Source organism: Gopherus evgoodei, chromosome 1 (assembly GCF_007399415.2).
Source record: "Gopherus evgoodei ecotype Sinaloan lineage chromosome 1, rGopEvg1_v1.p, whole genome shotgun sequence".
NCBI classification, from domain to species: domain Eukaryota; kingdom Metazoa; phylum Chordata; order Testudines; family Testudinidae; genus Gopherus; species Gopherus evgoodei.
Genome location: NC_044322.1, coordinates 158,471,407 through 158,580,201, shown reverse-complemented (window position 1 = coordinate 158,580,201; position 108,795 = coordinate 158,471,407). Strand labels below are relative to the sequence as shown.

General features: G+C 44.0%; 1 protein-coding gene across 4 annotated transcripts; it reads left to right on the top strand.

Moving 5' to 3' along the window:
• Positions 1-16,620: 16,620 nt before the first annotated feature.
• PDXK (pyridoxal kinase) lies at positions 16,621-107,885 on the top strand. Of its 4 annotated transcripts, XM_030576705.1 has the most exons (13): positions 16,651-16,721; positions 27,812-27,871; positions 31,463-31,605; positions 57,230-57,284; positions 69,078-69,182; positions 84,075-84,158; positions 88,027-88,073; positions 93,583-93,668; positions 94,552-94,597; positions 100,502-100,613; positions 101,660-101,796; positions 105,194-105,260; positions 106,323-107,885. In XM_030576705.1, the coding sequence occupies exons 5-13, from the start codon at positions 69,101-69,103 to the stop codon at positions 106,433-106,435; spliced, it is 774 nt and encodes a 257-aa protein (XP_030432565.1). In that variant the 5' UTR covers positions 16,651-16,721; positions 27,812-27,871; positions 31,463-31,605; positions 57,230-57,284; positions 69,078-69,100; the 3' UTR covers positions 106,436-107,885. The 4 variants fall into 4 exon arrangements, with proteins under 4 accessions (XP_030432548.1, XP_030432565.1, XP_030432549.1 ...); XM_030576689.1 differs by lacking the exons at positions 27,812-27,871; positions 31,463-31,605 and adding an exon at positions 44,814-45,009; XM_030576696.1 differs by lacking the exon at positions 31,463-31,605.
• The last annotated feature ends 910 nt before the right edge of the window (positions 107,886-108,795 follow it).

Genomic DNA, 108,795 nt, shown 5'->3' with positions numbered 1-108,795 from the left:
CAGTTGCAGATGTTGAAATCCTTCCCCTGTGGAATCCTACTGGTACCTCCTCATTTTTTTAACATGTTGTCAAAGAAGTTGTGCCCAATCTAGGATTTTTCAGAATATTAATGGCTGAGCATGCAGTTCTACCAATTTCTATTGGGTCAGACAATAATGGAAAAAATGTCTGATCCTGCCCAACTCCTGAATACCTCCAGCCTCCACTAGTAGAGATACACCCCTTGGAAAATTTTGTGCCCCAAAATCCTAGTGTAGCTGCAGCTTTGGATGAGCTGTCACTGATTATTCATTAACTGGATCTTGAACTCCAGCCAACATGGAATTTTTTAGTTTTAGTCCCTTAGTCTTCTGACTGCATGTGTGCACATTTGGGCTGGATATCGCTTTCCTCAGCTGGATAGAATTATAGTTGCTGCCTAAGATTAGCCAAGGGAGATGTTATGTGTTGGCTATAACTCCTCAGCACAGCTGTGATGTACAAGGAATGCAAACGACAGGCAGTTTTCAAGATTATGAAGATCTTACGCTTTCCAGCAGTGCATGATGAGCAAAACCCCACCTCCCAGGGCCTAATTTTAACATTTTTGTCATTAATATATAGCATGTAATAGGGGCTATATAAGCTATGTAAGAAACTAGTTAGAGCTTTGGTGGCTGTACTGCTTCTTCAGCCATTGTGGGTGGAGTAAGGCAGGTGCTGAACCCTCCCTCCAGAAACACCTTCAGCACCTAAGCTGCCTGACTCCAGGCAGCGGATTCCCCTTTGTGGATCGCTAAGCAAAGATGCACATGTCCCTGCAACCTAGCCTTAGGCTCTGAGAGAGATACAGGGCTTAGCACTCAGCCCCCAGGACAGAATCTGTCATTATCTGGTTTAGGGAGTGTCCTGCCTAGAGTGCTGGCTTCTGTGGATCCTATTCTTAGGCACCTATCTCTCCCTATTCATTGTATAGGGATCTTAGACACCTAACTCAGCTTGGTGGATCTCAACGTTGTTCCTGTGATTTTCCAGAAGTTAGGCACCACGACACTCAGTGTTGCAGCTTGAGTCCCTTCATGGATCCCGCCTTTGTTGCTAAAATATGTCAAAATCAGGATTTCTCTCTTTAGATTACCCAAATCCAGATTCTGTGGCTCTCAAACAAGTTATAATTCTATTCTATTTTATTGTTAATGTCCACATTTCTCTGGTTTTTCATTCCATCCTTTTCATTGCTACTAGAACTTTTTGGGGCTGCCTTTGATTTTTTCAGGTTGTCTACTAATATCAGAGAGCAATACTTTTTCAGGGAAAAAGAAAATGGAACTGCAATTTTTGCATTTCTGACTTTCGAGGGTATGACCATGAGATGTCATTACCTGTTCCTCTAAAACCCCAGAACAGAATTGTTTTAAGTACTTGACTGCCTCTATTGCCTTTTAGAGAGACAAGGTGGGTGAGGTAATATCTTTTATTGGACCATCTTTTGTTGGGGTGAGAGAGGTGCTTTTGAGCTACACAGAGCTGTTCTTCAGATCACAAAATGCTCTATGTTGCTTGAATGCGTGTCTCTCTCACCAACAGAAGTTGGTGCAATAAAAGATATTACCACCCGCCCCCTTGTCTCTCTAATATCATGGGACCGACATGCCTACAACAACACTGCAAACATCAATTGCCTTTTGACAGTTTGGGGTTCAAGAGCTAATTAAACTAGGGGCAGTACTAACAGGCTCTCCTTCCATTTCCATTGTCACCTTGCACAAGTGTAGGAATAATAATGGAAACATAGTATAGATTATTTGGGGGGATTTATATACAGATTATGGCACCTACTGAACATTCTGGGCTCTCCCAAATGCTTGCAGTTAGCTCCCCAGAGTGGGATTTGGTACAGCATGACTTCAGAATGGAAAGACGTATACTTATGATGATCTGGACCTGGATTTGACAGTTCACGTGAATTTGCAATTTACTTGAGCGGGCAGTGCAAGGGATTGTCTGAGGATGCTAGCAGATATCAAAGTCATAGTTTACTTTTCCATTAACCTTCAAACCTAGGATCCTTCTGAAACCATTCACAGCTCTGCCTATTACATTTGGGAGCGAAAACGGATAGTAGGTAATGGGTAAAATCGTGGCCTCATTTAAATCAACTGATTTCATCCTAGAAATATATTTTTGAAGTAGATAGGGAAGGGCAGGCGTCCTTCAAAGCTAAACAAGCATACAGCCACAGCTAGTCAGTAAAAGCAGAGCTGTGATGTCATAAAGGTTGCATTATTACACAGGCAAACCAAATGCAAATTAGAGGTAGGAATGTAAAATATTAAACTGTTAACTGGTAAGTATTGATCTGATCATTAACCCACCCTAACCGTTACCCCCTCTGTGTGCAGGTCTTGAACAGGTTCTCCAGCCCTGGGCCACACCGGCCACCCCTGGTGCACCCCAGGCCATGCTAGGGCTTTGTGGGGGATGACCAATCAAGAAAGGGGAGTGCATTTAGGCCGGGGAGTATGGGCAGGGGCTATGGGTCCTGTCGGGGGATAGAGTAGTCCCTGGCCTCCCCCTGTGCCAGTGAAGGGAACCTGCTGCTGCTGGGGTGACATGGAGCATCTGCAGAGGCTGCATCGAGACAAAATAGGTACCTGGGCCCCTCTCCTTTTAATTGGTTAAAAGATATAATTTTAATAGTTTATACGGTTATCTTTTTAAAAGATGTTTACACCCCTCATTAGATGAAGTGCAATGTGAGACAAAACAGTCATCCTTATAACTCCAAGATTTTGTCTTATATTGGATATTTGGCGTTTTGCTGATCATTTATATTGTACACAGTGATATTAAAATTTTGGGGAAGCTACTGAATTTTTAAAAATCTAAATTCGATTCACTTCAAGTAGAGAGGATTTTTTTTGAGCTCTGTAGGAAAAGAATAACAAAACAATTACTATCACCCAGGTAACAAGACTGAAAATAGATGCGGTATTACTCAGCTTACCATTCACCCCCTGGAGTTCTAACTCAAATGCAAATCTGTTCTGTTTAAATCACAGCAGTGGCCAGAGTTTCTACTGCTTTGTGTGCACATTTCTACAGGGAATAAAATATGTAGAGACATGGTTTCGCCAAGCTTATATCCCAGAGCAATGGGAACTGAAGTAAGTGACTCATGACTGCACAACGACGGCATGTGACGCAAGACACACACACAGGGCAAATGCTGAGAGATACAGTTTACAAGTAGGAGTTTTATTCTTACTGCCAGCAAAGGGCTTGCTCTTTTCCACCTCATAGGGTGCATTAGAATACAAATGTATTTAGTACAGTATCTCTCATATAAACTCTCTCCCAATTCTTTTCGAGGTTAAGTAATACAAGTTATGTAGCAAGATGTATATGGATCTAAATTACAGAAAACAGGATTTAAAAAAAAAAAAGCGAAGTGCCTAAAAAAATCCTAGCCCACTGAAAACACAGCTTTCTCATAAAACTATAATTACCACATGCCACAATGTATTGCACTGTATTACATTGCACTGTAGCCACCTGTGGCTCTGAACAGCAGGGACTTTGTTTACTGTTAGGTTATATCTACACTATGCAGCTTTTAGCAACACGGCTGTGCCATTACAGCTGTGACACTAAAAGGCATGCAGTGTAGCTGCTGTTTGTTGGTGGGAGAGAGCGCTGTTCACACCACTGCTTGTCCTCAACAAAACTTTTGTCTTTCGGAGGGAGAGGTGGTCGTGTTTTTTTAACACCTCCGAACTACAAAAGTTTTGTCTTTCACTTGCCAGTGTAGACAAAGCCTTAGAAAAATGTACCTGTCAGTTAAGGGCCATGTACAGTTACCATTTTACATAAATAACAATAGCAAGGCATTGTACAGTGAATAAACTAAAAGCAATTAGTTAAAAAAAACAGAGAAAAGTTATTTTTCCACAGTTTTGATAGTAGATCTAAGCACAATAGGTCTCAATTCTTAATTCAGCTAATGTAAACAACTTGGAGCCAGATCCTCAGCAGATTTAAAACAGTGTAGGTCTGTTGGTTTCCATGTAGTCATGCAGATTTACACTGGTAGAATATCTGGGTCTAGATTTTTGCTTTCTGTTCACTTTAACTTTTTACTTCAATATTGACTGGGGACAAAAGACATGTAGAAGGCAGGAACAATTGGAATACTATGGCTTATAGTAACAGGGAAAGTGATATTACATGAGTAAGGAATGTACATCTTAGAATACACAAAGTGAAACATTCTGGGGTTTTCTTCAAATGGAAGGATATTTCTAGCCTCATGTCAGGCTAAGGGATCTGTAGAACATAAAAACTCTGGACTGTCTTCAGTTGCATTTCAGGTATTTTAACCTAAAGTCATCATTGCCCTGGCTCTCTTCATGGCACTCAGCCTTCTGGGCCCAAAATTCTTGCATATATTACTCATGGGAGTCATCCCATTTACTTCAATTGGATGACTCACATAAAGGTTGCAAGATCAGGTCCTACATTTGAAGATTAGCATACATTGCCACTGTAAAGGCTGCTCTGCAAAATGATAAGGTGGGCTGCCAAAGAGGAATAAAATTGTTCACTATATAACTAATGAGTATTAATCCTTCATTGTGGCTAATCTCCTAAAGTAGCACTTGCCCAGGGATTAACTTTTTGGGGGGCATGAAGCTGAACACCAAACATTAACCTTTGATTTTCATCAACTACTGGACAGACATGACCAATGATCTTGTGAGCAGTATATTTTTCCAGATGGAGAGATTGCTGTTTCTACCAGTAAATAGATTAAAGTGGCACAAACCAGGTGATTTTCACTTACAAAACTTAATTTTTATGTGAACAAAACCTATGCCGCCTACAGTTGCCTCCCTAAAACATCAACACTCTTGTACACTCTTGAGGCCCTTCCACACTAAAAACAGTCAGGTGGTTGCAACTGGTTACAATTCCCTGATGACAATTAAAACTCTGTTCACATTTGTTATGCAAATGTGTTTTAATGGTCTCCCTGAGCTGTACTATGTACCACAGTCCTGTTTGACTAGTTGTACAGATCTGTTGTGGGTTAGTGACATCACACACCCTGGACAGTAGCAGTGTGTGGCAGGGTTCTTCCCATTGCCGCACGCGTGTGCCCCAACTCGGACCTGGGTAAAAGGGGAATTGGCCTGTCTCCTGAGAATTCCAACTAGAAAACTAGTTGGTACCATTAGGGACTGAGGCACCCAGAGGAACATCAAATGGTAACTTTGATCACTAATGGACTTAGGCTCAATTTGAACTCTTAAAAATATTTAAAAATAACTTATCAGTGTTCTTTTAAAGTGGTCTGCAAAACTGAGGCTGGTGTTTAAAAAAACATGCTGAGGATCTGACCCTTCGGAGTACAGAAATCAGTAGGAGGTGAGGACACTCAGCACTTTGCAGGATCAGGCCCTGAAGGCAGTAATGATTGGCTTTTTATATTTCCATCATTTAACCATCTGTTCCAGGGACCCGTTCTCTGATCTAAAGAAAGTTAAGACATCTATAAATGCTATTCAGTGCACTATAATCACTATTGCAGTCAATATGGATTTAAGTCCGGCAGTCATTCTTCAGACCAGTTCTCTTGCATCAATGTGGAAAACATGTCCTGCTAGTTTGCCGTTCCATTTTATTTAAAACTTTCTGAGATATAGCATTGATTGCTGCCTCTTTTGCACAAAAGCCATCAGTCCAAGCCTCCCTGTCAGATCATTTAGAATGTCCATAATAACTCTCCAGCACAGAGTGAGCTCTGTGACAATATCCATTTTCAATAATCTACTTCCTGCTAGCCAGAGAAGAGCATTTTTTCCATCTTCATTGACAGTTCCCAACAACATTATATATTTTAATACTGGTCCAATGGGATTTCTGTTTGAACAGAAGACTTAAGACCTAATAAATAGAACACTGCTAGGACTCTTATGTAGTAAATCTTCATTTTGTACAGTACAATCAATCTTAAGCAACCACTCAAATGACCAACAAAATTAGTGTCTTAGCAGAGACGGACTTCTGATTAAGGGGGTGCAGAACTGTACTGACTTAGGTCCCAATTCTGTCACCTTAAGGGGTTGTCTAGACTAGCAAGAGTGATTAGAGTTAACTAATGCATTTTAGTGCACCTAGCTGGGTGTAGAGGTGCAGAGCTTGGGTAGCAGTTACTAGAGGTATTTTGCCTTTGGACCTCTAGGTGCATGGAGAAGTGAAGCAAAGTGAGGATGCTTAGGACTGCTTTCTACATGTCCTTTTTGGAGGTGCTGCATGTGCTTGCCCCAACAAATAACCTTAGCCTGCTAGCTAGTGCACAGAGATGGGCAGAGCCCTGCACACACATGCTCACTCCCTTAGCAGGGGCTTGGGCACATCTAATGATGCTGTAACTCCCCTCGCTCACCAGGAATGCAAGCAGTGCTTTGTTAGCTGCACCTGAACAGGTATGTGACGGCTCCCTGAGCCTGGTCCCTGTCTGGTGCACCTGTGCTAGAGGCTGCCAGAATTGGGCACAAAACCAGAAAGACAGATGTTACAAGTGTGATGGGTGCTTTGCTCTTCTGGGGAGAGGAACTAGTTCTATGAGAATGCAAGACTCACATTGGCAGTTGTTGAAAGGGCAATCAGAAATGCCAGAGCCACTATTGACTGCTCCTTTGGATTGCCCATGAAGAGGAAATAATTACTAGGAGGGAGGAGAGGCATCATGCAGCAAGTGCTTGAGGCATGTAGAGAGAAAGTGTTAATGTCAATGCACAACAATGTTAACAGATACCCAGAGTCTCCTACATGTATTGCTTCTATACAGGAGCTATTTTCTTACGTTCCTCCAAAAAAGGGGTATGTGCCCACACAACTCCACACACCTATGTGGCTAGAACAATGCATGCAGCCCCCTCACATTCTGGGAGTGAGGAAGTGCAATAGAATCTTATCATAATCCAGGCAGTAGGATGGCAGAAGAAATGTTATTTTTCCAGATTCTAAGGGGCTTTGAAAACAATGGCCAGTAATCAAATCTCAACATTCCACAAACTCAAAAGAAACTCTCAGTATGTCTTTAAATAATTACCCATGAGACTTACTTCTAAATTGACATGAGCCAGAGAAAAGCAGCCAAGAATCAGATGACATGAAGTGATATTTAATTAACCCAGTATTTCAGAGCAGTCATATATGCTGGTGGTAAACTCTTTAGTTGTTATTTGTTTTATCCCATATCAAAATGTACTATCTCAGTGAGCTATATTTCAGCAGTGATCTGTGTGTATATTCTCTCTCTGAGTGAAAGTCATTTTCATTTCAGTGTGTGGAGTTTTATGTGTGCACGTCACAGAGAATATGCTCTTTATGGCAGAGCTTTGGACTCAGAAATATTCCACATTATGTTGAAGTTATCTGAAAACCCTAACGCTAGCATTTGCTAGCTCTTCCTTCTTCATATACTTTTAAGGTTGGTTGGGGTTTGGCTGTAAAGCTGTCTGAGAGATGTTTGAGGCTAACTTCAGAATAGCAAAGACTACAAAGCTGCTTTGCACTGTTTCCTTTTGTTCAAAACCCAAAACGTCAACCACTGCCTGCTGAAGTTTAGGAAACGTACAACAATCAGTTTTGTTAAATGGGAAATGAAACTTCAAACTTCCTTCATGCTGTGTGTTTGGTGTTGCAAATTGTGTGTGGGTTTCATGCTGTTGTTTTTATACATATATGCATATTTACAGAGTGCGCTATGTGTTGTTTGGGTGAGCATATAACGCATGGGGTGCATATGGTGCAATGTGGTATTACAGAATTGCATATTTGTTTCTATTCACGGTTACCGTGCGTGCACGAGCATGTAGCATATTGTGTTTGTGTGCATATATATCTAGTGTGAGTGTATGTTTTGTGTAGATGTGCATGTTCTATGAACCTGTTACTTTCTATGGATACATTTAGGTGGGGCTGGTAACATTGTCTCTTATTAAAGTTGCCCAACATTTCCCATTATAGAACCCTGTTTTCAGTAATTTAACTTTGCCAAACTTCAACAGTTTAGGCTGAAATTGTCCATGCTAGTTGTTTGCCTCAGACTGAATGCTTTGTGGAAAATTTCAGCAGAAATGTTTAAGTTGATTCCAAGAATGAGATTGGGGAAATATGTTATTTTGCCCATGTTAAAAAAGTCTGGTGACCTTTTATTTGAAAAGGTCTAACACCCCCCATGCTGTGGAGCAGGAATTTAATATTTGGCCAGGGGGTACTCTTTGTGTCAAGGATGTAGCTTTTGCCATCCCTGTGAAACTTTGCTCAAATTTTCAGTTATAACCCTGTGAAAAATTGCAGTTTGCACATGTTCAATGAAGACTTACCAGATGTATGAAGCTAAGTTCCCTGAAGATCCCAACCATATCAGGCATGCTGCAGACCAGGGTTTTCCCTGTAATTACATCTCTTAGCTACTGTGGGTCCAGATCAAGCTACCTGAATGGACAGCAGGGAGCTTGCTTGTCTGTACTGTGCTCAAAATGACTCCCTGCTGGGCCCAGTCACTGTGGAGGACCGAGCTGCCTGATTCAGATGCCCAGGGGACAAGAGCCATACCTGGAGGGAGGGAGGAAGGTAGATTAAAACAAACCTGGGGAGTGTGGGGTGTGTGTGGGAACTGGACACTGGCAAGAAGTAGGAGACAGAAGCTGGGACTGAAAGTTAGCTTGTGGGGAGAATGTGACAGGCTGAGCCAGGAGAATGGGAGCCAGTGGTTGTGGGGAGAAGGTGAAATCAGATGAGAAGCTTCAAGGAAGATGGGACTGAGAATCAGTGAGGTGGAGAAGAAGGGGAAGGGAAGACAGAGCTAATGAGAAGCCAGGGTGGGGGGGGGAAAGAACTGAGTCTAGTTGGGCAAATAGATGGGGATAAGGAGGCAGTGAGAAAGAGACTGAGATTGGACAAGGAGCCTGAGGAGGAAGATTGGAACTGGGAGCCAGTAGAGATGGAGAACGTGGGTAGAGAGGAGGCAACTGGAGGCCACAGTGGAAACAGAGACAGATCAGACAAGGAGCCAGGAATGGTTGAACTGGCTGGGCAAGGAAACTGGAAACAAGGAGCTGGGAGGGTGAGAAATAGAATAGCTGGGCAAGGAGACTGTGGCTTGAATGAGAAGCCTGAGAAGTGGAGACTGGAACTGACTAGATGAGAATGTAACTAGGGTAAGGAGCCATAGGGATCACATTTGGGGGGAATGGGCAGAAGAATCTATCCCATTAGAGCACACTCCCCCTAGAGTCTGGAAGAGAACTTACGATTCGTGAGTCTCACCTTTCCTCTGCTATCAGTGGTTATCTATGAAACTCACTGGCAAAGTGTCCCAGTGCCCTCTAATGCCAGCCCATGTAGAGGATAGCAACCTCCTATTGCTATCAGGTACTCTGTTAGTGCAAGTGACAAAGGCTGGTGTGGTGGATCAGAAGGTTCTAAGCCTGCTGATGACCCATGTGGGTGTCAATATGATGCCTCATGATAGAATTTCTGTTTTTTTCAGTTTGCTTTCTTAAAAAAAATGTGAAATTACACACACATTCACATACATAGGAGGCCTAGAGCTAGCCAACCCTGCTCCATCATTCCCAGGGGTGCTGCTAATTAACTGCATCTGAGCCAAAAGGGCTAGGATTAAGATCAGGTGATAGCCTGAGACATCTGGGCTTTATAAAAGGGCAGAAAAGGCAGTTTGGAGGAGGTGCCATAGAGGACAAGGTGGGTTTCTGTGTAAGGGTTATGAACTAGGGTTTGGAAGAAACAGATACGGTGGCTTGGGAAGTCAGTGTTCTAGCCCTGAGTCTGGAAGACTGAAATGTAGCTAAGCCTAGAGAGGGCTGAGGTGATGAAAAACTCCAGGGAAGCACTCTGAGAAATCAGGACAAGGACAAGAGTGCAGTTTGCCTGCTGACTTCTTAGAGCCAGAGAGCTGGATAAGGAATGCAGAGTCCTGTGGGGATCTAGAAAGGACTGGGAATGACTTATTTTGAGATTTTTATTTTGATTGTTTTGTTTTAAATGCAGACCCTCAAGGAAGGGAACTATTGTACAGAAAGCCTTTGTGGATTGTTTCTGGGAAACTGGTGAGAAGAAAATGAGGCAGGCAGACCTTATGACCCACACCTGTGTTAAAAGAACATTAAGCTTGCAAGCCAAACACTCAAGTTAGGAAATGCTAGAATGGAAGTTATTTGTGCACATAGCTGCTGACTTTCTTTCTAGCTGGGGTGTGCTCAACCTCCCCTACTCCAGGCCTACCCCCACTTCAACCCTTCCTCCAAGTCCCTACCTCTACCAGCCCCCAAGGCTCCCCTGCTCTTCCCACTGGCCCTGCCTCCCCCACCACTTCCCCCAAGGCCCCACCTTTGCTCCCTCCCTGAGCATGCCCCATCCCCTTCTCTCCCAGTGCATCCTGCATGCTGTTGAACAGCTGTTCTGTAATGTGCAGAAGGCAGGAAAAGGAGGTGTTGATCAGTGGATGGAAGGCCCTGGGGGAGGAGAAGGAGTTGATTGGAGGGGAAAGGGGTATGTGTATGTGTGGGAAGCTTGGCTGCTGATGGGGGGCTAAGCACTCTCTAATTTATTTTCTGTGGGTGCTCTAGCCATGGTATTTTTTTTTCAAAAGATCTCTGCCTCATTCACTGCACAAGATGGACCTGCTCTGGAGAGGAATCAGAGTTGTGTAGTGAAGGTGAAGGTAAATGTTGTCTGTAAGATCCCTGCTTCATTTGTTGCAGAATTTGGAAGAGTGTGGTGAGTAAAGCAGGGAGGGAAAGGAAGGCCTCATGGTTAAGGCAGTTGAAGATTGTCCTGGAGAACTAGATTCTATCTCCTTCCTGTGCTACAGAGTTCCTATGTGATGCTGGTCTAGTCATTTAAATCAAACTTGTCATGGGTGGTTGATAACTGTGTTCCTCATGTTTTGGATGCCTGACTTGAGAGCATAGGTGCTGACTCCATGGGTGCTCTGGGGCTGGAGCACTCATGGGGAAAAATTAGTGGGTGCTCTGCACCCACTGGTAGCCAAGCTCCCCTCACTCCCTGCCCTTTTTTCTCCCCCTCCCACCCTGAGCGTGCCATGTCCCCACTCCTCTGCCTACCTCCCAGCATTTCCTGCCTGGCCACTGCCAAACAGCTGTTTGGTGGCAGTTAGCTGAGAGGGATGGGGGGGGGCGGAGCTGAATGTGGCAGGGCTAGGGAGGGGATTTGGGGAAGGGGTTGGAATAGAGGCAGGGAGGGGGTGGAGTTGAGGCAGGGACTGTGGGGAAGGGGTTGGAATGGGGGTGGGGAAGGGGCATGGCCTCATGGAAGGTGTGGAGTTGGGGGCGGGGGTGTCGAGCACCCAGAGGGAAGTGGGCACCTATGTTTGAGAGCATGTGGTGTGATTTGCATAAGAGCTGAGCACTCTCAGATGCAAATGAACTCAATGGAAGCTGTGCTGTGAACATATAAAGTACTATATAATGCTAAGTTACCTGAAAGATCAGGTTGTAGATATCTCAAATAGGGCACCCAAAATTAATGGATATTTTTCACCTTAGTCTCTCAGTTCCCTGTCTGTAAAATGAGGAGTTTAATGCTAGTTTGCTGCACAGGGGAGCTGTGAAAATCAACTGTTTGAAGCACTTCGATACTATAATGAGAAGTGCCACAAGAAAACCCCTGAGGAAATCAATAATTCTGTTTGCATAGCAGTGTTTGTTCAGGCCTTATTTATGCACTCTGTTCATTTGTGAGTAGTGTATGGAGTTTGTGTGTAGTGTCAGGGGGTGCACTTTTGCATGCTGTTTGTGTAATTTCATTGTGTGCATGAATACAACCTTCTGACAATACAATTCAGTTCCTTCTACTAGATAGGAGTGAAGTCTCAAGCCTGAAGCCTGCTTAAATAGCCATCTGAGACAAAATTTCATTAGAAACGCTATATCTACAGCTATGCAAATAAATTTGTGTATTAAAAAACTCCATAACTAATGGCTGCAGAGTAGATCTTGAACAATTCTCTTCCTAATTAACATACAGAAAAATACTACTAAACTTCTGGTACTATCTCAAGCAAAGCAGCAGTCACTCCCTCTATCACAAAGCACTAGAGAATCAAATGATAAATCCAAACAAGAACATAATCCACTCCTATGTGATGTTATCCAAGGCCTCAGCGCCATTAACCTCCTGACCTGAGGAGCAAATCTCTCCAAAACTGAACATATCCAAGACACTGAACCAAAAGCTAAAACATCAAAGTATGATGTATTGGGCATAAAAAGTCAGAACATGCTAAACTGATACAGCTCCCTGCACAAATCACCATACACCATAGCAAAATGTGAAAAACTCTATGGTAGGCTCTTACCAACCACAGAATATGTGACCATAAACTACAGGTGGAAAATGAAGGCTATAAAGTGAAATGCAAATGCAGAGAGAAACAACTGTGCAACCAACACAACAGGAAAGGGAGTGAAAGAGAGGCATTTTCTACTCCATTGGTCAAAGTATGAAGTAGTATAAGGAAAATATTTGATAATTTGAGGCAATAAGACTTGTTTAAAATGTTGACTAAAAACTGCACATTAGTAGGAGAAAGATGAGACAGCTGAGATGACTTCAAGCTATGAGTCAATCTTTGACGGAAATCAGGAATGGTCAATAGTGACAAATGGGCAGGCAGATTAAATCCACAAACATGCTGTGAAGTCCTATCCTGGGCTGCGGCTTAATGTATTGTATCTCTGACAGACAGACACAATTTCTATCTTTGCTCTTGTAGCTGATTATGCCAAATATGCCAAAATACCATTGAACTCAATTAAAAATTGCATTGTGCATGCTATATATGGGTAGGCGCACTGTGTGTTCTTGTGGTACTGGAGAGTGTATTGTACATTCTTTGCCTATGTATGGTATCAGTAGTTAAATTGCCATAGTGTGTGGGTTCACTGTATGTTCCATGTGTATGGGGAGAGGTGGCTAAATGTGTGTGTGTGGGAGTGTGATGGGTGCATGATGTAATTCTGGTTCTCTCTCTCTCTCTCGGACTGTACATATATGATGGGTTTCACTCGGTGGATCTGCATTGGCAGCCATCAGAGGTGTCAGCAGGTGCATTGAATGGCACTGTGTGGCTCAGTGCACATCTCTCAAAGTTGCCATGCTGCTGAGGGATGTATGGTATCTAGGCAGTCAATAATGGACTGTGTGATATGTGTGTTTGAGTAGCTGCCATGATGAGTGGGTAATAGAGGTGGCAGTAGGGAGTGGGCATGGGGTAAGTGGGTAGGTGGTGGTGGGGGGCTGTTGGATGCACTGTGTGGGAGAGTGTTTGGGGTGGCTGCAGTGGGTGGGTATTGTGAGAGTGCGCACTGGGCGCTGGGGAGTTTCATGGATGTGGGAGGTGGCATTATTTGCATTATGTGGTGAGGGGACAGAGGCAGGTGGTGACATATAAGTGTGTGGGGCATGGTAATGGGTGAGATGTGTACAGGGATGGGCAATGAGTACACTGATACATAGGGGTGGTGTATGTGGAGGTGGTAATGTGGGGATGGAGAGGAGATGTAGCAATTTCCTTACAAGGGGGAGAGCTTATTTAATTAAGAATTCTTTGAGGGGGGTCAACAAGCATGTGGATAAGGGGGATCCAGTGGATATACTGTACTTAGATTTTCAGAAGGCCTTTGACAAGGTCCTTCACCAAAGGCTCTTAAGCGAAGTAAGATGTCTTGGGATAAGAGGGAAGGTCTGCCCATGGATTGGTAACTGGTTAAAAGATAGGAAACATGGTAGGCATAAATGGTCAGTTTTCAGAATGGAGAGGAGGTAGATAGTGGTGTCCTCCAGGGATCTGTACTGGGACCAGTCCTATTCAACATTCATAAATGATCTGGAAAAGGGAGTAAACAGCGAGGTGGCAAAATTTGCAGATGATACAAAACTATTCAAGATAGTGAAGTCCCATGCAGACTTCAAAGAGCTACAAAAGAATTTCACAAAACTGGGTGACTGGGCAACTAAATGGCAGATAAAATTCAGAATTGATAAATGCAAAGTGATGCACATTGGAAAATATAATCCCAACTATATTTATAAAATGATGAGGTCTAAATTAATTGTTACCACTCAAGAAAAATCTTGGAGTCATTGTGGATAGTTCTCTGAAAACATCCACTCAGTGTGCAGTGGCAGTCAAAAAAGCTAACAGCATGTTGGGAATCATTAAGAAAGAGAGAGAGAATGACAGAAAATATCTCATTGCTTCTATATAAATCTACTGTACACCCGCATCTTGAATACTGCTTGCAGATATGGTTGCCCCATCTCCAAAAAACTATACTGCAATTGGAAAAGATTCAGAAAAGTGTAGCAGGAGTGACTAATAAGACTGGGACTTTTCAGCTTGGAAAAGTGATAACTAAGGGTGGATATGAGAGAGGTCTATAAAATCATGACTGGTGTGGAGAAAGTAAATAAGGAAGTAGTTACTCCTTATAACACAAGATCTAGGTGTCACCAAATGAAATGAATAGGCAGCAGGTTTAGAACAAACAAAAGGAAGCATTTTTGCACACAACACACAGTCAACCTGTGGAACTCTTTCCCTGAGGATGTTGTGAATACTAAGACTATAACAAGGTTCAAAAAAGAACTTGGTCAGTTCATGGAGGATAAGTCCATCAATGGGTATTAGCCAGGATGCGCAGAGATGGTGTCCCTAGCCTCTGTTTGTCAGAAGCTGGGAGTGGGCAACAGGATGGAGCACTTGATTACCTGTTTTGTTCATTCCCTCTGGGGCACCTGGCATTGACCACTGTTGGAAGACAGGATACTGGGCTATATGGACCTTTGGTCTGACCCAGTATGGCCATTCTTATGTTCTTAGCTTCGCAGTCTGCTGTATTAAATGAATGCTTTATGTATGATTGTGGGCTAGGATGGTATGTGCCCTTTCAAGGGCAAGGTGAATACAAATTCCCCACCTCTGGCTATATAAAAACCCAGCCTTTTGTAGAAGGGGACCATTGTATGTTGATGATCTGTTCTTGGACTTTCTCAACATCAAAGGCCCAGGCTGTATACAGGAAAGACTGAATTATTCATGGGGATGCTTCTTCTGAGCTAAGACGCTGTTATGAATATGACACAGAAAAAATGCTTCGTGGGGGTTTGAAGGATTGACTCCTCCCAGAGGAGCTGGGTAAGCTGTTTATCATACGTAGCTTCTTTTCTTGTTGTCTCTGTAATGCTTTTACCTTAAGAATAAACATGCTTTCTGGATGATATCACAAAGTATAGGCATGGAACTGTGCAGCCTGGAAAAATCTTCTTCAGACAGGAGAGAGAGATGCAGGTCTCTAGGCAAGAGAGGTGATAGCTGAGGAGCATGGAGCCTCTAAGGGATCATGAGGGGGAAATACATGTGCAGTGGCCTTGAACTGTGGCAGGTGACACCTGGTGTTACAGGGTGGCATGGTGTGTGTGGACTGGTGTTGCAGGGTGTGAGGGTGACATATTGTGTATACCGTTGTGTGTAGTGATGGGGTGGCTGTGTGTGTGCACAATGCAATAAATAGTGGGAGTGGCTGGCATGGTGTGTGTGAGGTGTGTGCAGGGGGTGGCCCTGTGTGTGTGGAAGAGGCACAGGTGCCACGGGGTGGTATAGGGTGTGCCATCTGTGTGCACTGAGTGGCATTGGGGCTAGGGTGTTCGCATGGGGTGGGACTACGAACAGAGTAGCATGGGGGAGGCAGTGAGTAGCACTGGGTGTGAAGATTGTATGTGCCATGTGGGTGGCAGTGTGTACACTGGACATCATTGGGTGTGTGTGTAGCACTGGCTGGCTTGGGGTGGAGGCATGCACTGTTGGCACTGTGTGGTTGCACGGATGTGTGCAATGGGTGGCACTGTGGGTGCAGTGAATCGCAATGTGTGGTATGTGAGAGCAGTAGGTGACTAGGTATGTGAGATGGGTGTGGATACAGTGGGGATGGGGGCAATGGGTGGGGGGACACGATGTATAAGTGGGGGGCAGAGATGTGGCACTAGGTGTGTGGGGGTATGGGTAGTGGAAGTGTGGGTGGCACTGGATGTGTAGTGGGAGAGTCACAAGAGTAGGTGGCACTAGGTGTAGGGAGGTATGGGGCAGTGGGAGTGTGGGTGGCACTGGATGTGTAGTGGGAGAGTCACAAGAGTAGGTGGCACTAGGTGTAGGGAGGTATGGGGCAGTGGGAGTGTGGGGGCAGTGGGCGGCACTAAGTGTGAGGGGATGGGCTGCAGTGGGAGTGTGGGTGCAGTGAGTGAGGGGCTATGGGGGGCAGTGGGCGTGTGGGTGCAGAGGGAGTGTGGTGGCGGGCGCGGCCCCTTTAAATGGCGCTGCCGCGCGCTGCCGGCTCACTCCGGCTCTGGGCTGGCGGATGTAAAAGCGTTTAGGTGTCTGCGCCGATCGCCTGAGTCTGCCGCCTGGGCTCGCCGCTTTGCTCTCCCGTGTGCGCCCGGCGGCTCCGCGCTGCCCGGGGAGGGGAGGCTTCGGCTCCGGCCCGCCGCGTGCAGCTGCGGCTCCGGGGGCAGGGCAGGGCGCGCGGGCGGCATGGAGGCGGAGGAGGCGCGGTGCCGGGTGCTCTCTATCCAGAGCCATGTCGTGTGCGGCTACGTGGGCAACAAGGCGGCGAGCTTCCCGCTGCAGGTGAGCGGGGCCGGGTGGCCGGGGGCCGGGTGGCCGGGGACCCTGCAGCCCCCAGCGGCCCGGGCGGCGGCGGGGATCGCCTCTTCCCCGGGCCGGAGCTGGGCGCTGCGGGAGGAGACAGGCAGGGCTCGGTGCTTTTCTGCTGCCAGGCGGGTGCGGCGCTGGTGCCCGGGCAGGGAAGCGTCCTGTGTGTGTGTGTGAGTGAGAGGGACACACACACACACGACTCTCCTTGATCGGCGGTGACCGTGTCAGCTGTCTATTGACACAATTTGCCAAGGCAGTGTATTTCTTCGGGTAAGGTAAGCCAAGCCAAGCTGTTCTGTGTTAATACAGACTGGCTAAGTGTCACAAAACAGGTACATTTCAGTAGCCAGCAATTCCTTGTGCTTGTGAGAAGGTGTTTAAAACAGGATGCTTCTTTATTTGATAACTATACAAGCCTCAATAGTATATATTGTGTCAAGTATCAGGGGGTAGCCATATTACTCTGTATCTACAAAAGCAACAAGGAGTCTGGTGGCACCTTAAAGACTTAACAGATTTATTTGGGCATCAGCTTTCATGGGTAAAAACCCACTTCTTCAGATGCAATAGTATACTGAGTGTTATACCAATTTTTAATCTTGTAAATGGGGCTTGGCTTTAAAAAAAAAAAAGCATGGAGTTAAATACTGTGGTAGGTGGATTTAAAAAGGGATTGGAAATGCTTTTGATTATATTTTGTTTTTTAAATAATGCTTAGTGCTTTATATTTTCAAAGCATATTACAAACACTGTCTACCCTATTTTAGAAAGTGTACTTAGTCAGATATGTTTCATGCTCTCATTTCATTACTGCTGGGTCAGGGAGCTATGATCACCCCATGTAGAGCACTACACATAGTCATATGCATTATGAGTTTTCTCACCTTGGTCAGTATCCTGTATTGGCCACTGATGGAGGCAGGAAGCCAGATTTGATGTGCTACATGGCAAATTCTATGTACCTGTGTAACTATAATCCACAATAAAACAAATGTAAGTGTAATGAAGTCATAAGGACATTGTAACCAGGAGAATGAATGTAGTCAGAGTTTGGGCAGAATAATGTAAGGAATAATATTTCTTTAATTATACATATGGGGGGAGGTGGGGCTACAGTTGTCTGGCGATAACTTTTGCCTTGTGGCTTAAGTGCAGGCCTGAGAGTTGAATACCTGGGTTCTAGCCCCACAATAGCAGACTTCATTTATGTCTTGGACAAGTCACTTAACCTCTGTGTATGTCAGTTTTCTCATCACTAAAATAGGAATATAACCCATAACAACCTCATGTCTCCCTTGAGGCAAACTTTAATGCTTGCAAAGTGCTTTTGGATGGAAAGCATTGAAGTATTTTTAGTTTAAAAAATACCTACTGAAGTAGCAGTGGATGCTATTTACAGAAGTCACACAGTACAATGTAAGTTTTTTTTTTTGTTTGTTTTTTTGTTTTTTTTTTAAATTCCTTGGTGCATGGCATATGATAAACTATTGCTGGAAGGAACTACTACACCTATGGGCTAACTCCAGAACAATAACAAGAATTGTTTGTGGCAAACAGCTAATAAATGTCTATCATCATACACCTCTACCCCAATATAACGTGACTCGATATAACACGGTAAAGCAGTGGTCTGGGGGAGCAGGGCTGCGTGCTCTGGCGGATCAAAGCAAGTTTGATATAATGCAGTTTCACCTATAACGCAGTAAGATTTTTTTTTTTGGCTCCCGAGGACAGCGTTATATCGAGGTAGAGGTGTATTTGAAGGTTGTGCAAACCCAGACTGATGGAACACTAAGGGAGGAGAGCAAATTGCTGTAGTGATGTTTGAGTATCTTATTAGTCATCAGAACTGTGAGATGGAATTATCTTAAGAATCCTTTATTTAATAAGCGGACAGTGTTAGGCTTGTGGATTTGTTCTGTACCCTTTGTGCTCCCTTCAATTGTGCCCGCTTTAAATTCCCCTCCACCCCTCCAATTTTTTCCCGTCTTGTCTTGTCTTGTATCAGCTGAATCAAGGAGGGTTAAACATGACTCCTTACAGCAGAGTTGATGAGTTCTGTAGTGTGGTAAGCCAAGATGTCTACAGATTGAGGAAGAGGGTTTTTTTTTTTTGTTTTTTTGTTTTTTTTGTTTTTTTAAACTCGGTAAAGGACAGAAAGTACTGTCAGCCCAGTGACAGAACTCAAACTTGGATGGATTTTTGTATTGGAAGGGTGAAATACTATTAATCTGCTAGGCTGGCTAAGTATGGCTATTTTTAGACTACCTCTATTTTTTGGCATGTAGTATTTGGCTCTTTGTCTTCAGTGAAAATGTTGCATCTAGTTATATTTTTACATTTTTATTGAAAACTTGTCAATGGATCGACTGAAAACCTGGTCTAAGTGCTGACAGCAGGTTGGATTTGCATATAACAGGTCTCACCACAGTTTAAGTTTTTTGGATCTCCTTTGTTAAACTCTTGTTTTCTTACTCCGCTGACTTTCTTACATAAGGTACTTGTAGTGAGGTTTCCAGCTTGTGTATTCTTCTAGCTTCAGAAAAATATGCACAAAGACTACAAAACAATTACTGTTAGACTATTCCAGGCTTTCACATATCAAAGGATCATTACAACTGGAGATGGCTGTCAAGAAATTTTGAGATTGTTTGGTCAGAAATGGATCTTATTTCTGCTTAGCCTCCTACAGCACCTAACAGCTTTGTTATACTAACTTTTATTACTAATCTCCTCTGGCTAAAAGAGAGAAACCTGAGAGGTTTGGTAAATGGAAGCTAAAGGAAGCTCCTGAAAGACCATTAGTCATCACTCTTTCAAAAGTTTGAGGGAGGATAATGCTACCTTTTAAAAAAAATAAATCAGTGAAGAAAGTTGGTTGATTTACCAGCATTTAGGCCTAACTGTACTAATTATGCCACCATAAAGGAGTTTACCATTTTGTAATAATGATGTACAACTTTGAAGTTCTCCCAGCTATAGATTTACTATTAAATGCTACCCTACTTTTCTTTCCTCTTCTGAATGAAGGACAATAGCAAAAACTGACCAAAACGTACAGACTATCAGTCATAAGAGAAAACAAACACAGCAAGATTCAGACAATTAATAGTGTTTGGTGAGCAGTACATAAAGTCACAAACCACCATAAAGAAATGTACCCAATTCTAATACACAATTGCACTCATGTAGAAAATAAGCTCTTTAACACTCAGCAAAATAAACTTGTCCTAGCCAAGATGAGGAGGAGAAGGGAATAAAAACTGGGTGGCTTGAATACTGACTTTGTGACACTGCCAAGCAATTCATTTCTCAAACACTGCAAAGACTCTAGTCTCTGAACTATAAATCATGGTTGCCAAAGGTAGGCACTCTTCTTTTTTTTTTTTTTTTTTTAAATTTCATTTCTTATCCTGCTACAAGTATGGACAGCTCTGTCATCTTTACTGTGGATTAATTCTGATTTTTGAATAGTTTTCATATCCTTTTATCACAAGTGAAACATCAGTGAGTCAGAATGTTGGAGCACTATTCAGTTCTGATTCACAATAATGTAGACTGGAGAGGTTCCACAGCTCAGGAAGACCACTTACTTCTGCCATTAAACAGCTACCATGACAGAGCAGAAGTTACCTCCACAGCTTCTACACTCCGTCAGAGGAGGCAGTCATTTTCTGACATCTGTTCTGACAGTGGCGCACAAAAATTATCCTCTGGTAAAAATGGTTTTTTTGCTTTTCCCAACATGAAGAGGTCACATTCTCATGGGACCTGGAGTCAGTCATTCAATTTTCTGATTTTTAAGAACAGCCCTCCAAACATGATGGATTTCAGTGAACCATCTACAAAGCTAGCAAATGAAGTAGAAGGTATAGATATCCTTTCTTTTATTCTATTCACAATTGCTCCAAATGGCAAGGGAGTCACAGCTGAATTCACATCAACATTCAAGGTGAACTAAAGTAGGGATTGGCAACCTTTCAGAAGTGGTGTACCGAGTCTTCATTTATTCACTCTAATTTAAGGTTTCAGGTGCCAGTAATACATTTTAACATTTTTAGAAGGTCTTTCTGTAAGTCTACATACAACAATAGTTTAGTTATATATTATAAAGTAAATAAGGTTTTTAAAATGTTTAAGAAGCTTCATTTAAAATTAAATTAAAATGCAGATCTGCAGTCTAGTGTGATCCTTGCCCTTGCTTTTCCTTGCTGAGTTTTCCAATGTCTGGCAAGTATTTGGATACTTTAAGCTGCGCACAGGCTTCTGAATGATCAGTTGTTCTCTGTCCCTCTCATAGCCAGTTGACAGATTTCATGTGTGAAAATACCTGTTCACACAAGTATGTGAATCCAAATACTGAAGCATTGCAAATGCAATTTTCTTCAAACAGTTAAATTTTACTGGCAGGGGCGTCTAGCAGATCAGAATAGAGGCCCCATGATCTCTCTCGGTAACTTCAAATGCACTTTGCAGATCCACAAACTTTGATGCCCACAATTCTGAGCTTTTTAACTGAATGAGCTGCATTTTTAAATCTTCAACACCCATCTACTCAAATACAGACAAATCCAAGTTGCTTTCGTTTGAACTTTTCAGGTTTAATTAGAAAAGAAAGCTTTGGGCCAAATCCCTGGAAGTCTTGAAATCTGTCAGAAAATTCTGATTCCGGTTCTTGCATGTACATTCTAATCTCAACGTCAAATGCAGTGCGCTGTTCTACATGGTGTGATAGTGATATAAGCAGCAAATCAGGACTTAAAAATATCCGAGTACAGTGGCTCTGGAACAATTTTTTAAGGTAGGGGTGCTGAGCTGAGCCAGTGGACCACAGCTGGGGGTGGCCGCAGAGCCCTGGGCTGGTTGCTGAGACCCCAGGCTGGCAGTGGGCTGAGCAGGGTTGGCGGATGGAACCCCAGCTGGCAGGGGGCCGGCGGCTGGTACCCCAGGCCAGCAGCGGAGCCCCCGGGACCGGTGGCCAGGATCCAGGCAGTGTGAGTGCCACTGAAAATCAGCTCGTGTGCTGCAGGTTGTCTACCCCTGAATTAAAGCTTGCAAGACATCAGCTAGATCAGTATAAGAATTTCATTTTAATTTAAATAATATTTTATTGACATGACAAACTTTACCAGTGTTGCCAAAATATAAAGGCTTCTGTAGTAGTGGTCAGAAGTAAGAACAGTCTGCCAGGACAGGGCTTTCACAGTGTTTGAGGGTTTACCATACTTATCAATAGGTATCCATTCTTGATCCATTTATGTAGGTTGCTCCATTGCATCATGCCTCTCTCTCCTAGAGGTGGACACATTTTGTTTACCAGATCTCATGTTTCTCCAACATTAACCTTGCTTCACCAGCCTCAAATCTGCTCTTAGTATGGCAGAACAAACTAGAGCAGGCCTTTCTGTCATGTCTCTTCAGTTGAAGGATTCTGAAGAACATGAGTGAAGCGTGTTCATTAAGCGATGCAAAAAATCTCCACTGATTCCAATCTCCCAATTCTCTCTGGTTAAGCAAAACGGCTCAAAGAAAAATAGGGCAGATCTTTACCTTGAAGTCAGTGAAGCTATACCAGTTTACACCAGCTGAGGCTCTGGGCTCAGTCATCACCTGACTCTGAATGAAAAGTAGATGAATGTGATCACAAATTCTTCATAGAATGCAAAGCAGATATTAGCCTGCAGACACTTGCCATGGAGTGTTAAAGGTAGCAAAGTTTTTCCTTGGAGACACAACATCCTAGATAAAGTAACTATATGTTGCACCCCTTTTCCAGCCCTTTCTCTGTCATTGTAGGTGGTAAGAACAAGACAAGCTCTGTGCCTTTCTATAAATCTGTACATCACCTAGCATATTTTGACTATACTGTAATAGGTCAGAACAAAAGCAAACTGCAACTGTTTTGCCAAGCACAAAGATTAGGATTAGAGATTGGTTCAGACCAAAACTTCAGATCTGAACACCCACAAACTCAAGGGAAGTTCATACCTATACTTGAAGATTGTGACTTGAGCCCTGTCATGGTATAATTCCCCACTCTGAACCTTAGCGTCCAAAAGATGAGGTACCAGCATGAATTCCTCTAAGCTCAATTACCAGCTTAGTACTTGTAGCGCTGCCACCAACCAGGAATTCTAGTGCCTGGTACACTCTGGTCCCCCCAAAACCTTGCCCGGGGACCCCCAAGACCCAGACCCTCTGGATCTTAACACAAGGAAAATAAACCCTTTCCCTCATCGTTGCCTCTCCCAAGCTTCCCCTCCCTGGGTTACCCTGGAACATCACTGTGATTCAAACTCCTTGAATCTTAAAACAGAGAGGAAAATTCACCTTCCCCCGTCCTTCTCTCTCCCCCTCCCAGACTCTCCCTGAGAGAGAAAATAATCCTAACACAGAGAGAAAATTAACCTTTCTCTCCCCCTTCCCTCCTTTCTCTCCACCAATTCCCTGGTGGATCCAGACCCAGTCCCCTGGGGTTTCACCAGAATAAAAAAACAATCAGATTCTTAAACAAGAAAAGCTTTTAATTAAAGAAAGAGAAAACAGTAAAAATTATCTTTGTAAATTTAAGATGGAATATGTTACAGGGTCTTTCAGCTATAGACACTGGGAATACCCTCCTGGCCTAAGTATACAAGTACAAATTAAAATCTTTTCAGCAAAATACAAATTTGAACTCCTTCTAGCCAAGTACACATTTGCAAATAAAGAAAACAAACATAAGCCTAACTCGCTTTATCTGCCTAGTACTTACTATTCTGGACATATAAGAGCCTGTGTCAGAGAGATTGGAGAGAAACCTGGTTGCATGTCTGGTCACTCTCAGAACCCAGAGAGAACAACAACCAAAAACTAACAGCACACACGAAACCTTCCCTCCCTCAAGATTTGAAAGTATCCTGTCCCCTGATTGGTCCTCTGGTCAGGTGACAGCCAGGCTTACTGAACTTGTTAACCCTTTACAGTCAAAAGAGACATGAAGTACTCCTGTTCTATTAACCTTTAACTATCTGTTTATGACAGGTCCATTTCTAAATAACACAGGAATGTCCATTTTTGAGAGTTTCTTATTGTTTTCTTACCTCTTTCAGACTTCTGGGGGACCGGAAATATTACCCGCCCCCCCCTTTTTTTTTTGGTAAGAATATGGAAAAAAATCACTGAAAGAGCTAAGAAGAATTAGCATCACCTGTCTTCATAATCAGGGCCGGCTCCAGCTTTTTTACCGCCCCAGGTGACGAAAGAAAAAGGGGGAAAAAAAAAAGGTTGAGCTCCCGCCGAAGAAAAAAAGACTGAGTGAAGGACTTGCCGCCGAATTGGCACTGTAGACTAAGCCAGATGTGCTTGATCAGCCGCCGAAGTGCTGCCAAAGACCCGGACGTGCCGCCCCACTACCTGATGGAGTGCTGCCCCTTTCTATTGGCCACCCTAGACACCTGCTTCCTTCGCTGATGCCCGGAGCTGGCCTTGTTCATTATTGCTCCACAGCTCATTCCATTCAGTGGAGAAGCCTACATTGAACAGATTTCAAAAGGTCTTTTGTTCCACAGTAGGGAGGTTTTTCTCACCTAAATTATATCCCACCATGAACAATCTCATAATCTAGATCAAAGTGTTGGTGTTTTGTCAATGCTTTTAGCTCCCTCCTATAGATAGCTGCTTTAATAGAGTCAGGATGTGAACTCAGAGGAGATTCCCCCATATTTAAGGGGAGTGAGGATGGGAGGAAATAATCATGTGAACTCAACATTATCAAAAGTGAAGTAAGGATGGAAAATTCAGTTTAAAATTGTGTTTGAAATATTGTCCAACACTAACTTACAGGTGATTAGGTTGCTCTTTGGTATTGGAATATAAAGTCAGTCACACTTCTAGGTTACAGGTCTGAATGCAGACTAATCTGGCAGGTACCAAATATTACTCTGATGGCCTATGTGAAGATAGGCCAGAAAAGTACAAGCTATTCCTACAAGAGACTTGTCCACATCTCAAAAGCCATCTTGTTGAAAAGAAAAATCACAGAGGTCAAAGACTGAACATAAATAATGAACTGTTCTTTCATGTGCTCAGATACCAGTGTGATGGGTACCATATATGAATCCTGGATATAACTCAAATCATAGACACAGTTTCTCTAGGTCAAGGTTAGGATACTTCAGAGCAGATGCAACAGAGCAACTGCTTTGCTGTGGTTAGAAAAGGACTTTAGTTTCCAGAGTTATCATAATACACATTTCAGTGGCACTAGTTTTGTTTTAACTTTTAGAAATGTGGGGATGCTTCAAGGGAAACAGCATACTGTCATAACCTTAGTCCCAGATCTGGACCTTAGCGTCCAAAATATGGGGGTTAGCATGAAAACCTCCAAGCTTAGTTACCAGCTTGGACCTGGTACTTGCTGCCACCACCCAAAAAATTAGAGTGTTTTGGGGCACTCTGGTCCCCCTGAAAAGCCTTCCCTGGGGACCCCAAGACCCAAATCCCTTGAGTCTCACAACAAAGGGAAATAATCCTTTTTCCCTTCCCCCCTCCAGGTGCTCCTGGAGAGATACACAGACACAAGCTCTGTGAATCCAAACAGAGTGACCCCCCTTCTCCGTTCCCAGTCCTGGAAACAAAAAGCACTTTCCTCTTCACCCAGAGGAAATGCAAAATCAGGCTAGCAAATCCAACACACACCGATCTCCCCTGATTTCTTCCTCCCACTAATTCCCTGGTGAGTAAGACTCAATTTCCCTGAAGTAAAGAAAAACTCCAACAGGTCTTAAAAGAAAGCTTTATATAAAAAGAAAGAAAAATACATACAAATGGTCTCTCTGTATTAAGGTGACGAAATACAGGGTCAATTGCTTAAAAGAATATTGAATAAACAGCCTTATTCAAAAAGAATACAAATCAAAGCACTCCAGCACTTATATTCATGCAAATACCAAAGAAAAGAAACCATATAACTTACTATCTGATCTCTTTGTCCTTACACTTAGAAACAGAAGACTACAAAGTAGAAACTACTTCTCCAAAGCTCAGAGAAAGCAGGCAGACAGAAAACAAAGACCTCAGACACAAAATTCCCTCCACCCAAAGTTGAAAAAATCTGGTTTCCTGATTGGTCCTCTGGTCAGGTGCTGCAGGTGAAAGAGACATTAACCCTTAGCTATCTGTTTATGACACGCCCCCCAAATTGCAGACAGTGGGGAAGTTCACTGGCGGCGATTTCCTTCTAGAACTTGAAAATAAACAGATTACTACAACACATGCACCTTTACATATACTACTAAGTATATAACTAACAGACTTTTACATTTTAAGAACACTTTTTAACTACTGGATTCTGGGAAACTCTCACGGGAGAGTGCATCAGCAACTTTGTTAGAAGCTCCTGTGATGTGTTGAACTTCAAAATCAAAATCTTGGAGAGCTAAACTCCATCGAAGAAGTTTCTTGTTGTTCCCCTTGGCAGTATGAAGCCACTTTAGTGCAGCATGGTCAGTTTGTAGTTGGAACCGCCGTTCCCAAACATATGGGCGTAGCTTTTCCAGGGCGTACACAATGGCATAGCATTCCTTTTCACTGACTGACCAGTGACTTTTCCTCTCAGACAGTTTCTTGCTGAGAAACACGACAGGATGGAAGTTGTGATCTGTTGCTTCCTGCATGAGCACTGCTCCTATACCACGCTCAGATGCATCGGTGGTTACTAGGAATGGTTTGTCAAAATCCAGGGCCCTGAGCACAGGGTCAGACATGAGCGTTGCCTTAAGTTGGGTAAAGGCCTTTTGACACTCATCAGTCCACTTAACTGCATTTGGCTGGGTCTTTTTGGTCAGGTCGGTCAATGGGGCAGCGATTTGGCTGTAGTGTGGTACAAATCGCCTGTAGTATCTGGCCAAGCCTAAGAAGGATTGGACCTGTTTCTTCATGTCATAACCTTAGTCCCAGATTTTGGACGCTAAGGTCCAAATCTGGGACTAAGGTTATGACACATACACATGGTAAAAAGTTAAATTATGGTGGGAAAATAACCTATGTTTCCACGAGCCATCAGTGGAACGTAGTATTGCGTAAACCATGAAAACCATGACAGCCTACCATAAAGGGTAAATGACCTTTACTGCATGAAAACATACATTTATGTACAATGGAGACTCTGCAGGTCAATGTCCTTTCCATATTACAAATCTGGCAGCGCTGAATTTTTTTACTAGCACAGTCGTGCAGACTGTGTGGTTGTGAATTAGCTCTGTTAAGACCACTTTTAGAAAGCATTCAAGGCTATCTTGAGAACAACTTTTTAAAAAGGCAGTTCAACAAAATTACCACCCCCACGCACACCACCACAATGGTGTTAGCAGAAACTGTTATTTAAAAGTTTAACAAGGAAAAATGCGTAATGCAGATGAGGATCTCATGGGAGTCATTCCTCTCCACATTCCTCTACACCCATGATTTATTAGCAAATCTGCCATGTCTCAAAGTACATACGTTCAAATAACATAAACAAGTGTAATTTATCTCTGGATGGGTCTAAAGGTTATTAGCATATCTTCCTAGCTGTAATTCATTCAGTACAGTAGAAGCCTATTGCAGACACAATCTTGCTATACAAAATGCTGTAGTTTTTTTTTTTTTGAACAGGTCTGATCCTTTAATATTTGTAAACTATGCTTCCATATATAGCAAGTGAATAGTGTACAATTAACAGAAGTACAGTAGTCTGTTTCAACAAGCCAGCCTTCCTGAATGTTTTACCCTTTAATGCAGTAGATTTTTGGTAGAGAAAAGGATGTTAAAAGAACAGATGTTAATTTAAACATTTGTTGCAGATCTTGCTTAAGTGAACAGCAAAATCTTAACAAGTATTAGTTTCAGTAGGCTTCCCCTAAAGCAGGCAAGCCAGAAGTACATGGGCCTGTGTTTTGCAGCATTTTCTGAACTCTATGGTTTCCTCTTAGAACACACACAGTCTATTTTTTTATTTTTATTTTTTAATCTGGATGAGTACAGAGTGATGCACATTCTTCAAACAAAAATTAAAATATAGTCACCCTGTGATTTCTCTCCAGATAAAAAACTCTGCAGTCATGGGGAAGTGAACAGAAGAGATTAAGAAACTAGAGAAATCAGTGAGTATGCGCTGTTGCTTTTAATGTAACTGTGTTTGGCGCATGGTGTTAAATGCCTTTGGGCTGGTCTGTAGTGTTGCACTACTAGAGTGGTGGTAACATGGAGGGTGTGCTAGTGTAGACAAGGCAAAGACATTTTCACCACAACGTTGTCTAATCTGCAACAGTGGTGAAAACACCATGTTGGCCCGTCTGCATTAGTGAGGCTGCACTGGTGATAAAGAGAAACTCCACAACCCACCAAAACACACACTTTTTGCGTTTAACTCTTTCATAAAAAGTAAAATCCAAGGGATCAAATACCTCTATTTGTAAATCCCATTGTGTCTGCAGCACTCTTGTATTGTGCCCTTTCATATTCCAGGCATATAAAGATCTAGTATTATCCTTCATGCTAGTTCATCCTTCACTACTTCATGCTTTAAATTTGAGCTTCTGATTTTCCAAGTAACAATGAACACTCAGCTTAAAACCTCTTCGGACAAAGGTCTGACTTTTATCTGCTAATGCCTAAGATGACTAAAACAGAGTTGGGGGTGGGGGGGAAACATTTTTCAGTTTAACTTGTGTCTTTGCCAGGTGTATAGTAAGTTTGTTTCATGGATTTCCCTGTATTGGTAGTTATTCAGTTATTTCCTGCACACAAACTGGGGGAGAGGGAAAAGACAGCAGGGAGGGTTGGTGGAAGTAATTATTTTAAAATGGGAAAATGTGATTGTAAACTCAAACTAACAGGAGAGCTCAGGGATAGGTGTGAAGCCTGAGGTGACTGCCCTTGATTAGACCTCAAGTTCGGTGTCCTTTGGTTGAAGCCACATAACAGCTCAGTAAGAGAGTAAGTATTTCACTCCTTTTACGCTTGGGTGAGCTGAGGCATGGATTGCTTAAAGTCACAAGCAGGCTGGTATTAGAGCTAGGAATAGAACTTGGAAGTCTTGACTCTTGCTACTCCCTTCATAATTTGATAGTCAAGTGAACTGAGGTCTACAGTATGTTGGTTATTCTAACTCTCACTTGTGGCTTGTTCCCGCTCCCATTGTAGTCAGTGGAAACAGAATCAGGCCTTTGGTCATTCAAACAGGAGCTTACCAAACACAGCTGAGTAGCTGTCTATCTTAAAGTTTTGTATTGGCACCCATCACCTTCGTATCTGAGCACCTCCCATTGGCAAAGCAAGGTCTCTGCCTAGCGGCCTTCATGAAATTATTTGGCTGTTCTCATTTTTCTGGCTTTAAGAGTCTCCCTCCTTGATGTAGGTTTGGCATTGCATTTTATACTGTTCTCTTTTAGAGAGCTGAAATCTCAGAAACTATAGTGAGTTAGGGTGTGATCCATTTATCACCCCTCTGCCTGGGAGAAGAGTGACTAAGTTAGATATTCTCAGCGGGACAGTCTTTCTTAAAGAACAGACTCACCCAGAGCACTATGACTTGTGCAAAAGAACAGTGCTAAGGACCATACCAATAGTAAGACACGCAGATGGTTGCATACCCAAACATCCATAAGAGCAATATGCTTTTAAAAAGAACCCAGAGATTTATAATTTGTATGGATGTTTTATACAAAGTGATAATTGTTTGTTAATACTTTTTCTTTCCTATGCTATTGAATACATACAAATAGGCCAGCGCCATGAAGTTTGAGCTGAACATTCAGATCTGATGTTCTGGTGAAGGCCCATCTCTGCTAATATGTGTGTGTAAATTTAGTTGCATAGTATTGCACATGACTCTAGTTAGCTATAGTCATGGATCAATTTGTGGAATTCCTTGATGTGGGTGGAAGCAGCAAGAAGACCTCAGATCTGTGACCTGAGGCAAATAGCATGTCATAATATCTAGCAGCTTATAATGCAAACCAAAAAATAAATAAGCTGAGTCTGCTCCCTGTAGAGTTAATAGGAGAACTCCTATTTGCTGGGCTGGGAACAGAGTCCAATCCCTCACTTGCAGAGGAAGGAAAAATACATTCCCTGGCTGGGAAGCTTAAATTTAGAGATGTACCTTTAGAGATGAGGGAACAGGGTGGCTTTTGTTTTGTTTTGAATGGGAGTGAGGGGGGAAATAGATGCTGAGATTTCCTTGCCTTCCCATTCCCCTAATCAATGCCTGTACAATTCAATCATTTAATACCATGCCAAATGTATGCCCAAACGGAGATTAGTGAAAAAGCTATGATAAAAACTTCTATGTCATTGTTCGTTGGATTGATACAGAACTGAACTGTATGACGCAGGTAGAGAAGCTGACTGCTGTGTGCGTCATCCAGACACAGGAGGATAGTTGTTTTTTTTTTTTTTTTTTAAGAAAAATGTACGTAGCACAGGATGAGAGAAGTTGCTAGTATACTGAAAGAAATGGCTTACAGGGAAATCTAATAGAGGCTTGCACCGTGTGTTCTTGGTTTCTTGAACTGAATAATATTAGTCTGTCAGAAGAGAAATATAAAATGGAATCATTTGATCATATTCGTGCTGTGACTTGAAGGTTGATTTGAAGAAACATTTTTAAAAATGCATTAGCCTTCCCTTGAATTTGGCTGCTTATTAGAGATGTTCACTTATGTTGTGAGTTTTCTCAGAGGAAAGCAGAGAATTAGAAACCAACTGAGAGCAAATTCACTATACTTCAAGAGAAGCTGCTGTAGTCTTTTCTTCTTTGACAGCCATTATATTACAGTCAGGTCAGCCAATCCACAGCAAGCTGAAAAAATTGCAATTCTCTGTCAGGAGAGAGAGGCTTTGTTCTTACTTTAGCCTTCAGTATGTCTTGTGCAGTGTAAAACAGAGAGAGTTGTTTGTGAAACCTGAAAATGAGTGTGCCTGCACACATCCATAAATATTAGTTTTGTTTTTATACCCAGTGACTATAGTCACATGATTGGAGCAGAGTGACTTGGAATCTACTGCTGGGACCAATTCTTGGCTTGGCCACTGATTTGTTTGGTACCCTGCCAACCTTTGCCAGGTAAGGCAAGGAGAGATGGCAAGGAGAGATGCATCAAGACTTTAGATTGTTTGCTTCAAGAAAACATTCCCATCCTAATGTAAAACCATCCTAGACTATATTGATGTTAACAGACAATTCATATACACTAGTCTTTAAATAAACAGACAGTTATTTTTCAGCAGTGAACACTGGAGGATGTAATGGCTAGTTGAGAAGCTCATGACAAAGGAAAGACACACACAGTAAAATAACGGATTGCACAGATGCCACTGAACTGAATTTGCTACTGTATATCCAAGATCATCTTATGATGCAGAAATAAGCCCTCTTCTTGTCACCTCTGAACACCTTATCAAACTCAACCTCATCAAACGCCAGCACAAATGAATATACAAGAATGGCTTATGGAATTGTCACAACTGTCTCAGTAAACACCATGAAAGCAATTATGTTGGATTCAAAACATTCATCAAAAAGGAGAACTTCCATATCCGCCGAACTTGGACAGAGGAGGAAGGGAAGGGATTTTATATAAGCAATTTCCTTAGTCATGTCTGTATTGCCTTAAATACTATCACGCCTTTTGGTGTTTTCATACAAGTTTATCTCTTACACCCATCTTTTGCTTTGTTTGATCCTGCAGCAGCAATAATAATAATGGATTTAGAACACTAGTCTGTTGCCACAAATTTGGCACCATGGCTTTCCTGCAGGATCACATGGGAATAGAAGATAACCTATAAAAGAAGTCCTTATTTAACAATCTTCAAATTAAAAGAGTGAAAGGTAAGAAAACGGCATCTAAATATATAAATTTCTTGTGGTAGTTCAAATCACTAAGTATATTTTAGTAAGTGAAATCTCTCAGTGGTGGATGTCATGTTTTCCTCTGACCATGGTGCCAAAATTCTGTCCTCAATTACACCCTAGTTTGAGTGAGAGGCTTCACAGGTTTAACTGAGGACAGAACTTGGCCCTCTGGGTCTTCTGTATAAATAGCAATTGTGTGTTAACCCCAAGATACTGAAATTCAGTTTAGAAAGGCAAGAGCTCATTACTTCAATGAACATAACTTACTGTAAATGTAGTGTTAATTTTACTATTGACCTTTATCACTTGATGTAGGAACAAATCTAAGTATGGACGGCTGACATACAGCAATAACATCCAAGAGCTAAATGTTGCATATTAAACCCTGCATTTTTTAAAAGTTACTTCTTGAAAAAGAGAGGTTCTTAAAAGTTAGGCATGCCCCTTTCAACAATTAATGTGAGACCTACATTTTACACACATCCCTCTCCTTTCTTTAACTTGAATGGAAATTTTTATGAACATCATGGGGAAATTAGATCCTAGCCCGCTCCAAAATTAATACAATTGTCACTTTGGTCAGATCCTGAGGTCTTTACTCAGGAAGAACTTCCATTGATATCAGTGGAAATTTTGCCTCAGTGAGAACTGCCAGATTAGGCCCCTCCCTACTCCTTAGCTTTGCAGCTCTGAGGACAAACTCTTAATAGTTCTTGCATTTTGCTTTTCTGGGACTAGATCTTTCCAAGTGAGAGGCAGCGCCCTGTTGAGTGACATTTTAAAAGGTCTAGCTGCATTAAAGTAAGAAAAGTGTCTCCTGACAGTAGTTCTAGGGCCTATATGAAGTGAGTTGATGGTCTCAGGACAAACTTTAAAAGTATCTAGGTGCCTAAAGATGCATATGGGAGCCTAGTGGGATTTTCAAAACTATCCAAGCAGGCTAGTTGCCTAACAGTTGTTGGTTTCAATGGTAGTTAGGCACCTCAGTCCATTTGGCCTTCAATCCATTTCTTGCTGTACCGGAGCCCTCGTGAAGGGATCAGGGGAAATAGGGGACACCACAAACTGACACCTGGTAGAGAGGTCAAGGAGCCTGAGCTATCCTTTCACTAACAGAGGAGGTCCTTCCAGATCACGTTGAGACACACGGATAGGGCACTGAATGCAGCAAGAGCAACAACAATCTCATGAACAGAAGGCTTCATTCTCCAAGGATATCAAATCCAGCATGAGCACCAGATTCACAGTAAGGCATGAATGCACAAACCCTGAAAACATAGCATCCTAGGATCTTGAATGTAGAGTATAGTGGAACCTCTAACAATAATACGGTGTTTGACAAAACTGAATGCCGGAGAGTGGCTGTGGATTGGTGGAAGGGTAATTTGGTTCAGTAAGGTAAAAGAACGACCTATCATCTCACTCCTTATACAGGTTAGCCCGACAAATTACTTTATAAGATCCGATGAGGCAACTAGCAAAGCATTGCATAATTGCCAGTATGGGTCAATAAAGTGAGCTGAAGCTGTTCCCAACTAGCCCAATCTCTGTCTTGTTCTGGATTTTTAATGCAGCACCCAAAGTGGATAATGGTAATGCTATATTATGTCTACTGTTTAGTAAAGCATTCAACAACGTACTGCACTGCACAGAAAATTATTCACCGTATCTCCAATATCTTAATGAAACACTTGGCTTGGAAATAAAAAGTTAAGAGTTATCAGTAATGCATCAAACTGGAAGGATGTCAAGTGGACCACTTCAGGGTTCAGTAGAGGGAATAGCACTGTTCAACATACTGTATTTATGACTTTGAAGAGAAAACTATTTCACCAGTGACAGATACACAGCGTGGAAGTATAGTAAATAGAGATAGTTAAACTTAGGTTTAGAAAGATTCAGTTTGTATCAGTAAATGTTGACTTCGCTGTACACACACAAAGTGATGAGAAAATACTTCCATTGATGATGATTTAAATGTACAGATTAGCAAAATAAGAAGTGCTGCTTGAGACCATTAAAGTTTAATTTAAGGATATGTACATTGTGTATACTGATATGTTGACAGTTTTGTTGTAATGGTTATAAAGTTTTTGAATTTCAACAGCTACTGTTTATTTAATAATTGTCTGACGTCATCCCTAATTTCCCACAACTGTGAAAAAGTAATTGATACAAGTAAAAAAGCTTAAATGATATTATCCATTAACATTCTGCTATGCCTAGTTATACAATAGATATAAAAGGCAGTATCTAGATCGGAGTGGGCAAACTTTTTGGCCCGAGGGCCATATCTGGGTATGGAAATTGTATGGCAGGCCATGAATGCTCATGAAATTGGGGTTGGGGTGTAGGAGAGGGTGAGGGCTCTGGCTGGGGGTTTGGGCTCTGGGGTGGGGCCAGAAATGAGTTCAGGGTGTGGGAGGGGGCTCCAGGCTGAGGTGTAGGGGTGGGTGGGGGCTCTGGCTGGGGGTGAGGGGTTTTGGATGTAGGAGGGTGCTCCGGGCTGGGATCGAGGGGTTTGGAGGTTGGGGCTTGGGGGTCACTCAGGGGTGCAGGCTCTGGGCAGCACTGACCTCAAGCAGCTCCCAGAAGCAGCAGCATGTCCCTCCTTCAGCCCCTATGCGGAGGTGTGGCCAGGTGACTCTGCGCACTGCCCCATCCGCAGGCACCGCCACTGCAGCTCCCATTAGCCGCAGTTCCCCGACAATGGGAGCTGCAGAGGCAGCGCTTGGGGCGTGGGCAGTGCACGGAGCCCCCTGGATACCCCTAAATGTAGTCCCCGGAGGGGGGATATGCCACTGCTCCCGGGAGCCATGCAGAGCTGTGGCACACACACAAGGAGCAGTCCCCAATCCCCAAAAGGAGCTCAATGGCCGGATTAAATTGGCTGTTGGGCCAGATGTGGTCCACGGGCTGTAGTTTGCCCACTCCTGATCTAGATAGTATGAGATGCTTGTTAAAAGGGAGGAGGTTTAATATAAGAACAACAAAATAGTGCTGTCAAGGCTGAGTCCCCACTCTGTCACTCCGAGTGCAGAAGTGAGGGCCCACAAGGATTAAAAAAATTAGTACTTGCCACTCCAGGCTTGTATTAAACTCCCAAAGTTATAGCTTCTCTCTGACCTTGGCTTGGTAAACGCTGCCACCACCCAAATGCAAAAAAACCCTCTTGAATCCAGGAAGGAGCACTTGAGAATTTCTCCCTGTGAGATACCCTCAAGCCCTTTCACCCCCACCCACACCCCCTTGGGGAAGAGCTGAGAAAGCCACAGCTAATTTCTTTTGTTTTCTATCAGCTAATCAAACAACATGCACAAACCTCTTAGGACACCAAAAATCCAATCCTGTTCTTAAAGGTAAATTTTATTAAAAACAAAAAGGAGAAAAATAAATCTGGAACTTAGGCTTTTTGCTAGATCTTAAAAGAAACAATTACAAAATTTAAGCAACCAAAACAGCTTTCTTGGGGGGTTCAGCTTAAAGGCTACAAGCTAACAAAAGGATCAGGGGTTAGGGCAGAGATCCACAGCCTTAAAAAATAAACAAATAAACCTGATCATGTCTAGCTAAACGTGATCTACTTACACATTTGGAGTTCAAGTAAGTATTCTAGGCATGGTCTGATGATTTATAATCATACTTGGCTTAAAGCTGCTTATTGCATAGCTGCTCTGTCCAGTGATGGGCTGCCAAAATATTAACAACAGGTTCCGTCCTCCTCACCCACCGAACTCCCCTTCCCTCTTCCAACATCCGCTCCCTGCTCCCTTGCCGAACTGCCTGGGCCGGGGACGGGACCGGCGCTGCTGGGCCCGACTCCCTGGGCCGGATCTGGGGGCGCTCAGCCAGGGCCAAGCCGGAGGGAGCTGCTGAGCCGGACTGAGCCGCACGTGCTGTGCCTCTCTGAAACCCTCCTTGCGCCCCCCTGCCCTAGCTTACCTGCCTGCTGCTTGTTTCAAGCTTCCCCCGAACATCGGATTCGTGGGAAGCAGGGGAGGGGGAGGAGAAGGAGGGCAGAGGTTCAAGGGATGAGGGGGACGTGAGCTGGGGCCGGGGGTCAGGTGGACAGCTGCTCGAGCTTTTGTTAAATTTAGAAGCCCTTTTAGAACCAATTGTTTCAGGACAACTGGTTCTAAAAAAGCTTTTAAACTTAACAACCGGTTCCTGTGAACCAGTGCGAACCGGCTCCAGCTCGCCACTGGCTCTGTCCTTCTAACCCAGAGAGAACAGACAAAGGGAAAGTTTCTTTCCCCATTTTAAAAAGTTCTACCTTCCCATTGGCTCTTTTGCTCAGATGTCCACTTTTTTTTTTCTTTACCTGGGGGACTTTTTAACCCTTTACAGGTAAAGCAAGTAAAGAACAGCTATCCAGAGGAGTTTTACAGCTAATTGGCTGGCTATCCATCAAAGGGAGCTATCCCCCCACTTTATTTATCACAAGTGCACTTTGGGAAGAATAGTTCTCCACACAGACCAACACCATGTAAAGGAGCTAGTTTAATGGGCCAGACATTTTTCCAAGATAATTCCTAGGGTCATGGCTGGATGGTACAAAAAGAACCACTCCCAGCCCCCTGCATCTTCCTCTGCCTGTACCTCCCTGACACCCCATCTTAAACTTCTTGCACTTTCAAATCAATAGCTGCCTATTCATTATTAAATGCTCTTTTCCACACTTCAGCTAGTTTTATGGCCAGAGTAGCATAGAAACAGAGTGTGAAGGACACAGGAGCAGTCTGTAATACTTTAGTATAGCTTTATCCATTTGATTGTTACTGTGGTTTTATTATACAATTAAACAGAGTTAATTCTAGCACGAGCTAACTGCCCAGAGGCAGGAGAATGTACAGTCAGTTCAGATGTCCTTTAACAATGCAGGTGTCATTCCCTTTGAAGTTACTTCTGATCATGCTAAGTCCTATACTCTGGCTTGGCCCAGACAAGGGGTCAAATATGCAACTAGCCATAAACAGTGATGCAGGGACTATAGTTACGTTTAAAACACTTCAGTGACACAGCTGTACCACTGCAGCTATGCCACTGTAGTGCTTCAGTGTAGTCCCTCACTACGGCAACAGGAGAGGTTCTCTTGTTACTGTAGTTAATCGACCTCCCTGAGAGGCAGTAGCTAGGTCGACGGAAGAATTCTTCTGTCATTGCCCTAACGCTGTCTACACTGGGGTTAGGTCAGTCCAGCTTCATCTCTCAAGTTTTCAACCCCTTGAAAGACATAGCTATGGAGATGTATGTTTTTCAGTGTAGACCCAGCCCTCTGTTCTTCCAGCCAGTTAACGTAGCCTATCTCTCTATTGATCCTTCTGCTTCTGTGGTATTTTTTACGATGGCCAGGTCAGGAAGCTACAGTGATGTTTAGGTGTAGTGACCTCTTTTTTTTGTTTGTTTCACTCTCCTCTGAAGCATCATGTATTGAGCTAGCGGGAGAGCAGGAAGCCTGACTAAAAGAACTACTAGTCTTATTTGCATGAAATTCCTGACCTTGAAGTAGTCTAAATCTGAATCCTTCCCTCACCATTAGATGTCACTTAGAGCAGGGTTTCTCAAACAGGAGGTGTTTACCTGCCCCGTCTGCAGGTCCGACCGAACGCGGCTCCCATTGGCCGTGGATCACTGCTCCGGGATTTACTGGCCACTGCTTCCAGCAGCTCCCATTGGCCTGGAGCAGCGATCTGTGACCAGTGGGAGCCACGATCGGCTAGACCTGCTGACGTGGCAGGTAAACACACCGGCTGGCCCACGAGGGGCTTTCCCTAAACAAGCAGTGACCCCTATTTGAGAAACTCTGACTTAAGCCAGGGATGGTGGAGCCTTGTTCATGTTTATCAGGCTGTTTGCAGGGCCAGCTCTAGCTTTTTTGCTGCCCCAAGCGGCGAGGAAAAAAAAGAAAAACCCGATTGAGCTGCTGCTGACGAGGAAGAGAGGGAGTGAAAGACCCGCTGCCAAATTGCCACCGCAGACCTGGACGTGCCGCCCCAACAACGGATGGAGTGCCATCCCTTTCTATTAGCCACCCCAAGCACCTGCTTCCTTCGCGAGTGCCTGGAGCCCTCCCTGGCTGTTCGTATTGCTATAGTTTTTTTTTTAAATGAGTATAGGTTGCTCAACCCCATGTGGAAGGGCCAGTGGACTGTGTTTTGTCTAGTCCCTATCCTCTGACCTGTCCAGCATAGGTGACCTTGTCAGGAGTTAAAACTCCTGCTGGCATAGCTCTTGGGGTCTTTGACACACATGAGCCGTCCTTCTCTGTCAAGGTGCAGTCCCCAGGGAAGGATTTGATGTATTTCCCTTTGGTTAAAGGGAAAATATGGGAGTCTTCTGGTGTTCAAAATAAGATACCGCTACCGTTTATATATAAAATTGTTAAGCTTTAGTCTTGTTAGTCTTTGGAGAAAGTTCAGACTGTATTTTAAATAAAGTCTGTTTTATATCCCTCAGTCCCATCAGTGCAATTAGACTGTTCTGATATTTTCTCTAAAGGGGAAAAAAAGACAGCAGTAGCAACACCTGATTTGCAATACTTTGTTCAGATGTTAAAGAAGCCAAGTTGCAAGAAGAACAGTTCATTTATAGATAGTGCCACATCAGGAAAGGCTTTGCTGGCAGAAAATGCTTCATCATTCCAATCTGAGCTCCTGCTATTGACATGTCTAGTAAGAATTTTGTTTTATTTAAAATCTGGATGATAACACATTGTTATCACTATAAGCACACCATTTTTACAGAAGGACATAAATCTTCTGTGTACCACAGTTTTCTGATAAAATCCTCTTGCCACAAGCACAAAATTTAGCAACATCACTGTGCCTCATAAAGACCTACAATACCTCCTCGCTTAACGTTGTAGTTATGTTCCCGAAAAATGCTACTTTAAGTGAAACAATGTTAAGTGAATCCAGTTTCCCCATAAGAATTAATGTAAATGAGGTGGGGACGGGGTTAGTTTCCAGGGATTTTTTTTTTGCCAGACAATAGATGTTTTAAACAATTTAATACCGTACACAACAGTGCTGACTGTGAAGCTTGGTTGAGGTGGTGAAGTCAGAGGGTGGGATATTTCCCAGGGAATGCTTTACTGCTAACTGATGAACTAGCACTCGGCTGAGCCCTCAAGGGTTAACACGTTGTTAATGTAGCCTCACACTGTACAAGGCAGCATGAATGGAGGGCAGGGAGACAGCATCGCAGTGAGAGATAGACACACACCCCTGTGTGAGAGAGAGAGAGACATGCGCATTGCCCCTTTAAGAATGCTCACCCTGCTCTAAACCCATTGCCTTTTTAAGTAGATCAGCAAGCTGAGACAGCAGATGCTGCCAGCAAGCTCCCTCAGTTCTGAGCTCTGTTGTGTCCCCGCCCCCAGCTCTGTGGAGATAGGCTACACGAGTGGGGGGAGGGGAACTCCCTGAATTAGCATCCCTCTGGCCCCCCACCCCCTGCACAGCAAGCAGGAGGCTCCCAGGAGCAGCTCCAAGGCAGAGGGCAGGAGCAGTGCATGGCAGTTGGGAGAGGGACAGCTGAGCTGCCCAGTAATTGATAGCCTGCCGGGTGGCTGCTGCACAGGGAACTTAGGGGAGCAGGGAGCTGATGGGGGGTGGGGGTCGTGGGCTGCTGGTCCACCCTGGTTCCAAGCCCCCACCAGTTAGCTCCAACGGACTGCTCTTTCTGCAAGCTGTGGACAAAGCAGGCAGCTGCCAAACAACTTTATAAAGGAGCATTGCACAACTTTAAACGAGCATGTTCTCTACTTGATCAGCAATTAAACATGTTAACTGGGATGACTTTAACTGAGAAGTTACTGTATTTTTGTAATGCTCTAAGATGCAGAAAACAAAGTTGCCTCTGATTGCTTTTTGCAGCTTCTGCCTTAAAATCCACAGTAAGGCTGTGTGCAGAAAAACATACAGTTTCAGTGAACGTTTTCCCTCAGCTGCTCCTTGTCAAATTGATAAAACATCTATTGGACAGTGCTGGATTGGGAAACTTGCAATGCTTTGGCAGTTAGACTGGCTTTCTTCCAGCGAGATCCCAAAGCAGTTTCAAACTTGAATATCCATCAAGAGTTCAGCCACTTGAGTAAAGACATGTGAGACAGCAGGACAGGTTAGTTGTAAAGTTGGCTTGGTCTCACCAGCCAAGCCAGTATGACAAGTTCATGCAACAAGGAGTTTGGGAGGTGACCCTGAGCATAAGAAACTGACTTGGAAGCTGGGTTAACCGCATACTCTTAATTTTCACTTTAAATTGAAAACAGAGGGTGCTGATGCCTGATTCTGAACTAGGGGGGAGAGAAGCAGGAGAGACCAGGGTCTGTTTTCAAATATAGGTGCTACAGTACTGATACTCAGACCTCAGTGGTTCAGGAGCCAAATTAGTGATAAACATTACTCAAAAGAGCCACAGTAATGTGAATTCATTGTTTCATTTTCTCTCTCTCTCTTAGCTATATCTATATATCCAGAATTATTCTCACAGCAAAATGACTGACCAAGTATTCTACAATTGGCTAATAACATAGTAAAAGCATCCTGAGTGGTTAATAACTTAGATTGCTTAATAATTAAATCACACATAGCTTTAATCTCATGTTCTGCAAAGAGCCCCTTGCAGCCCAAATCCTAAATCTGAATAATTCTGTGCTACAGTTAGGGAGCCCCTGGCTGAGTGGGTATTTGAACACTCAGGTATTTAAATGAACAGGATATTTCGATGCCTTATTGTCAGTCATAAGTGTCTGAATGCTGGATTAGGCTGCCATGTTTTGCCTCTTTTTCCATTTCTTAGCAGTATATTTCATTTCCATGTACACGGGTTAGTTGTAGCGCTTGGACATTTTTTTGACCCCGTCTCTCAAGTACTAAGTTTACCAGCCCTGGGTGAAAATATAATTTGCTTTCTTCTAGTCCATGCATGTTTAAATCAGTCATGTCCCCTACCAGTGGTATAACTTTACCTACCTCCCAATAAATTCTGGTCTATCAACTGACTTTGGAACAAGCAGAATTAGTTAACTCCCACTGTGCTGGGCTCAATTGTGGCTGTCTTTGCTCCTCTTCTAGGTATACAAGAAGTCTTCAGGCACTCAGGCTCTTCCTCCCACACCTGGGCTGATCTATTTCCCTCCCCTGCCCAATCATGTTAACTGTAGTGGCCCAGCCATGCTGCTCCCTCACTTAAAAACCAAACCAAAAAAAAAAAAAAAGTGGCACCTGGGTGTTCTGCCCCTCACATCTCTCTCCCCCTATGAAGGGTTTTTCTTCACTGCTAAGGTGACTCTGGTGATCAGCACCCTGGTTAACCTTGCCTATGTGTGAGCAGCTGTATTCAAATTACTGTGGTCTCACTTGTGTTTTACTTACCCTTGTGGGGCACTAGCACTTTTGGGAAGCATATCTTATGATTTTTTTCTGCTGCAATAAACTGAGCCACTCTGTTTTCCAGTGAATTATGGAATAACCTGTCTGTCCTTCTGGGCACAGGGGCAAGGGGGATTGTGGGAAGGCACTGGAGAACTGTCTGAGCCTGCATCCTCACTGCAAAGTGGGCAGGTTACTAGCCGAGTGACAGCGGCACCATAGCTCTAGCCCACAGCTGGTAGCCTGGATTTAAAGCACTGCCAAATTCAGGTGAGAGGGATTGTGAGCGGACAGGAACTGAGTTAGGTGCAACACCTACGTTACTTCTGCAGTGAAGATAAGCCTGACTATCCACTCAAAATGAAGGTGATGGGAGCTGTGTGCATGTAGTCTCTTTGCAAATCAGCCCAAGCTGTCCTAAATTAGGCATCTGAAACTAAGGCAACCCAAATTAGTGGACACTTTAAAAACATTTATTTAAACTTTGGCTGAAGTGACTTGCTTAAGATCATAAAGCAAATCTGTAGTAGAGGGAAGATTAAATCCATGGCTTACTCTTCAGTGCTCAATCTACTAAACCACAGTGCCTTCTAGGCCAATGATTCTCAAACCGGGGTCTGGGCCCCCCTGAAGGGCGGCCAAGCATGGAGGGCATTAGACTCTCTAGGGCCCAGGGCAGAAGGCAAAAGCTGCACTGCAAGGGACTGCAGCCCAAGACCCTGAGCCCCACCACCCAAGGCTGAAGCTGAAGCCTGAGCAACTTAACTTTGCGGTGCCCCCTGTGATGTGGGGGCCCAAGCAGCTGCCCTGCTTCCTACCCCTTAATGTTGGCCCTGGCTTTTATATGCAGAAAAACAGTTGTTGTGACACAAGTGAGCTGTGGAGTTTTTATTGTATGTTGGGGGGGGGCTCAGAAAAAGATTGAGAACCCCTGTTCAAGGCTGTTCATCGATATCTTTGGACTAATGAAAAGGTCCATGTTCACCCACTGTCCCTTTGCCCTTAGGGAAAAGTAGCTGACAACATGATATTTACTATCTGTAACCCTCTTCCAGTATGAAGGACAGGTAGTAACTGACTTGGTTTGTTCCCCCTTAGATATAACAATGTCATTGCAGCTTTGTAAAGTGTTCTAGAATGAGAATTTTGCTATACAGTAGAAAAAGTTAAAAATGAAAGTCACATAAAATAAGATGTTGCACTTATTTCTGGGGGAAAAGAAAGCAAGGTAGCAAAAATATTAGAGACTCATTTCAAAACTAGAATCTAAAAGTTTATCGTCTTCTAGAGGTAGCAGTAACTTTCTTTCTCCTTAGCATAGTGGGACAACATCCCTTTCTCCTATCCTGTGGCTGCCTTCAGAACAAATCTTTTGAAAGAGAACACACAAGTTACAGAGCCAGATTTTCAAAGTGTGTGCCCCAATATAGGGACAAACCCAAGTGTGAAGTTACAAGTGTGGTTGCAGTGATTAGGTGCCTTTCAGCTTCAAAGCATTCTCCGCAGTCTTTAGGCTAACCCACATCTCTTTTCTTTTCTAGTCCTTCCGGGAACTTCCTATGAGTGAATTTTCTTACGGCATAGAATTGCAACACTCAAGAATCTTCTATAAAGCCAGATTAAGATAATCACCCATTCTGTATTCCAAAGGATGTCCTTTTATTTTGTGGGTAATGTCCTGTAGCCCATATTTAACAGGGATCTTTTAAAAACTTCTGGATCCCTTAAAGTATTTTTTTCAAGCAATCATCATGCAGAGGATTATATGTTATGACTCAGATGTATAACTTCGTACCAGAAAGAAAATAGTGGAGTGATATCCTTTCAAAATAAGCTTTATTGACATGCATCCGATGAAGTGGGTATTCACCCACGAAAGCTCATGCTCCAAAACGTCTGTTAGTCTATAAGGTGCCACAGGATTCTTTGCTGCTTTTACAGATCCAGACTAACACAGCTACCCCTCTGATACTTTATTCTCTTATTTTTCATGCAATGGTCATTTTTTGTTCCTAGGAATGTAAGTAGTCACCCAAGGCTGAATCCTGCATTTATTACTACGGTAAAACACCCACTGACATCCACAAACTGGAACAAAGTGAAGAGTGCAGGATTTGGTCCGTAATTCTCAAGTTACTCCCACTTGAGTTCATATAAAACTTTTTCATTAAATATATCATTAACATGCAAATAAAAAGTTCACACTGGTCTCATAAGCTCCAAACTGTGTTGTAGGTAAGCTGAAAACATCTATATAGAAGTACATCCTGCCTTTTCCTTGCAAAAATGAGTAAAGTTTCATGTCCCAGGCTGAAATACAGGAGTAACAATAAATATTCAGTCTTCATTCAGAGAGAAGGAAAAATCCTGTATCCAATTTACCTTTTTCCAGGCTAATTTTTCTTTTCTTCCTCAGCTCTACCTTCCTGCTCCTTCTCGTTTCATCTCATTGCTTCATATCCTTTTTCCTTAGCCTTACAGTGGCTTGGGTTGCATTACTGCATATGTGCACAGCATTTACATTTATTGGAACCACACATTAAAATACCAGCTGGCGGCAGGAACACAAGACCTACAGAGAGGGCAAGGTGCTGCATTGTCCGAGCTACCGAGGAAAAAAGGGAATCTGAAAAGAAAACTGTTTTTAATTGAATTTCACTCTGACAAACTAGATTCCTTTTCCATAAGATTCTATCAATGTACTGTCATGGCAGGTTTTATGGTTAAATTTGTGCAAACATGTTATCTCTATGAGAAAAATTAATGAAGTTAGTAGGTATTAAAAGCAGGTTGGCCACATCCCCAATTTTTATTGTGGTGTTCAGAAATCTTTTGAATTGGAAGCAAACACTGATATGTTAGGTAACTTTATACTTGCAGTTTTACAGCCACTAAAAGCCATGGTTTTCTTGTCTGGCAATCTATATCTATTAGACATTACAAATAGTTCACTTTACTTGTTTCTAGCGATTAAGCACAGCATGCTGTCTTTTAAACACACTATCCTTTTTTTCTGTGCTTGTACAGCACCTAGCACAGTGGCATGCTGGTCCAGGACTGGGGCACTTCGGTGCTATGGTAATACATATAAGAAGTAGCAAGCAAAACAAGTTCAGTTAGAGTTGCCTCTCTCCAGGAATTAAAGATTAATCTTAAATTAAAGATTCTTATGTGATGAAACCTCCAGGAAATACATCCAACCAAAATTGGCATCTCTAAGTTCAGTGCAGGTTAGAAACTAATGCAATTGCCAGTGCCTCTTTTTTCTAAAGTGGATAGAGTGAGTTTAACAGATTTGTTGCTAGACGAACACATGTATAGAGTGAAATTAAAATGTTGCTTCCATGCCCTGTAGCACGCTAACTTTTTACACTTTTATTTTTTGAGGAACAGTAAAAAAGGAATAATTTTTTTACTCAAAAGCAGGTACAAGAATAGCTTTCCGCATTCCTTAGACTAAGCATACACTTTATCCTAAACAGTACATTACAGAACTGTTAATGAGAACATACTTTTCATGCAGAACTAATCTTTAGAGCTAAAGGGTTTGAGGTTTTTTTGGTCTCAAACTGTTAACTTTCAACTAGGAAATAATATTAGGGTTTTAAATTTTTGCATCTCATATCTGTCTTAGGAGCATGGTATAATGTTGCATATGGTGATATCAGTTCAAAGTATATGCAACTTCAAAAAAAAAAAAATAAGAGTAAATTTCACATACTACATCTGCCTCTAAGTCCCCTGCTAATTTCAGTAGTGTTAGTTACATTTTCCTATATTTGAAAATGTGTTTTTCTCCCCTGTTGTTAGGTATACACCACCCAAACGGGCAAAGTGAAATTGCCTAATGTAACACTCTGCTGGGGACACTAAGAGCTATGAGCCACTGTCAGCAAGAGTGAACTTTGCTGGAGGTTAGACTGTGCGTCAGCTCTTTGCCACCCCAGTCTGTCTTCCTCACTGGCAAACACCTCAAGGATCTCCCAGCCCGAACTGTGCGTAGCAGGTAACGGTCATTGAAATCCAGCCCGGGAGCTCTTCAAAGCTCTGTCTCTGCAATGCACTGCCCATATCACTGTGCATTCATAGAAGGTATTATGTTTCCTGCTCTTTTTAAAGATTCAGTACATGACAGCTTATTAATTTAGCTGGGTTAAACACATCCTTCCTTCAAACACAGCACTCAGTTGATTGATAGTAAGAATAAAACAAGTTTGTTAACAAAAGGACATGGGTTAAGTGATACCATGTGGAAGAAATAAAGACGGAAACGGTTACAAACAAACAAAAGTAAAAAATATATACTTTCTAATGGCTAAGAACTAGGGTGACCAGATGTCCCGATTTTATAGGGACAGTCCTGATTTTTGGGTCTTTTTCTTATATAGGCTCCTATTATCCCCTACCCCATCCCGATTTTTCACACTTGCTGTTTGGTCACCCTACTAAGAACTAACTTAGCAAGATTCAGTCTTTGTTCAAGGTGGTTTCCACCAGTCTTCCTTTCCCAGCAATAGCTGGTTGACTATCCCACATAGTCCAAACTGCTGGTTTTCCTTGTCTCCTCAGGTGAAGGATAATTCAGACTCTTTCTGTGTGTCCTTATATCTCAAGATCTGCCTTTGTTTCAGGGGTCAGTTTGATCCCCTGAGTATGGTCTCCTGTCTCTTTTGGGAGGCTAACTCTGTTTTGATTAAGGTGTCTCCTGGTGTGTTCCAATGTGGTGCTTTCTGCTACCATTTTACAAGGTAAATGTTCTTCCTGAAACCTCAATACAAATAAATAACCATTGAACTTTGTCACATCGGGTTGGAGGTATTGGTCTCTTTTCTTTATCTTTAGAGAGCTTGCTTATCAGTTCCTGCTGACATGCCTAGTTTAAACACCTTTTAGTCACAGACTCTAATGTATAATAGCAGGGTGTATCCCTAATTCCATACACAGTGTTGCCCCATGCAATGATAGTCACCTGTGTGGTAATAGTTTTCAAAAGATGCCTCGCAAGGCATATTTTGTACAAATTCCATTGTAGTTGTGTGTAGAGTGTGAATACAGGGGTGCCTAGGGTCACAATAACACACAAATTAAACTGAACATGATAAAATATTTTTTCTAAATCTTCCTGTTCTACTAAACTTATGTGCTAGTCATAACAACAGCTAGGCAAACTTTCTCAAACGAGGTAATTTTAAGCTGGTTGTTCTCCATTGGGAACGGTGAAGCTGAGGTGAAGAAATATCCTGCATCAGTAACAGAAGTATATAACCTGAATACCTTCTGGGGAGAGGGGAGAAAAGCAAATTTTACACAAAATTATAATTATCCCAAGAATACTTAAACAACATAGACAAAAACAATAAAGTTTCATTTCGGCATGAACCAGAACTGTGCAATACAGATCTGGTTATCAAACCTCAGAGGTATTTTTGGATGTAGAGTTTTAGATTGGTTCACTATAGATACTGGGATCCTGATCTAGGGTCATAGTCTAACCCAGGGATTGGCAACCTCTGGCACGCGGCTCACCAGGGTAAGCACCCTGGCAGGCAGGCCAGTTTGTTTACCTGCTGCGTTGGCAGGTTTGGCTGATCGCAGCTCACACTGGCCACGGTTTGCCACTCTAGGCTAATGAGGGAGGCAGAAACCCGCGGCCAGCACATTCCTTGCCCGCGCCACTTCCTACAGCCCCCGTTGGCCTGGGGTGGTGAACCGCAGCCAGTGGGAGCCACAATCGGCCGAACCTGCTGACACGGCAGGTAAACAAACTGGCCTAGCCTGCTAGGATGCTTACCCTGGCGAGCCGCGTGCCAGAGGTTGCTGACCCCTGGTCTAACCTGGATGATTGCATCTGAAGTTCAGTTGAACTTCTGCTTTTCTGTGTGTGGTCAGGAGAGATTGGCTCAGTCCCTTTTTCAAAAAAAAAAAAAAAAAAAAAAGGCTGACTTTGTTAGTAAAGGTCCTTTAAGTATCTTTTAAATATCCATTTTTCTTAGCTGTGCTGGCTCTTCTCTTGAACCTTTTTCAAAGGTCTTGTAGCAGAATTAGTGTTCTAGAATAGGTGTGTGCATCTCCATGAGTTACCCACATTCCCACTCCTGTCCAGCACAGTGACCTCTGCATTGTAGGCAGAGCAGGACAGTGTCAGTCTCTTTCCCTTATGTCTTTGGGGAGGGGGAGGTTTAAAGCTAAATTGAACTCATTTGTAATGTTGTATTCCATGTTTCATAGCTGGTACTATTTTTATTGTATCCTGGTCCAATGAATGTGTAAGTTTTTTATTTAGTTTTTCAAGCGTTAGCAGAAGGGGATAGTAGAGATCCGCCAGCCCTGTCTTCTGCTCATCTGTCTATGGTAGCATTCGAAACTTCAGAGATTTTTTTTAAATAAACACCTCCATTTCCTCTCACCAAGATTTCTGTATGAGATGAATGTGAGCAGCCTTCGTTTGGCTCTTCAGAAGAACTCTGCTTGAATTGAGCCTAGTCTGAGGACTCCTTGCAGTCTCTATTTTGGGATTAACTGAATTATCTCCCCCAACCCCGAAAGACAAACTGAGTTTGGCTTAGATTCATCCAGGATCTATGATTCTATTGGTGGAGTGTGTCCAAGACAGAAAAGTAGCTAGGAGTGGGGAGAGGAGGCAGAAGCTATGAACTTCACTCTGCAAGGGGTGTAGAGGGCCATTGCAGTCCAAAGGAAGGATGATGCTAATCTGGAAGCGGGTGTGGCCAGGGCAACTGGGAGGTAAAATGATTCTGTGCATTCCTCCAAACGGTCTTTTCAGGACCTTTTCCTGTGGAGCCCCAACTATAATCTACAGAGTAGTAATCTCACCAGAGGAAGTGGAGTAGGGTGCATGTCCATGTAACACCCCTTTCCCAGGCAGAGGAAGGTAGTAACCTGAAGTTCACTATGCCTTTAATACTGAATCTAGCCCCAGACTGGAAAGTCTTTCAGGACTCATTGGATCTAATGTGGGTCCAAACTGGCTCACTATATTCTATTTCAATTATTTGTATGTACATAGATCAAAAAGTGCATTATAGAACAAATACAAAGACATGGTCTTAATATCTAAACTTGGGTCCCATGTGAATGTTCCCCCACCTCCACATTTCCAATTGGATACAGTAGCCTTCTTAACTGGTTTCTGAAGAGATTGCTCTGTGTTATTGCTGCATTCAGCAGTGAATGAACTGATGTCTGGCAGTGTATAATTTGTGTTATATCAATAGTGTATGGTTTGTTAATATCTACTTTTTTTTTGGTACTACTTGTAGCAAAGTTCAGGAGGCAATGGAAAAAGCCATTTTGTCACAGGTAAAATATTGAGGGCATTGATCACACTGCAGAAACCCCACTAGGCAATTCACAGGGTGGCACTTGAGTGGTCTGTGCCATATTGGTCAGGCAAAGTCTTTAGTTTCTGTGTGCTTCAGTGAACTGTGACAAAGTTACCAGCTTGAATTCTTTCTTCCTTGATTAAACTGTGTGAAACTGCCATATGGATCCAGTTTCATGAGTCTCAGGTTCAAACGTTAGGCTGAATTTGTGTTATGAGTAGTAGCGAGAAATCTTCTTGAGCCTCGTGTCCCCCTGCCCTGATCTAGGAGTAACATCTTTAGTACTAATGGGAGTCTCTGTGAAAAGAACTTGTTCTAAACAGAAAAGCAATGTTTTATTGTTTTGGATGAATCATTACTGCATAGTTCTGTGCTCTCTGTTTGCGTATATAGGAATATAATGCTATAGCAGGCCTGCACAACTCGTAAAGCGGCGAGGGCCATATTACTCCAAAGAAAACAGCTGAGGGCCGAAACCCCCTAGCCCCGCGGAAACACGCCACCCCTGGCCCAGCAGAAACACGCCGCCCCAGCACCGCCCAGCCCTGCAGAAACAAATCCTCCTTTCCCAGTGCCGCCCCACCAAAACAGCTGTGGGCCAAAAAGGAAGGTTGGGGGTGGGGAGGTGATACTTGATTTTAAATCAGCCAGGGGCTCCCAGCTGAAGAGCTGGCTGGGAGCCCTCAGGGTCAAATTAAAGGGCCCGGGGCTCTGGCGGCTGCGGGAACCCGGAGCTTTGTGGGGCTGGGGCAGGGATTTAAAGGGCCCAGAGCTCTTGCTGCTGAGGGGAGCCTGAGCCCTTTAAATCCCAGCCCCAGCCCATCCGCTGGAGCCACCACCGGGATTCAAAGGGCTCTGGGCTGCCTGTGGCGGCGGGGAGCCCTGAGCCTTTTAAATCTCAGCCACAGCCGAGAATCTCTGTGGGCAGCTCAGAGCCCTTTGAATCCCGGCTGCGGCTGAGATTTAAAGGGCTCTGGGCTCCGCATGGTTGTGGGGAGCCCAGAGCCTTTGAATCCTGTCCGCAGCTGGCAGGGCCAGCTTTAGGAAGTGTGGGGCCCAATTCGAACATTTTCGGCGGGGCCCCAGCAGGGATGACTGAAAGAAAAAAAAATGTAGAGAAAAGCCTTTCATTTCTTAGCAACTGGTTCCCTATAAAAAGTTCTGCCACAGTATGTATTTTTTGTACCAATAGGGTTACCATATGTCCGTATTTTCCTCGTGTGGCGATTTAAGATCCAAAAAGCCTGACATGTCTGGGAAAGTACAGATGTATGTTAACCCTACCTAAAGTTCTGTTTTAAAAAGATGTGTCTGAACTAGAAATGAGCTCCGCCACTCCCTGAGGGTGTGCTAGGGTGCACGTGTGGGTCCCCGCTGCTCCCTGCCCACTTCATTGAAGCAGGTGTGCAGGGTTACTTCCCTGGGAACTACAGGGCACCAGTGGATATGGGGCTGGCTGGAGGTGCGGGGGAGGTGGCTGGAGGTAGGGTCTGGCTGCAGGCTGGGCAAGGGGTGTGGGGCAGGCTGGAGACGGTGTGTGGGATGGGCTGGATGGCTTCAGGCAGGGCCACGAGGGGGTGCGGCATTGGGTTGGCAGGGCTGGAGACAAAGGAGTGCAGGACTGGCTGGCTTCAGGCAGGTGGGTGCGGCAGGGGTTGGCTGGAGACAGGGAAGGGGGCGCAGGGCTGACTGGAGACGGGTTGGTGCAGGGCTGAAGGCAAGGCAGGGGGTGAGGGGCTGGCTGGAGACGGGCTGGCTGTGGGCAGCGGGTGCAGGGCTGGCTGCAGACAGGAACTGGTGCAGGCAGGGCAGGAGGTGCGGCAGGGGTTGGCTTCGGGCAACTGGTGCAGGTACAGGGGGTACAGCCCATCGTGTATGGTGCATGCCCCCTCCTCCTGCCTCCCCCACCAGGGTAGCAGTAGCAGCCCGTGGCTCAGGAGCTATTTAAAGGGCCTGGGGCTCCCCTACTTCCACTGCCCCAGCCCTGTAAATAGCTGCAGGAGCCCTGGGCAAGTGGTGGGGCTCCAGGGGCTATTTAAAGGACCAGGGCAGCAAAGGCATCTGGAGATACCCCCCTGCCCCGCTGCCCCAGGGCTCTGGGGGCTATTTAAAGAGCCCGCGGCTCCCCTGCTTCTACCGCCCCAGCCCTGTAAATAGCCGAGGGAGCCCTGGGGAAGTGGTGTGGCTTCAGCGACTATTTAAGGATAGGGGTGGCAGAGGCAGCTGGAGCCCCGGGTCTTTAAATAGCCCCCGGAGCCCTCCGCTACCCCAGGGCTCTGGGGGTATAGAAGGGGCCCGGGGCTCCCCTTCTTCTACCGTCCCAGCCCTTTAAATAGCCACGGGAACCCTGGGGAAGTGGTGGGGCTCCAGTGGCTATTTAAAGGGCTGGGGCGGTAGAAGCGACGGGAACTCCGGACTTTTTAAATAGCCCCCAGAGCCTCACAGCCCTACCCCAGGGCTCCAGCAGTGGTGCTCTGGTGGCAATTTAAAGGCCCTGGGAGCCCGAGGCCTTTTAAATTGTCCCCTGGGGAAGCTGGGCCACCCCACTACAGCGCACTGGTTTTTGCCAGTACACTGTACTGGGGCTTGGGCATGTGGCCTTCTTAGGGGCAGGCTGATTCAGGGGAATTGGTTGAATTGGCCTAAAGCTGGCCCTGGTGGCTGAGATTTAAAGGGCTCTGGGTTCTCTGTGGCTGCGGGCAGCCCAGAGCCCTTTGAATCCCGGCTGCGGCTGAGACTTAAAGAGCTCTGAGCTCGCGGCTGCCTGCAGCTCAGAGCCTTTTGAATCGCAGCCCCGGCTGGGATTTAAAGGGGTCTGGACTCCCCGTGGCTGCGGGCAGCCCAGAGCCCTATGAATCCCGGCCGCGGCTGGGATTTAAAGAGCTCTGAGCTCCTCGCCGCTGCGGGCAGCTCAGAGCCTTTTGAATCCCGGCCGCGGCTGGGATTTAAAGAACTCTGAGCTCCCCACCACTGTGGGCAGCTCAGAGCCTTTTGAATCCCGCTGCGGGCCGCACAGTGAGCCTCTGCGGGCCGCATGCGGCCCGCGGGCCGCATTTTGTGCAGGCCTGCGCTATAGGAACATAATATTAGTTAAGGCCTAGTACTCATCCTGGCCTTGTCTAGAGTAGGGTTTAAAGGTGAAATGTTAGCCTGCATTAGCTAATGTGCTAACATTATTCTTTAAATCATAGTTTGGACAAAAGCCTTGGAAGACAAGTTAGAAGTCATGACAAACTACGTTGAACTTTGTTATACGTTGTGGGGGGTGGGAACGATACTGTTTATCCTGCCTGACCATAATGACAATACTGAAATTATCCAACTCCTGGCTTCGTGTGAATTGCAGCTCAATCATGAAAAGCTATTGCTCTGTTTCCCCAGGAGAACTAGTGCCTTCTCTTTCTCTCTCTAAAACACTAGTTGCAAACAGTGGTGAGCTGGAGCCGGTTTGCAGGAACTGGCTGTTAAATTTAGAAGGCCTTTTAGCACCAGTTGTTCCGGGACAACCGGTTCTATAAGGGCTTTATTTAACAAAAGCTCCGGCAGCTGTCCACTCCGCCCCGGCCCCAGCTCACTTCCCCCTCCTCCCCTGAATGCTCCACCCCCCTTCTACTCCCCCACCCCTGCTTCCCATGAATCAGATGTTCGCGGGAATCCTGAAACAAGCAACAGGCACACAGGTAAGCTGGGGCACGGAGGGAAGGGAGGTGCAGCTGGCTCAGCGGCTCCCTCCAGCCCAGCTTTTGGTCCCGGCTGAGCGGCTCCCTCTGGCCTGGCACCCCTGGCTGAGTGCCCCCAGCCCGGTCCCGGCGCCGGCCGAGTGCCCCTGGCTCCGGCCCTGCAGCTCCCTCTTGCCCGGCTCCTGGTCCTGGCCGAGCACCCCTAGCCCTGTCCTGTCCCGGCCCCTGCCGAGCGCCTCCAGCTCCGGCTTCACGGCTCCAACCCAGCCCCCGCAGCACCAGTGCTGGTGCTGGTGCCAGCCCCACGGCTCTGGCCTGGCCCAGCCCTGCGGCGCCGGTGCTGGTGCTTGGTCCTGGCCCCGTGGCTCTGGCCTGGCCCGGCTCCGGCCCTGTGGAGCTGGTGCTGGTGCTGGTCCCGGCCCCGCGGCTGCGGCTCTGGCCCAGCCTGGCTCCAGCCCCGCGGTGCCGGTGCTGGTCCCGGCCCCGCGGCTGCGGCTCTGGCCCAGCCCGGCTCGGGTCCCGCAGCACTTGTGCTGGTCCCGGCTGAGCGGCTTCAGGCAGCGTGGTAAGGGGGCAGGGAGCAGGAAGGAGGTGTTGGAAGAGGGCAGGGGAGTTTGGGGGGTTGGGAGGGTGTGGATAGGGGTGAGGCGATCAGAGAGGCAGGGAACAGAGGGATTGAATGGGGGCAAGGGTCCTGGGGGGGCAGTCAGGAATGGGGTGGTGGGGGTCAGTCAGGGGCAGGGATTCCAGGGGCGGTCAGGGGACAGGGAGAAGGGGTGGTTGGATGGGGCAGGAATCCCGGGGGTCCATAAGGAATGAGAGGAGGGGTTGGGTGGGGCAGCAGGGGGCAGTCAGGGGACAGGGAAAGGAGGTGGATGGGGCAGGGGTCCCCAGGGGGTGTCAAGGAATGTGGGGGGTTGGATGGGGCAGGTGTTCTGGGGGGGGGGGGCAGCGGCCACAGCCCCCTCATGGGGTGAGGAGGAGGGAACCTGTTGTTAATATTTTGGCAGCTCATCACTGGTTGTAAATGCCTTTAGTTGTTAACACGGAGCAGTGAGAAGTGCTGAACCTAGAAAAGTGAAAGTATGCCTACTCTGGAGCTGGAAAGTGTCATTTCCAGCTGGCAGAGATATACCTGCACTTCATCTGATAGAGCTAGCATGCTAAAAATGGTAGCATAGCCATAGCAGTGTGTGCAGTAGGAGGGGCTCGACACACAAGTATGTACCTAGGATCTCAGATGGGATTGTGCTTGGGACAGCTAGCCCCTCCTGTACCTTACACCACCGGTATAGCTACACTTCCATTTTTAGCGTGCTAGCACAGAGCTAGCATGGATATGTCTTTGTAAGATTGAAATTCTTCCCGCTCCAGAAAGAAACAGGCTGTGACGCTGTTCGGGAGTGTCTGAGGTGAGTTGGTACCACCTGCTTACAGTGGGAGGAAGCCCTCTCTGTGCCCACCAGGGAAATGCTCCTCACCCATTGGCTGCTGCTAACACAGGTGCTCCATTCCAGGCTCCATGAGCCCCACTCTTTCCTCCTGCAGACTAGCAGTTTTCACCCCACTTCGGGCACAGGTTATGAGAGTGTAACAATCTTCTGGACACCCTGGGGTTCATTTTTTCTTCGTAAGTTTCTGCCCTGTATCTAGTCTAGACAGCAAACATAGGCTTTCTCCACAGATGTTTATTGTTCTCATGTTGATTGGGTCAGCAATCAGACTCCCCCTTCTCAGGTGTTAGGTTTCACTCCCAACAGTTCTGGATCATACTAGTGCACATGTTACACTAAAGTCTAAAATTGTTTTCTATACAAACATCTCGCAGTAACCATGACAATCAGCTAGTTCTTATCTTTCAGCAGAGACCTGTACACCTGACCCCCATTGGGGAAATATGGAGAAGGTGGTCAGGCGCAGAGGTATTAATATCGATCTTGGCCTGTCTGTGTTACACAGGTCCTCTCTTAAATTTTGCATTCTTTTACAATATTTATCTACTGTTATCATGTGTGGCCCAAATAATATCTGAAAGAAATTAGGGAACAGTCTGTATCTATTTTTAGTTTGTTTACTCTGTACATTTGATGACACTTTGTTTTATAGTTCATTTCCCAGTTTCTTGTGTTGTCTGTTGATGTGTGAAAGATGCATTGGAGACAAAAACACATAGCTAAAAAATCACAAACTGACTCTGGGGCAGGTGTAGTACCTGCCCCATACTTTTAATCAAACCAGTTTTACACTAACTCACCTTTCTGTCTAGCATTATTACTGGATTCTTTTTTTCCTCTAGTTGCACACTAACACCTGCCTTTTTGTAAGAGATTGATTCTGTGACCCCATGTGAAGTCTAACATGGTCTGTAAAACTATAGCTGCGCAGTATCTGAGGGGAGGAGAGAACATCATCTGCAGCAGATTCTTCCAGCCTCTTGTTGCTCCAGGCCTGCTGCCAGTTTTGTGTGTATGTACGTGTTTCAGATAGTCTTATTGCTGGCACGACTTGCTCACGTGGTTGTGATTTACATGAGGGTGTTACGCTGTTGATGACAAGGAAGAGATGTGCCTCCCAGTGAAGAGCGTGACTGGCAAAAGCTTCAATTAACCCTCTAGCAAATTGCCTGAAAATGAATCATACACGATTATTTCTGCATCATTGCTGTTGTCTCCCATGACTCACAGAGCCATATATAGCAGCTCTTCTTCTGAGGAGAAATTTTATCCATAGCAAAGAGGATGTGAAAACAAATACTAAATGTCAAACTGTTGTCAGATTTGTATTAGATTTTTTAGTGGTGGATAAAACTGTAGCATGGCTTGAACACCAGATAAAAAAATGTAGTTATTGCTAGCTATTTCTAGTGCCAAGTTAAAAATCTTCACTGATTTTTTTCCCCCTCCCCAGTCTTGTATTTTTAAATAACACAACAGATTATTTTTAACTGGGAGGTGAGAGAGGAGAAAAATTTTTACTTTGGGCTTCTCCCCCAGCCCCATCTTAGGCAATCAGAACATATTTGGCTGCTGCAGTATTTGGATAGCAAATATTGCAAAGGAAATTTATTTGTGAGGTTTTTTTAAATTAAGATGCCACTATTGGATTAACCCTTTGCCATCAAAGTAAAATCTCAAAATAATCATTTCTCATGGTCTTGAATTTCATAAAAGCTTGTGAAATTTAAATCTGGGGGCAAACAGTGTTTGTTCAGAAAAGACCCTGGAAAAGATTTGGGGATCATGGTGGATAATCACTTGAATGTGAGCTCCCAGGACAATGCTACGGCCAAAAGGTATAATGTGATCCTTGGATATAAATAGGGAAATCTTGAGTAAAAGTAGACCGGTTATTCAATCTCTGTATTTGGCACTGGTGCAACTGCTGCTGGAATACTGTGTACAGTTCTGGTGCCCACAATTCAAGAAGAACATTGATTAATTGGAGAGGGTTCAGAGAAGAGCCTTGAGAATGATTAGAGGCTTAGAAAACATGCCTTATAGTGATAGACTCAAGGAGCTCACTCTGCGTAGAAAGAGAAGGTTAAGAGGTTTATTGATTTACAATCTAAGTATCTGTAGAGGAACAAATATTTGATAATGGGCTCTTCAGTCTAGCCCTTGGGGTCTGCGCAGCGGCCCACTTTGTCACTGTGGTCTCTGTCAGTCAATGGCGCTTGCTGTTGACAAATGTCAACTGACTAGATTTCATGGTGGCCTTGGGGCCCTTCATTGTGCTGATGAAACTGCTGTTGGGTGGGTCAGCAAGCACTGTAAACACTAGAAGAAGAAGAAGAATCTAGCCCTTCAATCTAGCACAATCCAATGGCTGGAAGTTGAGGGGAGACATATTCAGACTAGAAATAAGTTATAGATTTTTAATAGAGAGGGTAATTGACCATTGGAACAATTTACCAAGGGTTGTGGTGATTCTCTGTCACTGGCAATTTTAAAATCAAGATTGGAACAACAATCTTGTTCTGGTCAAACAGAAACTATTTGGGGAAGTTCTATGACCTGTGCTATACGGTAGATCAGACTAGATGACCACAGCAGTCCTATCTGCCTATGGCGAGGCAAAGGCTCGCTGGCACGGCACCTCCTGCTAGCTGTCTCGGGAATTAGCTCTTTCCAGCCCAGAGCGCCCCCTGCAGACCAGTGTCTCGCCTGCCACTAGCCTCATGACCCTCCTGGACCCAGGGCCATTTGCCCTGGGGTTCTGCCCCTGCAGTAACCCACAATCTGGATCTCCCCTCCCTGGGCAACCCACAATCCTCTAAACCCACCTTGCATCAGTGGCTACTGCCAGTCATCATCTAGCCCCCGCTCACTGGGGCAAATGGCAGTCTTTTAACCACTCATCACTGGCAAGTGGGGTTGGACCAGCTGCCTCTGCCTATTCCTGGGCGGCCTCTCTGCAGCCATAGTACCCTTTTGTGGGCCCTTAACTCAGCCTGCAGCCTGGGGCTTAGCTAGGCAGGAGCTCCCCAGCTCCCTTTGCCCTTCTCCCAGCACTGCTCCACCCTAGGTACCCTTCCCAGCTTCCCAGGCAGCCAGCTCCTTCTCTCTCTCTAGGGAGCTAGAGAGAGTGTCTCTCTGGCCCTCAGCCCTCTTCTAGGGCCAGCTGTGGCCTGACTGAGGCATGGCCCCACCTGTGGCTGCTTCCCCCAATCAGCCTAGCATTTCTCTGCCACAGCCCTCTTGAGTGCTGCTTCAGCCCCGTTAGGGCAGGAGCGGGGTGACCACCCTGCTACACTGCCCTTAAAATTTATGAAAAAGTTTCTGTTCTTTTTTCTTCCAGAAACATGAGAACTCTTTTCCTCACACCCTCCATTACTCCCCCTCATTTTATATTCATTTGGCTCCTTGAATTGTAGTCATGGCATTGCCTGGACAAGACTTACTTCAGACCCTAAGAATGCTGTTCTACTAGCTTCTGCCTGCTGGCCTTCAGGCAAATCTTCTCTTTCAGATATGGAGCTCCACTTTTCTGGTGGGTCCATCGTGTGTCTCTCTCCATGCCCCTTCCTCTACTAAAGAACTGCATGTTTAACACTGGTTACTCAGCTCTTACACATTTAGAAGCTTAGAATGTGATTTAAAGTAACAGACCATGGTAACCTTTGTCTTCCATTTTATGATATGAGTGGCATTCTGAGGAAAGTTCTGTTTTAATAATAATAGTGTTCCTTTATTCTGTGTTGCAGGTTCTGGGATTTGAAGTTGATCCTGTGAACTCTGTCCAGTTTTCAAACCACACAGGTAAATAAATACACATGCATGCTCTTGAAGTACTATTGTGCATCCACTCTGTTGACTTTAGGCCTACCAAACACTCATTCAGCCTGATTGCATGTTATTGGGAAGAAGCTCAATCATTCTGTGTGCTCTTCCTTTTGGATTCAAGACAATACAACAGTGTTCAAGGCTTGAGCCATAGCTCACTGAATTCAATAGGCTTTGAATAAAGCCCTAAATCTAAGGGCTGGTCTAAAGTGAAAAGTTACGTCAGCATAGCTGCGTCTCTAAGGTATGAAAAGTTTGCACCCCTGAGTGACGTAGTTAAGCAGACCTAAGTCCCTGTGTAGACAGCGCTAGATTGGCAGAAGAATTCATCCATTGACCTAGCTACTGCCTCCCAGGGAGGTGGATTTACAATGGTGATGGGAGAACCCATCTTGTTGCTGTAGTAACTAGCTACACGGAAGTGCTACAACTGCAGTTTTTAAAATGTAGACATAGCTTAAATGTAATGCGTTCCATTCTGCTACTTAATGGTGGATGGATTTTTTTTTTTTGTTAGCCAATTTAGAAGAAGTAAAACTGCATAAGCGGCTATCATGTCAATATAAGACATTAGGCAGTGAAATAGAACACAAATACTGCATCACCAACATAGGTTATCTGAGCGTGGAGGAATCTCCAGAAGTGGCACTTGTATAGTGAGTCACTTGCCTCTTTTATCGTTATTCCATTATTGCTAACCTCAAACACTCAAAAATCCTGAGCAGGACCCCCCAAATATGAGTGGCTTAAAATGATGTGTTATTTTTTAAAGTAATACAATTTGGATTTGTATTTGCTTTCTGGTTGGTGAGCCTTTTGGGTGCATTTCTATCACATTTTCAAGCTTTTCTCTGAATCCATAAGGGCTAGAAACTTTTTAAAAATGAAAGTTTAGATTCTCACATAATCTAATGATTCCACTTACAGAGCCTTGAAGAGAAACACCAGTATTGTGAGACTTGCTATAACAATTGTGAGAGCTGGCAACAGTGGCTCTTTAGGTTTCTCTTTCTTATGCTTTGTTGTGAATAATTTAGTAGAAAAATCCCTACTAACTGCAGGTGGTATCAGAGCATTTAAGAGCGTATAAACTATGGACAAAGAGAATTCTTAGCTTTTTTTAAGAAAGTTATTTGTTTTAACTAGGACTGTCAAGCAATTTAAAAAAAAATCTCAATCGTGATTAAAAAAATTAATCACAATTAATTGCTCTGTTAAACAATAATAGAATACCATTTATTTAAATGCTTTTGGAAGTTTTCTACATTTTCAAATATATCGATTTCTGTTATAACACAGAATACAGAATGTACAGTGCTCACATTATATTTATTTTTTATTACAAATATTTGCACTGTAAAAAATAAAAAAGAAATACTATTTTTCAATTCACCTAATACAAGTACTGTTGTGCAGTTTCTTTATCAGGAAAGTTGAAATTATAAATGTAGAATTATGTACAAAAAATACCTGCATTCAAAAATAAAACAATGTAAAACTTTAGAACCTCCAGTCCACTCAGTCCTACTTCAGCCAATCACTCACACAAACAAGTTTGGTTCCAGTTTGCAGGAGATATTGCTGCCCGCTTCTTGTTTACAATGTCACCTGAAAGTGAGAACAGGTGTTCGCATGGCACTGTTGTAGCCAGCATCACAAGATATTTATGTGCCAGATGCGTTAAAGATTCATATGTCCCTTCATACTTCAACCACCATTCCAGAGGACATGCATCCATGCTGATGAAGGGTTCTGCTCGATAACAATCCAAAGCAGTGCAGACCGACGCATGTTCATTTTCATCATCTGAATCAGATGCCACAAGCAGAAGGTTGATTTTCTTTTTTTGGTGGTTCGGGTTCTGTAGTTTCTGCATCTGAGTGTTGCTCTTTTAAGACTTCTGAAAGCATGCTCCATACCTCGTCCCTCTCAGATGTTGGAGAGCACTTCAGATTCTTAAACCTTGGATCGAATGTTGTAGCTATTTTTAGAAATCTTACGTTTCTTTGTGTTTTATCATATCTGCTGTGAAAGTGTTCTTAAAACAAACATGTGCTGGGTCATCATCCAGCACTGCTATACCATGAAATATATGGTAGAATGTGAGTAAAACAGAACAGGAGACATACAATTCTCCCTCCCAAGGAATTCAGTCACAAATTTAATTAACGCATTATTTTTTTAACAAGCATCATCAGCATGGAAGCATGTCCTCTGAAGTGGTGGCCAAAGCATGAAGGGGCATACAAATTTTTAGCATATCTGGCATGTAAATACCTTGCAATGCCGGCTACAAAAGTGCCATGTGAACGCCTGTTCTCACTTTCAGGTGATATTGTAAATAAGAAGCAGGCAGCATTATCTCCTGGAAATGTTAACAAACTTGTCTGTGTTAGTGATTGGCTGAACAAGAAGTACAGTAACTCCTCACTTAAAGTCATCCTAGTTAACTTTGTTTCTTTGTTACATTGCTGATCAATCAGAGAACATGCTCATTTAAAGTTGCACAATGCTCCCTTATAACATTGTTTGGCAGCTGCCTGCTTTGTCAGCTGCTTACAGAAGGAGCAGCCTGTTGGAGCTAGCTGGTGGGGCTTGGAACCAGGGTGGGCTGGCAGCCCCCCATCAGCTCCCTGCTCCCCAAAGTTCTCTGTGCAGCAGCCGCCCAGCAGGCTAGCAATTGCCAGCAGTTCAGTTGTCCCTCCCACCACTGCCTCGTGCTGCGGAAGGCTCCTAGAGCAACAAGAATTAGTGCTCTCAACTAACTGCCAACGAAATTCCAAGAGCAAGCACTGAAACATGTCTCTCTCATTAAATCTAGACCCTGGGCCCAATTCTGCTCTCTCACTGTGTGTAATCCATTGATTTCAGGAAGAATAAGTCAACGTGCTAGGAAGCATTGAGTGAAATCCTGGCCTATTAAGTCCTTAGGAGTTTTGCCGTAGACTTCAGTGGAACCAGCAGTTCACTCTTTGGTGCAAGGTCAGGATGGTGAAAGAATGTCCCAAGAGCATTTAGAAGCCAAAGTATGCTGGTCATCTGGGGAAACTGTGGAGGGAGTAACAATTAAACATAGAGAACATTTCTTTCACATACACTTGGCCCTTACCAAAAGCTGCTTAGTTGGCTGGTTGCGTTTGACCCGTACAAAAGTGCTCTCATATCTCTAGAGTCCAAAAGCCGTAGAGCTGATTTAAATTCCTTTCACATTTTTGGTGCAATAATGTTTTTCAGTATTTTGATAACTTCATAAAATTGTTGTAAACTCCAGAAATGTAGGTGGTCACAAATTTGCTTGCAATAGCTAGCTAAATGTTGTTAATCGATGGGGATTTCATCTAGGGTTTTTTTGTTGTTGTTGTTTTTTTTAACTGCTTTTGTTTCAAGAATAAATTAATTTTATGGAGTGTTAAGAGATTGAGATTTTAATTAGCCCATAAAGTTAAAGGGAAGCTGTTCTGAAGGCCAGCACATTAAATTATCAATAGCATGATCAGATTCTTGAAATGGACACAGGGATATTAGTTGTTTTTAATAGTGTCACCAAGGAATTTGGAAAGGCTTTCCAGTGGGGAGGGGATTGGCAATGTGGGAGGTTTGGCAGCTATTGGTGATGGTGGGAGGAACAACAAATTAGCGATTCTTTTTTCTAAAAGGGTAAAGTACTAACAATCTCAAGAGCTCAAAATGATGAGACTGCCTTTAGAATCATGAGATTGAAAAAACACAACTTTTAAAATAATTTGCCTCCTGGTGGTTGAGCCATGCATGCATAATCTGTGCATACAGTCAAATGCAGATAATCAGGCACACAGCACCTTTGTTGTTGTGGGGAACTCAGCGCTGATTGCTAAGTTAGTTTACTATTTGTATGTTGTAGCAATTTTCAAGAGTCAAATGTTGCACTGAATGAAGTGAAGAAGATCAGAGTTGCCTTTTCTTACAGGCAAAGATCTTGAGAGCCCATTCAGCTGCACTGTTGTGAGAAAGGCAAATGGCTGAACTTCTGTTGAAGAGCTGACATTCAGCTGCCTTTTCGTGAAGTTATAAGAGAGTGCTACATCCCAGAGAGGACAGTTAGATCAGGGGTTGGCAACCTCTGGCACGTGGCTCGCCAGGGTAAGCACCCTGGTGGGCCGGGCCAGTTTGTTTACCTGCCATGTTGGCAGGTTTGGCGGACCGCAGCTCTCACTGGCACCGGTTCATTGTCCCAGGCCAACGGGGGTGACGGGAAGCTGCGCGTGCTGAGGGATGTGCTGGCCGTGGCTTCCCACCTCCTGCATTGGCCTGGGACCGCGAACCGCGGCCAGTGGAAGCTGCGGTCCGCCGAACCTGCCGATGCGGCAGATAAACAAATTGGCCCAGCCTGCCAGGGTGCTTACCCTAGTGAGCCATGTGCCAGAGGTTGCCAATCCCTGTTTTAGATCCTGTATTCTTTCAGTCCCTCTCACTTTTTTCTCTCCCACCCTTTCCTTTTCTTTTAAGCTTAGTCTTGTTATCTCTCTTTGTATTTTGTCATTTGTTATCAACTAACGGGTCTCATCTTCTGAATCGTGCTTGCCATTTTTGTTTTCATTTTCAATCAGTAAAACAAAAGATTATCATTGCTGATTACTGTTCAGAAAATGCAGCTTTCTATAGTCTCTGGTGATCCTGAAATACAAGGTAGTGTTTTTAATCAAAAACCCCAGGAAGCGGTTTGCCGTGTTGCCTGGTGAGGAGTATTTACTGTATGATTACAGTAAGTGACTCACCTTAAAACGACATTGTGCTTCATGCACGCATAAAAGAAACTGTCACACGGTTTACAAAGATTCTCTCTCTCTCCTTTTCTTTTTTTTTAAATTGTTTGATCCAACAATCCCCTTCCTATGTAAGGTCACGTCCACACTACAGAGTAAAATCGAAATTAATAAAATCCATTTTATAAAACAGGTTTTATAAAATCAATTTTACGCGTCCACACTAGGGCACATTACTTCGGTGGTGTGCGTCCATGGTCCCAGGCTACCATCGATTTCCGGAGCAGTGTACTCTGGGTAGCTCAGTAAAAGAATGGGACCAATAACTTCGATTTCCGTCCACACTAACCCTAAATCGATATAGTAATATCGATTTTAGGGTTACTCCTCTCGTTGAGCAGGAGTACAGAAATCGATTTTAAGACCCCTTAAAATCGATTTTAAGTGCCTTGTAGTGTGGACGGGTACAGCGTTAAATCGATTTAACGCTGTTTAAATCGATTTAACGCTGTAGTGTGGACGAGGTCTAAGAATGCAAATCTAGTTTTGAGGGCTTCAGTTAGCATTCAAAAAAAAATCCATGTATGCTGCTTTCCTTTCTAGAAGTGATTGGCAAATTAGTTGGCAGAATGTATTTAATGTACTTTTTTTTTGTCTCTCTGAATCCCATGCCTGAAACTGTTCCAGCGAAATAGCCTGTATTTTAAAGGCAAGGAACTTTTGACTTCCACAGTAAGGGAATTAGGCTCTGTGGTTTTCTTGGTAGGTCTGTGAGATATTCTAATAGTGCCTTACCCATCTTTCTCTCCCCTGTATCACAGCATCCCTCCACGTGTGCAGCTACAGACTGAGAAACTTTGTGCTAGAGTTTTGGGCCGAGTGTAGACTGTGAATTACAGTCTGGCAAGCCAGGGTGTGAATCTGCTGTGCGTCTGCTTGCCGCGCAGTAGTGTCCCATGCGGACACTACAACAGCATACTGAAAACCCCAGGGTGCGGCTTTGCATACTGCTGTTTGAAGGTGTAGTCACTAAACCATGCTCTGGGACTTGAGCTGCATTGTAGCAATGTCCACACGAGATGTTATTGTGTTGCTAGCAGGTTTGCTATACATTCATACCCTGACTTGCTGCACATAACTTGCTGTGTAAATGAGCCCTAAGTGATTTAACAGAATTCCCTGACGAATTGTGTCAGAGCTGGAGATAAACACAGATCTCCTGCCTGCCATGTGTCATAAACACAAGATCTTCTTTCCGCCTTTAAGGCTTTCTAAAGAGTCTTGCTTTCACTCAAGCCACTCAGTACAATTTTGGGGAACATTAGAGGAGAAACTTAGGCTTCAGAATAATGTGTGTGTAGTGAGATAGAATGCGGGGGTGGAAAGAAGGGGAAAAACAGCAGAGATTCACATATCTCTTTGCAAGAAATATATATTTATAACTGTCTTTTCCCTGAAAAAATTCTGTTCCCTCAGGAGGGCGTGGGGTATGGCTTGGTTTGGTTTTGAGTTTTATAATGCAATTCCAAGTTATAAATAAGTTTTTAAAGAAGAAAAAGAGTCGTGGAGGGGAAAATATGTGCAAAAGCTTCATTGGCACAGTCCCTTTTTAATCCAGATGGGTTAACCTGGTCCCTTCCTTGGAGAGGCATGACTTCACACATCATGATAGGGGGTTGAAAGGCAAGAGATATCGCACACCAAGATACTTCTGTGGCTTAAAAATAAATCTGAAATATAAGGAGTTTCAAATAGAAATCACACCCAGACGAAAAGAATGGCTATAAAAGCACTTTGCTTTTACATTTAAGAAAACCCCTAAAACTTGAAAGTGAATGCAGTGTTCATGAATGAGAGAGACTTATACCATTGACTTGAGCTGGATACCATTTGGAGAAGTTTACTGCAAACTTTCCCAAACAGCTCTGCAAATGTAGTCTTCTATCTTGATTTGCAATGTTTTGCTGTTCCAGTCCTGGGTTTGACTTGAGCAGAAACTTCTGATTAAGCAAATTTGTGTGGTGGTTTTGTAACGTTAGCAGGAAATTAGGACGAGAGGGCTCATGTTTTCCTTTCTGGAGAATGTGAGCCGGGAATTGAATTTGGCTTCCAAACATAAAAGGTTAGTACACTGACCTAGTCACTGCCAACTCAACACCCCCTGATGTTATCAGTCTAGTGCAGTCTGCCCTAGTTGTGCAATCATTTTTCTAAGTACAAATTGTTTATTATCTAAGCTTTCTTGGCTCCCCTTTTTATATAAAGTGCATAAATAGTCAAGTAATGTGCAACTTTGAACTTTCTTATTGCTAAGTGCCAAAATATAAATATTATTTCATGGTAGGGCTGTGGCATGTAGGTGGATGAACTACAAAATGTGCACAAATAAATGGCTTTGCTTTCTTTTGCAGTTCACTGCGTTTTCAAGATATTTAATGAAACAATAATAGGGGTAATGATTATCCCTTGGACCTTATGAGGCATGAAATCTAATTCTAAATCTGTGCCTTCAGTTACTGTGACGTGAGATGGCCTTCTGGCTGATCAAGAGAGACCCTGATTGCCATGATGAAATGCATGGACAAAAAAAGTTACTTTTCCTGGAGAAATTATGATAGCAGATCAAAAAACCACAGATTAATTTTGCTTAGCTCTGCAACTTTTCATCACTTTACCTGCTTGAATCACCAGGTCTGTCCAAAGCATGTATATAATGCAAATTATCTCTGCCACGAAGACCAAGCAGATATGACTATATCTGCTCCGTGGACTATAGGAGTTAACAACCAATCCTGAATGAGACTGACGAGACACGCTGTTTTCTTGTAGCAACTTTTCAGATAGGCCATTAATCTTGAATGTACCATACACAAATTCATATGCCCATTTGACAGTTTCCTTTTGAATTGGCATATTAAAAGGTCACTATTTTGTACCCTGAGTTTTGGATCATAATGTCACCTTCACCAAATTTTGTGGTCAGCGTGATATCAACACAACTTCCTCAGCCAGGACTCTGAGTTTTCCAAACGGATACAATATGCAGTGCACTGAATACAGGGTTGATTGAAGAATTGCACTAAGGGTATCTCTAGACTAGATTGGGGAATATAGTCCTGTTTAAAAACGTGACGTGTGTACAGAGTTTGGTAACTTTAAAATGTGTTAGCTGGTTGTGGACAAACCTAGGTTTCCCTGCCTCCCATGACCTGCTAATCCATTCTTAAAGATGTTGAAATCCTGTTGTAACAGGGCACTTTTCCCAGTGATCTAAAGAGCTAGGGACTATGCTGGCCCTGATTACAGGATGAGCCACTCCTGGGTTGAATCCGCTGCTTTAATATAAAAGGCAACAGGAAAATGCAGCATGTGGCTGATGAAGAAAGTAACTGGGGTGTGCCAGGAAGCCTGACAAAAGCAGGAGAAAACTCCCAAGGCAGAGAGGCCTGGGAGAGACTCTGCCCAAGAAGCAGGAGAGAGACTGACAGATGCTCAGAAAAGGAGGGGCTGTGCCCAGCTGACACTACATAAGTTTGTGTTTAGTTTCTCAAAGATGCTGTTATTTTGGGCTGTCGGGTGAGAGACTGGATGACCAGTATGTACCCAAAAGAGTAAATAAATGGGACCGCTTGTCAGATCTGTCTTGAATTTCTTTTCGACTGGATGAGTTCTTAAAAGGGCCTTGCTGAGGGGGAGAAAGAGGCAGGAGTCAGCCATAACCTGACACTAGTGTTTAAAAATATTAGTTAAGATATGTTAAATCTGTGTTTGTTAACTATCTTACTGGTCCAAACCTGGCCTGTCAAATGGTGGTGGTAGCCGCTCTGTGGTTGTCTAGTCTTCACTTTTGTCCCTGCAGATGCTGCCACTTCCCACCAAATTCTCAGCAACTATGGCTGTTTAACAGCTTATTATTTTATTTCATTGAGGGAGTTGGCTTTTTTCTTAGATTCTCTTTCTTCAAAGGAAAAGCTTGTGTTTCTTTCCAGGATTGCTCCTAAGGAGTGAGCTGCATTTTATTTTTTTTTAAATTTCATACTCTGCTAAAAATGGCTGAGGCCAGTAGCCTCCCTTCAGTCACATCCCAGATGAGCAGCACTTTGTCTCCTGACCCTTCTGCAGACCAGAGTCTACTTGCTTGTGCACAAGCTCAGTGGCAGCATAGCAGCTGCTGCCAAAACTAGACACCAAACAGCATCCTTTATCTTTTTGGCTGCAAATACAGAATTATATTTTGTTCCCTTTTATAACTATACTAATGAGAGCCCTTCAGTATATAGTGTTTCAGACCATAGGTCAAATCCTCACCTGACGCATAGGATCAAGTTTTGGCAGGAGGTGTGCTCAGGTGGCATAATGCCTAACTCATGGGATGGCTATGCAGAGCTGGCAGCTAAAGCAGCCTGGGTGATCTTCCGACTTACGGTGGCCACAAGGGCCAAAACTGCAATCTGAGATCCATGTGGTGGAGAGGAATCTTGGCCATGATTCTGCTCCAGCTGTTCCCTCTGCACTGGCAGCAGAGAGAGGGCAAGTGTAAGTACCTCTATGCCAACTGAGGATTGTGTTACAATCCTCCCAGGGCTAGCTAAGCCAGCTCTACAGCTGCACTTCACTGAAGGCTCTACCCTCGTTTGTACAGCCTTCAGTTGTGCTCCATTGTGGCAGGAGCAGCAGCCTGAATTCTGTCCTGAAAAGTAACTGTACAGATGGCATAATCAGGGGTAGCTCTACTGTTTTTGTGGCGCGCCGAATTTCCGCTGCAGACGGCGGGGGTTAAGGTGGCATGCGTGTTTCCGTGTCGGCGGCAGTTCGGCGGCAACTTCTATGTTCAGCTGCTGTCTGTGGCGACGCAGCTTCTGTCTCCCGGCTGAAGACAGAAGCTGCCGCCGAATTGCCGCCACCGCGGAAACGTGCATGCCGCCCTAATGGCACACGGACTACCCCCGCCGTCTGTGGTGGCAATTCCGGTGCGCTGCTTGGGGGCAAATACTGCCACTCCTAGCAGATTGCTGCCCCAGCACCTTCTTGGAATGCTGGTGCCTGGAGCCGGCCCTGGGCATAATGGGGTTGTCTGTCTGTCTTTTGGGTGATGTTTATATTGGATGCACTCTTTTTACAAGTACAAAGATGTTTGTTCTTTCTCTGGCTGCCAGCCCTGCAAACTCAGCCTGGGCTGTAAGGGTCATAGTGGGTTCTTTCCTATCATCACTAGTAACCAAGGTTTTGCTGACCAAATTAGACTCTTGGTGATACCTGTGCTACCCTGGTGCTGTCAGTGGGTTTACACAGGTGTACCTGATTAGAACTTGGTAAACAATTCTGTTGATATGCAAAACGAAACACACTGCACAGCTCATTCTCACATACCTGGGTTGGCTCTGCAAAGATAACTGGAGTAAAAAAGCAGAAAATACTTGAATCACTGAAACCATCATCAGATATGACTCCCAACAAACACAGGGAGCTGATCTGTTGAGTAAGGCCCCGATTGAGCAAGGTATTTAGAGGTACTTGACTTCAGTGTGCAGCTCATGCTTAAAGTTAGGTATGTGCTTAAGCACTTTGCTTAATTGGGGCATACAACTTTGCTGTTTTTATTTAGTCACTTCTTAGAGCAGAATCACACCCTCGTTTTATCCACTTCTGCCTAAACCCAACATTTAATTGAGAGAGTGCCAAGGGCTTGAGTGACTGCCTGGCTGGAAGTAGTATTTTTTGAGGTTAGAATGTGTAAGAGGAGGAAACAAACAGGATGCAGCTGTTCACCCACTGTGTGTGTATTTGGGTTTATAGGAGCAAAATCACAAAAAGGTACCTATGTCAGGCATTGACCACCCTTGATGATTCCTCTGGTAACAGAAATTGGAATAAAAAGAAAAGCCAAAGCAAATTTAATTAATGCTTACAGAAAAAAAAAATTAAAAATCTCTTCTCCTTCTAGGGTAAGGCTGGAGAAGGTGCCTCAAGTAGAATTCTGCTCTCCGTAGTCCCAATAAGATGATGAGCTTGGTAGCATGCTTTGAAAGTCAGCAGATTCAGACTAAGGCAGTAGGAAGTGTTTAAACTGTGGGGCCCTCACAGATGTCCACTGAAGTCAACTGAACTCTTTCCATTGACTGCAATGGGTGCTGAGCCAAGCCTTAAATACATACTTATAACTCTTAGACCTTTCTGAGGATAAGAGTGCATGGAAAGTGATTTCTTTGCTCATAATAGTCATTCCTGAAGCCCTACCGATACCCACAGGGCTGTTCCAAAATCCCCCAAATCCTGCTACTTGAAATAAAGTCACTGAAATGGAAAGCTGTCATAGGATGTTCCTTCACTGTAGGATTTCGGCTAACACATACCAAATGAAGGGTATTATATCTGATGTGAGGTGCAGCGGAGTATGGCAGTTGCTCACTGTATGACTTTCGTATAGCTGTGTTCTGATAGACTGAAGCACATAAGTCTGTTTGCTAAACTAAATGGAGAACCTCTTTTCCACTTTAATGCAGTGAGGATAGGGGGCCTAGCACATAGAGAAAGAGAGAGAGAGTATGTGTGCGTGTGTGTGTGTGTCTGCGCATGTGCGCATGCTAGATTCTGAGTGGCTGCAATGTGCAGAGTTTATTCTCCGCAAATACGTCTGTTATCAAGCTGTCTGGCTGCTGTCAGGTTGCATTGGTATAATATGAAATAAAAGAAGTTTTATATTAGTAATCTAAGAAAACTAAAACTAACCTCTGACCTTCACGTCCAGAGCTGGTTGGTGAAGGCTTTACCTGCTTTGCTGATACATGCAGAACTTGAGTCTCTGGAGTGGTCAGGATGGCCCCTTTAACAAACAATTCCTTTTCAGAAGGATAAGAGAGTTAAGAGAATGCTGAGAATGTAACTGTTCTGTTAACAACTCACCTGTCTAATTTTTTACAGCAACATTAATTTTGGGGATGAAGGAGGAACCAATTCCTGCATGTATAATTGGTAATCCTAAATATAAAATGAGGCTTTGATAAACCATTTGGCTTTCCTTTTTCAGGTTATGCTCACTGGAAGGGTCAGATGTTAAATTCAGATGAACTCCATGAGCTGTATGAAGGACTTAAACTGAACAATGTGAACCACTATGACTATGTACTCACAGGTAAGTGCTCGTGTTTCTTTGGAGAGCCCATGATATTTACACAAGGGTAAAAGTGATAACCCATATCCTTGCCTTTTTCAAAACCAGTTAATGACATTCTCCCTCCTCAAATTCCTCCTACAGTGTCAGCTGGATACTGTATTCTTTAGCTGCTTATGCCATACGTTGTGAAATAGGTGCTCTATTCCAGCCCAAAGGTGGCTGCATTGTAATGGAATGGGGAACGTAATCCCTGAATATGGGTTTGGGTAAGTGTTAATGTGCTGTATGGTATTCTAATGAAAAGAGCAATAGAAATGCAGAGTATTATGTTTATATATATTATGGTATGAAGATGTAAGGATTTAAACTCCTAAAATCTGCAGTGATGCAGCTTTATGATTTAAATCACTGGATTTTATCCTTTTTTTTTTTATACATGGTGTGCTCTGGGGGGATTTTTTTCTTGATCTTTGTGAATGGTAGTGTTTTGAGCACAGGGTGGAGAGTCAGAAGTCCTGGATTCTATTCTCAACCCTGTTGTATTTCTTGAGCTTTGGTCTTGTTGATATGATGTTCCCAGGGGTGAAAGTAACTTACAGGACTTACTGGTACTGCTGGAGTCCTGAGGGGAGCGTGGCCTCATCAGAAGAGGCATGGCCGCTCAAGATTTAAAGACCTTGGGGAACCAGCTGTGGCTGGGAGACCCAGAGCCTTTAAATCAACCAGGGGCTCCCAGCTGCAGAGGTGGCTGGGAGCCACCCGGGGCTCAGGGGCAAATTAAAGGGCCCGGGGCTCTGGCTGCCAGGGGGAACTCTGAGCTTTGTGGGGCTGGAGCAGGGATTTAAAGGGCCCAGAGCTCCTGCCGCTGAGGGAAGCCCGGAGCCCTTTAAATCCTGGCCACAGCTTGACTGCCAGAGCCGTGGCCTGGATTCAAAGGGCTCTAGGCTGCCCACAGCAGCAGGGAGCTCTGAGCCCTTTAAATCCCAGCTGCAGCAGGGATTCAAAAGGCTCTGGGCTGCCCGCAGTGGTTGGGAGCTCTGAGCCCTTTCAATCCCCGCTGTGGAAGTCGATGCGGTCCAGCACGGCATACTGGCTCTTGCCGGTACGCCGTACCGGACGGACCAGCTTACTTTCACCTCTGACTGTATGTATGTGTATGTATGTGTCACAAACAATGCAGCTGCAGCCTGACACCGACCAGCAGCGAGCCCAGCAATCGGCCCCTGTGGGCTGCTGCCTGCAGAGAGCCAGCAGGTGCCGCTGGGCTGTGTCTGCCAAGGAGTAAGTAACCAAGGCAAAAACCACAGCCAGCCAGCCAGGGAGGGAGTAGGGTGGGGGGAAGTCGGGGGTGAATGAAAGACAACTGGAATAGCCTTCATGAAATATACAAGATATTTAGAGAAAGTTTTGTCAATTTCAGCCTCTGCAGTCTGCAGGCAGGACAAAACAAAAAGAGATCTGAGATTGCACTCAGTGTCCTAAACACCTGAAATGTCTTTAAAGCAATATATAAAGAGGGTGGATTGGAATGAAAACTACTATTTCTTTCAAAGGAGGCACAATAATTTCCCTGAATATTCAGTTTTCCCCTCCAATCCCTTTGTGGTTTTGTCTATGGGGGCTATTTGCTTTGCCTGTGAATCTTTAGTTGCTTTAGCAAAATTGCTTTGCCCAAAATAAACCCTAATCATCATGACATATCTTTCCACCATGTTCTCCATGTTTTTTGTGTTATTTTTTTTAAACAGTAACATTTCAAAGAGGATCAGCAAGCAGTTTGGACATCACAACCATGATCCTCTGCTGGGGAGGGAATGGGATAGATTTGAACTTGGAAATGATTCCTGATTTTGATTGTGTTTAGAAGATCCCCTCATTCCAGGGGGCAGAAAAGAACTGCCCCTGCCATGGTCACACACATCCAACAACAACTGGGAGTGAAATTAACAAGGATGCCAGAAACGGCTCCTAACTCTGGGCACTGAACTGCACAGGGAACAGCTGAGTTTAAACTGTTCTTTTGCAGGCAGCAGCAGCAGGCATCTCAGTCAGTCTCCCTACTCTAGAGCCTAGAGGAGAAGCCCTGCTGGCAGTGGGGGCGGGGGAGGGGAGTGGAATGCAGAGCCTTGTCTGCAGCCTGGCTGGAGGAGGGGGAGGGAGGAGCCGAGAAACCAATGTGACAGTGAGTTTTCCCCTTCCACCTGCTTTTATTAGCTCTGGATTTAAGCTGTGCAGCCAAATGCTTGTATTTGTTGTGTATATTAGTATTGGAGACAAGATCCCCTCATCCTGGGGGCAGAAAAGGACTGCCCCTGCCATGGTCAAACCCCCTCCCCCCAGCTACTGTGAGTGAAATTAACAAGGATGCCAGAAACCTAGCCCTGGGGGCTGAACCATCAGGGAACAGCTGAGTTTAAACTATTCTTATGCAGGGAGCAGGCTTCTCTCTCTCCCTCCCTCAGTCAGTCTCCTTTTCTTACTTGTCCTCCATACTGGCCCGTACCAGCTTACTTTCACCTTTGGATGTTCCTTTAACCCAGAGGTCGGCCACCTTTCAGAAGTGGTGTGCCAAGTTTTCATTTACTCACTCTAAGGTTTCGCATGCCAGTAATGCATTTTAATGTTTTTAGAAGGGATCTTTCTATAAGTCTATAATATATAACTAAACTATTGTTGTATGTAAAGTAAATAAGATTTTTAAAATGTTTAAGAAGCTTCATTTAAAATTAAATTAAAATGCAGAGCCCCCTGGACCAATGGCCAGGACTTGGGCAGTGTGAGTGCCATTGAAAATCAGCTCGTGTGCCGGAGGATGCCTACTCTTGCTTTAACCTTTCATGAGTGTGCAGCTTCATACCATATAGTGACCTTGTGCAGTATCTTTCACTTACCACAGTGGTGCTTTTTTCTATCTATCTATCTATCTATCTATCTATCTATCTATCTATCTATCTATCTATCTATCTATCTATCTATCTATCTATCTATCTATCTAAAACGTGTGTGTGTATACGTATATAGACGAGGAGCCCCTGTATGAGTGGTTTAAAAGGGAAAATAGGCAGTCTATAATAAAAGCTGCACACCCATCAAAGTATCCAGTCTCCTGCTCTATCAGGGTGGATTATAAATAGCATTCCTCTTCACGGAGTGCAGTGCATCTATTTTAAATTTTGTTGTCTGTATTTCTTATGCAGTGAGCTGTTGCTTCTAAAACTCAAGCAAAAATTGATTGCCAGATTGATTGATTACATGACTTCCACGTGTAGGGAGGTGTTTTTAAAGCCAGGGATAACAGGAGACTTTAATTGTATGGATCTGAGATTATGACCCATAACGACCACTTGGGCATGAAGGGTACTGCATATCTGCTGAATTATTTCCCCTTCTGTTTCTATGGAGCTCTCCAAGGTAAGGGAGATATTAAATAGCACACCGAATGAGATGACACTAATGTGGTAATGAATATCAGCGTAAATGGGTTCCATTTGGTAGGGAAGCACATGTATGTATTATTTTTCCTGATTGAAGGGTTAGTCTGCAGCTATGTAGAATAATTTCCCAGGAAAAACAGAATGTACTGCAAGATTTTCCAGAAGATTATTCTTCATACATGTTACTGTCCATGAAACAAGCTGGAGGTATTTCCTTTTTACAGGAGTGTCTGCAGCATGTAAAACACTTTTTAAAAAAAATTGATAACAGTGCCTCTTGTATTCTAGACAGGGCCAATCAGAGGAGGGGCCAGGAGGGCCATTTGGCCTGGGCCTCAAACTCAAAGGGGGCCTCGAATTTAGACACTTCTTAATTTTTTGGCAAACAAGAGATGTGATTTGATAACAGACTTTTTTTTTTTTTTTGCACAAAAAAAAGACTAGAAAAGCATTTGTTAAATAAAAAAAGTATTCAAATTATGTCTCGCTCTTGTTTTGGTGCTTTATTTTGTTTTCATGTGTCATTTTTTATTTTTATTATGGCTAGGAGCCTCAAAAGCTGGAAGTGGCCCGGGCCCCTCTGAACCTCTGAGAGGGCCTGTTTCTGGATAGCACTTTACAGGGTGATGAGCTAGGATACTTGGGGCCAAATTCAGAGTAAGTGGAGTGCAACTCTGTTAAAGTGAATGGGATTGCACCTGCTTATATCAAGTCCGTTTGGCCCTGTCAGTGCTGACTGTATATATGCAAAAATGGCGGCAGTTGTATATTTATCTTATATATTCATTCCCAGCCTTGGACAGTAGAGCCTGTTTTTTCTGAGAGTGGAATGTTGGCCTGGTTGCTGGGGGCTTATATCTTCCTCCACAGCTTCCCAAACTTCAGTACATGGACCACTGGTGGTCTGCAGCATATTTGCTTATGGTCAGGCGAGAGTTTATTGATTGGACAATGCTAACTTTCCCAAGTGCTAAATCACCTTAAAAGGCAGCTATAAAAATGTATTGCTCATTTATATTATTTTCCTCCGTAAGCAAGTCTATTTTTGCGATTGTGAATTAGAAATGAAGTGGTCCCTGTGACTGTTCTCTGTCTAATAAGGTGTGGGCCACATTATCGACAAGTTTGAGAACCTCTGCCTTGCTCTTTGCGAACACCTTGTGATTAGAGCTTGTCAAAAATTCTTGAATGAAAAATATTTTAATAAAAAATTGAAGTTTTTTAAAAAACAAAATTTTCACAGTTTTTGGATTTTTTTTGAAATTTTCAAAACTGCTCACTTTTTTATTTTATTTTTTCCGACAAAATATGAAAAGTTTTTAGTTTTCCTCCCTTCCCCCTTTTCAGTGGCATAAGGTGGGGATGAGGAGAGGAAGAAAAATCATATTTTCAAAGTTAAAACATTCCAGTCAAATATTGGAAACATTTTCTAAACTAGATTTTGGAAAATACTTCAAATGTGGCTTTGGTCCATGTGTTTGTTTTTTTTCTTTTGCCAGCTTTGCATGGGATCCTCAATTCCCATTTAGAAAAACAAAAGAAATGCACAGAAGAGAGACACTAATTTAATGTCTTCCTAAATAAAGAACCACTGTTTCAATATTGGGTTCTCACTCTACTCCTGGCTGAGCTTGGAATTCAGCCTTTTATCTTCCAGAGCCATACGTGAGGCTGTTACCCCCAGAGAAGGGAGTTGGATGTTACTAGGTTATCCAGTATAGCGGTTCTTTGCTATCTTTAGCAGTAACCTTCTGTGGCACTTCTGGGGTTCCCAGGGTTGTGAGGCACCTCACTACCACCAGCCTTTAACGTGAAGAAACCTTGTCTGTGTCTGCTGGGGGTCAGCTCCTCATTTCCATTGGCCATGGGCAACACAAGCACTACCTTCCAGCCCGTGCAGGCCTCACACTCTCTCTCCAGGTTAGCTATAGGCACACTCCAACCCCTGAGCCCTCTGAGTGCACCCCCAGAGTGGTCAAGCCCTGTCTCACTGAACACTCACAGTATTTGCAGATTTGCTGCTCCGAAAGAAGCAGTACACCATCACTTACCAGTTCCACTTCAGATCACTGCTCTGCTTCACACACAGCACTTAGATATGATTATAGTGAAATCAAGTAAAAGTTTATTTAATTAAACTATAGAGATTCAAGAAGTAGCATGTCCAAGTACTGGAAACACATGGTTACAGGTAAAATAAGATCAAAACTTGTATTCTAAAGCCTAGATTTAACTAACAAAGTACTTTCTTGTCTAATGAAGTTTAGCTCACTGAAAGTCTTTGCAGCATTTTCCAACCAGGTTGGCTGTGACCCTCCTTTCATAAGACAGGGCCCAATGATAGTTTCTCTCCTTGGTGAAAGATCCAGGCCATATCTCATTTATACCCCTACAAGCTGTGTCTTTACTTGTAAACATGATCCTTCCTGCTTTGGTTTTGTTTGTTTTTTCACCTGAAGCTTTTATTTCTCATGATTTCACAGTCTCTTGATTAGCACCAGGCTCAGTAATGCAAACAGTCCTCCACTGCGAAGCAGACAATATGCTATATGCAATACACACATGACCAAAGAAAAATAAGCATCTCTTCCCTCATAGCTGACAGGTGCATGTTTATCATGAAGGATACAGTTCTGTCATGGAGGTCAAAGATTCTGTGACTTCTGGGAACTTCATGACTACTTCTGGGGCAGGGTTGGAGCAGCTGTGAGCCCAGGGGCTGCCGGAGTAGCAGCCACACGGCCAGTCCTGGGGCTATCGGAGCAACGGCTGGGATTGGGTAAGCCCCCTGGGCCTGGAGCAGCAGCAGTCACTCCTGCCACAGGAGCAGCAGCGGGCCTGGAGCAGCTGCAAGCCCCAGCAGCACTCTGTTTGCCTCTCCCCCACCTCCTCCTATATATTTTTAGTAAAAGTCAGGGACAGGTCATTGGCTTCTGTGAATTTTTGTTTATTATCCACAACCTATCCCTGACTTTTACTAAAAATACCCGTGACAGAATCTTAACCTTATTTATCGCCTTCTGCTGACTTCTTTAACTCACAGACCTTGATAACATAATTTTCAGTACAGAGACATAATTTCTTAAGCATTATCCTTGCATACATTTTGCAATGATGGTGATGACCAGTGGGCAGTTGGCTCTTGGTAGAAAGGACCTCGCATGCCACTCTTTAGTAAACTTAATGTGCATATTCTAGAGCCAGGGAATCCCTATTAAAACTCTGTGCCTTGCTCTGCCATCTACCAGTTGGCACAAAGAGCTTCCTGGATCACACCTGCTATTAAACCAAACTGTGAAATTAAGTCCATTTGGGGGCAGACAGATTTGACTGTCACTTGGATCCCTCGTTTTGCGGGGTTACACGGAGAAGAACTAGTGTTATGTTTGCTGTGTGAATTTAAATTGCGTTAGCCTCTGTGAAAGGTTGCTCCCAGATTTTGTCACAGTTACCTTGTTTTAGGGGAAAAATTAGCCCCAGTTCCGTAGAATGCTTGAGAGATTTGTGTCAATAATTTACAAATGCGCTCTCTCTGAGAAGGTGAATGGTTGTTAGCATAATCTACAGAGATCAGCCTATGATAGCTGCTTATTACAAATCCAGTTCTGCCCTCTGACACCAGTGCCTCCTTGCTGAAGTAAACCCGATTTCATGGACGTGGAATCTGCACCCATTTTTCTCTGCTTCTGTGCATAAATGGAAACTCTGAAATGTACTTAAGTTTTTAGTTACAGTTGGCATTTCTGAGCCAAAAACTGGGGGAGACCATTTTGCTAAAGAGTACTGTCACTTGTGATGCTAGTAGTATGAGAGCCCAGTGAGATGAAATGAAGTCCATTTCCAGCTTGCTTTAGTATTAAACATCTGAAGAAAACTTAAGATACAATATATTAAAAATGAGTTATATGGTTAAAACTTTATCCAAACAGGCTAGAGACAGAGGGTACATGATGTCTATACTGCAGTCACAGTGTATGATTGCATCCTGTGTAAACATACACAAGCTAGTTCGCATACTAGAGCAGTGAAGCTATGGTAGCATGTCATAGCTGAATAATGACTAGCATGTCATTGTGAGCCATCCATGCAAGTAATTACTCAAATGTTCCAGGTGGGCCTTTTACAGCCAGCACTACCAAGGCTTCACTGCTCCCATCCCCAAGCTAGTTTGATTAAAACTTGGTATAACAAAGTTCCTCCTCTACCTTGGTGGGTCCTGCGCTTATTGGCAGATTTGCTCACTTCAGTGATCTTCCCCACAGTCTGGGTCAACTTCTCCTGTGTCTGATCAGGAGTTGGGAGGTTTGGGGGGAACCCGGGCCCACCCTCTACTCCGGGTTCCAGCCCAGGGCCCTGTGGATTGCAGCTGTCTATAGTGCCTCCTGTAACAGCTGCGTGACAGCTACAACTCCCTGGGCTACTTCCCCATGGCCTCCTCCAAACACCTTCTTTATCCTCACCACAGGATCTTCCTCCTGGTGTCTGATAACGCTTGTACTCCTCAATCCTCCAGCAGCACACCCTCACTCTCAGCTCTGTGTGCCTCTTGCTCCCAGCTCCTCACACACACTTCTTCTCCTCTGGCTCCCCCCTCCCTGAGTGGAGTGAGCTCCTTTTTAAACCCAGGTGCCCTGATTAGCCTGCCTTGATTGGCTGCAGGTGTTCTAATCAGCTTGTCTGTCTGAATTGGTTCTAGCAGGTTCCTGATTACTCTAGTGCAGCCCCTGCTCTGGTCACTCAGGGAACAGAAAAGTACTCAGCCAGTGACCAGTATATTTGCCCTCTACCAGACTCCTGAACCCCACTGGCCTGGGTCTGTCACATATCCCTCCCCCCTGCTCAACACCAAGGGGTTGGGCAGCTTGGGATGCCAGACAGTGTACATGTGACAAGCCATCGGCATTACCGTGACGGCTTCCTGCTCTGTGTTGCACACGGAACTGGAAAGGTTGGAGGGATAAGAACCATCTGGTCACCCTTGTGTTCTTCTCCTTGTTCCGCTGCATCCATTGAAGAGGGGCATGGTCGGTCACGAGGACAAATCTGCGCCCGAGCAAGTAGTAGCGCAATGCTTCCATGGCCCATTTTATGGCGAGGCACTCTCCACCACTGCATATTTTTGTTCCCTCGGAAGGAGTTTCCTACTGAGGTAGAGAATCGGATGTTCCTCCTTCTCGACCACCTGTGATAGAACGGCCCCCAACCCTACTTCCGATGCCTCTATCTGCAGGATAAATTCCTTGGTGAAATCAGGGGCTATCAGTACCGGGTTACTGCAGAGGGCAGTCTGTAGGTCCATGAATGCTTCCTCTGCTGCGTCAGACCATCTTACCAGATCGGGTCCGTGGGCTTTCACTAGGTCTGTCAGGGGGCTTGCCCTTGTGGCAAAGTGGGGGATAAATCGTCGGTAATACCCCACTACACCTAGGAATGCCCGGACTTATTTCTTGCAACGTGGTCGGGGCCAATTTTGGATGGCCTCCAACTTGTTCACTTGGGGTTTTACCAGACCCTTTCCCACAATGTAGCCAAGATATTTGGCCTCTGTAAACCCTACAGTGCACTTGGCAGGGTTTGCTGTAAGGCCAGCTCGCCTGAAAGTATCAAGGACTGCCTCCACCTTCTCTAGGTGGGTTTCCCAGTCTGGGGTATGAATGACCACATCTTCCAAGTAGGCAGCAGCATAACTATTATGCGGGCGTAATAGCTTGTCCATGAGGCTCTGGAAAGTAGCTGGGGCCCCATGAAGTCCAAAAGGGAGGACGGTATATTGAAAGAGACTCTCTGGTATAGAGAACGCAGTCTTTTCCTTTGCGTCTTCCGCTAGGGGAATCTGCCAGTACTCCTTTGTCAAGTCTAGGGTAGTCAAATACCGGGCATTCCTCATATGATCCACTAGCTCATCTATGCGAGGTATGGGGTACGCGTCGAACTGGGATACTTCATTTAGTCGCCGGAAGTTGTTGCAAAACCTTGTGGTGCCATCAGGTTTGGACACCAGCACGATTGGGCTGGACCACTGACTGTGGGATTCTTCGATGATCCCCAACTCCAGCATTTTTTTTACTTCTGCTTTTATTTCCTCCCTTTTGGCTGCTGGCACCCGATAGGGCCTCATTGTTATTCTGGCCCCAGGGTTCGTGACAATGTGGTGATATGTCTCAGTTATTCAACTTGGGTTTGTCGAGAACATATCTTAGTTCCAGAAGATCATCTCAGACACCTCATTCTTCTGGTCTGGTGTTAAATCGGGAGACACTCTCACTTGTTTGAAAGGCTTGTTTTCCTAGATATTTGTGCATGTCTCTTGTGCATGCCAGGGTTTCAGAAGGTCTTGTTTTCGGCGTCCTGGCTGCTGTACCTTGTAGGTTACTTCCCCCACGGGTTCAATCACCTCATAGGACCCCTGCCATTGGACCAGAAGCTTGCTTTCTGCCGTGGGTACCAACACCATCACCCGATCCCCTGGTTGGAACTGTCGTACTTTTGCCTGGTGATTGTAATAGGTTCTCTGGGCCTTCTGTGCCTTTTCCAAATGTTCCCGTACAATCGGGGTGACACCGGCTATCCGGTCTCGCATCTGTGTTACATGTTCTGTTATATTTCTCCCCTCATTGGGTTCCTCTTCCCAAATCTCTTTGGCGATATCTAGTATGCCATGGGGGTGACATCCGTATAATAACTCGAATAGGGAAAACCCAGTTGAGGCCTGAGGTACCTCCTGGATAGCGAACATAAAGTAAGGCAGTAGAGTGTCCCAATCCTTCCTGTCCCGACTTACCACCTTCCTTATCATAGCCTTGAGGGTTCAGTTAAACCTTTCTACCAACCCATCAGTCTGCGGATGGTAAACTGAAGTTCTCAGGGTATGTATATGGAGCAGCGTACAGAGGTCCTTCATTAGCTTTGGCATAAATGGGGTTCCTTGGTCTGTTAATATCTCCTTTGGTAGTCCCACTCGGGCAAAGATCCCCACCAGCTCTTTGGCTATCGTTTTAGAGGCCGTGTTCCGCAGAGGAAGGGCTTCTGGGTAGCGAGTAGCATAGTCCAAAACAACAAGTATATATTGGTGGCCCGAGCCGTCTTCTCCAGGGGTCCCACTAGGTCCATGGCTATTCACTCAAAGGGGACCTCTGTGATGGGGAAGGGGTACTAAAGGTGCCCTCAGGTGAGGATGGGGACTGTGCAGCTGACACTCTGGGCAGGACGCACAGTACCTCCGCACTTCATGTACTCCGGGCCAGAAGAACCGTCATAGGACTCGTGCCAGGGTCTTCTCTACCCCCAAGTGCCCCCCCAAAAGATGACTATGAGCAAGACTTAATACAGCGTTCTGGTGTTTTTGAGGTATTAAGATCTGCTGTACCTTCTGCCCCTGTACTGGTGCAACCCAGTATAAGAGATTCTTCTTCATTATGAAGTAGGGTCCTGGTCCCTGTGTTCTCCCTTCCACGGGGACCCCATCTATTTCAGTCACCTCCTTTCTAATGTTGTTGTACCTCGGGTCTTCAGCCTGGTCCCATCCAAAATTTCCTCTCCCGCAGTTAATCTGTCCAAGATCTAGGGGCCCAGTCTCTGTTGCCTCTACTGGTTCAGAAGCGTTAGGGTGGGGATCAGACTCAGGTGCTTCTCCCTCCTGGGTGGCTTTCTTTTCAGCTACTCGGGTCCGCCTACCTACGAGAGCGACCCTCTGGCTTTGGTCCAGTATTCGGGTTCCCAAGGCTTTAGCTGCCCTCCTTTCCCTTTTCAACTTTCTACCCTGTCTGGGAATGGAAAATAAATCTGGAGATATTTCAGAGAAGACTGAGGGTTGACAGTCTACTGTGGATGTCTCACTAACTTCAGGGTTCCCCTCTTTCTCCAATCCTCCTACTGGGAGTAAGTCTCCAAACCCTGGGAAGTCCCCCCCTATGAGTACCGAGTATGGGAGTTTAGGGACTACACTTGCTGCTACCTCAGTAGTGTTCCCCTGAATCTCAATTTTTACTGGGATGGTGGAGTAATAACCAACTGTCCCATGGACGCATGTTATCCCCGTACGTTAGCCCGCAGCAGCTGACTACACTTCACAAGCTTCCCCGAGGCAAGCATGATAGCACTCCCCGAATCAACCAGTGCTGTGGTCTCTACCCCATTTAGCTTTACTGGTCTGGTATACGTATGTGGGGTTAGTGAGACCCCCACAAGGTAGATTAGGGAGCATGGGTCTGCCCAGTTCCCCAGGTTACACTGCATAGGCTCCTCAGCATTGGGACACTGTGCAGCTATATGTCCCCACTCCCTGCAGGCATTACATCTGTACGGGGCCTTAGGCATTCCCCGGTTTCTTGGTTTGGCAGTCTAACATCATGATCCTCTTCTCCCTCAGTGCTCCGACTCTTTGTGGCTTCTGGTGGGCCTTCAGCCCCTCTCTTTTTCCACCTGTGATCCCCTGGTTCCTCAGTCACCCAAGCTCTAGGGCTTGGTGCTGCTAGTTTAACCCGGGGTGTCTCTTCCTTAACTGGTCAGGTCAGCTCCCGCTCTGTCCTTCGCCTCTCTACCAGTGCGACAACCTCATCATAGGTGGAGGGTTCGTTCTGGTTTACCCTGGTATGAAGGTCTGGCGGTAGCCGCCTCATGTATCGGTCGACGACCAGAACCTCTAGTATCTCTTCCAGACTCCGGGATTCCGTTTGCAACCACTTTCGTGTGAGATGGATGAGGTCATACAATTGGGACCACGGGGTTTTGTTTTCCTGGTGCCTCCACTCGTGATACCGCTGGGCCTGCACTGCAGTTGTTACCCCAGATCTGGCCGGGATCTCTGCTTTCAGCTGGCAGTAGTCTGCTACAGCCTCTTCAGGCAGATTATAGTAGGCCTTCTGGGCCTCCCCACACAGGAATGGGGCAAGGATGCCAGACCACTGATCTCGAGGCTAGGCCTCTCGTAGGGCTGTCCTCTCAACAGCCAGAAGGCATGCCTGTACATCACCCTCCCGCATCATTTTCTGCAGCCAGTGGCTGGCCCGTATGATCTGCGTCCCATCATGGCCGCAGTTCAGCTCTGTAAGGGTCTTTACCTGGCTTACCAGTTCCCGCTACATAGCTTGGTCTTGAGAAGCCTGGTCCATCAGCAGGCGATTAGTCTCTTGTTGCAGCCGCACTGCCTCCTGTTGGGCAGCTGCCTGGACATGAGTAGCCTCTTGCTGGGCCACCATAGCTTGTATCAATGCCTATACTAGGTCATCCATTGTGGTGAAAAAAAAAATAAACCCTCTACCTTTTTTTTTTTTTAAATCACCCTCCTTCTTCTGCCGTGCTGTGCATACCAAAATCCCTCTTCTGACACCAGTTGTGACAAAGTTCCTCCTCTACCTTGGTGGGTCCTGCACTTATTGGCAGATTTGCTCACCTCAGTGATCTTCTCCACAGTCTGGGTCAACTCCTCCTGTGTCTGATCAGGAGTTGGGAGGTTTGGGGGGAACCCGGGCCCGCCCTCTACTCCGGGTTCCAGCCCAGGGCCCTGTGGATTGCAGCTGTCTATAGTACCTCCTGTAACAGCTGCATGACAGCTACAACTCCCTGGGCTACTTCCCCATGGCCTCCTTCAAACACCTTCTTTATCCTCACCACAGGACCTTCCTCCCGGTGTCTGATAATGCTTGTACTCCTTAATCCTCCAGTAGCACACCCTCTCACTCTCAGCTCCTTGTGCCTCTTGCTCCCAGCTCTTCACACACACTTCCTCTCCTCTGGCTCCCCCCTCCCTGAGTGGAGTGAGCTCCTTTTTAAACCCAGGTGCCCTGATTAGCCTGCCTTGATTGGCTGCAGGTGTTCTAATCAGCTTGTCTGTCTGAATTGGTTCTAGCAGGTTCCTGATTACTCTAGTGCAGCCCCTGCTCTGGTCACTCAGGGAACAGAAAAGTACTCAGCCAGTGACCAGTATATTTACCCTCTACCAGACTCCTGTACCCCACTGGCTTGGGTCTGTCATATTGGGTATATGTACACAACATGCAGTCATACCCTGTGTCATAACATTTTTCCCAGATCTGGACCTTAGCGTCCAAAATATGGGTGTTAGCATGAAAACCTCCAAGCTTAGTTACCAGCTTGGACCTGGTAAAGCTGCCACCAGCCAGGAATCTATACAATGCCTGGCGCACTGTGGTCTCCCCAAAACCTTCCCTGGGGGACCCCCAGCCTCAGATTCCTTGAGTCTCACAACAAAGGGGAATAAACCATTTCCCTTCCCCCCTCTGGGTGTTCCCTCACTGGGTTCCTGGAGAGAGATACAGAAGCAAGCTCCGTGAATCTAAACAGAAGGACTTCACCCTCCCTGTTTCCAGTCCTGGAAACACAAATACTTCCCCCCTCACCCAGAGGGTATGCAAAGTCAGGCTTAGTAAATCTAACACAAAGAGATTTTCCCCCCTGACTTCTTCCTCCCACCAATTCCCTGGTGAGCTGCAGACTCAATTCCCTGGAGTCCCCACTAAAGAAAAACTCCAAGTCTTAAAAAGAAGGCTTTATATAAAAAAGAAAGAAAAAATACATAAAAATGGCCTCTTTGTATTAAGGTGACAAATACCGGGTCAATTGCTTAAAAGAAAAAAAATGAATAAACAGCCTTATCCAAAATGAATACAATTTAACACATTCCAGCAACTATACACATGTAAATACAAAAGAAAACAATATAAATCTTATTGTCTTACTATCTTTGTACTTACAACTTGGAAACAGAAGATTAGAAAGCTGGAGATAGAAAAATCACTCTCATAGCCGAGAGGGTACAGACACAAGACAAAGGACAAAGAACTCACACCCAAAACTTCCCTCCACACAGATTTGAAAAAGTCTTGTTTCCTGATTGATCCTCTGGTCGGGTGTTTCAGGTTACTCCTTTCCAGGTGAAAGAGACATTAACCCTTAGCTATCTGTTTATGACACCCTGTAATTGCAGAGTAGACATACCCAGGTTTACATTTTTTTCTGTTAAGTTAGGACACTGGCAGTATCACAGATAACATTGATTTTCAACAAGAAGGCTGCCTCCAGCACAGGTCTCAGAAATGCTAATGAAATTTAAAACTTTATATTTCCCTCTCTCATTTGCTGCGTCCTGAACAATGCTGTTTATACTATGAACTTTCAAACTGGTGTTTTGAACAAAAGGGGGTGTGTCTTCTTTTTAAACAGTTTTTTTTTATTTGTGAGCATTTAGACCAAGTATTAGGCAATTCCCAGGCAAGACTCATTTACTAAGATTTGTTTTATTTTAGAGACTTAATTGAGTGAGTTAGCAAGTGTCGATCTTGATTTTGTTCTATATCCACTTATCCCTGAATAAAATATTAAGATGTTTTCAGTTCTAAATACTTTTTTTCCAGGAATGGGAAGAAATGACTGCCATTCCTTTCTGCATAGAGATGAGTTTGATGTAAATAAAACATTGCTCTCTGAATTAACTTAAAAATTCTTTTTCTGCATAAAGGTTACACGAGGGACGCGTCATTCCTTGCAACGGTGGTTGATATCGTTCAGGAGTTGAAACTACAGAACTCTGACCTGGTATACGGTAAGGACTTGATGGCTTTTAACCTTTTCGGTCTCATTATTTTCTGTACGCATGTTGAAATCACTTCAGGTGAAGTCAGTGCTCTGACATTATTCTGAATTTCACAACGATGCTCTGTTTTGATCTTGTTGAGACTCTGTTGGAACGTCAGTTTAGTGTTGCTAAAGTGATTTATTTTTTTCTCTTTTTACTTGTGTGCCTTCTGGTGCTTTTCTTGCATCATGCTAGCCAAAGATAGATATGCCTTAAGGCATGATCCTCTCTATCTAGCAAAATCCCATGAAATTCTATCTAGTTGCTGCTGTTTGTTGCTTAGCAGTGAGGGCCTGAGACGTACTGATGATACTGGAAACTGATGACTTCTCTTGATCCTAAGATACAGACTTCTCCACATTGTCCTATGAAGGTGTCAGTTACACCCTTGAGGTAGCACCCTGGCTTTTTTATTTCTGAAAGGCTAGTTCAGACTCCAGGACCATTTAGTTCTGGACCTGTCTCTGAGATTACACATGAGCGTTGGCAGGTGACAGTAATGTTCAGCTGCCCATAGCTGGCCAGGCTCAAACCAGCAATCAAAGGACGAAAGCCAGCATTTCCCGTTACCAGTCCCCTGAGTTATCCAGTTCCTTGATCATTATAGGTACTTTGAACGGCCACGGTCAAACCCTGCAGACCCTTATCAGGCAGAACTCCCATTAAAGTTGCACAGTCAAGTCAGTGGGAGTTTTCCATGAATAGGGACTGCAAATGATGGCCTGACTCAATGATCTTCAGATTCTATAGAGCTGCCTGGTCAGAACACTCCCCAAATGATTCACAAGCAATTATCAGTTGAAATAGATGACTCAGATACTGGATTTATTAAACTGTTCCTGTAGCTAACAGAATTCTTATTCTGATAGACGTTGGTTTGTGGCGTATGACTCAGCTGAGCCAGCGGCACTTAGATTTCAGTCACTGACTTTGGCCTGCAGAGCTGAAGAATTGTAACCATCCTATGTTGGCCAATCTAAGGTGCCCACGAGGTGCCAAACTGCGGGGAGGAAGGGGGTTCCTGTTCGCCCCATTCTAAAGTGGAGCAGTGATTTCAACATCTTTTAGGTGAAAAATACTCAGATTCATTCTGATGTGTTGCGTAGAGTAGCCCATAAATAAGTGCCTCGTTCAGTCATGATATATAGGTATTACAAATGTTTTAACAAATGTAGTATAAGTAACAGACACTTCCTGCTGAAATAAATAAAAGCATCAGTGGTACAGTTTTATAATCACCAACATTAAGAACCTTCTATGAACACCATGAAATTAAAAGACTCCATCCATCCTGGAGTTCCAACTAAACCATGTTTAAACAGTTCATGATGGAAACAACATGCCTACTTAGTATCAAATCTCAGCATAAATGTCTAATTGTTACAGTGGTTTTTGTGAACTGTTTTATATAGCCTAGAAGAGGGCCAGGCTGTACCATGGCTTTATAAAACCATTTTGTAACCTGGTTAGTACTATGTATACCAGGATTTGTAGCAGTGTACATAGCAGCTTCTACCATTTCAAGGGAACGTGTGTAACATGGTTCTAACACTGTCTTGACATGGTAAAATTATTGGGTAGGCTGGCCTAAAGCCAGCACTGTACAGCAAAGAACCATGTTTAAACATGGCTCTGGCTAGTATGTTTTGGATCGGGCTTTTGTTAGACACCATAACTTAAATTTAGGCCCAGAATATGTGCTTTAAAAAAAAATGTTTTAAAGCAAACTGTTGTTGTTTTTTTTGGTGTTTAAAAAACAGACACATGAAACACATATGAAAAGAAATATTTTTTCATGAGTGGTGGTGGTTTTTTGTTTAACCTTCAGTGAAAATATTTCTCTGATATGTTATGAAGCTTCCAAGAGCTTTGTACTAGAGCATGAAATCAGAAAATAGACTATAAACAGAAACAAGAACCACCCAGTTCAGTTTGATAGAATCATAGGGTTAAAAGGGCCACAAGGGTCGTATAGACTAATTGCCAAGATGCAGCATTTGTTGTGTCTAAACTATTCAAGATAGATGGCTATCCAGCCTCCTTTTGAAAACCTCCGAAGACCTCCCTAAGCAGTCTGTTACAGTGTCCTGCTGTTCTTACATTTAGGAAGTTTTTCATGAGATTTAATATAAATTAGTAGTTTGAACCCATTGTCTCTTATCCTATCCACTGTGGTAAGAGAGAATAACTTTTTTCTCCATATTTTTATGCCAGCCTTTCAAGTATTTGGAGACCACTATCATGTCCCCCCTTATTCTCCTCTTTTCCAAACTACACATATCCAGTTTCTTCAGCCTTTGCTTACGTGGCTTGTGTTCCATCCCTTTGATCATCTTTGTCATTCACCTCTGGATCCTTTCCAGTTTCTCCACATCCTTTCTGTACATTGGTGACCAAAATTGGACACAGGACTACAGCTGAGGCCTAACTAGAGCCAAGGAGAGCAGTACTATTACTTCCTGGGACTTGCATACTATGCCTCTGTTAATGCAACCAAAAACTGCATTTGCATTTCTGACTCATGTTGAGATTGTGATCCACCACAACTCCCAGATCCTTCTCAGCAGTGCTGCTGCCAAGCTAGTTATCTCCCATTCTGTATTTGTGCTTTTGGTTTTTCTTCCCTAAGTGTAGCACCTTACATTTGTCTTTGTTGAATTTCATTTTGTCGACTATAGCCCAGTTCTCCAATTTATCAAGACCCCTTTGAATTTTAGCTGTATGCGCCACAATATTTGCAACCCCTTTCTAGCTTTGTGTGATCTGAAAATTTGATGAGTATGCTTTCGGTACCTACATCCAGGTCATTAATAATGATGTTAAATAACAATGGACCCAGAACAGATCCCTGTGGAACCCCACTTGAGACCTCCTTCCAATTTGACATTATTCCATCAATAGTTATTAGTTACTGATCGTTTAACCAATTATGTATCCACTTAATGGTAGTTCATTGACCATCTGAAAGAAATTTAAAAAATGGGCAGCAAAATAGCAGGAAATAAACTTAATTTTTAGAATTCTTTCAGTTTACTGAGTGACGCTGGTGCTGGTAAGAGAGGTAAAGAACATGTCTTTTTGTGGTGCCAAATGCCGAGGTTGTTTCTCTGACAGATTCCCTTTGACACCAGTAGAAGTTTACCTGAGCAAGGACTGACTGAACATTGAATAAAAACCTTGGGATTTGTCTTATGATCTGTATCTTGACAGTCACTCTCTTAATACTGCGGACACATCACCAGCTGCTGGACTATTTCCACTCCTATTTTGAAATTAAGGTCACTCTGAATAGGCTATTAATGTGACTGATGATCCTGAGACTGCACCATAAATGTCTGTCTTAATCCTAACTTTATCATAATTGGTATGTGTCTACAAAATCTGCTCTGGAAGAAGAACTTTCCTTCTTAATTAAAATAAAATAAGGCTTTGGGGTGATGCATTGTATAAATATAAGCTCCTCTCCTTTTCTTCCCATATCTCACTAATTTTTATTGGTCTGAACTGAGGCAGTCGTTCTCAGCATTTTCCATCTCACAACACTCCCTCCTCCACATCTAACCAGGACATCTCGCCCCCAAAATTTAACAATACAGAGAGGGCAGAGTGGTCGCAACCCTCTGATATCTGTATTTGACATCCTCCTCCCCCCTTACCCTTCATGGATCACAAACTCCTGCTCCGATGTACTGCAAGAATGGTTCAAATGACACAAGTTTATAAAACAACAGTGTTTGTACCTTGTCTGCTACTGTTGGGTAAAAGTATATCTCCCCACAGGGACTACTCAGAGGTCCTACTTTGTTTCTAAGGTTGGTTTTATTTTCTGTTGCAGTGTGTGATCCAGTGATGGGTGACAAATGGAAAGGAGAAGGCTCTATGGTTGGTAATCGTCTGCTTGAACCATATTTAGACTGACAAGCTGCTTATACCAGAACAAAGCTACCTTGCTCAAACTTGAGTCTGAATTCCAGTGTCACATTTATAGAGCTCTTACTTTACTTGACTGAACGTAGTGCTTCTGAAGTGTGCTAGATGGATAGCCTTGGAAACTGTGGTCCCCTGTCAACCCCCAGAACAACTAGCATACAGACTGTCAGTGAAAAATGTCCTCCATGCCGCTCATAGTGCGTTAGCTATCTATCATTGTGAAGGCCTCTCTTTTGACAATGCCAACAAAACTGCCACTTGTGAATTGAACACCTGCCCATTAGTAACTAATCTGAGGTGAATCATTTCACATAGATTTCCCAACAGCCATTAGCCAGGACTTTGACTTAAGGATCAAAGATTCTATAGCCTGGTACCGATCGCTAAAGCGGCATTAACACTTTGGAGTCTATTTTCTCAAGCAGTAAGCAAATAGAATTTCATTAAAAAAAAAAGTTAGTGGGAAAACATCAATAGTGAGAAATATGTTACTTCCTCCAGTCTTAGCTTTCCAGACATAATCTCCTATTATGGGTCCTTTGTGCCATTATAGTTTATCTGTTAAGGTATTAGATTTTTGCCACATAAAATAGCTCTTCTGTTTTCACTTAATGGTAATACAGTTTGCCTTTGCATGTGTGTTCTCACTACTTCAGTTCATGACTCGTGCGGTGCGTGCGCTCCCTGTGCTTTCTGCTTGCACAGTCAGAAAAGAATATGATACTGTAAATTAACGTTACGGGTTTGTTTTGAAAGTGTTCCTTTAAAAAAAAAAAAAAAGCTGTTTGTCACAGCTTCCTGGAGCATCACCACCCTGTTTTTACAGTCTTGATGAATACAGGTCATAAACTAAAGCCTCAACTCCATAGTCTCAGTTCCTGGAAGGCAGGAAACTGGCAAGAGCAGTGCCTGCTTGCCAGGAACAGAACTAGATGAGCTTCTGGGCTCATGGTTGTAATTTCCTCTCAGTTACAGAAGGTTTATTAATGGCCTTGGGGTGGAAGACAGAGCTATATGGAAGAGATGGAGCAAACATAATTACCTGACCCACCATCTCATTCCTGCTGGAAGATGTAACACAATGACCACTCAAGTCTTGTTGAGTTAGAATGGACCCAGTCTTGTTTTCCTTAGTCTGACCATTGACACCAATGGAAGTTTGGCCTGAACGAAGGCTTCATGATTGAGTTTAATATGACTGTATTATGGTAGCACCTAGACGCCACAACTGAGAGTGGGGTCTCATTGTGGTACGCACTGCACACATGCTGTATGAGACTGTCTTTGTCCCGAAGAGCTAACAAACCTACTAGACAGCACAGACAAAAGATAGAAGAAAGGAGGTAGCATAGTCCCCATTTAACAAATAGGGAACTGTGGCACAGAGAGTCACAGCCTATAGTAAACCACGAACATTCCCAAAGGGGTTGGTTAACTTGAGTTAGCTGGCAATAAACTCAAGTTACAACAGGAGCAAAATTCTAGTCTAGCTAGGCCTTTAGTGAACTTTGGCTAGCGAGTAAGATTGATATGCCAGAATGTAAAATGCTAAGTTACACACTAGTCTTTGTTTGAGGCTACTAACAGCAGCAAACCAATAGGCTCCTAGTATTTGTTCAGCACCTGTTGTCTGCTCGGACAGTCAGTTTAATAGAGCTAATGAGTCAAATCCAGCCTTGCTGCATTCCCATTGATTTTATACGATACTACTTCTATTTACGCCAAGGCTTAATTTGGTTCGGAATTGGTATACATTCTTTTTTAATGTCACTCATGACAGAAGTGCTGAGTATTAAAGAAACAGTTTATTTATCAAAACCCTGCAGAAACATTAACAAACATTAGACTGTTTTCACCTGTAAATTACTGTACAACAGACTGAGGGTCAAAAATGAAGAGCATGTGGCTTCCTGGGCTGATACAAGTTGACTTGGGGTAATGAACTCCTAAACTTCCACCTCAGCATGAAACTTCTTGTCATGAAAAGTAGCAGACATGCCAGGTAGTGAAGGAATTGTACTTCAAGTAGTAGCTGCTCTGTCAGGATGTTCAGAAATGGGAACACAAGGTCAGGGGACAGGTGAGAAAGAGGGAAGTATCAGCACTTTTTAGGTGAAGACTTTGGTCTCTTATTCAGTTGCTAAAGAAAGAATTACTTGAGGCACTTTAGATAACTGTGTGGGGATATAAAGAATTATTTTGTTTTTAATGTATATATTCCAATTATGTTGCAGAAGCAGGAATGACCTTTTATTTAAAGATATTGTCTATTATTCAAAAAATTACAAATCTAAGACATTTAATTCCCCCACACCCAATATTAAACACATTTCTTTCTTAAAACAAAACAAAAAAAACCCAAAACACCTCATTCCACAGCTTATTTACCCATATATCATTCTTGGGGCCTGGTCCTGCAACTAGATATGTGTGAGTGGACCCTGCACCCAGCTGGGCCCCTTTGACATAAGTAAAATAGAGCTGCCATTAAAACAACAAACGTTTCCTTGGCTCTGATACTGAATCACCTTCTGAGCAAAAGAGTGGGAAACCCAGAAATTCCCCAACCAGGCACCAGTGCCTCCTGACACTCCACCAGCCAGTGAACATGAAGATCTCAGCAGCACTGCCCCAAGTCAGTGAAAGGAGGGGAAACGCTGTGCTATGTTGATCCCTGCTCATGTACTTGGACCTATATCAAATCATAACTGTTTTCCTTGGAGCGATTGTGCACACATATATTCCAGTTCAGCTGAGTGTATTCCCAGTACACTGGAACCAGAGACTTTTAGGACTTGTCTAGAGGAACAATTAGTATGTGGCAAGCTGAGGTGTTGGCCTACTGTGCATTAGCATGCCAAACGCTAACTGTCCCTGTGGACTCTGCTACCATCCACTAAAAGTTTCCAGTTCCCATTTAAAGTGGAGTAGATCAAAGTGCGCTAGGGAACTTTTAGTGTGCTTTATTAGCCGTTTTGCACTCAGAATCTTCTCACTGGTGGGAGGGGGCTCATGGCTGGGGCTTGGGGTGCGGCCTCCAGCCGGGTAGCACTTACCTCAGGCAGCTCCCAGACGGCAGCGCAGCAGGGCTAAGGCAGGCTTTCTGCCTGCCCTGGCCCCATGCTGCTCCCAGAAGGAGCCAGTGCATGCCTGCAGCCCCTGGGGAGTGGAGTGGAGAAGGGCTCTACACGCTGCCCATCTCTGTGAGCACTGCCCCCGCGGCTCCCATGGGCCACAGTTCCCCATTTCCAGCCAATGGGAATTGCGGGGGTGGTGCTTGCAGGCAGGAGCAGTATGCAGAGGCCCTTCCTCCCCCCCGGGGTCACGGGGTCGTGCTGGCTGCTTCTGGGAATGATGTGGAGCCGGGGCAGGCAGCGAGTCTGCCTTAACAGCAGCCCTGCTGCGCAGCCGGAGATCGTGATTGACTGAGAGAGTCTCCAGGATTGACCAATTGATCGCGATTGACTGAGTGGTCACCACTTGTTTAGGCTTAGTATAAATAAGTAGTTTTAGTGTTTTCTTTGATTTTCTCCCTGAAGGGATAACTTCTGTTTTTCTTGTTCCTAGGGTTGTACTCTGGTACTAGCTTTACATGTCCCCAGGTTTTAAATACTGCCCTTCATAGGAAGCTGTTACGAACGTGAACAATGTCTTCTTCATTAGACATGATGAAGAGCATATCAGGGACAAGTGCAGCATCTGCAACTCCTTGACTAGGAGAACACACAAGTCTGTTTAGGTACAAATTACCTCATGGAGAAATCCATGTGCCTGGCCTGTGATCCAGGCCCCTCTGGAGGAGGAGTACTCAGCTTTCTCAGTCCCAGAGGGGCCTGGCTCTTCAGATTCTGTCCCCTCCGCCATGAGAACTGGCTGAAGACAATAGACCTCCAGAGAGAAAAGTCATTCTTCTTCCCTGAAGCCATACTCCAAGGCTGCTATAACTCCAGCCCTTGGAAAGTAATGACTGCATCAAGATGGAAGAAGGGCTCCTTGCACTCACACAGGAACTCCAGCTGCAGCATTTCATGTGATATAGCAGGGCTTTTTGGCCTGAGGGCCACCTTTGTATGGGGAAATTGCATGCAGGGCCATGAATGTAGGGCTGGGGCAGGAGATTGGGGTGCGGGAGGGAGTGCAGGGTATGGGAGGGGATGTGGTGCGCAGGAAGGGGCTCAGGCAAGGGGTTCAGGTGCAAGAGGGATGTGGGGAGTGGCAGGGGGCTCAGGGCAGGGGGTTGCAGTGCAGGAGGGGTGTGGCAAGAGGCTCAAGCAGGGAGTTAGGGGGCTCAGGGCAGGGGGTTGAGGTGCGGGGTGACAGAGGGGTGCTGGCTCTGGCCCGGCACCACTAACCTGGAGTGGCTCTAGGGTGGCAGCGGCACACAGTGAGGCTGTCGCAGGCTCCCTGCCTGCCTGCCCTGGCCCTGCACCACTGCCAGAAGTGGCCAGCACCACGTTCCTGCGGCCCCTGGGGGAAGGAGAGGGGGCAGAGGGCACTGATGCTGTTGACCATTTAACCTGAGGTGCTGGTGGGCTTTCCTCCCAACATCCCAGTTGTGGACATTTGTGGAACAGCAATGTGGTCCTCTGTCTACACATTTGCTAAGCACTATGCCGTCAGAATAGCTTCCGTTTTACAGTCATCATTCAAGTAGACGCCAAACTCCCACCACCTGAAGGAGCAGTGCTTGGGAATCACCTGAAGTGCACAACCACTCAGAGGAAAAAAGGTTACTTCTCTGTACAGTAACTGTTGGAGATGTGGAGATATCCCATGACTCACCCTTCTTCCCTGCTCCTTCTGAGACTAATGTTGCCAAGATACCGGTGAGAAGGAACTGAGGGGAGGTTGGAGTTGCCTCCCTTTATGCCCTTGTTTGTAGGCACAAGGACACATGGGCTGGTGTGTGCACTACCCCAACAGCACTGCTGACTAAAAGTCTCTATGTCAAGAGTACTGGGTACAGTGGAAGGTATATGTGTACAACATGTCTCAAAGATAAATAGTCACTGTACAAGATAAAAAGTAATGGTTATAACTAACTTTTTTTTTGGTTGGTTGGTTGGGTTTTTTTGTTTTTTTGGAAAGTGTTTTTGAGCCAGGAATCTTTGGTGGCCCCTACCAGCCCACATAAATGAAGTTATTCTTACAACCACCATGCCAGGTGGAGAATAATTCCTCATTTAACAGAGGTGAGAAACTGAGACACGGAGAGGTTAAAGGACTCTTCCAAAGTCGCATAACAAGTCAGTTGCAAAGCTAGGAAGAGAAGCCAGGAGTTATGACTCCACTTATTGCTCTAACTTCTAAATACTCCTGCAGGTTGGAAACTGAATAGTCCACTAGGTTAGAGAATGCATGTTAATGTATGAAAATCAAATTTAAATGAAGGAAAATGACCCCTGCAACTTCCAAAGTAATTTCTGGCAGAGTTCATTGTCATTTTCCTGTTCTTTTTCAGTATGTGCCAAAGGAGCTTCTCCCAGTCTACAGGGACAGAGTTGTACCCGTTGCAGATATAATAACTCCTAATCAGTTTGAGGCTGAGTAAGTACTTGTTTCTTTTAATGCTTGGTAAATCTGGGGCTAAAAGCAGGAACAAATGAGCCCCCTTCCTCCCATTATACTTCTTAAGTTGGCTTTTGTTTGTGTTTATGGGTTTTGTTACTTTTTTTAAAAAAGTTTTTAAATGTAGCTTTTTAGTAAATCTTGGAGATTGCTTGTTTTAAAAAAAAAAGTTTAATTTCACCTTTTTAAATAATAACTCCCCAAAATATCCTATTTTCTTAAACATCTGAATTTTATTGTTACTTTTAATTGACTGTGTCCAGAGGTCACATCTGAAGCTTGTTGGAAAATATTTTTGTCTCCCACCACCTTCCCGGTGCAAAAAAATGATTTTTTTTCCAGTTTTTGATTTTTGTTTTGTTTTTTCCCCCGAATAGTCTGTCTGAAAACCGAAATAGTTGGCTTTGGAAATACCATAAGAACACCTCATGATCCCCTTCTCCTCTCTGGGCTAGGCTCCCTGATCAGTTTAAATCTCAATGATGCATCATGGTCTTACCTCTTTTTCTGAGAGAGTCCCATGTTTTTGATTCATCATGGGAGATGGAAAAATGAGTTGTGAAGTGGTGGTATTTGTGATGCAGACAATTCACTGCAACATAACTTAGACCACCCATTGGTTTCATGTACAGAGCATTTTAAATTTTAGTCAGTTGACAATAAGATATGAAATTTTATCTGTTGTATGCAAAAGACATTGAAAGACAGTCTGGTACTACATGCTATTTTATATAGTCAATGATTTGCTCAGGCCCTCTTGTAAACAAGATACCATCTATTCAGAGACTTAATCCTGGTGAGGAAAGCAAACAGTGATTGTACATAGTTTATATGCTTTTTAATCTTCTTTCTTGATTTCCAGGTTGCTCACCGGCAGAAAGATCCACACAGAAAAAGAAGCTTTAGAGGTATGTAGGTGTGTGTGTGTCCAGAAGTATGACTGCAATTTTGTAGTTTATAATTTGTGTCCTTAAAGCTTGCATATAGCCTGCCGTCTCTCCTTCTCTGTAATTTCTCTGCAAAGCTGTAGTGATTCAGGTCACACTTCATGCACAGAAAACTTTTTATAGTTAGTGTTGGAATGTTGAAGAAAATCTTTTTTAAAAGACATAAATAAAACCACAACAATGATATTAAATAGAGCACTGTGGACTTAATGCCACTGAGATGTAAGGATGGGGTGGAAGGTGAAGGAGCCGCCATATATTATAAATGATCACACTGCCAGTCATGGAGAAATGCATTAATTAAGATGAAAACCCATACTCTTCTTTCAAATGTCTGATGTGGTGTGCTAGCTGCTCCCCCTGCTGCCAGCATGAGACTACTGTGATAGCAAGACTGCAGGGCTAGCATGGCCAGCTTTCACTCTGCCAAAGGGCTTGCTAGAGAGGAAAAAGTTACCAGCAAGCTCTGCAGTGCCGCAGGGAACAGCACTGAGGAAACTGTGTGCTGGAAGAGTTGGGCTCTGGGTACTATTCTGCTGTAGGTAGCTGCGGCTGGAAGGTTCTTAACATTAACTTTTAGAGGGGCTGGGTGTTACTATCCAGAGAGCTGGGCAGCAGGATGGGGCTTGTGGTGCTCACTCCAGTAGAGCAGAGGACAAGCAGCCAGGCTGCAGTTATGGTCTTCAGACACTTCCAAACAGCAGGCACAGAGGAACCTGAACCTTGTTCTGTGAAAGCTAGCATCATGATCTGACAGTGTTAGGCCTGGTCTACACTGGGATGGGGATTGATCTAAGATACACAACTTCAACTACGAGAATAGCGTAGCTGAAGTCGATGCATCTGAGTTCGAATTGAAATTACTTCGCATCCTCGCGGCACGCTGCGGCTCCCATATCGACTTTGCTTCTGCCTCTCGCCGAGCTGGAGTTCAGCAGTCGATGGGAGGGCGATCGGGATCGATTTATCGCATCTACACTACATGCGATAAATCGATCCCTGATAGATCGATCACTACCCACCAGTCCGGCAGGTAGTGTAGACGTACCCTTAGAAGCTGCCGATTTCACAAACATCCCGTTCTACAGTAAGGATTTGTCCTTGTAGGGTTAAATCCTCTCATTCTTATGCAAGCTAAACAAACGCTGAAGTCTGCAGGGTTGGAACCCTGAAGTGTAAAACTAAGAATTTGATGTAATGTTGACTTGAGGGGCTCAGTTCTATTCTAACACATGCTTCCTTTCTGTGAATACAATTGAATCCTTCAGTAAAAGACTCTGGAATTATTTCTCCTGATTTGATTTTTCACCTTTTTTTAATGTTGATCTGAAAATTGTATTCCAGTGGTCATGCTGACGCCCAGGATAGTAGAGAACTTACAGCAGCCGTGATATTTGCAGTTTTTCCTCCAGCAAAGCCATCTGAATGTCAGTTGCTGATTTGTTTTGTTTTTTTCCCCCCCAGCAGAAAGCAGCTCAAAAAATCAGACATTCTTACTTTTATTCCTGTTTTGCATCCCCCAGTGTGCCCTATCCAGGGGATACCCCTTATGCTACTCACCACTAATTATAACAGCGTCTTTGCTATTCTCATCAATGGAATTAAGAGCCTAAGGCCTAGTCTACACTGGGGGGATCGATCTAAGTTACGCAACTTCAGCTATGTCAATAACGTAGCTGAAGTCGACATACTTAGATCTACTCACCACGGTGTCTTCACTGCGGTGAGTCGACTGCTGCTGCTCCCGCATCGACTCTGCCTGCGCCTCTTTCGGTGGTGGAGTACAGTAGTCGATGGGAGAGCACTCGGGGTCAATTTATCGCACCTGGACTAGACATACCCTGAGTAGCGTGGAGTGGTTATGCTGCTAGTCACGCTTACAAGCCATTAGTTTCAGTCTGAACGTTCCAGTCCTACACAAGAATGATGATAATATGCTACTCAGTAACTGTTTTTCAAATGAATTCTCTTCCAAGCAATGTGATTGCTGGATGCTGACCCTTATTTACTGAGCTCTTGTCTACATCAGAAAGTTGCAGCGCTGGTGAGGGAGTTACAGCGCTGCAACTTTGAAGGTGTACACATCTGCAGGGCATCACCAGCGCTGCAACTCCCTGTTTGCAGCGCTGGCCGTACTCCCGTTTTGTCTGGGTGTAGAGGATCCAGCGCTGGTGATCCAGCGCTGGTAATCCAATGTAGACACTTACCAGCGCTTTTCTTGACCTCCGTGGAACGAGGAAGCCTCTGGTAATCAAGCTGGTCTCCTTTCCCGGTTTGCTCTCTCGTTCCCGGAACCCCGAGCAAGCAGGTCTCCTTCCCTGCGGTTTGCAGGGTGGCTCCGGGAACGCGAGAGCAAACCGCGGCGAAGCTGGTCTCCTTTCCCGGTTTGCTCTCTCGTTCCCGGAGCCACCCTGCAAACCGCAGGGAAGGAGAACCGCTTGCTCGGCGGTTCGGGGAACGAGAGAGCAAACCGGGAAAGGAGACCAGCTTCGCCGCGGTTTGCTCTCGCGTTCCCGGAGCCACCCTGCAAACCGCAGGGAAGGAGAACCGCTTGCTCGGCGGTTCGGGGAACGAGAGAGCAAACCGCGGCGAAGCTGGTCTCCTTCCCCGGCTTGCTCTCTCGTTCCCGGAACCCCGAGCAAGCAGGTCTCCTTCCCTGCGGTTTGCAGGGTGGCTCCGGGAACGCGAGAGCAAGCCGCGGCGAAGCTGGTCTCCTTCCCCGGCTTGCTCTCTCGTTCCCGGAAACCCGAGCAAGCAGGTCTCCTTCCCTGCGTTTGCTGGGTGGCTCCGGGAACGCGAGAGCAAACCGCGGTGAAGCTGGTCTCCTTTCCCGGTTTGCTCTCTCGTTCCTGGAACCCCGAACAAGCAGGTCTCCTTCCCTGCGGTTTGCAGGGTGGCTCCGGGAACGCGAGAGCAAACCGCGGCGAAGCTGGTCTCCTTCCCCGGCTTGCTCTCTCGTTGCCGGAACCCCGAGCAAGCAGGTCTCCTTCCCTGCGTTTGCTGGGTGGCTCCGGGAACGCGAGAGCAAACCGCGGCGAAGCTGGTCTCCTTTCCCGGTTTGCTCTCTCGTTCCCGGAACCCCGAACAAGCAGGTCTCCTTCCCTGCGGTTTGCAGGGTGGCTCCGGGAACGCGAGAGCAAACCGCGGCGAAGCTGGTCTCCTTCCCCGGTTTGCTCTCGCGTTCCCGGAACCCCCCTTGAAGCCGCCCAACAGCGCTGCAGTGTGGCCACATCTAACACCACTTGCAGCGCTGGTTGCTGTAAGTGTGGCCACTCTGCAGCGCTGGCCCTATACAGCTGTACTAATACAGCTGTAACAACCAGCGCTGCAAAATTTTAGATGTAGACATGGCCTGATAAAAATCTCTCAAAAACAATGAAGTCTCAACCAGGGAGGCGACAATGTAGTAATAAACAAACCTTATCCATTTGAAAACCAATTTCTTGTAGGATTTTTTTTTTTCCTTCTGGCCATGTTTTTCCTCAGCTGCCTGCAGCACACAGGGTCTGTTCCACATGATCTCTTCTGTACAGCAAAGACCAAGGCTGGAATCCTGGCCCCACTCAAGTCAATGGGAATTAAGTCAACAGTAGGGCCAGGGTTTTACCTCAAGTGCAGAGCAAGTAGAGCTGGTTGGGAATTTTTTGACAAAATGTTTTTGTTTTCATTAGAAAAACCGATTAATCAAAACACACTTTTCACAGAAATGTTTCTGTTTTCATGACAATTGAGTTGGGAAGCTTTCTCAGGTCGGTGGGGAGGGAAGAGAGAGTGACCCCCAAATAACTTGTAGTTAGGGCACCCTGCTTTGAATCAGGCAGAGCAGGGACTTGAACTTGGGCCTCCCACACGTTAAGTGAGTGCCTTAACCACATGGCAATTGGCTATTCTGGAAAGCTTGGGGTGGGGAGTCTCATCACCACCCCCCTCCCCCACCCAGGCTTGAAGACAAAATGAAAACAGTTTTTGAAACCTTGAAACTTTTTCCAAAATGGAATTAATGTTACCTAGCCAGCTCTAATAGTGAGAGCAATGGCAACACTGTATAATCCCCTGACACAATTATACATGGTCTGGTGTTATTGTAGAGGTGAATAAATCATGCTAGAGTCTTAAATAAACCTGCCTTGGAATGACCATGCTAGTCAGAATTCTCTCTTCTGCACTAGAACTGCAACCTGAATGTTTAACTGTGCTGGGTCTGCCTTGTTGGGACTTCCTTTGTAGTGAAGATCTGGCCCTAAGCCAGGTAGTTGTTCACTCTTCAAAGACGGAAAAATCTTCATTCTATTACTTTGCTACATCAGTCAGATAGTCGTCCAAGTAGAGTGGAAACCCCATGCACCTAGCAATCAAGTACTGACCATTGTTAGGCAATCATGGGGTCACCATGTTATAACCTTGTATAAAAGCGTTGCACAACTGATGCCTCATGGAAAATTATGAAGGGGGTTGCTATTAGAAACAGCTCTGCCTCAGATGCAATCCACTTGCTTTCCCCTTTTAAAAGACCATTTATAAACCAGTTCTCAGAATTACTATTCCATGGTCTCTGAATTCTTGCGCACAGTGAGAGATCACAGTATGTATGTACTGGTCTGATAACATCAGTAATGCCATTGACTGGTTCCTGAGCAGGGGCATCTATTTATAGGGTACAGCCAAGTCTCTGTTGGAGAGGACTTTTCAGGTTTTTTTCACTTTTCATAATTTTTTAAATTTTGATCGAGATAGTACAAGAATATTAGAAACCCTGGTGAAACATTTAATATGGAATGAAAATGGACATGCCATCACCTCATAGATTCAATGCACCAGCACCAGTTGGTGGAGTTACTGATTTTTACCAACTCTGTGTGTGTTAGGAAGTTGACAGTTGAGAAATAACTTTGAAGCTCAGACAAGAAAGGAAGGTAATACAGAACAGAAATAAGAGAAGTAAGCCCTTATTATTCAGCCGCTCATGAGTCATAGCTAGGCTGAGAGGATTTCTTCTAGGGGAATTTATTTGTTATATCTGCTTTTTATGCTAAAATCCAGTACTGAAGCCATCCATTCTTCGTGTAATGAAAATCACTTCCACACCAGCCAATTGTAGAGTCAAAGAGAGGGATTTTGATTTCTGGTGAGAAATGCTTAGAGGGGGGAATATACCTAAAATGTTAGACACGTACACATCATCTGCAAATACAAACATGCCTTTGAAACATACGGTACCTACGTTCCAAAATGAGAAGGAGATTGAGAAACATTTACATGAGAAGCTCAGATAAATTCCCTTTATTTAAGCCTTATTAAATGTATTATTATTATTTTTCACTCTTATGATGATGGCTATATAAGTCATTCTGTCATTATAGTTCAGTGTAACAACTTCTCTAGCAACTGAGGTGTCAGAATCCTATTAACTATTACAAGACACTAGCGCTCTCACACATGTTTATGTGGATTCACTCTCCCCCATCTAATAAGATCTTAAATTGTGGAACTTTTTGTGTGTGTGTGGCGGAGGGGGGAGCACAAACCCCACATGATTAGAAGTTTCTTATTACTTACGGTTTTGCTCTCCTCTTTGGAAGCCCGTACAGTTGAACTCATGGTATAGGAAGAAGATCTGAAAATAATACAGAGAAACTTAATATATTGTAATAAGTGCATAAATGTTATAGATTTCTAAATCTAATCCTAATATTTTAAATTAGTTGTTTGAGAGGAAACTACTTAATCTTTATGAGGGTTGCAATGAAGTTTTTAAGTATTCAACAAAACTGTTCTTCAGCATTATTAATGGAGCTGTGCTCAATGACTGCTGCCATTTATCAGTAACACGTAATAACTAGTTCTTGTCATTTTGTGCCTGGGAAGGTAATGGATATGCTTCATGCTATGGGACCAGAGACAGTAGTGATCACAAGCTCAGACCTACAGGGTTCTCTGGGAAGTGACTTCCTAATTGCACTAGGGAGCCAAAGGAAAAGTAAGTCATGGTCTTGTTTTATCAAACAGCTCGCTCGATTTGTTTCTGTTGATTTAAAAATAAATCACTCCATTAAAACAGCCTGGAGTACATGGGAACAGCTCAATCATACGGATTCAGGCGCCTGCAGTGGTGGTGTGGTGGGAAGATGGAAACTTAAGATGTTTGTCAGTGAAGAAGAAAAATCGCACTGTCCTCTTGATGAAAATAGATTGTAAACAAACTGGACAGGAACAATTTGTTTCTTTCTTTCCTAATCCTTTTTTCTCCCCATGTCTCTCCCGTCTTCTGATAGCACCAAGCACTGTCTGTGCTCGGTAAATTGTTTAAATGCTCTCATATTAAAGGAGTGCTGTTGAGCAGGATGGTGAATAATCCTACTTTCTTTTTTACCTATGAGATGTAAATATAGAGATTGCATGCTGGGCTGCCAAAAGAAACAAGTTGGATTATTACTTAAGAAATACAGACCTCATGTAGAACCAATTGATGTTTCTTGGCACCACCTAAAAATTCTATTCTACTAAATGGACCATAAGCTGCTTTTTTTTAATGTAGTTGTAATCATGGGTCAGGTACAGATTGCACTGTTCTCCATTGCGGCCTGTGACTGCTCTTACATTTAAAACCGAAGTGCAACCTGGAGATACTAAATGTTCCAGCACGTAATGCTTCATCTTGGTTTAAGCAGCTTCCAGATTCACTATCCTTACCGAACCAGCTGCCAATAGGTCAAGATGGAGAAATACATGCTTGGACCTGTGCATGCTGTGGCTTGGACTCCTGTATGGAAGATGTTGGTGTTAGCCGGCTCTTCCAAATTATGTGTAGCACTCACGCTGCAGATGTGCCTCCCAAAGGGGCAAAGTTTGGAGAAAAATAGTTTGAAGAGCTGATATATAGTTTCAAATTTTTTAAGATCCTCCAAAAAAACTGCTGACTTAAAGTGTCAAGCACTACAGTAATAATTGCCCTTTAAATTTTAGTAAGTATTGTATTAATTGCAGGGAGAGGTTCTTTTTCTTAACTGTATGTCTGCCTTCCAGCTAGAGCGGATGGCACCAAGGTGACCCAGAGAATTCGAATGGAGTCTCCTAAAGTGGATGCTGATTTCGTTGGAACTGGAGACTTGTTTGCTGCGATGCTCTTGGCCTGGACCCACAAACATCCAAATAATCTTAAGGTGTGAGAGAGGATTTTCTTTTTTTTGGCAGGAAACTGCTTTAATAAACGACTTCTTTCATTTTATTATTGTTAGTCCCCAGAATATAGATACAGAATGCAGGCTAGACAATATTTGGAATACAGAATAACACTTCTTGCAAGAGTGTGAGCTATTCCACTGACCAAATTTCATCTCTGGGACTCTTAATATTATACATACTTAAAAATGTCCCATATAGATACAGTTCCCTCCTCTCTCCCCCCAGAAACCCACTAATTTTTTAGTAGTGTTGCTTGGGTGATTGCATTTCAGTGATGGCTGATGAGGTGTCTTTCTCTGCACAGTCTGTAAAAGTATTTGGGGATTCTACCAAATCAAAGATACTCTATAAATTTAAAAATATTTGGTTTTTATCATTGGTTCATAACTGATTTTTACAGTACTGGCACTTATCAGAATAAGAGTCCTGTGCGCTGATGCTTTCTTACTTATTAATTTTGGAGACTGTGTCCATAATTTGGATCCTTTTGCTCCTAGTTATTGAGAGATTCTACAGCTTTTTACACTATGCATTAAATTCAGCTGCAACTTGTATGTGCCTTATAGAGTTGAGAAAAAACAACTCATTGACTCTTGTTAACCTTCGGATCAATCAAGTTGGCCTCTGAACATTGTGGTCCAAAGCACTGTGACTAACTTGGGTGACTGGGGGCGGGGGTGGGGGAGGGAGTGGCACTGTCTGTGAAAGAAAATGTAGAATCAAATAAAGTAAAAATCTTAAATGAATCCACATGTTCCATAGAATCTCTATGGATAGTAATTCTATGCTCTAATAAAAATATAACATTAGGGATCTATTATTGACCACCTGATCAGGACAGTGATAGTGATGATGAAATGCTAAGGGAAATTAGAGAGGCTATCAAAATAAATAACTCAATAATAGTGGGGGCATTTCAATTATCCCCGTATTGACTGCGTACATGTCACCTCAGGACAAAATGCAGAGACAAAATTTCTCGATACTTTAAATGACTGCTTCTTGGAGCAGCTGGTACAGAAACCCACAAGGGGAGAGGCAACTCTAGATTTAATCCTGAGTGGAGCGCAGGAGCTGGTCCAAGAGGTAACTATAACAGGACCGCTTGCAAATAGTGACCATAATATAATAACATTTAACATCCCTGTGATGGGAAGAACATCTCAACAGCCAACACTGTGGCGTTTAATTTCATAAGGGAGAACTATGCAAAAATGAGAAGGTTAGTTAAACAGAAGTTAAAAGGTACAGTGACTAGAGTGAAATCCCAGCAAGCTGCATGGATACTTTTCAAGACACCATAATGGAGGCCCAACTTAATTGTATACCCCAAATTAAAAAACGCAGTAAAAGAACTAAAAAAGAGCCCACATGGCTTAACAATCATGTAAAAGAAGCAGTGAGAGATAAAAAGGCATCTTTTAAAAAGTGAAAGTCAAATCCTAGTGAGGTAAATAGAAAGGAGCATAAACACTGCCAAATTAAAATGTAAAAACGTAATAAGAAAAGCCAAAAAGGAGTTTGAAGAACAGCCAACCAAAATCTCAAAACATAATAACCAAATATTTTTTAAGTACATCAGAAGCAGGAAGCCTGCTAAACAACCAGTAGGGTCCCTGGACGATCAAGATACAAAAGGAGCGCTTAAAGACGATAAAGTCATTGCAGAGAAACCAAATGAATTCTTTGCTTCAGCCTTCACAGCTGAGGATGTTAAAGAGATTCCCAAACCTGAGCCGTCCTTTGTAGGTGACAAATCTGAGAAATTGTCATAGATTGAAGTGTCACTAGAGGAGGTTTTGGAATTAAGCGAACTTAACAGTAACAAGTCACCGGGACCAGATGGCATTCACCCAAGAGTTCTGAAAGAACTCAGATGTGAAATTGCAGAAGTATTAATTATTAAAATTGACAGACACATAGAAGAACATAAATTGTTAGGCAAAAGTCAACATGGTTTCTGTAAAGGGAAATCATGTCTTACTAATCTATTAGAGTTCTCTGAAGGGGTCAACAAACATGTGGACAAGGGGGATCCAGTGGACATAGTGTACTTAGATTTCCAGAAAGCCTTTGACAAGGTCCCTCACCAAAGCCTCTTACGTAAATTAAGTTGTCATGTGATAAGAGGGAAGATCCTTTCATGGATTGAGAACTGGTTAAAAGACAGGGAACAAAGGGTAGGAATAAATGGTAAATTTTCAGAATGGAGAGGGGTAACTAGTGGTGTTCTCCAAGGGTCAGTCCTAGGACCAGTCCTATTCAACTTATTCATAAATGATCTGGAGAAAGGGGTAAACAGTGAGGTGGCAAAGTTTACAGATGATACTAAACTGCTTAAGATAGTTAAGACCAAAGCAGACTGTGAAGAACTTCAAAAAGATCTCACAAAACTAAGTGATTGGGCAACAAAATGGGAAATGAAATTTAATGTGGATAAATGTAAAGTAATGCACATTAGAAAAAAATAACCCCAACTATGCGTACAATATGATGGGGGCTAATTTAGCTACAGCTAATCAGGAAAGAGATCTTGAAGTCATTGTGGATAGTTCTCTGAAGAAGTCCACATAGTGTGCAGCGGCAGTCAGAAAAGTAAACAGGATGTTAGGAATCATTAAAAAAGGGATAGAGAATAAGATGAAGAATATCTTATTGCCCTTATATAAATCCATGATACGCCCACATCTTGAATACTGCATACAGATGTGGTCTCCTCATCTCAAAAAAGATATACTGGCATTAGAAAAGGTTCAGTGAAGGGCAACTAAAATCATTACGGGTTTGGAATGGGTCCCATATGACGAGAGATTAAAGAGGCTAGGACTTTTCAGCTTGGAAAAGGAGACTAAGGGGGAATATGATAGAGGTATATAAAATCATGAGTAGTGTGGAGAAAGTGAATAAGGAAAAGTTATTTACTTGTTCCCATAATATAAGAATTAGGGGTCACTAAACGAAATTAATGGGCAGCAGGTTTAAAACAAATAAAAGGAAGTTATTCTGCACACAGCACACAATCAACCTGTGGAACTCCTTGCCTGAGAACGTTGTGAAGGCTAGGACTGTAACAGGGTTTAAAAGAGAACTAGATAAATTCATGGAGGATAAGTTCATTAATGGCTATTAGCCAGGATGGGTAAGGAATAGTGTCCCTAGCCTCTGTTTGTCAGAGGGTGGAGATGGATGGCAGGAGAGAGATCACTTGATCATTACCCGTTAGGTTCACTCCCTCTGGGGCACCTGGCATTGGCCACTGTCAGTAGACAGGATACTGGGCTGGATGGACCTTTGGTCTGACCCAATATGGCCATTTTTATGTTCTTATGATTGGAATGTTGGTAAGCCTAAACATATATGTATATTTAATTGCAGGTGGCATGTGAAAAGACTGTATCAGCTATGCAGCATGTTCTGCAAAGGACCATCAAGTGTGCAAAGGGTAATCATTTTACACTCTGTTCCTGAATTTACTCTGTTCACATCCTCATTGGAATAAACATTCTGGAAAGTTGTTTTCAGCACTAAATATGGCCTATTATTAGACTACATCCACAGAACAGAATTAGGGAATTCTAGCACCGATGTTTTTACTGCTGTGTCCTCTAACCCTAACAGTGGTAAAAATGCACTGGCCAGTTGATAATAGTGTTGCACCTGTGGTGGGACTGCATTACTATTAGAGCAAGAGTGGGAGCAGGGCCAGCTCCAGCGTTTTTGCTGCCCCAAGCGGTGGGGGAAAAAAAAAAAAGGCCGCAATTGGCACTTCTGTTGCCGCCGCTTCATTCTTCGGCAGCAATTCGGCGGTTGGTCCTTCCCTCCAAGAGGGACTGAGGGACTCGCCGCCGAGTTGCTGCTGAAGAGCTGGATGTGCTGACCCTTCCCATTGGCCGCCCCAAGCACCTGCTTGCTGCACTGGTGCCTGGAGCCGGCCCTGAGTGGGAGAATTTGAGGAAAATGCTGAGTGTCATGGACAAGAGAGCCTCACCTTTTTCCGTTTTTGGATGCACCAGCTGCCTCAGTTTCCCTTTTCTGTGTATGTTAGGACGGGGATTGATTCCTCAAATATTGAGTGGTGAATTTCTGTCTTATGCTAGCTGAATAAATTATTCTTCAAACTGTCTTCTCTTGGGAAGGGGAATTAAAAACACCAGCTGGAAGTACATAAGTAATCTTGTTCTACTGTACTGCCACACAACCTGGTCCCTGTCACCTAGAATACAAGATATTGAGCTTCCTCAAGTCCCAGTAAGATCCAAAGAGGAGTTGAGGGCCCTCAGAACTTCTCAGGAGCACTCTCTAAATAATGGTGGAGCTGCAGAAGTACCTGAGATGGGGGGATGGGGAAACAACAATGTGCTGTATACCCTCTGGTGGAGGCAATGGGCAATGGTAGCACAGTGGATGAGAAGAGAAAAAAGTAATGATGGAGACAGGACAGAAACATTATTCGTTCTTTGTGTGTGTGTTTGTTTATTATTGATGTTTCAATATCTTCTTTTAGCACATGCTGGAAAAGGAAACAAACCCAGCCCAGCCCAGCTGGAACTGAGAATGGTTCAAAGCAAAAAGGACATAGAAAACCCGGAGATAATAATAAAAGCTACTGAGTTATAAAGGCTGTATGTCTCCCAGTAACGCACAATGCATTGATGTCCTCTTTTTCTTTCCTGTAAATTGTACTGTTTGCCTTTGATCTGTGACAGAAACCTGACTTCCATGAAATAGTGCCCTGCATAGGCAGATATCCACGATCAAACATACGTGCTGGCCTTGCTTGGTTTAAGGGGGAAAAACGTGATTAGTAAAACTTACTCGCAGGTATCAAAATGGTTGTCAAATTCACTCAGCCTGTGTACCATAGGTAAGAGAATACACAGGTTCCTGCCTTGCCAAAGACTTTGGGTATGAATTTGCTGGTGGAATGACTGACTGACTGGCATATATATTGTAGCAAAGCATCTAGTGCCAATTTCACTAGCTACCTACTCCCTTAGCTGAAGGTATTTGGCAGCTTATTGTGGTATTCACTATTTCAACTGCTACAAAACTCAGTAGGGTTGAAATTGCACACAACTTCAGGCTGTGTATTGGGAGATATTTAGCATTAGATGCTCTGCAGAGGTCTTGAAGTGTAACTTCATGTTGCTAATAACTTTTCCTGTTTCTGGCCTATGAATGAATTGTGATTCCAATTTCTATAGGCGCTAATCCCTTTATTTCCAGTGACCACAAGTACCACATCACTTTGTCCCCATGTTCCACTCCAGAAAAGACCAATGTTACTAATCTAATTAGCCAGTCAGTAGCACCAAGTAGAAATTTGTAATTCTAGCTCTGGGACCAGATTTAATTCCTTTTTTATTAAGACATCAAGACAAAGCTTCTTTAAAAAAGGAAGATGATGTGGCTACCTTTTGTAAACGTAACCCTATTAGTAGTCTAATGAATAGCAAGTCACTGGGATACTGACAACATTCATTATTTGTTGAGGGCATTTTAACCTTTATGGATGGTTCAATTTAGAAGCGTCAGAGGGTGCACCTGCTTAACAAAAATGTACAACAGGTTCATCAGTAAAGCACTAAATAGTGAACAGTTGCCTACACTTGCCTGCAGACATAAGTGGAGGGGTTAGTTTGTTCATAATTCCATTCTTCAGACAGTTTCATGATCTGAATTTTACTGAATTATTTTATGCTGGCTCTGCAAAACAAAGAGCCATTTTTTTTAATGTGTGCTGCAGGATATTCGAATGTATCTAAGGCTATATACAACTGCTTATTATCATCCATGGTACCAAAGCACTTCAGTATAAAGTTCCTCCTGTTCTAGTTTTTTCCCTCCTTCCATGGAGGCAGCTGGGGAATTTTTATTGGTTAACTTTTTTGTACCAAAATCCTGTTCCCTGAAGTGCCCTCAGAATGGGTTTCTTGACAATTTCTATATTCTGGGTGCTGATTAGGCAGTGAGGATAATCCTGAGAGATGTTGATCACCTACAACTCCTCTTGACTTCAACAGGCATTGTAAGTTCTCTGCACCTCTGAGAATGAGTCCTAGTGTATATGCCCAATGTATGTATATGTCCCAATGTATATGCCCAAACCTAAAAATGCAGTCTGTGAGCTTGATTTGTTCATCCTGGGAGACACAGATACAAATTGCATCCTCTTGCAGTAGCAGGGAGCAGTTGTGCACCGAGGGAGATGCTAAAAGGAAGGCAGTTTAAGTTCCATCCTGTGTCTGAGGCTGCCCAGAATAAGCACTTGATCTGTGTGTTTCCTGGGTACTTTCCCAGAAACTTCTTTCTGGCCAGCCCTGCCCAGTTACTAAGCTGTGTCAACTGTCTAGGTCTGGGTCCCTCAGCAGTGCTTGGGTTGTAGGTAGATTGTGCTACTGCAGTCTTTGTTAATCCAACATCCAAGTAGACTTTCTGCCATTGAAGCCCCCTATTTTGTTTCTACTAGCAGAACTCAGGGAGAGAATTTACACAGGTATCGCTAATTTTAGGCCAAACAGATTTAATGTTTTTCTTTTTAATAGAGTGGAAGTTTTCCAATTTTAAGAGATGTCTTAAATCTCTCTCAGCATCTTTGAAGCAAATAACACACAAGATGCTAATACATTTTGCAATGAGTTTAAGAACTCTCAGCTTTTGCTCTAAGTGGCTAATACTTTATCATCTCCAATGCACTCCGCAATTAAAAGTTAAAAATTTGCTCTTCTGACATATGAAATACACAAAAGAACCTAGAAATTACTTAGTAAACTGGACTGTATTGCCACAATTTACAATAACCTGCACCATGAAATAACTTCCTAGCAATAATAATTCTGGTAATCTGAATAAAGCATAGAAGCCTCCTTAAGCACATGAGCTTATGGCTGATGTTCAGCATTCAAAGTCCTCAGCACTGTATTTTTAAATAGTTTAAAGCTGTTTTCCTTCGAGATAATGGCTAATTCCCATATGTT

Bases quoted from the DNA above. Each gene is read 5' to 3' on its own strand.
- PDXK (XM_030576688.1), top strand. From the start codon at position 16,626: ATGGAGGCGGAGGAGGCGCGGTGCCGGGTGCTCTCTATCCAGAGCCAT. The intron at 69,183-84,074 runs GTAAGTGCTCGT...TTCTGCATAAAG, and splicing joins CTATGACTATGTACTCACAG to GTTACACGAGGGACGCGTCA. The intron at 84,159-88,026 runs GTAAGGACTTGA...TTTCTGTTGCAG, and splicing joins GAACTCTGACCTGGTATACG to TGTGTGATCCAGTGATGGGT.